General features: G+C 36.8%; 1 protein-coding gene and 1 pseudogene across 1 annotated transcript; both read right to left on the reverse strand.

Moving 5' to 3' along the window:
* Window positions 1-37,131: 37,131 nt before the first annotated feature.
* Window positions 37,132-68,980, reverse strand: LOC102921242 (vomeronasal type-2 receptor 116-like). The gene is made up of 6 exons (XM_076565782.1): window positions 68,775-68,980; window positions 43,752-44,031; window positions 42,558-43,364; window positions 40,913-41,140; window positions 40,413-40,532; window positions 37,132-38,040 (listed from the first exon to the last, which is right to left on the reverse strand). The coding sequence occupies exons 1-6, from the start codon at window positions 68,978-68,980 to the stop codon at window positions 37,132-37,134; spliced, it is 2,550 nt and encodes an 849-aa protein (XP_076421897.1).
* A 15,240-nt stretch (window positions 68,981-84,220) lies between these two features.
* Window positions 84,221-94,408, reverse strand: LOC102921536 (vomeronasal type-2 receptor 116-like; annotated as a pseudogene).
* Between the last annotated feature and the right edge of the window lie 13,238 nt (window positions 94,409-107,646).

The following is a 107,646-nucleotide window of genomic DNA, read 5'->3' on the forward strand; positions in this document are numbered from 1 at the left end:
TTCCCTTATCTATCCTATTTTAGTAAGTCCAAAATGTATCTAATTTACTTTCTATCCTAATTAATCTTCAACTGTAACAAACTAATCTTCAACTCCCTCAGAGACCCAAGAAGGAAATAATATTAGCTAACAAAAATAAAAACAGGAAGTGCACAAAAGCAACTTCCAAAAATTATGTGAGTTGACAGAAACAGCCAGCTGCCTGGACAGTCACCTGAGGTTTCTCCGCAGTGTTGGAGCATCATCTTCAGCCTATAGGCTTATCATATCTGACAGACTCATTTGTGAAGTAGGTTGTACACAAGGTCAACAGTTCAACCTCACATTGGGTGAGAGCAGTCCATGTAGCAGAAACACCTGAATTCCACTAGTGTCCTGTCATGATTCAGGATTTTAAATTCTGGAAATTGTTGACGGTTTTTGAATTCAGCTGTCCATTCTTCTTGGCTGTGTATATATGGCTTCATCTCAGCATCCCCTTCTTCTCCACATCCCTCTATTAAATGCCAGTCTACTATTGAGAGGCATGAGATTTCAGTTGCTGTTCCATTGCACAACAGAAGCCATCAGCTCACTGCCTGTTCAGCTGCCTTCTAAGAAAAGGGCACTGTGCCTTTTCCAGATTGTGAAGGCCACTTCAGGGATGGTGCCATATTGACCTGGCCTCAGAAGATGCCTTTTGATTAAGCCATAACCACACTTGTTTTGGCAGGAATCGGTAGTCCTTTGTTTCGTGTTCTGTCTGTCCATTTTGTCCTGTTGATTCGAGGATACTTTTTGTCCAGTGGCTAACTTTTGCCACAATGAAAGTTAACTCCATATGCAGTTTCTTCAATGTCCATATTTTCTCTGAAGTAGATTGGTACTGCCAGGAGCTGACATGTCTCAAAAAAAGAAAAATTTCTAAGTTATTAAAACATTTTAAATGCCATATTCGGTAGATCTCTGAAGGGTTTGAAGATGACCTGTCTAAAATATATCTGCTCAATTTTTAAAACATATCTAATATGACTACAATTTCTGTTGTAATGTCTAACTACTAACTTTCATTTCTTTATATCCTAATAGTTGGTAATAATATAAAGTATTTAAAACTAGTAATTGTCTTTTTCTTTTCTTTCTTTCTTTTTTTTAAACAAGAACCTTAAATCTAATCTCCTTTGCTTAGCCTTTTTCCTAACCCTTGACAACAACTTGTAACCAACCCCCCTAAACAATGAAAATTATCCCAGACCCAAAACCTGTTAAAAAGAACCAAAAAAAACCACCTGCCCCACACCACTTCTTTGGGATGTGGGTGTCATATTCTTAAAATTGCTTCCTGCTGGGTATGGGCGAAGTTATCTTTATCCTGAAAGAAAAATTTTAGGTTAATTGTCAAATTCTAGGAAAGGTAACTATATCCTTCATTATTATCCAGTCTGTGTATAATGCCAAAGTTCAGGGTTTATCTCAAGTCCTTATTCAAGTAGTCTTTGAGACTGGATCATCTCAGCTAGTCATCTCAAAATTGCTCTGAGCATTTTGTAGTTCAAAGCTGATCTGTAGATGATGTTTGTCAGCTTAGTGATATTATTATTGTCCACGTGGAATTGTTGTTGTGGGGCCCCATCTTCTTCCTGGAGACTTCAGTTGATGTTAGGCCTGGCCGTGATTTCCTGCAGAAAACTGATAAGAGACTCAAACACAAAGACATATATATGCAGCTAATTGAAGCCTTTTTTCTAGAATTAGTTAGTACTCTATATGACCATTCATATCTTAACAAAGTTTAAAATGTATATATATATATATATATATATATATATATATATATTAATCTTGTAAATTTTGATATAAAATTTATACTTTAAGAAAAGTTTAAAGAATCAGAATAGAATCAAAGAGTTGAGATTAGTAATAGAATAGTCCCTTAATTAATTCCTGTTACAATGTTCTTTTAAGGAAGCTAATAACAGTCCTAAAATACCAAATATACTTTAAATTATACATTAAAGACATATTTTTGATATCTTGACAAAATTTTGGCTATACCCATACAACAGTTCATAACCCAATTCTATTAAATGATGAAGTTTAAGGATGACCCAAATCTTGAGGGCTATAAATGGGAAATGGACTGTGAAGAGACACCATTACAACAACTCTCATGAGGAAAACATTTAATTGAGGTTGGCTTATGGTTCAGAGGTTAGTCCATTGTCTTCATGGTAGCAGGCATGGTGGCATGAAGGCAGACATGGTGCTAGAGACTTGGCTGAAATTTCTACATCTGGACTAGCAGGCAGGTAGCAGGAAGAGTGAGTGTGTCTTTAGTCCTGACTTGAACTGGAATCACAAGGCATACCTCACGGGGCACACTTCCTCCAACAAATCCATAATAGTGGCACCATTACAACTCCTAACAGTGGCACTCCCTATGAGCATATGCAGACCATTTTCATTTAATCCACCACATCTATACTTGAGTTCTTAATCCTATATCTTGCTTAGAATGATAGATACAAAAATTTCCTAGTATCGGTTTAGATTTCAATGTACTTACTTTTCTTCATTTTTTTTCCACAGTATCAGAGCTTATTGAATAACATATTCACATACTGTAACAATTTCATAGGGTGCAACTTGCAAACTAATTCTAACTTTTCTTGATGTCAGTCAACACACAGATTCTATTAAAGAGTATCAAAATAAAATATAATAATATTAAATAACTATCACATGTGCACTGGAAAATAAAAACATAAGAAGAGCCCAAGAAAAGGCACAAGAATCAGAGTCTTACTTGTGCACACACTTAGAAATCTCATTAAAACTATAAACTTGAAGGTATCATATTAGAAGAAAGGACCTGTTAAAGACCTATACAGGCCCTGAAACATATATTCTTTTATTCTAGTCTTAGTTGCTGACATTGTCTAAGGTTATACATTACACATCACACAGAGACCGTGTGTGTGTGTGTGTGTGTGTGTGTTGCAGAATAGTTATGGAAGTATTATAGAGACCACAATAGAGTTCAGGGGGGTCAAAGAAGCCTCACTGTAGATATAGGCAGAAGAGTGATAGAGATGCAAAATGTGGCTGCAGTGCAGAATGGAAGGAGGTAAAGCAACAGGCTGCAGAGATGTCATGTTTACATGCCAGGTTGAGTTGAAATGTAGTCAATGTGCAGTACAAAGAAAGTGATTGAGGGCAAACACAGGACCCAGTTCAGATAGACAAATGAATGGACAGACTGACAATAAGTACTTGAAATATGCTATGTCATCAGTCAAGATCAAGTTGAACAGAAGTGCCTGAGCAGATAGCAGTTCTCCTCCTGGTCAGTGCTTTCATACATACCAGGTAGACATAAGATTGTCCAGTGGTGGCTGTTGTCACCAGCATTAAGTGTGTGCCTCTTCAAGAGATATCCCTCACCTTGATTCTGTCTACTGTAGTCCATAAATTGTCAAGCTTGGGTTTTTTATGTTTGTTTAATTTTGAGGGCAAGTTGATTTTACTACACTGATACATTAATATAGTCACAAGATTTTTGGATGACTTCATGGGTTAGTATCCTTACTATAGCACAAAGTTATTTATTAATCTCTGCTTTATGTGTAGGACTGTGCAGGTGGTATGTCTAGATGAGAAACAAGGTGCTTCTGAAGTTTCATTAAAGTGGAGTCATGTTTTGTTTTAAAATGAAATCATCCAGGAAAACTTATAGCCTGATGTTAACATGTTATACTATAAAGCAACTTATAGCAGGACACGGCCTGAACAAAAAAAGTGGGTGTTCAGTGAGACTATGAAAAGTCAGTCTTCTGATAACTGAGATTCAGAGAAGGGATGCACATGCTTATGAAGTTTACATCTTACAAGTGATACTTGCAACCTTACATTCTATCACATGGGTTTTAAATTTTAGCAGAAGCATTCACATTCTTTTTTCCTCACTCCTGCATATCCTTCTCTCTAAATAATACACAGATTTCTTGATAGCACTTTGAACCTTTTTCAGGTATAAACAACATGATGAAAATATACAATATATTTCAGGATATATATGTATATATATATATATATATATATATATATATATATATATATATATATATATATATATATGTTTGTAAATATAGGTGTAAACGCAGATATTACAACTAAGGCAACTCTCCTTTACAAATATGTTCTATATGGGAAAAATAAATGCTAACTTTAGCTGTTAGTAATAAAATGGAAGTACTACATGAGTATTTGCTTGGATGGAAGCATCTTATGACCCTTATCAAAATTTCATAATGTACTTTCTTTTCTCTCATGCCTAGTCATACTCTCAGATCTTGTTTGCATTCAGATGGCAGGTGATATATTTTGAAATTCTTTACTCAACACAATTAGAAAATCTAAAAGACATGAACAATTTTCTGGATAGGTACCACATGCCAAAATTAAATCAAGACAATATAAATAATTTAAATGGACATATAACCCCGAAGGAAATATATGCAGTCATTAAAAGTCTAATAAAAAAGAAAACAAACAAACAAACACAGGGCCGGATGGTTTCAGCACAGAATTCTACCAGAATTTCAAAAAAGAGATAATGTCAGTTCTCCTCAAATTGTTCCACACAATAGAAAAAAAAAGGGATGTTGCAAAAACTTTTTTTTTCAAGACAGGGTTTCTCTGTGTAACATTTTGTCTTTCCTGGAACTTGCTTTGGAGACCAGGCTGGTCTTGAACTTACAGTGATCTGCCTCGCTCTGCCTCCTGAGTGTTGGGATAAAAGGCATGTGCCGCCACCACCACCTGGCTACAAAAACTCTTTTTATTAGTCTACAGTAACCCTGATACCCAAAACACAGAAAGATGCAATGAAAAAAAGGAATTACAGAACTCCAACTCCAAAGCCAGCTTTAATTTTTTTTCTGAGACAGGGTTTCTCTGTGTAGCTTTGCACCTTTCCTGGAACTCACTCTGTAGACCAGGTTGGCCTCGAAACACCTGGCAAACAGCTTTAATTTTTAATTGAACTGGAACTACAAAAATATCATTTGCATTATATGTCTATAGAGAAAAGCATAAACAAACATTTGGGAAGATATGTAAAATTTTATGCTGTTGAAAATGTTATAAATCAACAGGCCAATTTACTCTTTTTCTTGGGACATTTTTTTTTCTGGATGATTTGTCCTTTTTCTTCACATGTCTCATTTGTCCACTGGTCTTGCGATTCCTTAGCAGAATGCGTTCATTCTTCTGAAAAGACAAAAACAAAACTCTGTCCCAACCCTAACTTTGGGGAGGTTCCCTTTTAGCAAGTCATATCTGACCAAATGAAAAGCATTTTGTTAGTTTTATAGGTTAGTTTAGATTTAACAGGAACTCTGTTTGATGAACTAACACCTCTTCTAATCAAGAGGTCTGTCTTGATCAAAACTAATCTTTATCAGTGTTGATTTATGGGTTCTCCCGAAATTTCTGTTTTATCTTTTAAAACTGTCCTATCATCTAGAGCAGTGTGGTTTGTTACAATAGGCATTTAGTCCTTCAATTGGTCTGGGAAGTAGTTTCCTCCACGATGACAAGGAATGAGCATTCTGGATTTGACTTGAGCACTTGCAAGTGGCCCTTCAAGGTGTCTCTCAATGGTAAAGGATTATGTTGACTGTCATTTGTTGATCTGTATTTGTTAGTCCTTTGCCACACCTTCTGTATCATCAAGAAGAGAGGGCCATTGTATTTGGGTTATTTTTAGAAAAAATAGTGTTTCTAGGAATGCTCTGTTTACAATCCCTTTTTAGGTGACCTTGTTTACCACAATTGAGAGACCTGATATTCTGATTTTTCTTCAAACCTCTGGAAATTACCTCTACTGTCCAAGTACCATCATGATTATGACATTCAATATTGATTGTATCTCAGATCTATTCTTCTAAGGGTGCTGATCTTGCCTTTAACAGTCTAATTACCCTTTTGAATTCTGCATAAGCATTTTCAAAATTCAGAGATCAATTATTATTTGTATAGCATTTGAATTTGGTATTATTCTATTATTGCTGAAGTCAGTCTTTCTTTTTTTATTTTAAACTTTTTTATTTTTTTATTTTTTTATTTTTTTGCTGGGCTGGATCAATGGCTGCACAGATAAACGTGACATGTCTAGATTAGCCACCTGATGTGACTCCCTGGGTCCCTAGAAGAAAAAAACAGACTCCAAAAGTTGTCCTCTGACCTCCATTCACAGTTTTCATGGCAGGCTTGTGCCCTCCACTCCCTACTGTGCCACACACACATCTGCACACCATAAATAAAGTGTGATAAAGGTTAAAGTATAATAGTTCCTATAAAATTTCTTGGAGCTTTTTTGCACATATCAAGTTCAAAGGGTCATATTAATTTACATTATTATCAATAAGAATGGCAGTGTTTTGTAGCATGAATCGTAAAAGGTCTTATTAATAAAATCAAATTTGGAGCCAGGTATTGGGGTGAATGCTAGAAGATCAGAGAAGCAGAACAAACCACAGCCATCCCACCTGGCCAATTCCTCAGCTGATCCCGTATCCTCAGACTGGAAGCCTCTGTGTCCTTACACAAATGAATCTCAGCTGAACTGCTGCTAAAAGCTTAAAAGCTTAACCAGATTCTAGTTCCTGGTCCTCATGCCTTACATACCTTTCTGCTTCCTGCCTTCACTTCCTGGAATTAAAGGTGTGGGTCACCATGCCTGGCTGTTCCAGTGTGGCTTTGAACTCATAGAGATCCGGATATGTGTGCCACCATTTTCTGGCCTCTATATCTAGTGGCTGTTCTGTCCTCTGCCCCCAGATAAGTTTATTAGGGTGCACAGTATATTGAGGAATACAATATCACCACAGTGCTTTGCTTATCATTACTGTAAATTTTTTATATTTTTCAATTTTGGAGTGGAGTTGTCTTTATTTTTTTTATTTTATTTTTAATTTTATTTTATTTTACAATACTATTCAGTTCTACATAACAGCCACAGATTCCCTTGTTCTCTCCCTTACTGCCTCCCTCCCCTTCCCCCCAGCACAACCCCCATTCCCACCGCCTCCAGATCAAGGTCTCACCTGAGGACTGAGATCACCCTGGTAGACTCAGTCCAGGCAGGTCCAGTCCCCTCCTCCCAGATTGAGCCAAGCATCCCTGCATAAGTCCCAGGTTTCAAACAGCTAACTCATGCAATGAGCACAGGACCTGGTACCACTGCCTAGATGCCTCCCAAACAGATCAAGTCAATCAACTGTCTCACCTATTCAGAGGGCCTGATCCAGTTGGGGGCCCCTCAGCCTTTGGTTCATAGTTCATGTATTTCCATTTGTTTGACTATTTGTCCATGTGCTTTATCCAACCTTGCTTTCAACAATTCTTGCTCATATAAACCCTCCTCTTTCTCGCTAATTAGACTCGCAGGGCTCCACCCGGAGCCTAGCTGTGGATGTCTGCATCCAGATTCCTCAGTCCTTGGATGGGGTTTCTGGCACAACTATTAGGGTGTTTGGCCATCCTATCACCAGAGTAGGTCAGTCCTGGCTGTCTCTTGACCATTGCCAGCAGTCTTTTGTGGGGGTATCTTTGTGGAGTTCTGTGGGCCTTTTTAGCACTTTGTTTCTTCCTTTTCTCATGTGGTCTTCATTTACCATGGTCTCCTATTCCTTGTTCTCCATCTAAGTTCTTGATCCAGCTGGGATCTCCTGCTCTCTTTCCCTCAACCCTCACCCTTCATTACTCCCACTCATGTCCAGGCTGTTCATGTAGATCTCATCCATTTCTCCATCATTGGGTACTCTCCGTGTCTTTCTTGGGGTCCTGTTTTCCAGGTAGCCTCACTGGTGATGTGAGTAGCGGTCCAGTCATCCTTGTTCAACATCTATTATCCTCCTATGAGTAAGTACATACCATATTTGTCTTTCTGAGTTTGGGTTAACTCACTCAGGATGATTTTTTTTTTAGATCCATCCATTTGCCTGCAAACCTCATGATGTCATTGTTTTTCTCTGCTGAGTAGTATTCCATTGTGTATATGTGCCACAATTTATTTATCCATTCTTCAGTTGAAGGGCATCTAGATTGTTTCCAGGTTTTGGATATTAAAAACAATGCTGATATGAACATAGATGAGCAAGTGCTCTTGTGGTATGATTGAGCATTTCTTGGGTATATGCCCAAGAGTGGTATAGATGGATCTTGGGGGAGATTGATTCCCAATTTTCTAAGAAAGCACCATATTGATTTCCAAACTGGTTCTACAAGCTTGCATTCCCACAAGCAGTGGAGGAGTTTCCGTAGTTCCACATCCTCTCCAGCATAAAGTGTCTTCATTGTTTTTGATCTTAGCCATTCTGACAGGCTTAAGGTGGTATCTCAGAGTTGTTTTGATTTGCATTTCCATGATGACTAGGGATGTTGAGCAATTTCTTAAATGTCTTTCAGCCATTTGAGTTTCCTCTGTTGAGAATTCTCTGTTTAGTTCTATAGCCCATTTCTCAATTGGACTGTTGGTCATTTTGATGTCTAATTTCTTGAGTTCCTTATATATTCTGGATATCAGTCCTTAGTCAGATATGGGGTTGGTGAAGATCTTTTCCCATTCTGTAGGCTGACGCTTTGCCTTGTTGACCGTATCCTTTGCTCTACAAAAGTTTCTCAGTTTCAAGAGGTCCCATTGATTGATTGTTTCTCTCAGTGTCTGTGCTACTGGTGTTATATTTAAGAAGTGACCTCCTATGCCAATGTGTTCAAGACTACTTCCTACTTTCTCTTCTAGCAGGTTCAGAGTAGCTGGGTTTATGTTGAGGTCCTTGATCCACTTGGACTTAAGTTTTGTGCATGGTGACAGATATGGATCTATTTGCAGCCTTCTACATGTTGATATCCAGTTATGCCAGCACCATTTGTTGAAGATGCTTTCTTTTTTCCATTGTACAGTTTTGGCTTCTTTGTCAAAAATTATATGTTCATAGGTGTGTGGGTTAATGTGAGGGTCTTCAATTCAATTCCATTGGTGCACATGTCAGTTTTTATGCCAATACCAAGCTGTTTTCATTACTGTAGCTCTACAGTAGAGCTTGAAGTCAGGGATTGTGATGGCTCTAGAGGTTGTTTTATTGTACAGGATTCTTTTGGCTATCCTGGGTTTTTTGTTTTTCCATATGAAGTTGAGTATTATTCTTTCCAGGTCTGTGAAGAATTGTGTTGGTATTTTGATGGGCATTGCATCGAATCTGTAGATTGCTTTTGGTAAGATTGCCATTTTTACTATGTGAACACTGTCTATCCATTAGCATGGGAGATCTTTCCATTTTCTGACATCTTCAATTTCTTTTTTCAGGGACTTAAAGTTCTTGTCATATAGTTCCTTCACTTACTTAGTTAGTGTTACCCCAAGGTATTTTATGTCATTTGTGGCTATTGTAAAGGGTGATGTATCTCTGATTTCCTTCTCAGCTTCTTTGTCCATTGTATATAGGAGGGCTACTGATTTTTTTGAGTTGATCTTGTATCCTGCTATGTTGCTGAAGGTGTTTATAAGCTGTATCCGTTCCTGGGTGGAATCCTGGGGTCACTCAAGTATACTATCATGTCATCTACAAATAGAGAAAGCTTGAATTCTCCCTTTCCAATTTGTATCCCCTTAATCTCCTTATGTTGTCTTATTGCTCTGGCTAGAACTTCAAGTACTATATTGAATAAGTATGGAGAGAGTGGGCAGCCTTGCCTCGTTCCTGATTTTAGTGGAATTGCTTTGAGTTTCTCTCCATTTTATTTGATGTTGGCTGTTGGCCTGCTATAAATTTGCCTTTATTATGTTTAGGTATGTTCCCTGTATTCCTGATCGCTCCAAGACTTTTATCATGAAGGGGTGTTGGATTTTGTCAAATGCCTTTTCTGCATCTAGTGAGATGATCATGTGGTTTTTTTTTCTTTGAGTTTGTTTACATGGTGTATTACATTGATGGGCTTCCGTATGTTGAACCACCCTTGCATCCCTGGGATGAAGCCTACTTGATCATGGTTGATAATTGTTCTGATGTGTTCTTGGAGTCTGTTTGCCAGTATTTTATTGGGTATTTTTGCATCAATGTTCATGAGGGAGATCGGTCTGTAGTTCTCTTTCTTTGTTGCATCCTTGTTTGGTTTATGAATCAGGGTAATTGTAACCTCATTCAAGGAGTTTGGTAATGTTCCTTCTGTTTCTATTATGTGGAACAATTTAGGGAGTATTGGTATTAACTCTTTTTTGAAGATCTGGTAGAATTCTGTGCTGAAACCATCTGGTCCTGGGCTTTTTTTGGTTGGAAGTCTTTTAATGACTGTTTCTATTTCCTTAGGGGTTATTGGACTATTTAAATAGTTTATCTGGTCTTGAATTAACTTAGGTATGTGGTACCTAACCAGAAAATTGTCCATTTCTTTTAGGTTTTCCAGTTTTGTGGAGTAGAGGTTTTTGAAATATGACCTTATAATTCTCTGGATTTCCTCAATGTCTGTTGTTATGTCCCCCTTTTCATTTCTGATTTTGTTGATTTGGATGATCTCTCTATATCTTTTGGTTATTTTGGATAAGGGCTTGTCTGTCATGTTGATTTTCTCAAAGAAGCAACTCTTTATTTCATTAATTTTTTGTATTATTCTCTTAGTTTCTAATTTATTAATTTCACCTCTCACTTTGATAATTTCCTGGCATCTATTCTTCCTGGGAGACTTTGCTTCTTCTTGTTCTAGAGCTTTCAGGTGTGCTGTTAAGTCACTAGTGTGAGATTTCTCCAACTTCTTTATGTGGGTATTTAGTGCTATGAATTTCCCTCTTAGCACTGCTTTCATAGTGTCCCATAAATTTGGGTATGTGGTGTCTTCATTTTCGTTGATCTCTAGGAAGTCTTTAATTTCTTTCTTTATTTCTTCCTTAACGCATTGGTGATTCAGTTGAGCATTATTCAGTTTCCATGAGATTGTAAGTTTTCTGTAGTTTTTGTTGATGTTGAAATCTAGCTTTAAACCATGGTGGTCTGATAGAACACAGGAGGTTATTCCATTTGTTTTGTATCTGTTGAGATTTGCTTTGTGGCCATGTATGTGGTCGATTTTATAGAAAGTTCCATGGGGTGCTGAGAAGAAGGTATATTCTTTTCTGTTAGGATGGAATGTTCTATAGATATCTATTAGGTCCAATTGGGTCATGACATCAGTTAAGCCCTTTATTTATCTATTAAGTTTCAATTTGGGGGATCTGTCCAGTGGTAAAAGTGGGATTTTTTGATCTCCCACTATTAATGTGTGGGGTTTTATATGTGGTTTAAGCTTTAGTAATGTTTCTTTTACATATGTGGGTGCCCTTGTGTTTGGGGCATAAATGTTCAGAATTGAAACTTCATCTTGGTGCATCTTTCCTGTGATGAGTATGTAACGCCCTTCTTGATCTCTTTTGATTGATTTTAGTTTGAAGTCTATTTTGTTGGATATCAGGATGACTACACCTGCTTGTTTCTTAAGACCATTTGATTGGAAAGTCTTTTCCCAGCCTTTTATTCTTAGGTAGTGTCTGTCTTTGAATTTGAAATGTGTTTCTTGTATGCAGCAGAAAGATGGGTCCTGCTTTCATATCCATTCTGTAAGCCTATGTCTTTTTATAGGTGAATTAAGTCCATTGATATTAAGGGATATTAATGACCAGTGATTGTTCATCCCTGTTATTTTTGTTGGTAGTGTGTGTGTACTTCTCTTCTTTGGGGTTTACTGCTGTGGCTTTATCTATTGCCTGTGTTTTCGAGTGTGTATCTGACTTCCTTTTGTTGGAATTTTCCTTCTAGTGCTTTCTGTCGGGCTGGGCTTGTGGATAGGTCTTGTTTAAATCTGGCTTTTTCTTGGAATGTCTTGTTCATTCTATGATGATTGAAAGTTTTTCTAGGTATGTTAGTCTGGGCTGACATTCATGGTCTCTTAGTGTCTGCATTACATCTGTCCAGGACCTTCTGGCTTTCAAAGTCTCCATTGGGAAATCGGGTGTTATTCTGATGGGTTTGCCTTTATAGGTCACTTGGCCTTTTTCCTTTGTTGCTCTTAATATTCTTTCTTTATTCTGTACATTTAGTTGTTTAATTATTATGTGTCAAGAGGACTTTTTTGGGAGGTCTAGTCTGTTTGGTGTTCTATAGGCTTCTTGTATCTTCATAGGCATTTCCTTCTTTAAGTTGGGAAAGTTTTCCTCTATGATTTTGTTGAATATATTTTCTGTGCCTTTGAGTTGGTATTCTTCACCTTCTTCTATCCCCATAATTAGTAGGTTTGGTCTTTTCATGGTGTCCCAAATTTCTTGGACACTTTGGTTCATGACTTTGTTGGCTTTAGTGTTTTCTTCGACTGATGAAACTATTTCTTCTACTGTATCTTCAACGCGAGAGATCCTCTCTTCCATCTCTTGCATTCTGTTGGTTATACTTGCATCTGAAGTTCCCGATCTTTTACTCAGATTTTCCATTTCCAGCATTCCCTCTGTTTGTGTCTTCTTTATTTTTTCTATTTCCTTTTTCAGGTCTTGGACTGTTTCCTTTATTTGTTTCATTGCTTTTTCATGATTTGCTTTCAGTACTTTATTGTTTTCTTCCAGTACTTTATTGTTTTCTTCCAGTACTTTATTGTTTTCTTCCAGGACTTTATTGTTTTCTTCCAGGACTTTATTGTTTTCTTCTAATTTTTTGCCTTTTCCTCTAGTTGTTTACAGAGTTCTTCTCATTTTTTTGTCTTTTCCTCTATACAAGCCACTACCTTCTTCATGATGTTATTCATAAGGCTGTTTTCTTCTGCTTCTTCCAATTTTTGATGTTCAGGTCTAGATGTTGGATGCGGGCTAGGTTCTGGTGATGCTGTATTGCTCTTCATTTTGTTGTATGTACGTCTGGCTTGAGGTCTGCCCACCTCCTTGTGGTTCATTCTTGATCTTATCAGCACACTTGGTTCAGACAGAGCTGACAGATTCAGGAAGTCTCTCTCTTGTCCAAATGGGAACTCCGGTGCACGATGGAAGCTCTTATCTGGACAGGAAGTCTGGGGCAGGATGGGAGCTTTTGTCCAGACAGGAAGTCCGGGGTAGGATGTGTGCTCTTGTCCAGAAGGGAAGTCCAGGTCAGGATGTGAGCTCTTGTCCAGAAGGGAAGTCCAGGGCAATATGGGAGCCCTCTCTTGTCCAGAAGGGAAGTCCAGGGCAGGATGGGAGCTGGGGGCCAGTCTCTAAGTCCCAGGAAGTGGCTGGGGTCTTAGGTGGATGGCCGTGGGGGCAGGGCGTGGAGATGGCAGGGGGTGCAGTTGGGGGAGGCTTGGAGAAGGGGAGCTAGAAGGGGACCTGGTGGAGCTAGAAGGGGACCTGCCTGGTGGCTAGAACCAGGGGCCAAGTTTGGCAGGTCTTCTCCGGAGTGGCTGGTGCCCAGGGATGGGGTCCGGTCTGGGCCTGGATACTCACCTCTGGTCCAGAAGGGAAGTCCTGAAGTCGGTCTTTCTAATAAATCATTGAAGATCTCTTTTGGGTCCTGCATAACTTTAGTCAACGACTCAGTTTTTCTTTCCTACTTCAATTCTGTCCCAAGCATTCTAGGTTGCTATGTACCATAAAACCAGGATGTGGTCATCATACAGAGATTGTCTTTTTACTTTAGCATAATCTTCCTCTCCAAGAAGTTGGTTTTGGGAGATTTCCATACCTCTAGTCCTACTTCACTGTTCAATGGTCTTAGCCTCATCTTTCTAACAAGTACTCCATTGTAATTGAGGACCAGCCTCCATGATTGCTAATCAAGTCTTTCTGGTTTTCAGGGTTAATTTATTGCAAGTTGACCACAAGTTTAACATCTGCTTCACAAAAGATGAATGCTTGTCCTATGGAACTATTGCTTCCTTGAATCTCCTCAAATCCAACATTTGCACAAGAGTCCATTCAGCTCTTACACAGTCTTGAGGATATCTATCATTTAGCAGTTTCTGTAAGGTTACAGGATAAATTAAATTTGGCTGTTTGAAAACTTTAGGCTGTTCCTCTGTAACCTTATAATGCAGCTCTGAGATTGGTTCTCCTTTAAATTCCTCTGTCGGGGTCTGAATATCTCTATGATATGTTTTAATAAATTTTTCTAAAACTTTTATCTTGGCACTCATATTAACCAGTTTTTTAAATGATGAAACAAAAATGATCAAACAGATAATGTTTATAATTGACATTATATAAATCCCATCTAAATTAATTGTCCTCTCATTTAATTGTTCCATTTTCAAGCTGTGCATCATGTAATCATACAGAGACCTAACTAACTCTCTCCATCATAATAGTGTTAGCCCTATTTTAACATGGAGGAAAAACTCTCTCTTTAGACAAATTCCTCCCTTTAAGAATTTCCAATTGTCTCAATAAATCTACTGATGATGACAATTCAGATGTGAGTCTGACTGCTTCTGTGTAGATGAGTAGAAGACCAAGCAGGTCCCAAGGCAGCTGACTAGTGTGGTTGCAGCCTAAGGAGTAGGTCCATGGATAGCACACAACCTCCCAGCAAAGAAGAAGCTAAAGAGCTAGCCAGCTGCATGGAAGAACACATGATATTAGCTAAATCCTATGGTTTTTGGAGTCCAAAAGTCTATGGAGTTCGCCTCACCTAGATTGCAACAGAAACTTCGTCAGCAGGGTAATGACTCTGGCCACATAGAGCTACATACAGCCTGTGCCATTGGCTACAAAGCCACAGGCAAGTGGCTTTTTTATGAATTCATGCCACACATTGGGTGCCAAAGGTAGCAATAATTCCAATTGGTCTTACTAATAAAAACCTGGAATCTGATAAAGGGTTAAAAGCTGATAAATCAGAGAAGCACAGCAACCAGCCACCATAAAGACTTCTTAACTCTACTGAGTGCTCAGCCTGAAAGGGCAAAGCTCCTGTTTCCACTGTGCCTTATCACTTCTTCTCTCCACCCAGGCATATCACTTCCTGTTTCTTCTGCCAAGTTCTGGCATTAAAGGTGTATGCCACTACTGCCTGGCCTCTTATGGCTAGCCCTGCACTCTCATCTCCAGCCAAGCTTTATTTGAAAGAGCACAAACAAAATGTCACCATAGATACTCGATCAACTATGTTCATAGCAGCATTATTTATGATAGCCTGAACCTGGAAATAACCTAGATGCCTCTCAAATGAAGAAAGGATGAAGACATTGTGGTACATTTATACAATGGACTATTACTCAGTGGTTAAAAAAAACAATTATCTTCTGTATATAGATGATAGGTTAATAGTCACTGTAGTATTTTTTGGAAATTTATTTATTTCAGTTTTATTTTAATTTTCTTCATACAATATATCATTTTTCCCTCATCAACTACATCCATATCTTCCTCATCTTGATACCCACTTACCTTTATGCTTTGTACATTGTGGTTTAGATAATCCCTGACATTCTTTAGAACAAACTGATTTCCACTTTCCCAGAAAGTGTCTTTTGTAAATAACTTGTTGGTGAGTTGTGGGAATTTGTGGCCACCTCCCATTCTCCCTGGACTGATATTTGTCTGCCTTGAACATAGAAAATTTTTGTTTATATTGTCACAGTATTTGTATATTCATAAGTGTTTTAGCTCTTTATTATTGGCAAGACACAGTATTCTCACTTATTCACCTCTTCTGGCTCTTACAATATTGCTGTCTCTTTTTCTGCATAGATCCTCAAGTGATCTATGCAGAAGATCACAAACAAAATGTCACCATAGATACTTGATCAACTATGTTCATAGCAGCATTATTCATGATAGCCAGAACCTGAAAATAACCTAGAAATATGGTGATATTTTATTTGTATTCAAATGTTATTTGTATGTTAATAAATAAAGTTGCCCGGGGGTCAGAACTATTAGCAAGCCATAGGAAAGCAGGGCAGTGGTGGTGAATGTTTGTAATCCTAGCACTTGGTATGCATACCTAGGTAAGTTTCTGTGTGTTTAAGGATACAGCCAGTATTGGATACACATGCCTTTAATCTCAATACCAATCATAGAAAACCTGGCGGTCTATACAGACAGGCCATGATGAGGTGGTCATGTGGTTGGGTTTACAACCAATGAGAAAGCACAACAGAAACACTATAAAAAGGATAGACAAACAGGAAGTGGTTCTGGTTTGGAGAGGTAGGACCACTGCAGGAGGAAGGGTAAGGTTTTAGCTCTTAGCTCTGACCTCTTGGCTTTCTTCTTTAATAATTCTTATTTCTTATTTAATAAGATGGTTGGTTACATCTACAATGTGACAAGAATCCATTAAAAATCACTTGGCTTGGAGGCAGGTCCCGTGTCCCTGCCTGGGCGGCCCGGCTCCCTAGCTCGGGCCCAGATCTAACTGACCTGCAGGTGGAGCTCCTTGCAACTGCTACAAACAACTCAGGCCTGCCCTATCGAACAGGGCCCCTGCCTGTAAAGCCAAGGCTCAAGCAGCTACATTTTTTGCTCTCTCTCTCTCTCTCTCTCTCTCTCTCTCTCTCTCTCTCTCTCTCACTGGATTCACACCTCAAACACCAGGTGGCTGTTTTGAAATTCCCTCAGATTTCTACTGTTCTATGCAGGCTTGGTAAGTCAATTAACATATCTATTTAAAGGGGAATTTTCTTCTACATTAAAAAATGGGCTTTATGTGTATATTGGAAGAAAATTGGGCTTTGTTTGAAATTTTAGGCACTCTGACAATGGAACAACTATATGAGAAGATTAATTTTGATTGAATTATTCAGTTTATTACTTTTCTTATCTTCATTTCACTATTTAAAATGTTAGTCAATTTAAGTGCCGGAATAACAGTCTTAGAAAAACTTGTTAAGCCTGTAAAAATGAATTATAGAGAAATTCAAATTCAGACAGAAGAAATTAACAGTGAAGTTTGAAGTTGTTTCAAAATTGGATCATAAGGTTACAGAAAGAAAGCCAGTTTTCACACAATCACCCTTAATTTATCCAGTAGCCATACAGCAGCTACCTGATCAAGAGAATGAACAAAATACTTTGATTCCAATTGAAGCATTAGACTCATGAAGATTTAAGGAGGCAGTAGCATCTTATGGTATGCATTCCCCATATGTAAAGCAAATGTTAAACACCTGGTCAACTTGTCACAGGATTTTACCAAAGGACTGGTGGGTTTTGGCACAGGCTGTTCTTGAACCCAGACAAAATCTCCAGTGGAAAATGTGGTTCAATAATGAGGCTAAAAATATAGAAAAATAATGGAGGGATACAAGTCTGCCAGGATCAGCTTATTAGAGAAGGCCAATATGCTTCAGTACAAACACATTGTTTATATGATGTCCAAACCCTAGTTCTATGTCAAAACGCAGCCTTGAATGTATGGGACAGAGTTGAGGAACTAGAAAAAAAAAAACTAAGTCATTTACAGTGGTTATACAGGGCCCAAAAGAATCTTTCACAGATTTCTTACAAAGATTGACTTCAGCAGAACATAGAATGGTCTGGGATTGAGAAGCTAGTCAGATAATAATTGAATCTTTGGGCTTTGAGAATGCAAATGCAGCATGCAAAAGAATAATCAGGCCATTAAAGGCAAGATCTGTACCTTTGCAAGATTGAATTAGAGATACAGTTAATGTTCAGGCTTATGACCATGATGATATGTGGATAGGAGAAGCAATTTCAAAAAGTTTGAGAAATGTTAGAAGTTTTGGATGTGGAAAGCAAGGACATCTGAAAAGGGACTATAAACAGGTCATTCCTAGAAATAATGTTTCTTCAAGGAACACTGGCAACAGAATGCCCCTTCCTTCTGGAGTATGCAGAAGGTGTGGTAAGGGAAAGCACTGGACAAATGAATGTAGATCAACAAGGGATAGACAGGATAATCCTTGGCCTCAGGCTTTGGAAAACTCCCAGGGGGCCTCAGGCAGGCCCCCATAGCAAATCCAGTTCAAACCTTTCCTGAAGTTGTAGAGGAAACCTATACTCAAACAACTAAATAACCAAATGCCTATTGGAATAAATCATGTTGGTTAGGATGATGAAACAGAGAGAATAGGAAATTCAGGAAAAAACATAAAGAAAAAATTTTTGGCAAACTTCAATTAATGAACAAAGACCAAAACTAACAATAAAAATAAATGGTGTTTTGTTGTCTGATCTGGTAGACACAGGTGCGAACATTACCATAATTGCACCAGAATTTTGGCATCCAACTTGGCCTCCTCAGGAGGTAAACATTCAACTGTTAGGAATTGGGACATTATATTGAGTGAAACAGAGTACAAGATGGCTCAAATGTATAGGTCCAGAAGGACAGAAAGGAAAATTAAAACCATATATGGCTAACATAGCTATGAACCTGTGGGGTCAAGATTTGTTACAACAATGGAATACTCAGATTAATATCCCTTCAATCTCAGAAACAAATCATAAACTAGTACATGTTTCTGAGAGAAATATTAGAAAATATTATTCTAATGAGTGCTCATCAGCCATCCATGTCATACAAGAACAGGGCACAACAACTGATAATCTTCCAAAAACACCAACAGCTCTACCTTTAAAATGTTCAACAGACAAGCTTGTATGGGTTCAGCAATGGCCCTTAACAACAGAGAAACTCCAGGCTTTAGAAGAGCTGGTAGAAGAACAGTTAAATGCTCAGCATATTGAAGAATCAACCAGCCCTTGGAATTCTCCTGTATTTGTTATTAAAAAGAAATTTGGTAAATGGAGAATGTTAACAGGCCTTAGAGCAATTAACAAAGTAATTCAGCCAATGTGCTCTCTACAATCTGGAATTCCTTTGCCTACTCTGTTACCAAAAGAATGGCCTTTCAGAGTTATTGATTTAAAAGACTGTTTCTTTTCAATACCCTTACAAGAAAGAGACATGGAAAGATTTGCTTTCACAGTGCCTACTTATAATAACTCTCAACAGGTTAAAAGATTTCAATGGAGGGTCCTCCCACAGGGAATGTTAAATAGCCCAACTCTGTGCCAATATTTTGTACAACAGCCATTGGAAGTGATACGTAAAAAAATTTCTAATTCTATAATTTATCATTATATGGATGATATTTTACTAGCTGACTCAAATGCAGATACTTTAGAAATAATGTTTGAAGAAGTAAAGAAAATTTTACCTTGCTGGGGATTAAAATTGCTCCAGAAAATATACAAAGAGGAGATTCTATTAATTATTTAGGATATAAAATAGAGCTACAAAAAATTAGACCCCAAAAGGTGCAAATTAGGAGAGATTGACTACAGACTCTTAATGACTTTCAAAGATTATTTGGAGACATTTCTCATCTACAAACTATTGTTGGGATAAAAAATGATGAACTAAATAATTTTTCAAAACCTTAGAAGGTGACAAGGACTTAAATAGTCCAAGAGAATTATCACCTGAAGCTGAGAACGAATTGGCCTTGGTAGAAAAGAAAGTACATGAAGGGCACATGGATCGTATTGATCCAAAGCTGGATTGCATTTTGGTTATTTTACCTTCTAGGCATTCCCCAACAGGAATATTAATGCAGAGGGAAGATATTGTATTGGAATGGATATTTTTACCAAATAAAAAATTAAAAACTTATGTGGAAAAAATCTCTGACTTGATTTGGAAAGGAAAATTGAGACTTTGTCAATTAGCAGGAATAGACCCAGCAGAAATTGTCCTGCTTTTAACTAAGGAGGACATTGGAAAATTATGGATAGAAAGTGAACCTTGGCAAAGAGCTTGCAGTAATTTTTTGGGAGATTAACAGCAAATATCCCAAAAGCGATAGAATTGATCTTATAAAGAGAGCTGATTGGATCTTGCCTCGAATTGTGTGGAAAAAAATCCATATCTGGAGTTCATACATTTTAAACAGATGCCACCAAACAAGGAAAGGCAGGTTACAAATAAGAAAATTTAAGTGAAGTGGTTCAAAGTCCATATAATTCAGTTCAAAAATGAGAATTGTATGCTATTCTGTTGCTATTAATGGATTTTTCAGAACCTCTCAATGTATAACTGACTCTCAGTATGCTGAAAGTGTAGTATTACATATTGAGACTGAAGAATTTATCTCTCATGCTTCATAATTAACTTCACTATTCATTCAGTTGCAAGATACAATCAAGAAAAGGAGTCATCCTTTATATATAACTCATATGCGATCCCATACTGGTCTGCCAGGCCCTCTAGCACAAGGCAATGATGAGATTGATAAATTATTGATGGGAAATGTGCTGGAGGCCTCAGAATTTCATAAAAAAATCATGTCAATAGTAAAGGTTAAAAAAAGGATTTTCCTATAACCTGGCAACAAGCCAAAGAAATAGTAAAGAAATGTCCTACTTGTTCCTTCTACAATCAAATGCCATTACCAGCAGGATGTAACCCAAAGGGTACTCAGAGGAATGAAATCTAGCAGATGGATGTGTTTCACTTTGCAGAATTTGGACAACTGAAATATGTACACCACACCATCGATACTTATTCAGGATTTCAATGGGCAACTGCTTTGAGTTCTAAAAAAGCTGATTCTGTATTCACTCATTTGCTAGAAGTTATGGCCATCGTGGGTATAACTGCACAAATTAAAACTGGTAATGTTCCTAATCCTAGCTCCTAATTTTTGGGTTTGGTTTTTGGTAATAAAGTATGACCATTTAGTGATACATTGTTTGTGGTTGTGGGACATGTATTGGAGTGTAAAATTCATATCCGAAACTACATCCTCAAAAAGGAATTATCATTCCTACCTTATTAATGATCTACTACCAATAGCTTGTCAGATTGCGGTAAAGCCTTATGTAGTGGGTAGCCATTCCAGCTTTAATCTGGAAATTCCAACCCCCATTGAAGCTTAGGCAACTGTCATGCCTACAAGTCTGAGAGCTGGTTGGGCCAGCACACTCTCTCTGTTCTTGGATCCTAGATGGTGGAGGTTGACTGAGCAGAGCTCCAGAGAACACCGCTGGACTTCAACACACCTTCCTTAGACCCCACGACCTAACTTTCACTTTTTTTGTAAGTTAACCCACTAAATAAATTTTCTTTCAACTACGTTGAGTGGCCATTATAATTTCACCAATATCTGGTGATCATTTGGAACAAATTCCAAAGGCCTGGGTGGCTCCCACCCTCAGCCTCCTCCCCGGCAGGCAGGTACCTAAACCCTCCTGCAAAGTTCCATATAACCAGGGAACACCTATATGGTTCCATTCCCAAAAAAGGGAGTAGCTAGTCTAGTCTCAGTTCCCTAGCTTAGCCCAGACTCCAGCTCCCTGCCATCTGGATTCCTGCCTGCTGGGGTCGCAGCAGGCCCTGCTTTGGAGCTGTACCAACGCCATCTTCTGGCTGAAAAGTCCTACTACACCCCCGAACCATGGAAAGGTAAAGCAGTATCTTATTTCAAGTAAAAGTACTTGATAATTTTATATTTTAAAATTGACTAACAAATTTTGAGTAATTCTTGTAATATGGCCAACAACATTACCTCACAAGAATTTGCCTTTTTGCCTGCATGATAAATGACATTCTCTTGGAAATACACAACCTTCCTCAGGCATATTTGGCCTGTACCATTTTGGCATTCATTGTAATAATTGACACAGTGTTCAAACACTGGTTTAATAATAAGAACAAAATGAATCATTATTGGGACTGATACAGGCATTAAAAGATAGCAATGAAGGCTTACAGAAAAAGAATCTCCTTCTGGAATCTGCTTTCAAAGATAGCAATGAAGGCTTAGAGAAAAAGATTCTCTTTCTGGAATCTGCTTTCAAAGATAACAATGAAGGCGTACAGAAAAATAATCTCTTTCTGGAATCTACTTTCAAAGATAGCAATGAAGGCTTACAGAAAAAGATTCTCTTTCTGGAATCTTCTTTCAAATTTAGCAATGAAGGCTTACAGGAAAAGGTTCTTTCTCTGGAATCTGCTAATCAGGATTTACAAAACAGGCTTGTACCCAAAATTGATTTTATTGATAATAAATATGAATATTTCATGGATAGAACACTAACTCTCCAGAGTGAAGTTATGGCTACTCAGACACTATATAAGGAAGAAAGATTATCATTAATTGATAAGATAAGTCCATGGAATCATGTGTTTCTGAGGAACGTAAAAACTTCTATGATTCCATGAGAAATCTGGAGACCCTTGCAAGAGAGGAATTTCACTCCCTAGAACAGACCCTAGGTGCTCATTTGCAAGCCCTAGAAGAAACTCTCAGTAAACATAACAAGGGACCTAATGCAGAAGGTCAAGAACACAGAGGTTGTAACATCTCCAAATGGATCTCATACAATGGCTTATCCTGTTATCATCTATGAGAAGCCAGCAGATGACACACACCCCGAGCCATATAATACATATATATTACAACCAATTTCAACAGGGGAGTTTAAAAATATAAAGGAAGCAGTAGTAACGTATAGGATAGACTCCACATACATAAGACAGATGTTAAATTCATGGTCTACCTCATATAGAATCATGCCAGATGACTGGCTTCAGTTAATTTCTGCTGTTCTAGAATATAGCCAGCAGCTACAGTGGAAAAGCTGGTTGAAAGAAGAGGCAAAAAATTTAGAACAACAAGGCAAACTCACAGGTTTTGTGATCTCCCAAGATCAAATACTTGGTGAGGGATGTTTTGCTGACAGCAATGTACAAGCCACTTATGATGAGCATACAATACCCCTATGCCATACAGCAGCTTTAAATGCTTGGGAAAAATTCCAGAACCTGGAAAACCAACTGAGGTATACATAAAGATATATCAGGGACCACACAAACCCTTCACTGATTTTTTTTACAAAGGCTTAACACAGCTATAACAAAATCTGTATCAGATAAAGAATTAAGAAAAGTATAAACTGAGTCCTTGGCGTTCAACAATGCTAATGCAGAATGCAGAAGAATACTTACACTATTAAAGATCAGATCAGCTCCTTTGGAAGAATGGATTCAGTATACTAATTGTGTTGAGTCTCTTAACTACAGCAATGAGGCTTCAATAGGAGAGACAAATCCCAGAGTTGAAAGAAGGCCCTGTGTTACCAAATGTTTTAAATGTGGTACACCAGGTCATATAAGTAAAAACTGTATGTTGGGTACTCCTAAAAGAAACACTCCTTTTAGGAATAGCCTGAACCAGAGACCCCAACCACCTCCTGGATTATGTAGAAGGTGTGGCAAAGGCTGACATTGGACCAGTGAGTGCAGATCAAAAAAAGATATACAAGGCAACCCTTTACTGGTGGGAAACACCTCAGGGGGGCTCTTGCAGGCCCCCAAATCAAATGTAGTATGAACATTCCCAGCCACTGTGGAAGAAATTCCTCTCCAGGACAACGGAATAAACCAATGCCTAATGTAAAAACCGATACTGCAATGGATGATAAAACAGCTTTGATAGATGGATCACAGTTTAAAAAGAACACTATAAAACAAATATTTTGGCAGACTTCCATAAATGAACAAAGACCAAAGCTTAGAATTCAAATTAACGGCCTGGTTCTGGGGGGCCTGGTAGACATAGGTGTAGATGTGACTATAATTACACCAAAATCATTTCATCTGAATTGGCTTTTTCAAGAGGTAGATGTCCAACTGTTAGGGATTGGCATCCTATCTCAGATAAAACAGAGTTCAAGATAGGTTAAATGCATAGGACCAGAAGTACAGAGAGGAAGGCTGAAGCCATATGTAGCAAATGTAGTAGTAAATCTTTGGGGCCGAGATCTGTTACAACAGTGGAATTCCCAGATTAAAATTCCTACACTCTCAGAAAAGGAATACAGACCAATGCATGTTTCTAGGAATAATATCATAACATGGTGTAAAAACCAGTCACCAACCATTCAGGCTGTATACAAACAGAGCACAACAGCTGCTGAATTCTCAGAAGTACCAACTGCCTTACCTTTAAAATGGCTAACTAATAAACCTGTCTGGGTTGGACAATGGTCTTTGACAAAAGAGAAGCTACAAGTTTTAGAACAGTTGGTTCAAGAGCAGTTAAATGCTCAACACATTGAAGAATCTACCAGCCCTTGGAATTCTCCTGTGTTTGTTATTTAAAAAAGTCTGGTAATTGGAGAATGCTGACAGATCTGAAAGCTATTAGTAAAGTAATCCTGCCAATGGGCTCCCTACAGACTGGGATGCCCTTGCCCTCTCTGCTACCCAAAGAATGGCCTATAATAGTTATTGACTTAAAAGACTGTTTCTTTATGATAGCCTTACAAGAAAATGATACAGAAAAATTTGCCTTCACAGTACCTAATTATAATAATTCTCAGCCAGTCAAGAGATATCAATGGAAGGTCCTCCCACAGGGAATGTTAAACAGCCCACTTTGTGCCAACTATTGTGCAACCTACTTTGTGCAGAAACCATTGGAGATAATTCGTGTAAAGTTTCCTATTATATCCTATTAGCTGATCCAAAGTTAGATACATTAGAAAGCATGTTTGAAAAAGTAAAAAAAAAAAGTTTTGCCTCGCTGGGGACTGCAAATTGCTCCTGAAAAAAAAAAATACAAAGAGGATATTCTATTAATTACTTAGGATATACGATAGAGCTACAAAACATTAGACCCCAAAAGGTACAACTAAGGAGAGATTGATTGAAGACACTTAATGATTTTCAAAAGTTATTAGGAAGCATTTCCAACTTATTGGGTATCATGGGAATACTCAAAGATGGACTACAAAATTTGGCTAATACTCTAGAAGGGGACAAAGAATTAAATAGTCCAAGAGAATTATCAGCCGAAGCTGAGAAGGAATTGGCTCTAGTAGAAAAGACAATTCGAGAAGCACATGTGGATTGTGTGGATCCAGAACTTGAATGCATTCTTGTCATATTCCCCTCCAGACATTCCCCAACAGGTATTTTGATGCATAGGGAAGATATTATATTGGAATGGATATTCTTTCCATGTAAACAAAATAAGAAATTAAAGACTTTTATAGAAAAAAAATCTCTGATTTGATTCAAAAAGGTAAATTAAGACTTCACTAGTTGACAGGAATCGACCCAGCAGAAATTGTAGTACCTTTAACTAATGAGGAAATTTCATCACTATGGAAAGATAATGAATACTGGCAGAGAGCCTGCAGTAACTTTTTGGGAGAGAATAACAACTACTATCCAAAAAGCAAGAGAATAGATTTCATAAAGAAGACTGAATGGGTCCTTCCACACATTATGACAAAAACCAATTTCTGGAGTCCTCACATTCTATACTGATGCAAATAAATCAGGGAAAGCAGGATATAAGTGAGGAGACTTAAGTAAAGTGGTACAAAGTCCATACAGCTCCGTACAAACGGCAGAACTGTATGCTATTCTTATGGCACTGATGGACTTCACAGAACCCCTCAATATAGTCATTGACACTCAATATGCAGAGAGAGTTGTTTTACATATTGAAATTGCTGAACTTATTCCTGATAATACAGAATTAATGTCATTATTCATGCAATTGCAGGAAATCATCAGAAAAAAGGAACATCATATATATATATATATATATATATATATATATATATATATATATAACATATCAGATCCCATATAGTTCTGCCAGGACCTCTAGCATAAGATAATGATGAGATTGATCAGTTACTAATAGGTAATGTGCTAGAAGCCTCATAATTTCATAAGAAATACCATGCAAATAGCGAAGGTTTGAAGAAGGATTTCTCCATCACTTGGCAACAGGCTAAGGATATTGTGAAAAAAAATGTCCTACTTGTTCTGTCTATAACCAAACTCCATTACCTGCAGGGAGTAATCCAAAAGGTATAAAAAGAAATGAAATTTGGCAGATGGATGTGTTTCATCTTGCAGAATTTGGAAGATTGAAGTATGTACATCATAACATTGATACCTATTCAAGATTTCAATGGGTAACTCCTATGAGTTCTGAAAGGCTGATCCTGTGATTACACACCTATTAGAAGTTATGGCCATCATGGGAATAACTATGACTCCTAGAAATAGATTGCATAGTGCTTTATTAACCTTGAATTTTCTCAATGCTGATGAGAAATGAACAACATCTTCAGAGAGACATTGGACACAGACAAAACTCCTGAGATAAACCAACCAGTTTATTTCAAGGATGTGCTAACCTCAGAATGGAAACCTGGACATGTTCTACTTTGAGGTGGGGTTTTGCCTTTGTTTCTGCAGGAGAAGAAAAGCTATGGATACCAATAAAATTAATAAAAATTTGATTTGAACTGAAAAAAAAACCTTGATGAGGAGAAGATCATCTGCCAATGTGACATCTCTACAAGTTGTAAGAAAAAATTAATAATCAAAGGTTGGGATAGGGTTCTGTTTTTTCTTTCCAGGATAATGGAAATACCCATCTTCCAGAAATCATAAGGCCTTGGATATCCAGATGTTTGCAGCAGAAAGAAAGAATCTATTGGTAACAATCTACACAGGGTAAAATCTCACTGTCTAACATCTATATCTCTATCAATCTAGAAAAGTTGTGGTTCCAATTGAACTATAAGCCAAGCTGGTTTTGGAGATGGAATTGGCTCACTCCTTCTCTAAACCCAAGCATATTGCTAAAAGAAAAGGTTAAGAGATTCTTCAGCCCCATATCAGAAGAGCCCTCTGGTGTGGGACAGAAGGAAACCAATAAAAAGGGACCATTGTCTTCAAGATTCTAATTCTCTCCATGCTTACTCTTGATTTCTCAGAATACTTTCTTACATGTTATGTCCTCTTTAAATCCAAACTTTCCATTTTGATAACAAATAAGTTTTTCCAGTAGCAATCTCTGAAGTCTTCAGAAGGAAGATGGGGCCCCAACAGCAACCACTCTACCCAATCCAGAATGATACCATGGTAATCATCATCATACTACACTTCTCGCCAGAATTTCAGACAATCTTACCCATTACTCTAAGACTTGCTGCAGAACCTGCAGTTAGTCTAACTGATATTTAACTATGAGTTTTCTCACAGTACCTAACAGCGATAACATCACCCCCTAAACAGCAGGAAGCAATTCTAAAAAAACAACGCCCCTTCTTCCTTAGGTTTCATAATTCTCAGGGTTATGGATGACGGTTATAGCTTTGGGGGTGGAAGAAAATATTAGATTCAGTTTTTTTAAAGGAAAAGAAGAATTGGAATGGATAGGTATAAGATATTATGATAGATTATTATATATACTAGTAAACAAATTTAGCAAAAACAGCCTTAGATAATTTGCACTATAATTTGCACTGTTGTGGATTCTTATATGTTGATACAAATGTAAACTACTTTTATATTCCTGTTTAAGATAATTTGTATATTGATACAAATACAGAACTGTATTTGTTGTAATGTACATATATTTCTACTCTTATTTGAAATATTTGTATATTGATACAAATATAAATTTATATCTGTCATACTGTATGTATGTTCTACTTCTGTTTAGGATATTCGGTATATTGATATTTATTTAAGATTATTGTCATACTGCATATTGCACTATATATTCCTACCTCTGTTATAAATATCTTGTGTATTGTCACAATTTTTTTTTTTTTTTTGTCTTCTTTTTTTTTTTTTTTTTTTTTATTTTTTTTTTATTATTATTATTATTATTATTATTTTATAACACCATTCAGTTCAACATAATAGCCACAGAATCCCCTGTTCTCTCCCTCTCGCCCACCCCTCCCCCCAGCCCACCCCCCATTCCCACCTCCTCCAGATCAAGGTCTCCCCCGAGGACCGGGGTTGACCTGGTAGACTCAGTCCAGGCAGGTCCATTCCCCCCTCCCAGACCGAGCTAAGTGTCCCTGCATAAGTCCCAGGATTCAAACAGCCAACTCATGCAACGCGCCCAGGACCTGGCACCAATGCACAGCTGCCTCCCAAACAGATCAAGCCAAATGACTGTCTCACCCGTTCAGGTGGCCTGATCCAGTTGGGGGCCCCTCAGCCTTTGGTTCATAGATCCTGTGCTTCCATTCATTTGGTTATTTGTCCCGGTGCTTTATCCAACCTTGGCTTCAACAATTCTCGCTCATATAAATCCTCTTCTTACTCACTAATTAGACTCCCAGTGCTCCACCAGGGGCCCAGCCGTGGATGTCTGCCTTCAGATTCCTCAGTCCTTGGATGGGGTTTATGGCACCACTATTTGGGTGTCTGGCCATCCCATCACCAGAGTAGGTCAGTTCCTGCCGTCTCGCGACCATTGCCAGCAGTCTTTTGAGGGGGTATCTTTGTGAATCTCCGTGGGCCTCCCTAGCTCTCTGCTTCCTCCCCTTCTCACCTTCTCATGTGGTCTTCATTTACCATGGTCTCCTATTCCTTGTTCTCCCTCTCTTTTCTTGATCCAGCTAGGATCTCCCACTCTTTCCCTCGACTGTCGCCCTTCATTGTTCCCACTCATGACCAGGCTATTCATGTAGATCTTGTCCATTTCTCCGTGTCTTTTTTTGGGGTCCCGTTTTCCAGGTAGCCTCACTGGTGATGTGAGTAGCAGTCTAGTCATCCTTGTTCCACATCTAGCATCTTCCTATGAGTGAGTACATACCATATTTGTCTTTCTGAGTCTGGGTTACCTCACTCAGGATGATTTTTTCTAGATCCATCCATTTGCCTGCAAACCGTGTGATGTCGTTGTTTTTCTCTGCTGAGTAGTATTCCATTGTGTATATGTGCCACAATTTATTTATCCATTCTTCAGTTGAAGGGCATCTAGGTTGTTTCCAGGTTTTGGCTATTACAAACAATGCTGATATGAACATAGCTGAGCAAGTGCTCTTGTGGTATGATTGAGCATTTCTTGGGTATATGCCCAGGAGTGGTATAGCTGGATCTTGGGGGAGATTGATTCCCAATTTTCTAAGAAAGCGCCATATTGATTTCCAAAGTGGTTGTACAAGCTTGCATTCCCACCAGCAGTGGAGGAGAGTTCCCCTAGTTCCACATCCTCTCCAGCATAAAGTGTCTTCAGTGTTTTTGATCTTAGCCACTCTGACAGGCGTAAGGTGGTATCTCAGAGTTGTCTTGATTTGCATTTCCCTGATGATTAGGGAAGTTGAGCAATTCCTTAAATGTCTTTCAGCCATTTGGGATTCCTCTGTTGATAATTCTCTGTTTAGTTCTAAAGCCCACTTCTCAATTGGACTGTTGGTCCTTTTGATGTCTAATTTCTTGAGTTCCTTATATATTCTGGATATCAGTCCTCTGTCAGATGTGGGGTTGGTGAAGATCTTTTCCCATTCTGTAAGCTGTCGCTTTGCCTTGTTGACCGTATCCTTTGCTCTACAAAAGCTTCTCAGTTTCAAGAGGTCCCATTGATTGATTGTTTGTCTCAGTGTCTGCGCTACTGGTGTTATATTTAGGAAGTGATCTCCTATGCCAAGGCGTTCAAGACTATTTCCTACTTTTTCTTCTAGCAGGTTCAGAGTAGCTGGATTTATGTTGAGGTCTTTGATCCACTTGGACTTAAGTTTTGTGCACGGTGACAGATATGGATCTATTTGCAGCCTTCTACACGCTGATATCCAGTTATGCCAGCACCATTTGTTGAAGATGCTTTCTTTTTTCCATTGTACACTTTTGGCTTCTTTGTCAAAAATTATATGTCCATAGGTGTGTGGGTTAATGTCAGGGTCTTCAATTCGATTCCATTGGTCCACATGTCGGTTTTTATGCCAATACCAGGCTGTTTTTATTACTGTAGCTCTATAGTAGAGCTTGAAGTCGGGGATTGTGATGCCTCCAGAAGTTGTTTTATTGTACAGGTTTCTTTTAGCTATCCTGGGTTTTTTGTTTTTCCATATGAAGTTGAGTATTGTTCTTTCCAGATCTGTGAAGAATTGTGTTGGTATTTTGATGGGGATTGCATTGAATCTGTAAATTGCTTTTGGTAAGATTGCCATTTTTACTATGTTAACCCTGCCTATCCATGAGCATGGAAGATCTTTCCATTTTCTGAGATCTTCTTCAATTTCTTTTTTCAGGGACTTAAAGTTCTTGTCATATAGGTCCTTCACTTGCTTGGTTAGTGTTACCCCAAGGTATTTTATGTCATTTTTGGCTATTGTAAAGGGTGATGTATCTCTAATTGCCTTCTCAGCTTCTTTGTCCATTGTATATAGGAGGGCTACTGATTTTTTTGAGTTGATTTTGTATCCTGCTATGTTGCTGAAGGTGTTTATAAGCTTTATCAAATCCTGGGTGGAATCTTTGGGGTCACTCAAGTATACTATCATGTCGTCTGCAAATAGGGAAAGCTTGACTTCTTCCTTTCCAATTTGAATCCCCTTAATCTCCTTATGTTGTCTTATTGCTCTGGCTAGAACTTCAAGTACTATATTGAATAAGTATGGGGAGAGTGGACAGCCTTGTCTCGTTCCTGATTTTAGTGGAATTGCTTTGAGTTTCTCTCCATTTAATTTGATGTTGGCTGTTGGTTTGCTATATATTGCCTTTATTATGTTTAGGTATGTTCCCTGTATTCCTGATCGCTCCAAGACTTTTATCATGAAGGGGTGTTGGATTTTGTCAAATGCCTTTTCTGCATCTAGTGAGATGATCATGTGGTTTTTTTCTTTGAGTTTGTTTATATGGTGTATTACATTAATGGACTTTCGTATGTTGAACCACCCTTGCATCCCTGGGATGAAGCCTACTTGATCATGGTGGATAATTGTTCTGATGTGTTCTTGGAGTCTGTTTGCCAGTATTTTATTGAGTATTTTTGCATCAATGTTCATGAGGGAGATCGGTCTGTAGTTCTCTTTCTTTGTTGCATCCTTGTTTGGTTTAGGAATCAGGGTAATTGTAGCCTCATAGAAGGAGTTTGGTAATGTTCCTTCTGTTTCTATTATGTGGAACAATTTAGAGAGTATTGGTATTAACTCTTCTTTGAAGATCTGGTAGAATTCTGCGCTGAAACCATCTGGTCCTGGGCTTTTTTTGGTTGGGAGACCTTTAATGACTGTTTCTATTTCCTTAGGGGTTATTGGACTATTTAAATAGTTTATCTGGTCTTGATTAAACTTAGGTATGTGGTATCTATCCAGAAAAATGTCCATTTCTTTTAGGTTTTCCAGTTTTGTGGAGTAGAGGTTTTTGAAATATGACCTTATAATTCTCTGGATTTCCTCAATGTCTGTTGTTATGTCCCCCTTTTCATTTCTGATTTTGTTGATTTGGATTCTTTCTCTCTGTCTTTTGGTTAGTTTGGATAAGGGCTTGTCTATCTTGTTGATTTTCTCAAAGAACCAACTCTTTGTTTCATTAATTTTTTGTATTATTCTCTTAGTTTCTAATTTATTAATTTCACCTCTCACTTTGATAATTTCCTGGCGTCTATTCTTCCTGGGAGACTTTGCTTCTTCTTGTTCTAGAGCTTTCAGATGTGCTGTTAATTCACTAGTGTGCGATTTCTCCAACTTCTTTATGTGGGCATTTAGTGCTATGAATTTCCCTCTTAGCACTGCTTTCATAGTGTCCCATAAGTTTGGGTATGTGGTGTCTTCATTTTCATTGATCTCTAGGAAGTCTTTAATTTCTTTCTTTATTTCTTCCTTAACCCATTGGTGATTCAGTTGAGCATTATTCAGTTTCCATGAGGTTGTAGGTTTTCTGTAGTTTTTGTTGTTGTTGAAATCTAGCTTTAAACCATGGTGATCTGATAGAACACAGGAGGTTATTCTGATTGTTTTGTATCTGTTGAGATTTGCTTTGTGGCCAAGTATGTGGTCGATTTTAGAGAAAGTTCCATGGGGTGCTGAGAAGAAAGTATATTCTTTCTTGTTAGGATGGAATGTTCTGTAGATATCTATTAGGTCCAATTGGGTCATGACATCGGTTAAGTCCTTTATTTCTCTGTTAAGTTTCGATTTGGGAGATCTGTCCAGTGTTGAATGTGGGGTGTTGAGATCTCCCACTATTAATGTGTGGGGTTTTATATGTGGTTTAAGCTTTAGTAATGTTTCTTTTACATATGTGGGTGCCCTTATGTTTGGGGCATATATGTTCAGAATTGAAACTTCATCTTGGTCGATCTTTCCTGTGATGAGGATGTAATGTCCTTCTTGATCTCTTTTGATTGATTTTAGTTTGAAGTCTATTTTGTTGGATATCAGGATGGCTACCCCTGCTTGTTTCTTAAGACCATTTGATTGAAAAGTCTTTTCCCAGCCTTTTATTCTTAGGTAGTGTCTATCTTTGAATTTGAGATGAGTTTCTTGTATGCAGCAGAAGGATGGGTCCTGCTTTCGTATCCATTCTGTAAGTCTATGTCTTTTTATAGGTGAATTAAGTCCGTTGATATTAAGGGATATTAATGACCAGTGATTCTTCATCTCTGTTATTTTTGGTGGTAGTGTGTGTGTACTTCTCTTCTTTGGGGTTTACTGTTGTGGCTTTATCTATTGCCTGTGTTTTCAAGTGTGTATCTGACTTCCCTCGGTTGGAATTTTCCTTCTAGTGCTTTCTGTAGGGCTGGGTTTGTGGATAGGTATTGTTTAAATCTGGCTTTGTCTTCGAATGTCTTGTTCCTTCCGTCTATGATGATTGAAAGTTTTGCTGGGTATATTAGTCTGGGCTGACATCCATGGTCTCTTAGTGTCTGCATTACATCTGTCCAGGTCCTTCTGGCTTTCAAAGTCTCCATTGAGAAATCGGGTGTTATTCTGATGGGTTTACCTTTATAGGTCACTTGGCCTTTTTCCTTGGCTGCTCTTAATATTCTTTCTTTATTCTGTACATTTAGTTGTTTAATTATTATGTGTCGAGGGGACTTTTTTTGGGGGTCTAGTCTGTTTGGTGTTCTATAGGCTTCTTGTATCTTCATAGGCATTTCCTTCTTTAAGTTGGGAAAGTTTTCTTCTATAATTTTGTTGAATATATTTTCTGTGCCTTTGAGTTGGTATTCTTCACCTTCTTCTATCCCTATAATTCGTAAGTTTGGTCTTTTTATGGTGTCCCAGATTTCTTGGACATTTTGGTTCATGACTTTGTTGGCTTTAGTGTTTCCTTCGACTGATGGAACTATTTCTTCTACTGTATCTTCAATGCCAGAAATCCTCTCTTCCATCTCTTGCATTCTGTTGGTTATACTTGCATCCGAAGTTCCTGATCTTTTACTCAGGTTTTCTATTTCCAGCATTCCCTCTGTTTGTGTCTTTTTCATTTTTTCAATTTCCCTTTTCAGATCTTGGACTGTTTCCTTTGTTTGTTTCATTGCTTTTTCATGATTTTCTTTCAGTGCTTTATTGTTTTCTTCCAGGATTTTAATGTTTTCTTCCAGGACTTTATTGTTTTCTTCTAATTTGTTTGCCCTTTCCTCTAGTTGTTTACAGCGTTCTTCCAATTTTCTTGTCTTTTCCTCTACACAAGCCTCTACCTTCTTCATGAAGTTACTCATAAGGCTACTTTCTTCTGCTTCTTCCAATTTTTGGTGTTCAGGTCTAGATGTTGGAGGCGAGCTAGGTTCTGGTGATGCTGTATTGCTCTTCATTTTGCTGTATGTACTTCTGCTTTGACGTCTGCCCATCTCCTTGTGATTCCTTCTTGGTCTTATCAGTGGACTTGTTTCACAAAGAGCTGACAGACTCAGGAAGACTCTCTCTCTTGTCCAAAAGTGAGTTCTCTTGTCCAACTCTTTGGTCCAGAAGGGAAGTCAGGGGCAAGCTCTGGTCCAGAATGGCAGTCAGGGACAGGCTGGGAGCCGGGGGCCGGTCTCTAAGTCTCAGGAAGTGGGTGGGGTCTTGGGCAGATGGGCGTGGGGGCAGGGCGCGGAGACTGCAGGGGCTGCCGGGGGCTTGGAAATGGGGATCCCTCCCGGTGGGGCTAGAAGGGGAGCTGCCCGGTGGCCCGAACCTGGTGCCAAGTTGGGCAGGCCTCTCAGGAGTGGCTGGTGGCCAGGGATGGGGTCCTGGCCGGACCCAGGCACTCACCTCTGGTCCAGAAGGGAAGTCGTCAGGGGCAGGCTGGGAGCTGGGGGCCGGTCTCTAAGTCTCAGGAAGTGGGTGGGGTCTTGGGCAGATGGGCGTGGGGGCAGGGCGCAGAGACTGCAGGGGCTGCCAGGGGCTTGGAAATGGGGATCCCTCCCGGTGGGGCTAGAAGGGGAGCTGCCCGGTGGCCAGAACCCGGCGCCAGCTGGGCAGGTCCTCCCAGGGTGGCTGGTGGCCAGGGATGGGGTCCGGGCTAGACCCAGGCACTCACCTCTGGTCCAGAAGGGAAGTTGTCGGGGGTAGGCAGGGAGCTGGGGGCCGGTCTCTAAGTCTCAGGAAGTGGGTGGGGTCTTGGGCAGATGGACGTGGGGGCAGGGCGCGGAGACTGCAGGGGCTGCCGGGGGCTTGGAAATGGGGATCGCTCCCGGTGGGGCTAGAAGGGGAGCTGCCCGGTGGCCAGAACCCGGCGCCAAGCTGGGCAGGCCTCTCAGGAGTGGCTGGTGGCCAGGGATGGGGTCCTGGCTGGACCCAGGCACTCACCTCTGGTCAAGAAGGGAAGTCGTCTGGGGCAGGCTGGGAGCTGGGGGCCGGTCTCTAAGTCTCAGGAAGTGGGTGGGGTCTTGGCAGATGGGCATGGGGGCAGGGCGCGGAGACTGCAGGGGCTGCCGGGGGCTTGGAAATGGGGATCCCTCCCGGTGGGGCTAGAAGGGGAGCTGCCCGGTGGCCAGAACCCGGCGCCAAGCTGGGCAGGTCCTCCCGGGGTGGCTGGTGGCCAGGGATGGGGTCCTGGCTGGACCCAGGCACTCACCTCTGGTCCAGAAGGGAAGTCGTCCGTATTGTCACAATTTTGAAGTCATCATTCTTTACCATACATTTGCTTATAGACTGTTTACCTTGTTTACATGAACCCTTATTCCTCGGGTTATTTCGGTAGATAAGACTTATAGATTTATAGTCACCTATGCTTGTCATCTCTATAGTTATGTTAGTTAGGTTATCCAGATTTACAGATGCATAGGTCAGATGGACAGGTAATCTTCAAACACTTCATAGACCTAGAGAATACGGCATTTAAATAACTTAGAATTCTACTGAAGTGAGACACAATTGCTCCTGGCTGCACCAATTTGATCCTGAGAGAATGTTGGGCTTCTAAGACATTTCCATTTGGAAGTTTGTCTTCTTGGCACAAAATGGCCTACTGGGCAAAGAACTGCCCTTGCCTCAACTGCTGACAGTATGAATGGAATGCTGTCCTTTCTGGACAAGCAAGACACAAGGAAAGCAACCACTGTACTCTGTCAAGTCAGGGTAAGATGGTCTTTCAGAATTCCTGCTTCTGAAAATGGTCTGTTAGATACTATAAGCCTGTAGTCAATTTGAATGCACCAACAATGCTGAGAAACATTAGGTGACTGTCCAGGCTGCCAGCTGTCTCAGTCTACTCTTGCAAGATTCCCAAAAGTTGCTTGCATCCATCTACCATTTCTCAGGTACCACTATGTTCCTTCTCAGGTCTTTGATGGAATTGAAGACTTGAAGCTATAGTTATAACATATATATATATATATATATATATATATATATATATATATATATATATATATATTAGATAGAACATATTAAGTATTAGATTCAGGTTCTTTAGGATCGGACCCTTTTTGGAATGATCTTTGTAACATGCCATTTACCTATGCTCTATACTTCTCTGGATTTTAGTATGTGTTTCTTGCTTGATATTGTTCACATTGGTTGTAGTTCCATCTTATCTAGGTCATTATCCCTCATTATTCCTGGACAATATTTGATAACCATTCCTTTGTATATAGTCTTGTATTAGATTAGAACCTTCTTATTTAGACTAAAAGGGGAGATGTAGTGGGTAGCTATTCCAGCTTTGATCTGGAAATTTCAACCCCCATTGAGGCTTTGGCAACTGTCACGCCTACAAGGCAGGGCCATGGGAGGAGCCGAGAGAACAGAGATCTGGATGGGCCAGGCTGCTCTCTCTGTTCCTGGACCCTAGATGATGGATGTTGACCTAGCAGAGCTCCAGAGAACACCGCTGGACTTCAGTACACCTTCCCCAGACCCCATGACCTACCTTTCCCTTTTTTGTAAGTTACCCACTAAATAAATCTTCCTTTTATCTATGTGGAGTGGCCATAATAATTTTACCAATAGCCTTACAAAGATGTACTCTTTCTAAGAACTAGGAATTTGTCTTTTTCAATCATAAGCAGGTTTTTGTAGGTATCACAGATGAAATAGCCAAAATTTTCAAGAAAGCGTATTACAAAACACCTTTCCATTATCAGAATTTTAAATAATCCATTCTTATCTTTCATAATATTCCATGATGTTTTACAGTAAGGAGTTTTAAATAGATGTCCCATTTAGGTCTGAGCTGTTAGTCTGTTATTATCAGTGTTTTGTGCAGGTAAATGTCATTCCATTAACTATAGACTTTTACATGAATAAGCTTCTCTGATTTTGTTTGAGAAAAGGATAGGATTCTGACTGCCAACAGAAACATTTATAGAGTAAACGGACAGCATAGTCACATGCTGATATAAAAGAGTGTTTTACTATAGGTCCTAGAAACTTTCCAGCTATGATTTTTATGAGTATTACTATATAGGTAGTGAAATACTAACATGTGCAATATACCTCAAATCAAATTAAAAAGTAATTCGTTACCCCATAGATTCATCAGCTGTATCATCTTTAGATGGAGGATATATTACCTATTGTGTAAACATAAATATTTTTTCAATTTAACAAACATCTATATACTGTCCTTCTACTAATATATATTATGTAACTCAACAATGATACACAATTTCTACAAAGAAATGACAATAGAAGAGAAAATTCTTAAAACTAAGGGGCAATTTTAATTTATCAAACTATTAAGTTGACAAATATTAGAGAGAACAAGTATTAAAGATGAAGAAATGGCTCATCCCAAGGCTTTGACTCATGAAAACTGAGGGCCCAATCCCATGTTAGAAGTCTAGTATGAAGCTTATTTTCTACTATGGTACATGAAAACAAATCTCATATTTGACCTGAAATTTGATGAATAGTATAAGCTGTGTGTTCTTCTATACCTGTTTGTTACAGGAAATGCTAGTTAAATTCAATGAGAATTTTAAACTTTATTTAGCATGTGTGTCCCTAAACTTGTGAAAAGAATTTCTCTCAGGTTTTAACAAAATAATATAGCATTTTGGAGCAAAGATGCAAAGAAGTACCCCTGCACTGGAGGCCAAGATACAGAACACCTCCACTGCCACCATAGCCTTGCCCTTGGTGCTATGGTATACAGGAAGGAAGGTGATCCAGACACTACAGAACACCAGCATGCTAAATGTTAGGAATTTGGCTTCATTAAATGTGTCAGGCAAATTCCTGGCAAAGAAAGCTACAGTGAAACTTGCTAGAGCAATAGAACCCAAGTATCCCAGGACAGAGTAAAAGGCCATAACTGAACCTTTGTTGCAAATAATCAAAATATGGCCATGCTCAACATGCCCATCAGCATCAACAAATGGAGGAGAAGTACCCACCCAGATTCCACAGAGGATCAGTTGAATCATGGTGCATATTGGAATGATCAAATTAGATGTCCCTGATATTAGCAGCCACCTCATCATTTTACCTGGAACAGTGACCTTGAAGGCAAGTACTACTGTAATTGTCTTGGTCAAGACAGTAGAGACAGCAACAGTAAACACAACTGCAAATATGGTCTGCTGCATGATGCATGTGGCTCTATGTGGTTCTCCAATGAAAAGCAAGGAACAGAGACAACAACAGATGAGTGACAGCAGCAGGCAGTAGCTGAGAGCTCTGTTATTGGCCTTGACAATAGGAGTGTTTTGGTTCCTCAAAAAGACACCAAATATAGCAGCTGCAAAAGCAGAAAAGCACAGAGCCAAACAGGCCAGAGCCAACCCTATGGGATCTTCATAAGACAGAAATGTCACAATTTTTGAAAGGCAGTGAGTTCCTTCTGTATTGGCATATTGATCATCTGGACACTTCAAGCAATAATCCATGTCTGTTTAAGGAAAAATGTATCAACATGTTTAATATTTATCTATTATTCAAGTATATATCTATGCATCAGACATTTAGAATGTTTTATCAATGCAATAAAATGCATTAGGCAAGTGACCTTTCCTGTTGTCACAGGTGATATTTCAGTGTAGTAACTTATGAGAATTAATCTTGAATTTCAACTTCTATGAACCCCATGTGTGACTAAACAAACATAATTCTTTACAATTTTTACATATTCAACACATTCAGTGAGCTGAAATAAAACTGTAGGCTGTATGAAAATATATATTGCTTGTCATAAGAAAATACTTTGGAGTGCATAATTCATAGAATCATTTATTTATTATTCACAGTTCTATAGCCTGCTCAGTTCACTAACTCATTATTGCCTGGCTATCAGCCATATGATAAGACTAAAACACCCATGCCCTGATGTGGCTCCTTAGACATACACACTCTATTCAATCCATCTCTAGATTTAAATTTTCTTTTTTTTTCTTTTCTTTTTGGTTTTTTGAGACAGGGTTTCTCTTGTGTAGCTTTGTGCCTTTTCCTGGAACTCACTTGGTAGTCCAGGCTGGCCTCGAACTCACAGAGATCCGCCTGGCTCTGCCTCCAGAGTGCTGGGATTAAAGGCGTGCGCCACCACCACCCGGCCAAATTTTCTTTTAATAGAGCCAAGGAAAGCAGGGGATTTATGAACCAATTATGTCTGAAGACTACACATTAAAAATGTGACCCTATTTTTATGTTTCAATGTATGAATTTTTGCAGAGGGCTGTGGGAGTATATAGCAGGTGACAACTAGTGTTTGACAAGGCAACCAAGTAGACAGATAACTCCCAGATGGGGAGACCCATCTGGAAAAGCCATGGGGTTACTGGCTGTCAAAACTGGTTGTTCTCTGTCTGCAACTTTCTCATGTGCCACCATTATACCTCCCTGAAAGAACAGCTGTTCTTTATTATTATTATTTATTAAAAAATCACAAGCAAGGTAACTCTGCATCTCTCAAGGACATATATGTGACTTTAGTACTGGGCAGGGTAAAGATGATCCTCCATGTGCATTTTTGTTATTGTCACCATAATATAGGCAGGTTTCTTTCAATCTCATTGTCTCAACTGATTAGACTGACAAGTGAAGATATTTCTAGTGTTGTGTCTTTCCATCCAGGAAAGCACATTCTGTTTCAGTCATTTCCAACTTCTCCCAGTTTCCTCTAGGGCCTTATCTAAACTGACAGGCAGAATTTTTTTAAAATCAAGTTTTTAGAGATTTTACAATTATTCAGAGTTTTAAAATGCTATATTTTCAAACTTTTTCTTATACTCATGAAAGAGTAAGCATAACAACATGTTTCTTTGTAGAATTTCCTGGTACAATCAGCACTATGACAATAAATGATACTCTCAATTTGTATTTGATTTTCCTGCCATAGTTTCATCCAAGAATTTAATATTGTTTCTGTATACAATATGCCAATAAAATATTTTATTTATTTGCATTATTCACTGTGATCTTTAACCACAAATGTTGGAATTTCAGTACAAATTTCTTCATCTGAAATCCACACCCTTACCAAATTTCCAATTTTCCAATGTTCAAACCATTATTCCCCAGTTTCACACTGATCTGAGGATGAAATAAATCTATGTTTATATTTTTCTATATTTCATTACTCCAATGGAAGGTATTTCCATTCATTAATTGCTTGGTACATTAAAATTAACTTTACTTTCACAGATTCCATTGGAATTATATCCTAATGAATATATTACCACATATTCAATCCAAATGGTCCATGTATATACTAATTTCCCAATATTATAATGAAAGCATTAATTCATATTTCTATATGTGGATTTCTAAATTTCACAGTGAACCAAAATACAATTGTAAATACATCCTACTGAGTGACAACATCATATTCCATAGCTCACATTACAAAACACATATTTCTCAAAAAGAATGAAGCATCCCTGAGTATCTACACCTTGTCACAGAGGTCATGACTCCAAAATCAAAGGCGTTCATTCTCATGTCTTGAGAAAGACAAAAAATAGATACAATGTATTCCTAAATCCTGAATTCTGAGCTGAGGATAAATGCTATAGTTTAATATTCTAAAACAGTTTGTAGAATAAACTATTATGTGCAATGATTCCACATGGAGTCAAAACTACAAGTTGAGAAAGAGATATATGTGTGTGTGTATGTGTGTGTTATTACAAGAAGCAGAGTTATTGGTTTTTTTAGTTTAAAGATAATATTAAACTTTTAATTTCCAATAAAGACTTCTCTGTGAATTATACAATAATTGGAGAAATTAATTAATCCAGTGAAACTTTTAGTAAAATGTGTACTTATCTGTCATGTTGGAAATTTCATTCTCTGGACAGGGGGTACAGTCAAAGCAACAGACAGCCTGTCCATCTTGAAGGGATTTTCTAAATCCTGGACTGCAAGATGTACTGCATATTGAAGGTGGAGTCTATGAAAAAACACACATGAATTAGCAATTTAGTTATTGGGCAAAAGATACAGGGACTTAGAACATCACGATATTGTAAAAACTCCTTTTACAAACACAGATTAAATTGTAATGCATCATTTAATTGTAGGTTGAGATATTTATTCTGAAGTTTTTGATTTGTATGTTATAAAGTATCCATTTTATATATGCATGTACATGCACATGTACAAGCATATTTGTCTATAAAACTCTTAGAAAGATAGCAAATCATGAAAGGAAATTTAGGTTCATGAATAAATGGCTAAACATTAATGCATATCCCCTCAAGAAAAACAAGACCATCAAAAGATTAAGTTTCTTCTGTTACATGTGGAGTATTAAATTTAAGTCTAACATACCTGTCTAATATCTGTAGCCCACTCTATCATTTCATCAGACATATGCAATTGTTGTGGATGTGGCAAGTATTGGGAAAACTTGCCTATTTTCACCTTAAGTCCAAAACTTTGTAGAAAATTTCCAGTGAAGAAAATGTCATACTCTGTATCCAGGTTGGCTTTCTTATTCATGTTCACTAAGTCTCCAGCAGGATTTACAAATTGGATGTTCTTCAGGAAAGGGACAACCTAAAACACATTTATTATTTTAGTTTGAACTATGCCTATGCATCAGGACAGAAAATATGAAATGTAGATTTCCTCTGATTTTCAATTGTATACTTAACTTAATAAAAGGAGATAAAAATTCATGTAGAAGTAAAATACCATTATTAAGATTTAAACATATCAGTTTTTAACTAACATTAATGCTCCAAAAAAATACACAATTAATGATATGCTCCACTTCTTCCTGCTATCAATATTATCTTATAGCAGCTAAAGTTGAGGTCCCAGGTCAGTGGAAGAAAGACTTAATTTCAGTTGGGAACTATTTTTACACTGATAACCAACAGTTGCACCACTTAAATTACCAGGCATTTTCTTGGTTCTATTTAAATAATGTTTAGACAAATACACAAATAATATAATGCATGAAAATAAATTATTTAAAAAAAAAGATTTCCTTTGCCAGGCAGTGGTGGCACATGCCTTTAATCCCAGTACTCATGAGGCAGAGGCAGACAGATCTCTGTGAGTTCAAGGCCTGCGTTATCTGCAGAACAAGTTCCAGGACAGGCTCCAAAACTACACAAAGAAACCCTGTCTCAAAAAACCAAGACAAAAAAAAAATTCCCAAGAGAGCCCAAAGTGTTTTTTCCCAGCTATTAAATACATGATATTTCTATATGGTAGTCATAGTCTGGACAATATTATTGGCTTCAACTGTCAAATGCTGCCTTTATAAGGGTTTCTATTTTTTTGTGAAGAGACACTATGACCAAGGCAACTCTTTTAAAGAAAAACATTTAATTGGGCCTAGCTTACAGTTCAGAAGTTTAGTCTATTATCATCATGGCAGATAGCATGCAGGCAGGCATGGTGCTGGAAAAGGAGCTGAGAGTTCTACCTCTTGATCTACAGGTAACAGGAAGTGAAATGAGTGCCACATTGTGCATAGTTTGAACATAGGAGAACTCAAAGCCCATCCCCACCGTTATCCACTTCCTCTAACAAGGCCAGAACTACTCCAACAAAGCCACACCTCCTAATAGTGTTAGTCTCCATGGGGGCCATTTTCTTTCAATCCATGGTACTGACTTCTTTGCCAGTGTTGGCTGGATCATAATTTATACCACTAATGTGCTTTGCCTTAAAGGCCACAAGAGACTAGAAAAATCAACCAGTTTGGGAGAAATGTTCTTAGATACATGGTTTTAGAATCAATTGTTGATTTTAAGAAGTTCATTTCAAAGACTTCATTGAACATTGTATTATTCAAGTTGTTTCTATTTTTTAATACTGAACATCATTAATATATGCTGCTTAATTCTTTCTTGAGTATTCATGAACAATTTCCTTATCTGTATCAGATGTTTATCATGGATACATTGTTATCTATGGCCATAGTGTCTTTTGGGTATCTATTTAAATAAAGACACATTACCTGCAAGGAGTCAAATTCCAGTCCCTTCCCAGTATTCTTTGACCATGTATCTACTTGCTGCAAAAGTAACCCATGGAGTGAATGGGCCACAGCATACACAGCATTGTATAGATTGTAACTTGTGTCACTCATGGACATTTCAAACTGGTACCGGGATAACCACTCTGGTAGCATTTTTTCTGAACAATTTTTCAGTTTCTTACAATTAGATGATGACAAAGAACAATTAAAATATAGCCACCACAATTTAGCAAGAGAAACAGTATTACTGTAGTTTGAAGGGTTCACTGTCTGAATAAATTTTTTAAAGCCAGCTATCTCAGAATAATGATGTGAAAAGCTGAGAGTCCCATGTAAGGAGTTGAAGAGCAATTTTCCATTACTTGTAATCATATCCCATTGTGAGGTAGTGACCCAGATTCTCTGAATGTTTACAAACTGCCATAGTCTTAAGTTCACTTGCAGATGAGAGTCTTTGTCTCCATATATGACAACAACTTTTGTTGTAGACATCATGATCTGATTGTAATATACATAAATATTTTTAAAGAATAATTTTATGTCATATGTGATAATAGTTACAAATGCTAAACAGATGCCACTTCTTTGCATTTCTTCTCTCAATTCAGAGGCAAATTGAAGTCCTAGGTCATCATCTGAAATGATCAGTCCCACCCACTGCCAGCTGAAATAGATCACCAAAGATACCATGGCAGCAGCCACAGATGTATCCTTGATACCCATCTGGTACAGAAAAGGAAAGTGTTCATGGTTACTCAGGAGAGGATGAAATGGCCCATAGTAGAGCTGTAAGACATTAAAAAATTTTAAAAAATCCTTTAAGAAGATCAAGTACACAAATATGAGTATATGTTTCACAAAAATCTGGCCTTATTGGAAAATTGTTATTCATCATATTAAATATTCATTAAAATCCAATTTTTATTATTTTTCTTAATAAGAAGAGTTACACTTATTCTTCCAGCAAAATACTTTATGCTACAGATGTCTCTCTGTTCTATTTTCCATAAGATTCTCTCATGTACTCTTTAGAAGATTTGAGCACTTATGCTTGGAACTTTATAGGCAAGAATAGACATAAATTCATTTTCTACCTTTCAATCTAACAAGGAACTAAGAAAACTAGAATGAAAATAGACAGTGTTTCATGAAATCTAAATCAGCCCACCTCACCTCTGGAATTCTGGAAATGTACAGGATTGGTCCAAGCATGGCAGATGGCAACCACATTGGTCCTGTAAGTATCACTAAGTATTTCCTCTGGTTTCTACAGTGGTAGTTAGGAAAATAATCACCCCTTTTTGAGGATAAACTGATTTTACCTCGATCAGACAAAAGTTTACATTCAACTTTAACTAGTAGGGAAATATTGGGCAAAACATGAGGGTTTCCATTGATTTCTTCAATGGCAAAATAAAGAGATAAAATCATGTGGATGTTCTTAGTTGTCAACCTGAAACAACAGATCACAGTGATTGTTAGAGGTTATGTTCTAATGTGATAATCTAGAATCACTCTCAATATAAATTATATACTGAATCCTTAGTGGTTTTCTTTGTTCTTTAATTTTTTTTCCATCACAGGCAATTTATTTTGTTCTATTCATTCACAGTTAATACAGAAAATACTTGGAAACATTTCCATATAATGTTTGACACAGAAATCATTAAATAGGAGTATACAATGTTGACAGGAGGCAGTACATTTATAATTTATAACCCCAAATGTATTTATAAATTAGAAATGGAAAGATCTACAAATGAAATTATGAAGGTTCACCAAAGTCATTTAATCTGCCAGTTTCTCATTCATTTTTATGTCTTAATAATATCCTATTGTATGAATAAACCACATTTTATTTCCCTCCAGTATTTGATAGCTATTTGAGTTGTTTTAACTTTTTTACTATTAGCAACACACTGCTGTAAACCTTCATGTACATGTTTCATAGGTGCACATTTTCAGTAGTTTGGGGATATATTCATAAGGGTAGAATTGTTGCGTAACAGAGTAACAATGTTTTGCATTTTGGCCAACCACCAAACTGTTTTGCCAAAGTGGCACACCATTTTACAATCTCACCAAATCCTTGTTTTTAAGGCTCTGACTTTTGTACAAAAGCATTCAATCATTCTGTCAGACCAAACCAGGAAAAGTAAGCTATAGTTCAGAGCTGTTCTATTCCATTTACTATGCAAAGCCATTCTTGGCGTTTGCAACTCTCAACCCTTTTGAGTATTCTTGCAGTGTTCACCATTTCCTCCACCACTTTTTTTTTCTTCTTTTTTTCTGGTTTATTTCTATCTATTACAAATGTATAAAAAATCCTCCATCAACGCTGCTGATAGCAGCAGAACCTTGAGAAATATACCTTTGGTTTGCCTCAGAAAAGGAACACATATTGCACTGTAAAGTTTATAAAATTGGCGCAAAACATTGTGATAATGTTACAATACCAGTTTTAAGAGTTCAGTGACTAATGGGGAGCCGATGGGATACATTCAGAACTGTGAAAGCGATCTCACTTAGCCAGCTGTACACGTACACTGTAAATCTACATTCAGATCATTTCTGAACAAAGACTATCATCTCAGTTTATCTGTTGAGGTCAACCAGGAAACCCTAGAATATATCTTGATTTTTGCAAAAAACAAAATAGGGGGAGGGGTTTCTTCAGCATTTCAGTCCACGAGTAACAGTATCCTAACAGGCAAAGTGTTCTCTAACTGTCAACATAGAATGAACTGCTGCTGGAGGTCAACTTGGGCTTTAATTTGCATTAGCACTTACATGCATAGTAGTCCAAGTTGTTGACCTCATGACTTTAAAAAGTAACTCTAAAAAAGTAAAGTGGCCCTTCTTGGAAGACTAAAGAAAGACATCCAGCCACAGTTGTAAAATGTCTCATCAAAACAATATACCCTTTTATGAATTATGCCTCAATTAAAAAAAAAAGTAGCCCCAAATAAGAAGCAGCTCTGAAAAAGAAAATATAACACAAGGTGAATACAGGTTCAAAAATAATTAAGATACATTTTCTTAAGGCTACCTAGAATTAGGCTTTAAATAATTCTACCATTTCAAGTTTACCAGTAGTTACTAGATACCTATTTACAAACAAGATGTTCACCTTTTTTGTTCCTTTATCAAGAGAAAAATCTACCTTCAGACTATGAGGGTGGTGATGGGGAGGGACTAGAAAACAAGATTCAAATAATCCCATGCAAATATCACATTTTTCAAATGGAAGAACTCCAAACTGCACTAGAAGTTCCAATCACTAAGACACTTTCCATTGAAATGATTTAAGAACAACTACATGGCACCAAGATTTAGGCCTAATATAGGCCTGACAACCAAGTCCTTGTTTTCTAGAAGAAAGGCCTCAAAAGTCCCACTCAATTCCACATAACAATACTTCAAAGATCAATTAGGTTTTCCTTTCCTTAATATTTTTGTTTTTGACTTCTAATCTTAAAGACTAGATTAAAACTTAGCTCATTTCCCAGAAGGCATTGCTTCCCTTTGCTCTATGGAAGAGTCCACCAAGACCTCTTCCTCAAAACCATTTAGCCCCCAACCTCCAGCCTGTGCTTGTGATGCATCTTTCTCAACATCCTGAAAAGGTAATGTAGGTAAAATATGCTCATAAACATTAGAACTAGTTGTTAGAAAGACATAGCTAGCTTTATAATTTAAATTTTAAAACATAAATACTTGCAGCTTGATCTGCACTGACAATGATTGTCGAAGCCTGGAATTCAACATTTACAAATTCTCATTCACACACACAAAACACACTATTATCACACAACTTGTGTTTTGAGAGAATCTTCTGCTTTTTAAATCTTTGGCCTCCCAGTCAATCCCAAGTTCAACCAACTTTTCCGAGTTCTGGTAGTTACCTGGACCACTGAGGCATTGCCACAAGACTTCTTCTCTTTTGAAATATCCTTTTTCTCTAGATATTAGGATAGCTACACCAGCTTGTTTCTTCTGTGGTGTATGTTGGTGTGGGATTATCTATTGCTTGATTTTTTCATGGATGAGTTTAGCTTCTTTGGGTTGAATTTTCCCTTCTAGTGCTTTCTGTAGGGCTGGGTTTGTAGACAGGTATTGATTAAATCTGGTTTTATCCTGGAATATTTTGTTTACTCCGCCTATGGTGATTAAGAGTTTTGCTGGGTATAATAGTCTGGGTTGGCATCCGTGGTCTCTTAATGTCTGCATGAGATTTGTGCATGATCTTCTAGCTTTCATAGTCTCTATTGAGTAGTCTGGTGTTATTCTGATGGGTTTACCTTTATATGTTACCTGGTCTTTTTCCTTTGTGGCTCTTAATATTTTTTCTTTGTTCTGTGTGTTTAGTGTTTTGATTATTATGTGGCGAGGGGACTTTGTTTTTGGATCCAGCCTATTCGGTGTTCTGTAAGCTTCTTGTATCTTCATAGGTATTTCTTTCTTTAGGTTAGGAAAGTTTTCTTCTATGATTTTGTTGAATATATTTTCTGTGCCTTTGAGTTGGTATTCTCCTTCTTCTATCCCTATTTTTCTTAGGTTTGGTCTTTTCATAGTGTCCCAAATTTCCTGGACGTTTTGTGTTACGACTTTTTTGTCTTTAGTGTTTTCTTTGACTGACAAATCTATTTTCTCTATTGTGTCTTCAGTGTCAGAGATTCTCTGTTCCATCTCTTGCAATCGTTTGGTTATTTTTGTTTCTGTAGTTCCTGTTCGTTTAGTCAGGATTTCTATTTCCAGCATTCCCTCAGCATGTGTTTTCTTTATTGTCTCAAATTCATTTTTCAGATCTTGGAATGATTCTTTCATCTGTTTAATTGCTTTTTCTTGGCTTTCTTTGATTTCTTCCCATTTTTTGTTCGTTTTTTCTTCCATTTCTTTAAGGGAGATTTTTATTTCCTCTTTAATGGAGTTTTTCATTTCCTCTTTAAGGGAAGTTTTTATTTCCTCTTTAAGGTAGTTTTTCATTTCCTCTTTAAGGAAAGTTTTTATTTCCTCATTGAGGGAATGTTTTATTTCTTCTTTAAGGGCCTTATCATCTTCTTAAAGTCATTTTTAGGGTTGATTTCTTCTGTTTCTTCTGTCATGGTATGTTTAGGTCTTGCAGGTGTAGAATCACTAGGTTCTGATGTTGCCATATAGGTCTTTATGTTGTTGCCTGTAGTTTTGCACTGGTGTCTACTCATCTTTTCCTCTGTGCAGTGCAGATGGTGTCTGTGTCTGAGAGTGCCTCTCTTGTTCTAATTTTTAGTCTTGGTTTAGTAGGTGTTCTTGGTTAAATTGGAGCTATTGGGCTGTTTCTTCAGGGACAGCTGATTTCAATCGGTGAATTATATACTTATGATTCTGGTGATCTGGTTTAGTGGCTGGGTAGCGCCTTCTTCTGTGTTCCCAGGTCACGTTTTGTTCATTTGTCAACTCCTCAGCTGATCTTGTTTCTTCAGACTTCAAACTGTAGGCATCTGAATCCTCTCCCAGATGGGTTTCAGCTGAGCAGGGTAGTCTCACCAACACCTCCAAGTTGTTAGGTTTCACAGGATCAGCAGTTGGGCCCTGGGTTGTCCCCAGACGGAGTGCCCAGACTCTCCCTGGTTCCGACCCACGGAGGTAGCTTCTTCCCCAGGTGTTGGGGCTAGGAGCCTCCCCGTTCCAAGCTGCGTCCGCCTCTCTCCGAACCTGGGCCTGTCCAACCCTGTGGCCCGCCGCCACAGGCCCACCTGCATCCACTTGTCTCCGCTGCCGGGCCTGTATGTCCCTGTCAGCTGCTGCTGGGTCTGTCTGCCTCTGCAGGCAGCCAACAGGCCTGTATGTTGTTGCCGGCTGCCACCGCAGGCCTACCTACCTCTGCTTGTCACTGCTTCCAGGCCCATACACCTCTGCAGGCCGCCACCTGGCCTGTATGTCTCTGCTGGTTGCCGCTGGGCCTGTATGTCCCTGTCGGCCACTGCCACTGGCCCGTCCACCTCCGCGAGTCACCGACCTGCATCTGCCTGTCTCTGCCTGTTCTATAATTTTTTTTGAAACATTTTGCTATAGTTACCAAGTTCTGTTATTATGGTCTAGGAGAAAGTGAGTATTTTTTTAAATTGCTTTGGAATGATCTTTCTCAAATGGCATTTTACCATCTGGAATTTTCCTATAGTTTTCTTTGTTGTCTCTGAACATGATGAGTAGCTTATGTAACATAAAGAAGTTTCTGTCTAACCCAAAATCTTCTCTTGCCACTATCCTGGAATTTTTGTGCATAACACATGTGGAAAATGAAGGAGTTTCATCGTCTACTGTATTTGTGGTGCTTTTTTCAACAAAAACAGAACTGTCTAAAGCCATGAAATTGTGATGAGCATTAGAAATGGGAAGTCAAATATATTTTTGTCCACAGCTCATAGGACACCTATGGATTCATAAAAAAGTGGTTTTTGTTCTTATTTTCAAACAACTAATTTAGTTTTTATTGTCTATTATAGCCTAAATAAGAACCCTTACATGTCTGGTACCAACTAGAAAGCTCTATTTTCCCATGATTTGTATTTTTCTGTGTTGTCTTGCAGGTTTCTGTTGGTTTATTCAACTATGAAAAACTTCACTGTGAAAACCCTCTCCATATATAGATAGTAGAGAAAAAACAGATCTTGGATTTATACTCATAGAGTAAAAACATTAAAAATGATAAACTTTAACAACTGATAAATGCTAAAAGCTAGTCTCTTTTCTTTAAGTTTTTAAGTTTTTTTCCCTCATTAGAAAACCACACTCCAGTGGAAGGCACCATATCCAAGAGAATCTGAGTAGTACAAATTGGACATGGTAGCCTTAAACAAATGTGGAATACACCTTTAATCTTAGCACTCTGACAGAAAAAGACAGTTCTTTTTGAGTTCAAGGCCCACCTGGTCTATTGGTGACAAGGATACACAGTTGGGTGGGTAGGGAAGGGTGGATGACATGGCACAGTTGTGAAAGAGGCATGAATGTAATCTGATTACATTATATTAAAGTCTGAAGCAATGGAAATAAAATAGTACATGCTAGTGTACTATTTTATCTTAAATAGTACATGCTAGTGTTCATATGTGATAAAATGAGTGGGTCACTAATGCAGTGCTCATGGGATATCCATCAGGAAAATATTCTGAATGATTCTTTGCATATTACTCAATAGTAAAATTTTAACTATAATACAATGGAGTTTTAACATTCTCCAGTACAATACCTGAGGTAACAAAGACAACATACACACACTTATTAGATTTAGTTATGCTGTGCTTTATACATTGGTTAGGAATTGCAGTCAGGTTGTGTTACTTGCCAAATGATGAATGACTGAAGCAAATATGATATACACAGAAGATCATTTGTCCCCCATTATAGAATACTGAAGTCCTGTCATCTATAAGACAATCTGTAGGCTATTGGTTAGAATAGATGCACGAACCAGGCACAAAAGCACAGGTGTCATGGTTTCTAACATGTAGAAGAATAAAGTAGCTGATGAGAAATCAGTAGGCTTTAATCTGATTTGAAGTGTGGATCAAAAAAATGTAAAAATTTAGAGCCTCAGATTATTAAATTTTAATCTTAGTACTCATTTACAGAAGGCTGAAGTAGAATTTTTTCCAAGACACAAAAGTAATTGGGCTATTTTTGATAGGGAGACTTTTAATGACTGTTTCTATTTCCCTGGGAATTTCATGTCTATTTAAGTTGTTTATCTGATCTTGATTTAACTTTGGTAACTGGCATCTATTGAGAAAATTATCCATTTCTTTTAAATCTTCCAATTTTATAGAGTACAGGTTTTTGAAGTATGACCTAATGACTCCTTGGTTTTACTGGGAGTCTGTTGTTATGTTCCCAGTTTTATTCCTGATTTTCTTATTTTGAATGTTCTCCATCTCTGCTTTTATGTAGTTTGGATAAGAGATTGCCTATCTAAGTGATTTTCTTTTTTTTTTTTTTTTTTTTAGTAAATTTATTTTACAATATCATTCAGTTCCACATAATAGCCACAGATTCCCCTGTTCTCCCACTCTCGCCCCCCTCCCCCTCCCCCACCCCACCCCCCATTCCCACCTCCTCCAGATCAAGGTCTCCCCCGAGGACCGGGATCGACCTGGTAGACTCAGTCCAGCCAGGTCCAGTCCCCCCCCTCCCAGACCGAGCCAAGTGTCCCTGCATAGGTCCCAGGATTCAAACAGCCAACTCATGCAATGAGCCCAGGACCCGGCACCAACACACAGCTGCCTCCCAAACAGATCAAGCCAAATGACTGTCTCACCCATTCAGGGGGCCTGATCCAGTTGGGGGCCCCTCAGCCTTTGGTTCATAGATCCTGTGCTTCCATTCATTTGGTTATTTGTCCCTGTGCTTTATCCAACCTTGGCTTCAACAATTCTCGCTCATATAAACCCTCTTCTTTCTCACTAATTAGACTCCCAGTGCTCCACCAGGGGCCCAGCCGTGGATGTCTGCATCCAGATTCCTCAGACCTTCCTTGGATGGGGTTTATGGCACAACATCCTGAGTGAGGTGACCCAGACTCAGAAAGACAAATATGGTATGTACTCACTCATAGGAAGATGCTAGATGTGGAACAAGGATGACTGGACTGCTACTCACATCACCAGTGAGGCTACCTGGAAAACGGGACCCCCAAAAAGACACGGAGCAATGGATGAGATCTACATGAACAGCCTGGTCATGAGTGGAAACAATGAAGGGCGACGGTCGAGGGAAAGAGATTGGGAGATCCTAGCTGGATCAAGAAAAGAGAGGGAGAACAAGGAATAGGAGACCATGTTAAATAAAGACCACATGAGAAGGGGAGGAAGCAGAGAGCTATGGAGGCCCACAGAGATCCACAAAGATACCCCCACAAAAGACTGCTGGCAATGGTCGTGAGATGGCAGGAACTGACCCATTCTGGTGATGGGATGGCCAGACACCCTGTTAGTTGTGCTAAGTGATTTTCTTAAAGAACAAACTCTGTTTCATTGATTCATTTCATTGTTCTTTGTTTCTATTTGATTGCTTTTAGCCCTTAGTTTGATTATTTCCTGCCTTCTACTCCTCTTGGATGTGTTTGCTTCTTTTTGTTCTAGAGCATTCAGGTGTGTTGTTAAGTTGCTAGCATGGTATAGTCCAAAATTCTTTATGGAGACTCTTAGTGCTATGATCTTTCCTCTAAGCAACTCATTCACTGTGTCCCAAAAGACTGACTATGTTGTACATTCATTTTCATTGAATCCTAGAAAGTATTTAATTTCTTTCTGTCTTTATTCATTGACCCAGCGGTAATCCTATAGGGATTTTTTTTTCAATTCCCATAGATTTCTAGGCTTTCTGTTGTTTCTGTTGTTGAAGTCCAGCCCTATTCTATAGTAGTACGATAGAATGCAGAAGGTTATTTCTATTTTCCTATATCTGTTGAGACTGCTTTTGTGACTAGTATATGATCAATTTTGGAGAAAGATATGTGAGATGCTGAAAAGAAATAATATTACTTGGTGTTTGATGAAAATGTTCTCTAGATATCTGTTAAGTCCATTTCAATTGTAAAATTTATTTTCTCTAGTGTTTCTCTCTTTGTTTTTTTGTCTGAGTTACCTGTCCATTAGTGAGAGTGGGATATTGAAGTCTCCCAATAATAATGTGTGAGGGTCAATTCACTTCATGGTTTAAGCTTTAGTAATGTTTCTTTTCCTGATAGAAGGCTCATATCCAATCTATATAAAGAACTCAAGAAACTAGACATCAACAAACCAAACAATCCAATTAAAATATGAGATATAAACATAAATAGAGAACTCATTAGAGGAATATGAAATGACTTAAAAACAGAAATGTTCAACATTCTTAGCCATTAGGGAAATACAAATTAAAACTACCTTGAGATTCCATCTTACACTTATCAGAATGGCTAAGATCAACAACACAGATGATAGCTCATTTAGCCTCTTGGTAGTGGAACACACCTTAAATCCACGCAATCTGACAGAAACAGACAGTTCTTTGTGAGTTCAAGGCCCACCTGGTCTACAGAGTAAGTTCAAGGACAGCCACAGCTACACAGAGAGACCATCTCAAAAAACAAACAAAATAAAATAGAGGAAAAATAGTAAACAAGGAACAAAGCAAAACAAATGACAGTTCATGTTAGACAGGATGAGGAGCATTGTTGGTGGTTGTGCAAAATCACATAGCCACTATGGAAATTAATCCAGTGGTTCTTCAGAAATTTGGGAATCATTTTAACTCAAGATCCAGCAATACCACTCTTGGGCACATATCTAAAGTACACACCATCCTACTACAAGGACTTCCTCAACTGAGGTTCATAGTGGCTTTATTTAAAATAGCCAGAAACTGGAAACAACCTAGATGTCCCACAACTGAAGAACAGATAAAATATGGTATATTTTCACAATGGAGTATCTTAACTAGGCTTTCTATTGCTGTGAAGAGACACCATGACTATGGAAAGTATCATAAATGAAAATATTTAATTGATGTGGCAACCTCCAATTTCAGAGGTTTAGTCCATTTTCATCATGGTCAGGAGCATGGTGGCATGAAGGCAGAGATGGTGCTGGCTACTTCTTGATCAGAAAGCAGCAGAAAGTGGACTGAGATACTGGGAGCCCCCATATGAAACCCCAAAACCTACTCCTGCAGGGATATACTTTCTCCAACAAGGCCATACCTGCTGCAACAAAGCCACACCACCTTATTTTGCTACTCTCTATGCTCTTATGGGGGCCAATCACAATCAAACTACCACATTCTACTTCCTGCCCCCAACAAGAATTTAACAATATCAAAATGCATTTAGTCTTCAAAAGTCCCCATAGTCCTCTCAACAATGTTTAAATTCCAGTCTTTTCTGACATTTATGCACTCTCTTAATTCTAATACCCTATAAAATCTCTCTTAGTTAGTGTTTCTATTGCTGTGAAGAGACACCATGACCATGGCAACCCTTCTAAGGAAAAGCATTTCATTGAAGTGGCTCACTTTCAGTTCAGAGGTTCAATCCATTATCATCATGGTGGGGCATGGCATCATGCAGGCATACATGGTGCTGGAAAAGTAGCAGAAAGTCCTACATCTTGTAGGTAACAAGAAATGGTTTGAGATATTGGGCAGTATCTTGTGTATATATGGAACTTTGAAGCACACTTCCACAGTGACACATTTTCTTTTTATTGGACACCTCACACAGCCTTGATGCAGAAGGAAGGGCTTGGACCTCTAGATGTACTTCCTTGTAAGAAGGAATTGGGTGGATGGGTTGGGAGGGAGAGGCTGGAGGAAAGGGAGAAGAGAAGAGGGAGATCTTTGATAGGTATGTAAAATGAATAAAAGTTTTCTTAATAAAAATAAGTGGGACACTTTCTTTAACAAGTCTAGATATACTCCAACAATGCAACATCTCCTAATGGTGACACTCTCTTTGGGAGCCATTTTCTTTCAAAACTGCCACATTCCATTCCCTGGTCCCCAAAGTCTTGTAGACATATCATAATGCAAAATTTCATTCAGTCCAACTTCAAAAGTTCCCATAGTCTATAACAATCCCAAACTTATTTACACTTCCAAAGTTCAAAGTCTCTTCTGAGATTCATGTAATTTTTTAACTATAATCACTTGTAAAATTAAAATCAAAATCAGATTACATTCTTCAAACATATAATGGCATAGGATATACATTGCCATTCCAAAATGCAGGGAAGGGAGCATAGTAAGGAAATACAGGAACAAACCAAGACGAAAACCAATTGGGCAAACTCCAAACTATGCATCATCATGCCTGATCATCAAAATGCTCTTCAGACCTCCAACTTCTTTTGGCTTTGTTTAGTGCAATATACTTCTTTCTCTTGGTCTGGTTCTACTCTCTCTTAACAACTTCCCTTTGCAGTTATCCTGACATCCATAACATCCTGGGGTCTTCAAGACAATTCAGGCTTCAAAATCACAGCTTTATGCAATGTTTATGCAATGGTCCTTCTAGGCCTCCATTCAGAGACACCTCTGACACATGCCTAACTCAGCAGCTTTCCTTAGTGTTGGGGCAAATTTCATTGCCTCTTTCTTCTATAGTTAACTCTAGAACCACATAACCATGGTCTGCTGCTTTCTGTGGCTGGATCATGGCCCTGTCATTCAATTATATCTTCACCAGCTTTTTGTCTTTTACTGTCTAAGCTTTGCTGTCCTGAAACTTGATCTGTAGACCAGGCTGGCCTCAAACTCAGAGATCTAACAGCCTGTGCTTTCCAAGAGCTGGAACTAAATGTGTGCACCACCACACCCTGCTCTAAGCTTTTCTTTAAATCCTTTTCATAAGTTGGAAACTTACCTGGTGGTGTCTTGCCATGAGGTTATCACTCCCATTATTTCATTTCTTCATCCTTTAATCTCCTTGAACACATAAATTAGCTCTATTCTACTTCCTGGTTCCCCTTTCTCCATCTGCACATTTTATATTTTTGTTTGCTCTTCTTGCTCTTTTTGTTATTAAACTTCATCAGAGTTAACACTAATACCAACATGACAGAGTCTATATTAGGCAATCAAATAATTTCCTCCCAAAGAATTAATCTGAAACTCTTCACTTTAGCCTTATTCTGACTCAGACAAGGGCAAAAAGAAGCTACATTCATCACCAAAATGCCACAAGAATGATCTTTAGGCCACATATTAATATTCTTTTCCTTTTTAACCTCTTGACCGAGCACCCCACAGTTCAAATAACTTTTTGTGCCACTGTCTTCCTTTCTACTACTAGTATGGCCCATTAAGCAGCACTTAAAGCATTCCACTGCTTTTCTAATCAAAACTCCCAAAGGCCATATTACTCCAAACAAAAACATGGTCTAGTCTATCACAGTAATACCCCAGTCCCTGGTACCAACTTCTGTCTAAGGATTTCTATTGCTTTGAAGAGACACTATAACCACTGCAATTCATTTAAAGAAAAACATTTAAGCCGGGCGGTGGTGGCGCACGCCTTTAATCCCAGCACTCGGGAGGCAAAGGCAGGCGGATCTCTGTGAGTTCGAGGCCAGCCTGGGCTACCAAGTGAGTTCCAGGAAAGGCGCAAAGCTACACAGAGAAACCCTGTCTCGAAAAACCAAAAAAAAAAAAAAAAAAGAAAAGAAAAACATTTAATTTAAGTTGCAGTTCATGGCTCGGAGGTTTAGTCCATTATCATCATGGTGGGGAGCAGGACATCACGCAAGCAGACATGGTGCTGGCTACATCTTGATCAGAGTGAAACAGCAAGTGGGCTGAGACACTGGGTGTTAACTTGAGTATAGCATACCTCAAATCTGTCCTCACAGAGACACACTTCCTCCAAAATGCCATACCTACTCCACTGAAACCACACCTCCTTTATAGTGCTGCTCCCTATGAACTTATGGGCCCCAATTATATTCAAATTACCACAATTGCTTTTTACCCAGCTGGTAGAAAATAAATGACATCATGAAATTTGCAGGCAAATGTTTGGAACTAGAAAAAATCATCTGGAGTAAGGCAACTTAGACCCAGAGAGACAAACATGATATGTACTGTGATATGCACTTATATGTATTATTATAAGGGAATATTGGTTGTTATGCAAAAGATTATGATGCTGAAAACCACAGACAAAACTAAGTAACAAGGAGGGTTCTTAGAATCCCCTGGGAAGGGGAAAATAATAGATTTTGTGTGTGAATTGGGAAGGGGTTAGGATGGGAAGATGTGGGATCAATTGGGGGAGAGAGGGATGGAGGAAGACAGTACAAAGAGAGGCTGCTGAAACTGGTGGGTATTTAAGGGGCAATATGAAAATGTAGTTCAGTGGAAACTTCCAGGAACTTATGAGGTTGACCCTGACAAGGAATGCAACCAATGGAGAAGATGAAGCCTGAACCAGCCACCTTCTGTAACCCGGCTAGGACCCCCAGCCACAAAATCCATGATCTGCAACCTGGCCTATTGCAAGATGTGATGGGACAATAGTGGCTCAGAGCTTGTGTGAGTGGCCAACCAATGACTGATCAAACCTATTACCAATATCATGAGAGGAAGAACATGCCTGACACTGCCTGGATGGCCAGGATCTGGAAATTGGATGCCTCGGAGACCTAGAGTAGAACAAAACATTACTGACAAAAAAAATCATGAAATCATCCCTAATGGTATTCTGCTATACTCATATGATTTGGTGCCTATCTCATCAGTCAATTAAGAGAAGGTACCTCCAGCGACTGATGGATGCAAGTACAGAGACTATAGCTAAACATTAGACAGAGCTAAGGGAACTTGGTAGAAGAGGGGTAGAAATTATTGCAGTAGCCATAGGGGTCAAGGATACCAAAAGAACACAACCCACAGAATCAGTTGAGCAGGGCTCATAAGGGTTCCAAGAGATTGAAGCAACAACCACAGAACCTGCACAGGTCTGCATCAGACTTTCTTCATACATGTTGTGGTTCTTTAGCTTGTGGGGTTTTTTTTGTTCCTAACAATGGAAGAGGAGGTGTTGTCTCTGACTCTTTTGCCTGCTCATGGACTGTTTCCTCCTAGTGGGTTGCTTTGTCCAGCTTTAATATGAGGGTATATGCCTAGTTTTATTGCATCATGTTATATCAAGTTCAACTCATGTCACTGAGATGCCTTCTCTTTTCTGAAGTGAAAGAGGGGAGCAGTGGATCTGGGGAACAGGGGAGGTGGGGGTATTAGGGTGAGGAGAGGTAGCAGAGACATCATTTAGGATGTATTGTATGAGGGAAGAATAAAATTTAAAAAATATTTCAGAGAAAAATTAACTGAAAATTTCAATTGTATTTTGTGTTATCATAAAGATTTCAGGAATGAGAAACATACACACAGAGAACTGTAATATAGTAATCATAATCTTCCTTTGAGTATTTGACCACATTTAATATAGTAATAATTTATATTTATATATAAATTTATTATATTGTTGTAAATACAAACAGAATGCATGAACTCTAAATAATTAATTTTAGTATTAATCTTATGTTTGTCACTTTACTGGGATGCAACAAAATCTCTAAGGTATATATTGCATCACCTCCATTTAATTAAACACTTGAAACTGCTCCCTCGTATAGAACCACCGAGGCATGAATTTTGTTCTGGTTTAGTACCAGGTGTGAATTTCCTATTGTGGAACTGGCCTTAAATCCATTCAAAGGCTGTCGGCATTAGTCAAGATAGTTGATTCAAAATCACACGAAGAAGCACATCCTACCTGGGATGACAGTATTTGAGCATGCAAGGGCCATAGCCAAAAAGAATATTGGTGCAATTCTCCACCAGCACCTTCATTCTTCCATCTTGCACTGTGAAGGCCATGCAGCAGGACAGGTTTTCCCAGTTCAGTCCCAATTCTGTAGTAAAAATGTATGGTGTCTTCAACAGCAGGGTCTCACCTTCTAGTTGTGGCATAATCAACAGCAATGGCAGTAGCCTTAATGGGTTGTGAGATGCTAGGGGACTGACTCCCTGGCAAACAACTTATAGGGATATAGCCCACCTCTGGCATGTTGGTTTACATTCAATAAATTTATGACTTCTCGGAGTGTCCATTTCTACCAATGTAGGTCATATATTTTGATTTCAACTTTTTAGGTGTTGTTTGAACAACATATTCCCCCTTTTAACTGACCCAGCCCCAATGAAGTTATATGGTAAGTGGAAGTACCATTATACCTGGTTGTCTTTAGTCCAATTATGCACGTCAATGTTAGTGAAATGGTTACCTCCCTCACTACCAATTCTTCATGGACACTCAAGCATGACTCTTTATTAGGTAAGATATTTAATGGTGGCTTCACCTGTGGACCACCTTGAGGGGATTGCTTGTAAGAGACTTGTGGCAGTGACTTCATGGATAAAGGAATAATTTCATCCCTCACTGAGAGGTATATGTCTTATGAAGTTTACCTTCCAATCCCATGCAAGGCAGGTTGATTTATTTGTATGTTCCATTCAGCCATCCATTTTTTAAGGCTGCAATCAGGAATGGGCTCTACATGTTTGGATTGCATGTAAAATACCAGAATATTTCACATAAACGCCAGTAACTTTAACTATTTTCAAATCTATATTAGCTCCCCTCTGACCAGACTTAGTAGCAGCATCCAAGAGGACCAAATGGTCCATAATTTGTTAATATCTGCTTTTTGATTTCCAGGATCTTTAATTGGCTGTGGAATGTCACATAGAAAACTACCATGGGTTCTGATTTCTGTTTATGTTTATTATGTTTTTCTTTCCACATTTGTCCCCACAGTGTTAGACTCAGCAACTGTCAGTACTACTTTTGCTATATAGACATCCTTTATGATGCTTTTGACTATAGCCCAGGTGTCAGTACAGATAGCCATAGGCCAACTATCATGAGTTACCACTATCAATACTGCTTTTAACTCTGTTAATTGGTTACTTTTTCCTTTTCGAGCCACATGGTATCTGTGTTCATTTGTATTGATATAGCAACTCATTCTTGTTAGGTGTGTGTATAAACACCTTCTGTGTACCAGGCATCAAATGGGATGGGGCTTATCACTTAAAGTACTTTACTTAGTATAGCTGTTGTTTCATTTACTGGGGACTTTTCAATGGCTTTAAAGACACTGGTTCTAGGAAAGCCTCCATGAGATTGGTGATATGGCTTGCAAACACCATGCATTGTTTCTGTAAGTATAAATGCCACATCTGCAAAGATTAATTTTATGTCCCACCAAAAAGAGATTTATCCAGAAAGGCTTAAGTTTAGCCTTTTGTTTGTTATACTGTTTTTCAGGTCACTGAAGTAAGACCAGTTATAAATTTGATCTTCTATGATGTTTTATGTAATGGCAACAGTTGCTATTCTAGTACTGTGTACCGGGCTTCTACTTCTTTCCAGAACAGAGACCATTTGCTAAAGTTGTATTTTCTTCAGCTATATCCATCTGAAATTCTGATGAATTATAGCAGGAAGGAACACTAGGGTAGTGTGGAACACAGGTGTTGATCTTGCTCTACAATGACATTATTCTGCCCAAAAGCATCTTGAGCCTTTTTGTCCCAATTAAATATAGCAGTATTCTTTATTAAGTTACACAGAGTACAGGATTCTTGGGAATGATGGGATATGAAAATCTGCCAATATCACAAAATCCATCAAAATTTGTATAGATCCTTTATATTTACAGGCACAGACTATTGTGATATTTTGTGAAAAACATTGTCAGGTATCACATACATATTTACCAGGCCATGATGGCTCCCAAAATTTTCCAGCTGTTCTTGGCCCTTGAATATTTTGCAGATTAATCTTCCATTCCCATTATTTTAGATTTACCTGTATGTCCTTCAGAAGCTTTTCTAAATATTTAAAACACTCAAGAATAGATAATGTAATGAACTCTTTCTAGATGATGGGCAGGAGAAAGAAACATTCAGATCCATCATTACATAACAAATAGTGGGGATACAAAGATACCTTCATGAAGCACTCTGAAGTCCATTGTCATCTGATCTGATCAAGTTTCAGGTTACCTCAGTTGTTCACAACTAAGAAGATACTAAAGTAAAAAATAATTGAGGTCTAATACAGCTTGGAAATGTTCCATCCATGTATACCAATTAATTTTTTTTTTCAGACCGAGGTTGGGTGAAAAAAAAACATGAATGGAAGGGATTTACTTAGTTTTCTATAACCCTCAATGCTTCTCTCTGAGCAATTACAATTCCATATCCTAGAGATTTCCATGGAGCTTTCTGATATTTATCCACCTTTTGTAAACTCTTATTTGTTGCTGATGTTTTCCTATGTCCAACCCGATCTGCAACCTCTCAGACCCAAGTAAACACACAGAGGCTTATATTAATTATAGGTGCATGGCCACGGCTCAAGCTTTTTGCTAGGTAGCTCTTACATCTTAAATTAGCTCATAACTATTAATCTATGTATTGCCACATGTTCTGTGGCTTTACCTGCGTCCTAGTACATGTTGCTCCTTGGGCAGCTCACTGGCATCTCTTCTCCCCTTCTTCTGGTCTCTCTCTTTGAATTTCGTGTCTGTCTCTAAACTGCCTTGACATAGGCCAAATATCTTTACTTATCAACCAATCAGAGCAACACATATTCACAGCGTACAGAAAGACATTCCTCCATCACTTATTGGTTTTGATTTAAATTGGTCACCCCTACTTACAAACAATAGAGAACATAGCCCCATTGCAACTGTTAGCACCCTGGTTTCAAGATGTTCTGGGTAGCAGTAGTTATTGACTCTTGAATTACTGTACCTGGCTCTCAGGGGAGTTAATAACTAGTCAAACTATCTCGACCTCTTGTATACCACTTTGCTGGACACAAATATATACTTGTCTTAGTTTCTTTTTTATTTATGTAGAGAGACAACATGACCAAGGCAACTTACAAAATAAAGCATTTAATTGAGATGTTGCTTACATATTCAGTGTTAGTTCATGAACATCATGGCAGAGAGCATTGCTATAGGCAAATGAGAATGACCTTCAAGCCATAACTGAGTGTTTATACCTTATCTGAAAATTGCAAGCAGGAAGGGAGACTAGGTATGACTTATGCTTTGAGCCTTGAGTTTTCTGCCTTCAGAGCAATCAGACTGATCCTATCTACTCCCCTACCACTCAGACTCTCTAACCACTCTGTAATAAGGTGTGTAACTGTTGTTTTAAAAGGCTTCTCTAGTTCAAGCAGTATAAACTCTGGGTATTTCCTATTTCTCTCATTTTCTTTACTGGACCGTGCTTCAAGCTCTCTCATAAATATTGGATTTTCCACTTGTTATTTTTATTTGGTTGGTTCTGTTTTTAGGTTTTTTTATACACTAATGTTTAAACTTAAGTGATATCTTTTATTACATTTACCACTGCTTTCTCATTTAAGTTATTTGTTTGCCAGATGAGAGGAAACCTTGAGGATGCTAGCCACATCTCTATCTTCATGTAATTCTGCCTTTACATAAACAATTTTCTGTTTCACTGCTATCTTAGCCTCACATGCTTTTGTAACTACACACAATAAGGACCAGTGAAGCGTCATTTGCTGCTGGCCTACATTCTTGACCCTTGTGTACTAATTGTAAAGATTGTAGTACTTCCTCTAAACATTGAACTGTTTACAGGACATCTCTGTATTATAGAGTGGACCCAATTCAATACCAAGGCATGCCATCTCAAACCACATAGAAGACTGCCATCCTGGGATTTACCCCAAAGACACTACTAATTCTGATGGCGAAGCCTTAGTTGCCTGTATCACTACCATAGATAGAACCATATAATGGCTGCCACACTGCAAGGGCATATTAGTACACCCTATACAGACAAGAACATCATTATCAGAATTTCTGTTGTTAATGCTCCTCTATGAGGCTGCTGAGACTAAGTTGCATGTATTGCTGCCATAGAAAGGAACATGGACTCTCCCTCACTCTCTTTTTTAATGGAATCCCTGTCCTCATGGCAATTATGTAAGGTGATGGACTTTTCCTTGGAAGAAACACATGTACCCATACACCCCAGACAAGAAATCCACAAAAAAGTTTGAAGTATGGATATCACCAAGGTCTAACTTGCGAACAACTGATTTTTATTCTTGTTTTTTGTAGGAATATGGGTGAGGAGTTAGTGACAGGATAAAAAATGACTGGGATTCAGTTGTAACAACTAAGCCCACCACAGTATGTGTCATCACTCAGCAGCATTATAAACCAGGAGTACACTGAACTATCTTCAGGCAGTTAAATATATTAGAAAGTCACCTTTCCAGCTGGATCAATTGCTCTGAACCTCTTGTTGGGATCTAGGGTAGATTATGCAACTTTCTGCGCTGCTTGGCTGATATGTGCTACTGTCACACAACTGTGCTTGTCTCAGAGTTTTCTCAGGAGAGAGAAATCCTGTAAGTTTTGTGGACTTCTTGAATATATTTTTGAGTTGTTTACTTTTTTGCTTAAGGAGCTTCCCTAGGAGATGGAATGTTTCTATCAAGTAGGAATCTGATGCACAATGCATTAAACTAATTCCTAATAACTTATTATTATACCTATCAATCAACGCATCTTCTCTCCCTCATCTTGAAACATTGCAATAGATTTTGTTTAAAACAGAGAATGACAACTAGCTTAGGTTTAGAGAATAGGAGCCTATAGAATGCTTAGTACCTAAGTTAATTTTATATATATATATATAATTATATATATATATATATATTATATATAATAACAATACCACCCTTCCATGATCAAGGATCACTGAGAAAGAGAATGCAGAAATTTTGTCAGCATCAGATGAGATAGATAACAACAAGAAAACATTATCTTCTGGCTACAGCAGGGCAGCTGCACAAAGGAAATTACAATAGTTTTGACAGTTTCCATAAAATATTTGAAAGTATAAGCCAAACCATATGCCAGCATAAAGAGGGAAGTTGAGCACAAAATTGCATTCATTAAAGCAACATTTAGGTGTTGTGAGGAGACAATGTTTTCTTCAAGAGTACAGCCCAACGTAACTTGACCATTCTCTATTGGAAGATGGCACATCCAAGAATATCTGGGAAGCAGAAATTGTTCTTGAAAGACTTTTTGAAAAAGACATGTAATTGTTTAGTTAGGGAGGAAGGAATACATTTAGGAAGAGTTGGTGGAGGGAGTTAATATGTACAAAACCTGTTGTGGGAACCTCTTAAAGGACTAACAAAAAAGATCACCCTAGGCAATCAGCTTCAGTAGAGAATAGGTATAGCTAGTGTAAAAATTTTTGAAACTTTCTTGAATGTAAATGAGTTTTATTTATTCCTTTCTTCTATTTGTTTTCATTATGCATCCACATGGAAGAGGGGAATTGCCAAAAACATTTACATCATGGCTATGATAATCAGGAGAAAATGTATAGTGAAAGTTAGGATTGGACATTTCCAGTGGAGGGTACACACTGACAATAATTGAAATCTCCTGCTAAGTGTACCACACACATACTGTGGCAACTTGAATTTCAGTCATCAAGTATGTGATCATTTGAGCAGATCTCACATCCAAACTATAACAATAATGGAAATATAGACAAATAAAATATACATAAGTGACAGAGGCCATGGGAATATACAGCAGATGACAATTATTGATTCAGGTGTTGACCTACCAAACGAATAATTCTCTGATGAAGGAATCTCATCAGTAAGGCTTAAAAGAACACAGACTCTGAAAACTTGTTTCTTCTGTATGTAATTTCTCTCATGTGCCACTACATTTCTTTCATAAAAACAGCTATGGGTATTTTTCCACTGCTTGTGTGTTTATCTCATGAATATATTTCATCTACTGTGTGTGTATACATATAGCTGTAGATGGTCAGGAAGATGATTTCTGCTTAGGCTGTATAATTTTGATGAATAGAAATAGTACTAGGATATTTTTCATTACTCAGACTGACATGGGAAAATGACAATATTCAGTTTTTTCAAATCCAAAATAGACTAGTTGCTCCTGGTGACAAATTACACAGGAGCAAGTTCCCAGGTGTCTGTCTGTTGAACCAAAGTCAGGTTGATAACATTAAGACATAAACTCCCTGGGCAATTGGCTTTCTGCATGTACTCCTAACCCCAAGGTTCAGCTAAGTAGCTGTTTATTGTTTAAGTCCTGAATTTCAATATCACTCTCCATCTGGGAACCCTGACCACTCAGAGCTCTGTGCCTGCTTCACTTTGCATGCCCAGTCAGTGTGATGTCCCAAGCCTGAGAGACACTGTATGATTCCTTATGTGTATCAGAATGGCTCTGTCTCTTATTGTTTACTCAAGAAATGCTTGGTGACAATGATAATATAATTCACATTTATCCAGAGATTTTGCATTGGAGACAGACATGTGTATGTACGACAAAGAAGTGTATATAAGACAGAAATATGTGTGTAGAGGAGAGTGTGAATGAGTGAGTAAGTGAATGAAGAGTGAATAAGTGATATAGTAGTCTATAAATGAATGTAGCAGAGTAGAGAAAAGAATTGTGTATAGAAGAAAGATATGAATATAGAGAGATATGGAGCTATATAGAAAAGAGATTTAACTGTGTGTTAGAGATATGTGGCTGCAGAGGAGAAATGGGTGTATTAAAGAGTGATATGTAGCTGTGTGTACAGAATATAACTGTGTACAACAGAGATATTTTCAGAGAGAGATTTTTTAGGAGGAAGTAAAAGAGAAACTTACCATCAGAAAGTGTGTGTTTCCTTATTTACTCCTCAGAGAGAAAAGTCTAAATCTCAGTTTATTAGTGGATTTTTTTTGCATCCCCTGGAGACATCTTGAAGCAGGCTCTCCCAAAGCCAACAGTACATAAGAGTCCTATTCTTTCTTCCACCAAACTAAAGTCATAAAGATTCTTTTGCTCAGCTACAGAAATTATGATTAGCTAGTGTATAAGGCTTAAAGACAAAATGATGGCATTTTTGTCACAGTCCACTGACAGGTGCTTATAAGATGAGAAGAAGATGAGTTTCAATTCTTCTAATGGACAGCACCTCAAAGTAGACGAAAACTGTATTCTACATTGCATGTTTTTACAGGTTGCATTGCATAGCACGTTCAAATTAGAAATATCCTATCTGCAATGACTCAGAACCTTAAAAGCTAACGTCAAGTTTTTGCTATTATTCTACCAATAATACAGCACACTTCTGTAGTTTTCCTTGAGTTGTAACACTTCTATCATTTCTGTAGCTTATAGGGTTTAATAAAAGCCTGTTCAGCACTGGTTATTTTCTTTCACTGTAATTTATTTTAAGAAGGGCTTCAAAAGAGTTGGTATGTGTGAAATCTAGTTTCTTAAACTACACACCAAGAAAATATGCCTAAGTTCAGAAGTGTAATTATATGATGAGGTATTGGTAAACACTTAATATTGTGGACAGATTGCATCTGATGGTATCTTGCAGATATTGGTCCAGTATATTTACTGTATTATACAATTAAAGATAAAAGCAAATGCATATAAAACAAGTTTACTTTAAATACTGTAATTTCTCACTAAATATATCCCAGAGATCAAACATATCTTACAGCAAATCAAGGGGTAAAACTGGGTTATGTCTATTTTTCTATGTTCACTACCATGACATATTATGTCTGACAGTTGAATATTATGAAGTATTATGACATTTTATTCTTTTCTAAAATTCATCACCTTCTTGCCTTAAACATTCTTGACTCAACATTATTTGTGTTAAACAAGAATCACAGGAATACTTTTTCACTGATAGAGAACAAAATAATCCTAAACCAATTTGTAAATATTGTGTAACACTGAAAAATATTGCCAAAATGGATGGTCCCTTAAAGAGCAATTAATGTACAGATTTGTTATAAAATAAAGTAGAAAATGACTATTATTCCAAATATGATATAGTAAATTATAAATACTGAAAGTTATATATTGCTTTGTTACAACAAATGGTGAAAATTTTAAATTAATTTTATAGGAGCAGGGTTTCCATGCCACAGCTCTAACACATCATTAAATATATCACTAGTAACTCATGAGGAAGAATGTCTATTCATAATATGAAATATTCCACAAATGATATCTATTTGCTATGATTAGTATGTTTTTATTTGATTGAATTATAGCTATCATCTATAAGGTCAAATTTTTCTCCCTTTAATATATAATTCTATTAGAAGAAATACCATATAGGCTGATTTACATCCTAAGATTTTACTCACAAACTAATTTTCCTTATCAAGCATGCTATCATGTTTCTAATCATGACAGAAAAATGTGACTGATATAATAACCTTAAACTGAGAAACATTAAAGTCTTCTGTGTAGCCATTATATATAATCAGAAACATATAGTTATTTTGGAAATACAGTTTATGTTATTTAACAATGAAATAAATATGCAACCTATATTTAATAAATGTACATATATATTAAGGACAAAATGAAGAAATGGTCAGAACTATATCACATTTTCTGCACACTTGAGATATTTATGGAAACATTAATACTTTCTTTCATAACTAGTATTGACCTTATGTGTAATGTATTTGTATAAAGACAAAGACAAGAATCTAGATGGAGAATAGTTACTGTGTTATGCAATATTGAGCTCTCTTTAGTTAGTAGAAATGAAAATGTTTCTTTGGACCTGTTTTATTTTGTGCCTCATAATTTTGTAAGCCTGAATAGACAGAGTACCTCTGATTTCAACTTTGTGTTTTTCAGAAAAAAAAAAAAACAAAACAGTGCTCTTATCAAAGAGAGTTTATGTCACTGAAGCACAATGGTCCATCAGTTGAGAACTCAGTGTTCATGAAAGAAAGGATTGCATATTTCATCAGTTTGATTCCCTAGATGATAATTTTTTCCTCTAATGTCCAGGGTGTTACATATACTTTACTAACATGACACATTTAAACCTCATCTGTAATGAAGTGTTTTTGTTTTTGTTTTTCAAGACAGGGTTTCTCTGTGCAGCTTTGGCACCTTTCCTGGACCTCACTCTATAGCCTAGGCTGGCCTTGAATTCACAGAGATCTGCCTGCCTCTGCCTCCCGAGTGCTGGGATTAAAGGCATGCACCACCACGGCCTGGCCATAATGAAGATTTTTATGTCAAACTCTGCTGCACAACCCCTTAGATCATTCTTATCTGTATCTGATTTTGGATATATGAATCATCTCCTAATTATTCTATTTCACTCTATGTATTACTTTTTGAATTTAACCAATATGATGATATGATCCTTTTCTCTCTAATTCTTCACTAAGAATATTTTTAACAAATATACCAGCAATCAAGAAATTTTATGAATTTTTCCATTGTTTTGTTTTCTTAAGAATATTCTCACATCTATTCTACAGTTTACATCATTCTGCTCTACTTTGAATTTCATTCATTGCTATACTATTACAAATCAAATACAGCTATGTCTCAGACTATCAGGTCCACTGTGCTCTTTGCCACACATATAACAGTATCCTACATTCAAGAGTCATCCAAAGAAAATTTCTTCAGCATAATTTTATTACAATTTCCTTCCTAATCAAAAATGTCAAATACTATAGAACAGTCATTAATAAAAAAATTATCAAACACGAAAATCAGAGTGTATTGTGTGCATATAAACATAATGCATACTTCAGTATATTTGAAGTAGTTTTAAAAAGAGACCTAATGTGGAATAGCTATCACAGATGAAAATTAGACAGGGAAAATAATATAAGAAAATTTAAAATAAGTAAATGTGCTTTAATAGTGAGAAATGGCCAAATTTGTAACTTTTTTTTTAATCTCTCTCTGACTTGTGAGCCATTATCATGGTCAACACCATTTATTATGGCACGTGAAAGGGGAATTAGGAGATCACTGTTTGCAGTGGCCTCCCATCTCCTAGCAGGCAAACAAATGTTCTAATGGAATACCCTAAACGGATGGATGATCCATGAACTTACAACCTAAGACTCCAACTCTTGTCATTGTTAACACAAGAAAAGTGTGGCTGTGCATATGAAACAGAATGGAGAGGAAAGCACAAAGTTCTCATAATGAGAAGGTACTTTATTCCCACCCTCAACTTCATCTGCAAAAAGTCACACAACACAGAAGTTATAAATGTATGACAGATAGATTATTTGCACAAAACCCAAGGTATCTTCTAAAGATAGTTACCCATAGGTCATACTGGATGTACTCAATGTACTAAACTTGGGAACTGGGTATTCTGTGTTAATAGATGAAACATCATCAGACCTCATAAACAATATTTTACAGCAGCCTTCAAATGCTGTGTTTGAGGATTTGTTTCCCAGGAGAACTATAACATAGCTAGAAGTAGCAAATGTCACTACAATGTGTATCACTCTAGGATAATGGAAAGCTGTTCATCTATTTCAATTTCTGTTCTGGAAAATGTGATGCTAGAAAGATAGACACCAAATTCCCTTTACCAGTAAAAACAGTGAAATTATTACCAGTAAGACTTTGCTTAAGTTCTATGTAGTGAGGGAGTACAAAACAGACAGAAGACAGAGAGAATGATGGTCTAAGTAGTAGTAGACATTGTACTCATTATTTATCATGACATTTAATGAAAAATAAATTAAGTACGTACTGCTTGTCTAGATTTCCACTGAAGTGATCATTCTTCACGTGTCCACTCTTAGTATAAATGGAAAAGAAACAATCAAGTTCCTTATCTCCATCCTGGTTTTCCTTGTCTTTTATTCTCAAAAAGCACTTGGGATCAGTCAAGCTGCAGAAAAGGGAGGAAAGCATTAGAACCAAGAAGACAAAAGTCAAAGAGAAAATATTCATCATGTCACAAAAGCTGTGAGCCTGAGCAAAAGTGTAGTGTGAAACATTAGGTGGAATCCCATTTATCAATTTTGCATGTGTGGTCCTACTTGTCTCTCTTTTTATACTCTAGCATCTTCTAAGGAGTGTATTTATGACTGTCAACACTTTTCTTCTCAGCTTGTTGTTCTCCTCTGGAGGATTGTTAAACAATTTCTGGCCTGGGGCTCTGCATCTGAGTTCCTATGTTTAGGTGAAATAAGGAGACATTCCACCTATGTTAATTCTTCTCTTCAGTATCCCTCATGACTCCATCTATGTCAGTGGACATGAGGGACCCAGACATGTTGCCTTTCAGCCAAATTTGCTAAAGTGCCCAGTTCACCAAACCTTTCTCTAATCCCCATTTGATATAGTTTACTAGGCTTACTTCAGACACTCAAAAGCAAGTTTGAGGTGGAAGTGAGGAACAGCCCATACATGGCATTGCTTATTAAACTCTTAGAGATATTTCCATGTATGTCCATGATAGCGAGTCATATCCTCACGTATTTGATGTCCAAAGACAAAAAGAACATACACTATGAGCCTCCCACACATCTGAGTACCTGCCAATTGAACAAAATTCCCTGGAATTGAATGTGTTTCATAAAGAACCAATAATCATTCTAAATCACAAAGGCCCATAAAGATCTCAGAATCAACACAGTAACTCAAGTTCTATTTAATGTTTCCAAACACAGCCAGGAGTTAGTCCACACTGTTGACTGTCTTTTGATCAGCTATTTCATCATCTGCAACAGTGTTTTTTTTACCTATTTTTAATACTTGCATCTGAATTGTGTGCTAGCTGTGTATTGCCTTTACAATTAAATAATGTGTTCTGCTTTCCTGCTTTTTCACTGAGAAACTGTAATTGTTGCATTGTAGAATATAAACTGCCAAGGGGAGAGTGTACACATGGGTCTTATATGAGGATGCTCCTTACACCAATATAAGATGGATGAGATTCCTCAGTAAGGCAAAGTAGTTAATTTTGTTGAGGGCTAATATGCATGAGGATTCAAAATGTTGTAAAGAAATCTTGGCTAATCCTCTGATTGGGAATATCATTTCAAAGTCAATGCTAAATTTTTTTTTTTTTTTTTTTTTTTTGGTTTTTCGAGACAGGGTTTCTCTGCATAGCTTTGCGCCTTTCCTGGAGCTCACTTGGTAGCCCAGGCTGGCCTCGAACTCACAGAGATCCGCCTGGCTCTGCCTCCCGAGTGCTGGGATTACAGGCGTGCGCCACCACCGCCCAGCTAATGCTAAAATTTTTAAATTTTTCTCTTCTGTGATAATTTCATGTGGAAAGTATTATGATACTTATACATAGATATTAGGTAGGAGAATTAGTCATTTACAGGAAGAAATATGCTCTCTCTTTTTCTCAAGACAAAATAGAAAAATCTAGTGTAAGTGCATATTTATGTAACTAATTGTTATGCCAATTATTAGTACTATTTGGATAGCAGTTTCATTAAGTTTTACTCTCAATGCTTGACATTTGGGTGTTTGTAGCTTTATATGTTTTTTTTTCTATGTCTTCTGTCATATTGCATTTGTTTCTGTGTATGTTTTGTGTCATGAATGTGGTGTTTTCTTATTAAGACTTGTAGGAATCTACTAGTCAATATTATAATAAAATGTTTTTTTATGTATAGAATGCATGGTCTAGTGTGATGTTTTATGTTCCCCCTAATGTGTTAGAGTTACTTTTCCATTTTATATGTGTACTGTTTTTGAATGTTAAATAGTAATTACTTTATATATATTGAAGTTTACTGGTAATCTCATCAATTTTTTTTAGTATTGATTATGATGATCTATATGTATAGGAGGTCATTCTATCTCATACATTCTCATTTTCTTTCTTTCTGTAGTGTTTTGTTGTTTCAATTTACTACTCTTATACTTGGTATGTTTCTTAGATTGTCCTTGAACTCTTTTTTTTTTTTTTTTTTTCCGAGACAGGGTTTCTCTGTGTAGCTTTGCGCCTTTCCTGGAACTCACTTGGTAGCCCAGGCTGGCCTCGAACTTACAGGGATCCGCCTGCCTCTGCCTCCCAAGTGCTGGGATTAAAGGCGTGCGCCACCACTGCCCAGCTGTCCTTGAACTCTTACCCTCTTCATTTCATATTCCAAGTGCTGGGAATAACAATTAGGGCCACTACACCTGACAAGAGCTTCCCAGTTTTCAATGTGATGGTTTTTCCCTTCCTTCTTAAATTTCATCTTAGGTATTTTGTTGTTGAATGAAATTGTAAATGAGTTTTTCCTGAGGTATTTTGCAATAACTTTGTTGTTGATATAGAGAAATGCTGAGAACATTCTCATTGGCTTTTTATATCTTGTGACATTCTTGGAATGAATTACAAATCTAAGTGCTTGATAATTGAATCTAAAGTTTTGAAGGAAAATCCACTGTCCTGTACTGCTAATAGAGAAAATTCATACCTCCCGTTTTGGGTTACATTCTCATTATGTCTATGAAGGTTTAGTATTCCAGCTAGGACTTTAGCACTATGCAGGGTAAGAGCTTTTTACAATGTCTTTATGTACATGGTTTAGAAATGTGTGTCTGTGTGTGTGTGTGTGTGTGTGTGTGCGCACATTATAATTTTTTCTTTTTTAATTTAAGCTATGTATTATTCATATGGAGACTTCAATAGTTTGAGGTATATTGTTCCATTAATTTTTTTTAGGTTTCAATAATGAAAGTATATTTAACTTCATCATGTTACCATCAATGTATTGTTATGTTCATGTAATTATCTCCCTGGGACTTTCAAGTCCCCTATTGCCTGAGCTAATGTTGAACATGTGATTCATCTGTGAATCTCAGAATGAAACAATCATGTGCTTATGATATTTATAATAATTTTTAAAATTTAATTTGTAAGCACTTCTGAGATATTTACCTTATCTCTTCATAATAAACATTGATGTATATGTATTTGCTAGATGTATTTTATCTCTCTTTCTTTTGTCCCATGGTAATATAGGCATTCTCAAATGAGAACATTCCCTTCTAGTTCTTAAATCCAGTGTCTGGGTTCACTGTGGTGCCAGCAGTTAAAATATCTCTGTAGGTTGCACACACATGACATCAAGCTCAGGGCTGTAATAGTTCCAACTTACTCAAGGTGATGGTGTTAATTAACAGTATCTGAGAAGATAAGTACCTGTTTCCTTCAGTGTGTGAGACTAACATTCTAAGGACAAAATTCTTTTGGTGCATATGACTCCCTCAGTCAGTGACATTCATAGCTTAATTTTCCTAGAGACTAATGTGCAACCATTACAAAGAAGCTGATCATGTGGTTCTTTTCTGTTATATTCCGAGAGTTCCCCATTCCTATAGAGTAAGAGCCTCCTATAGATGGTGCCAGGCTGGAATTCTCCATGGTAAAATTATATCCTTCTGGAAATTGAGTCATCATGCATGAGGTGCCAGAAATATCAACTAGATCCAACTTTGGGTAGCTGGGAACTACTGGAGCGGATGTTTCTGAGAATCTGTTTTTGTGATAAGTACCTGAAATACATTTATTGTGAGACTTGTCTCTCTGAACCCATCCAAAATGTCATGTTAGTTGCTCTGTACTATCCATTCCTTTCAGTTGCATCACCATATTGATATCCTAACATTTTCAGTTTTGGGGGTCAGCACCTGTCAAGTAGAAGCCATAAAAAATCCTGGCATAGTGAATTTGGTGGTAATAAAGCTACTCCAAGCAGAGTATCTAGTTGTAATTGACAGTTATAGGGAGACAAAGAGCCAAGTTCTTAGCATAGTGATGATTTTCTTTCAACTATACTCTTGTGGATTTTGATAGATCAAGGAGTATATAGGTAAAAATAGAAAGAGCTTGATTAGTATAAAAAGATAGTGGCACCAAGATTAGTGGGTATGAAAACAGGCATAGCTTAGATGAACTGGTTGAAAGATTGAACATTACAAATTAACATATGAATTTTAAATAATTAATAAATATAACTTAATTAATTCTTTTAGTGTTTTTAATTTATATGATTTCCTCTTTACATGCCTCCCTTCAAACTCTCCCATATATGTATCTAAACTTCTTTCAAATTTGTAGCCTCTCTTTATCATTAATTGTTATTGTTGGTGGTGGTGGTGCTGGTGGTTCTGGTGGTACTGTTGTTGATGATGGTGGTTTGTGTGTGTGTTTGTGTGTGTGTGTGTGTGTGTGTGTGTGTGTGTACCTGCTCAGTTTGTATGGTGTTATTTGCTTGTTTGTTTTTAGGAATGACCACTTGCTATTGCAAAACCCATTTGTGTGTTTTTTTCCACAGAAGACATTTTCTACTTCTCTCAATTACCTTAGTTGTCTGAAGATCAATTTGTGGAGTTGAGGCCTTGTGTGTTACTCCCCCTATATTTTAGCATGACTTTTGAGTCAAGTCTAATTTAGTTCATATTTAGGCAGTCAGGTGATAAGGTTATATAACAATAGTTTATATCTGTAGTTTATGGGAAATCTAGGAGCCACAATCTCAAAGTCAACTATCCAATGTACTTTCTGTTACAATCTTTGCACTCCATTTTCTACAAAGATACCAAGTATTTTCAAAATTTCTACTTTAGTGGGCTAGAGACAGGCAGATGCTTAGAAGATATTGGCCATATGACCTACTCTAATTATGATCTTCAAGTTTAATGAGAAATTGTGTGTAAAAATGTAAGGCAAATAACTCTTAAGGGACATTTTATTTAGATAAATATCTACAAATAACTCATTTTATAGTTATATAACTGGATATATGTTCTTCACTCCCAGAGCCTGATTTCATTTGAAACAACAATCTCTGAATTGAGACTATTCAGTAGATGAAATAGGTTATCCTAGCTTAAGAATTTCAAGTATTCCCCCACATTTATGGAAAGAAGATGCTCAAAAAACCATGTTTCCCTATGTTTAACACTGAGAATAATAAATTTCAATACATAAGTGGAAGGATAATCAATAATAGAGACAATATTCAATTTAAATTTATATAATTCATTTTTATGCTAATTTTTTCATTCAATTTATTTAATTGTCTTCTCTTTATTTCCTGAACTCCTTGCCAATCCTGCCCACCACCTCAAATACCTAACTATATGTTCTCTCACAGTCTTTCAAAAGAAGAGATCATAAAAGAAAGAAATTAGTTAAAAGTGAAATAAGTCAAACAGCCAATAAGACAAAAATAATAGTCTGAACTAAACCAAAAACAAAATTACACAAAATATAATGTTTTTTTGTGCTTACATAGACCCAGTCCTGTACTGTGGTTAATAAACACAATGACATTGTTTTTAATGACATTGTTTTTAGAACACTGACTTCCCAGTTCTGTGAAGGTGCCTACCCCAAATGTTTCTGGATTAGCTAAGGGGCTTTGTCCTACCTCCCATTCTCCTGGCTTGATTTGTTTGGTTTGGACATACTCAGGTCTTGTGAATGTTTTCACCATCTCTGTAAATTCATATGTGTATCAGCCCTGTTGCATCTGGAATATGTAGTCAGAAATTTTCCTGTGTCCCACCGGTCCTGTAGCTGCTCAGCCCCAAGTAAACACACAGAGGCCTTTAATAATTATGGACTTTATTGCCCATGGCAGGACTGTTGCTAGACAGCTCTTATATCTTCAATTAACCCATGTATGTTATTCTGTGTTTTTTCATGTTCTGTGGCTTTACAGGTCTGTTGGCATGTTGTTCATTGGGCGGCGGGCTGATGTCTCTCTGTCTCTGCCTTTCTTCTTCCTGTCTCTCCCTTGCATTTCCTGCCTGGTTATAACCTGTCTCACCATAGGCAAGAGCAGCTTCTTTATGAACCAATAATACCAATGCATATTCACAGCACACAAAAAGACATCGCACAGCAGGGAGATACTTTTTCCTTAGAGTCATTCAGCACTGTTGGTTCTTTGAATCTTTCTGTGTGTTCTTCTCGATAATGCCCTGAGCAGTAAAGTGAGGGATTTCATAAAGAAATCCCATTTAGGTGTAAATGCTACAATGTCCTTCAGTCTCCAAACAATTAGACAACATTTTTAAATAATTTCTTTTTAAGAATTTCATACATGTACTCAGGGTAATATAATCATATCTAATTCCTAATTCTACATGCAACATTCCTATATCTTTTCAAAATGTCTGTCTCCCAACTTTTTGGTTTGTGTATTGATAATCAAGTATGACTAGTTAGTGATTCCTTGTTTTTATATGTGGGTCTTGGGATTCATATCAGTAGCCACATTCAAAAAAGGAATGATTATGCCTCCCCTTGGAACTATTCACCATCAACAGGTTGTCTTTTAGAGTGAGACCTGAAGATCAACTCAACTGAGTCAGGAGTTAGGCTGGTTTGGTCTTAGATTTGGGCAGCCACCACACCTGTAATTGTCATGTCATGTCAAGAAGACAGTGTGTCACACAATACATCCTGTCATCTAGCTCTTCAATTTTTCTCCATCCTTTCCCACAGTATTTTCTATGCCTATGAGATGATTGTTTTAAATAGATATCCTTCTGGCTGTTTTTCAGAAAATTGGGGATCAATTTACCTCAAGACCCAGCAATACCAGTTTTGAGCATACACACAAAAGATGCTCAGACATACAGCAAGGAGACATGCTCAACTATGCTCATAGCAGCATTATTCATAATTCATATTCCAAAACCTGGAAGTAGGATAGATGACTCTCTATTGAGGAATGGATGAAGAAAATGTGGTACATTTACCCCATGGAATATTACTCAGCAGTGAAAAATAATGACATCATGAAATTTGAAGGCAAATGGGTGGAACTGTAAAAAAAAATCATCCATAACATCTGGGTCACCCAGTATGTTTGTACATGTTTCAGTTTGTCTAGATTAGAGAACAGATTGAGTTTTGAAGATCCCTGTGTTGTTTTCCACAGCTGGTTCTACTCAATGCCTGTGAGGTAACCCAGACCCAAAAAGACAAACATGGCATGTACTCACTCATAAGTGGATATTAAAGGCGAAGAAAAGGATAACCAGGCTATTATCCATAACCCCAGAGAAGCAAGGGAAAAAGGAGGACCCTAAGAAAGACAGGCATGGATTGCTCCAGGAAGGGGAAATAGTTAATGTCTCCTGGATAAACTGGAAGGGGAGGAGATGGCAGATGGATATATAAGGGATTGAGATGGCCAAGTTGGGGGCAGGGTGGAGAGGAGGAATAATGAAAGAGATATCTTGATAGAGGAAACCATTATGAGGTTAGGAAGAAACCTGGTGCTAGGAAAATCATCAGAAACCACAAGGACGTTACCAGCTAGGACTCTTAGCATTAGTGGAGTGGGTATTGAATTAACCTTCCTCTGTAATCAGATTGGGGTCTACCCTATCTATTATCATAGAACCTACATTCAGTAACTGATGGAAGCAGATGTAGAGACCAACAGCCAAGCACTGGGCTGAGCTCCTAGTGTTCAGTTGAAGAGAGGGAGGAAGGATTATAGGAGAAAGGGTGTCGAGAGCATGATATGGAAAATCACAAAGACAGTTGAACCAAGCTAGTGGGAGATTATGGACTCTGTACTGACAGCTAGGGAACCTGCATGGGAGTAAACTAGGCTGTCCTAATGAAGGTAACATTTGTGTGGCTTGATCTGTATGTAGGTCCCCTGGCAGTGGGACCAGGACTTATGATAGGGACATGCCTAGCCTTTTGGGGCTCATCCCTTATGGTGTGATGCCTTGGGTAACCTTGATGCAGTGTGGAGGGGCTTGGTCCTGACCGATCTTGGCATACCAGCCTGTGCTGTCACCACAAGGGAGGCTTTATCCCCTATAAGGAATGAATGGGTGGTGGAAAAGCAGGAGAAGGGGAATGAGGGGGAATTGTGGTTGGTATATAAAATAAAAAATAAAAACAATATGATAATATAACAAACATTCTCCCATCTCTCTTGGAAATAAACATGGCAAGATACACATCCAAAAGTATCCACCAGCTGTATATACTTGCAAAGGCTTTATATTTTGAGGGTGTTCTGCATCTTGGCTTAGAAATCACACAATCATATCCATCATATATTTAGGACAGGATCGCTGGTAGATCCTGAGAAGTAAACTGACTAATCATACCAAGCCATGACAAACAAAAGGACAGAGTAAAGACCTACTATGATTATTAACAAATTGTTTATTAGAGTGAAAGAGCAACTGTGTCATCACAGGCATTGATTAGAACAAGTTGCGGGAAATAACAGGGATCTTCAAAACTTTATCTGTTCTGTAATCTCAACAAACTGAAAGCATGTACAAATATGCTGGATGATGCAGATGATATGGATAACCAACACATGTTTATTGTACAGTGTACATTCCCAACCATTTCTGATATTGGAATGGGGCTTCAAACAGTAAGGCAGGGAGAATAGACTCCTTTTGCCACATGTTTTAGTTAAGGTTTCTGTTGCTATGAAGAGGCACCATGACGACAGCAACTTTTAAAATGCAAAGAAGTTAATTGGGGTGACTTACATTTTTAGAGGTTCATTCCATTATCCTCATGCTGTGACATGCCAGTGTGCAGGCAAACATTGTATAGAAGTAGCTGAGAGTCCTATGTCTTGCAGGCCACCTGAGGTGATTTGTGACACTGGGAATAGCGTGAATATAGGAGAACACTAAACCCATCTCCACAGTGACACACATCCTCCAACATGGCCAACACTTACCCAACAAGGCTACATCTCTTAATAGTGCCAGTCTCTTTGGAGGCCACGTTTTTCAAACCACCACATCATGTTATTAGACACAGAGTTCAAGGGCTTTATTAAGAAAATTGAGATCTTGAGGGTCCAGGGAAAAATCTGGAGAATAGTAAAAGTACACAGAAAATTCACATCATGGCTAAATCAATTGTACAATTGAACAACTAATAAAATTCTAGACCTATATGTAAATGGTATCTTGCTCTGTCTGAGGAAGTAAATTCATCCATAATATGAGTGATGCTTTCCTACAATTGTTGATCTTAACTTAAACATATTAAATATATAATTACTTCAGGAGATAAGTACAATCTTCAAAGTGAGGAGATAAAGGAAGTAATTATTTCTCAATTTTGGAGGGATATTATATACACTGATGCAAAAATAATCTTGCTCACTTCCCTGAACTTTGTACTCATTCAGATCAAAGCACACATATCCAAAGTTTAATGCCTAATGTTTACATGTATACACATACATATAATATTTATTATTGTGGATCTGGGTTATGTTAAACAGGATTTTTCTATCTACACCCATTTACCTGAGAATTTAATGATTTCAGGGTTTTTTTTTCAGCTGAGTAATACTCTATTGTGTAGATATACCATATTTTCTTAAATCATGCATCCATTGGTGGACATCTAGCCTGTTTTCTATGTCTGGTTCATATGAACATTGCAGCAATGAACAGAGATGATTACTTTTTAGTAGGATATATAGTCCCTTGAGTATGTGCCCAAGAAGAGTTTTATGTTGTGTTTTTTATTTCACATTTCTTTGATTGTGTGAACCATTTTTCACTATATAATCTTAATGACCTAGTGTTCTCACTTATATTCCATCCAATCTATTTATGAGGCATTCCTTAATTTTTCATTTAATGTTTTAGTTCACTTTGTTATTTTCCCCAGAGGTACAATATCTTTTTTTAAATTCTGTTTTGTTATCTTGAGTTAATTTCATTAATTTTTTCAGATATTTGTTTTTTTATGATCTTCATTTTTTTGAATTTATTTGTATCTTCTTTGAGTTTGTTGATCATATTTATCATAGATATTTTGAAATCATTGTCTAGTATTTTGAGTAAGGCACCTTTCTTGCAAGGATTTCTATGACAATATAAGTTTTCTGTGGAGCCATACTATTTTGTTTATTTACAATAATGTATTTGTATGGGACCTAGGATTCTGAATTTTGTTATTAACTCTGTTTCTTAGTTTAAAAAAAACAGCAAAAAAATAACTTTTGGCTCTGTTGTGTGGAATGGGTGTTGTGTTGAATCTGTGTTTGCAGAACTTTTCCATATTACTAGTTCTTAAAAATTGTTTGACCAGCTAGCTATCTTGGCCTAAGGACTCAGTCTCAGCCTATAGCCAGTCTTACTGATTAGTGGGTTATAAAATGTTGATGTTATAATGGAGTTTCAGAAGGCTGCCTAGTTCAGTACAAGCAAAATGGGGTTTCTAAGGCCAAATGGAGATACCCTTTAGACTTAGCAAATTCTCAGTCTTCATAAGTCTTGATACAGCCTGCAGGATTCTTTGTCAAGCAAATGCTCTTGTTATTACTTATTGAAATAATTTGGAATCTAATCTGATATAGAAGGCAAGGAAGGCGGAAATACATAAAGCATGAGACACATGGTTTTCTGGAAAGTTGAGAGGTAGGCAACTAACACTAAATTGTGTGAGTTTAGATTTTAATGCTTTTCCTAAGTAGAAATGGTCCTGCAGTTGATAACATGCATGTATTTGGCTACAGGGCTTTGGTGTTTGACTAAATAGAGGACTGGAGATGGATGAAATGGCAGAGTTGTTGGAATTGAATCAGTATGAGTTCAGGATCCCTAGTTATGTATGAAAAAGGTCACATCAGCAGTAGTGGATGTTACTGGTGTGGATGACTTCCTATGTGGTGGAGCTTTGAATATCCCAATGTATAAAGGCAAGAACAAAAGGTAGAATAAGCAGTGAATGTGAAAGATGAGATTTTGTGCACAGATAGTTTTGTATAGACAATTTTCTATGAACATATAATAAAATATTCCTTGTGAAAATTATATGATGAAATAGTTTTAAATGGATAATATGCTGAAGTATACAATTTCATTTATAAGATTCCTTGCTTTGGTAATGTGATTCAGTTACACAACCTCAGAAACAAGATCGTCAGGATAATAACATAATAGACAGGGAGAGAGAGTATTATAAGAAGGAAATCCAGAGTGAGTGATGAGACCTGTGATGCCATCTCACTAGGTTTTATCTTCTCATGCTATCTCCATTTTAACATGATTACCCTAGGAGCTAAAGTTTTAAACTATTAAAGTTAGGGAAAGAAAGGAAATTCAATCATAGCAATTTAAGTCCACATCACATGTACTAATTTTGTTGCAATGAAAGCAAGTAAAGATTGTTTGTTACATTATAATAACATATATAAAAATTTGTGAATATTCTCAAAAAGAGTTTATATACAAAATAGTGTTTGGTAATCTCAGTCACCATGTGCCCATTGATTTCCATTTTGACAAAGGCAGTAATATAAAGAAGAATACTTCCTGAGTAGATAAATCCTTAACAGTGCTTGAATAAGTTTTCAGTCTTAGTGCAGTAAGAAATTACTTGGCAGAATTATCTTAAGAATGGAAGTGTTTACTGTTTTAATTGCTCAAAGGTACAGTTTGTCTTGATTGGGAAGTCATGTGACAGGATCATGAGGCAGCCTGTTAAACCATATCTGTAGAAAAATATGACTGACAAATATGAATGTTGCTGCTCAGCTCATGTTCTCCATTTTATTCAGTTCTGGAAACAAGCCAATGAAGTATTGCCTCCTACACCATTCAGTCTACCATAAACCAATCCATATAGAAAATACTGAATAGATATTGTTGGCATTTTCTTATAATATTTATTATAACTCCAATCCAGATGACAATAAACATTAATTGCTATAACCACCTTGGTTTTTCAGTAAAGTTCCTTTGCCTAAGTAAGATCCTTCAAACTACATTAAAATTAAACCTTACAAGATGACATCCACTAGTACCCACCAGCTGTACAGGCTAGCAGAAATTTTTTGATTGGAGTCTATCATCTATCTGGGCTGAGAAATTCAACACTCAAAGATTCCATACACCCTGGTCATGATCCATTTTAGAACCTGAGAAGGAATGTTGCTGTTATATCAGGGCATGTCAAAGAAAAGGTTGGAGGAAGGAACTTCTGGGATGATTTGATGAACAGTCTACTATAAGAAAAGTGAGACTTTGTTATAAGAGACACTGACTAGAACAAATTATAGGAAATATCACAGGGATATTCAAGACCCATGCTATCCTTTTGCCTCAACAAAGTGAAAGCATGTACAAATATACTGGCAGACATGGATGGTGTGGAATATCATGTCATTCTGGATGTCAGTTTTACAGGCCCAGGCATCCTGATACTAGACAGGCATCTCAAAAGGTGAGCAAGGGACACTAGACTCCTTTAAGCATATTATTAATATACAATGTTAAAGGATTTTAGTAAGAAACTTGAGACCTTGATTGAAGAGAAAATCTGGAGGATAAAATAGTACCCACAAGTTCACACCATGGCAATAGTAATTATGTATTTTCTGCACATCTCATGAAATCCTAGAACTCTATGTAGAAGACTTCTTCTTGCTAAGGAAAATAAATCCATCGTCAAAATGATAGACACTTTCCTATGATTTCTTGGTTTTAGCCAAAAATAGGAGTCAGTCTGTAGTATCTTCATGGACGAGGTCCAATCTTCAAAGTGAGTATCTAATATAAGTAAGAATAACTCAAATTTGGAGTTAAGAGTAAAGTTTAAACTGAGTTAGAAATCATACAAGTTCAAATCTGGAAAAGGACAAATATCTGATTCTCTTCCTACAATATGAAAGGACAAATGAGTAACAAAGTACTTCTCCCTCTGAAGCCTATCTGGGCAATAAGAAATTCAGGTTCTTTTATTGTACATGTTTATGCCTGAAACTTTGCTCACTATATAAGTGAAAGGACCCAAAGTTGCATTTGTTACTAGCATGAGAACAATTTTGCCCTTGCTACCTAACATTATGGTTCAACATTAGGATCTTAAAAGAACCCCTTAATTATTATGTCATGCCTGAAACAGCCCATATTTTGCCTACTATTATTCCCCGGGGTCAATACTGATGACTTTGCTCATTTGTTTTTGGTTCTATCATCTTTCCCATTCTTTTTCTGGGTAGGATATTTAGACAATGGGAAGTGATTAAATGTACTACATCCTTCTTCATACATCTTCTCCCATATATTTTTTGCATGTCTTCATTTCAACTTATTTACTTTGTTTTTTGGCAACTAATAATGGTCCCCAGCATTTCTAATATGTATGTGGGAACATTGGAATACAAGAAGTCTTCAAATTATATAGTTACTCCATAGTATCATCATTTGTACCATCTCAAGTTATATATATACTTTCACATAGAAAAAAAAGTTATATATATATATATATATATATATATATATATATATATATATACCTTCACATAGAAAAAAAAGGTTTAATTAAAAATCTTAAACTAATAACTATAACATACGGTGGGATGACCTGCTACAGACCCCACTTAAGGCTCTGTATTGATGCTTTAGTTTATCTGAGCTCATATGTGTCTTGCTTAGTTGATTCCAAAGGTGTTTTTTTCTCTTTGTGTCTTCCTACCAATGTGATTCTCAGAATCTTTCTGCCTCCCCTTCTGGGGTGATTCCATGAGTTGTGACAGTAGGGATTTGATGGAGACCTTCAATATAGACCATTTCTCAACATAAAGTACAGCTGTGGTTCTCTGCATCTGTTCCCATCTGCAACCAGATGAAGCTTCTGTAGTGAAGATGGGATCAGACACTGGTCTGTGAGTACAGCAGTTTATCCTTATGAATCATTTTATTTGTCTTCTTTTTAGACTAGTAGTGATTTGTTTTGCCCTTGGTTTCTATGCTATATAGTCTTTGACACCCAAACAGTGTCTGGTATTGGTTTCTTCTCCTTTAGTGGGCCTTGGTCAAATAAGACACTGGTTCAATATTTCCAGAAATTCTCTGCCACCATTGCTATCCTATATTTTGCAGAGGACAGAGAGTAGGTCAAAGGACTCCTTATTGTGACAATGAATGGGTCTCTGCCTCTTATGCCTGCTCTTGCGTCTCTTTTCATCATGTTGGTTTCCTTGTCCTACCTGATATTGTATGTTTTGCTTCATATAATTATATTTTATTTTGTCATATTTGATTGTTACTTCTAGAAGCCTGTTTTTTTTTCTACTGAGAGATAGAAGGGATTGGATCTGAAAGGTAGGGTGGGAAAGGAGAAACTGGAAGGAATAGTTTGAGGGAAAATTACAATGAGGATACAATTTATGAGAAAAGAACCTGTTTTCTATAAAAAAAATTCAAAGGAAAAACAGGAAAAACTTTTTTAAAATGTGTGCTTCCTAGTATAAATTACCACATGATACCATGCAGATAATTTTATACCTAATAGGATACAACCACTGCTTTCTCATCATTTCTGAATTTCCTTTGTAAATATTGGGGATACTAGGACAACCTGACTCTTCTCTAATACTCTGATTGTTAAGGGAGAATGATTTTTGAAACCTAACAATTTCTAAGTTAGAAATCAAGGTGTTTATTTTTTCTGAACAGTAATTGCAAATGCCTTTAGTCCCAGCACTATGGAGACAGAGACATGCAAATCTCTGAATTTGAGGCCAGGTTGGTCTACAGAGTGCATTCCAGGATAGCCAGGGTAACACAGACAACCCTATCTCAAAATCCCAAAACAAAATTGCTTTTTTGTTGAACTATAATAACATCACTTTCCCAGCCTTTAGCTCCTCCCAAATTCCCTCTCTCCCACTCGTGTCATAACCTTATTCTCAAGGTGATAAGCATCTTAATTTTTTAATATCTTTAGATCCATGTGGTTGTGTGTCCTGTAAATACAGACCACTGATTCCCCACTAAAAAGACTCAACTACTTTCATGTAACTTCTTCTTTATCCCTTATCAAAACAAAGAGTGTCTTCATTTAAAAACATATCCATGCCATCACCCACTATAATTATTTATTATGAAGCACAACCTAACATATAATTTTAGTGAAAAAATGACATTAGAAGTTAATATATAAAATTCTGACTAATTCACAGCTATTACACTTTCAATTATACACATGGAAATATAGAAGTAAAGCAACATTGCATATAAAGAAATGTCTCAACAAAGTTTGATCTGTGAGAACTGAGGTCTAGGTCAGTTTTAGAAATATAATATGTAGTTTATATTTTACATTTGTTCATGAGACAAATTGCCTATTTTGACCTAAAATTAGATGATAAAAATGTTAGTGAATTCTTTTTGGAAACTATTGCCTAGGAAACATATTAGTATGACTTAATGAGTATTTTCAATTTTACAATGCACATTCCTGAACTTTTGAAAAGAATTTCTCTCAGGTCTTAACAAAATAATGAAGCACTTTGGGGCAAAGATGCAAAGAAGCAGCCCTGCACTGGAGGCCAAAATACAGAAGACCTCCACGGCCACCATAGCCTTCCCTTTGGTGCTGTGGTAGACAGGAAGGAAGGTGATCCAGACACTGCAGAACACCAGCATGCTGAATGTCAGGTACTTGGCTTCATTGAATGTGTCAGGCAGATTCCTGGCCAAGAATGCTGCAGTGAAACTTCCCATGGCAATGAACCACAAGTACCCCAGGACACAATAGAAGACAAAAATTGACCCTATGTTACAGACAATCAAAATATGGCCCTTTTCAGCATACACATCAGCCTCAACAAAGGGAGGATAAGTACCCAGCCAGATCCCACATAGAATCATTTGAATCATGGTACAAATTGGAATGATGAGTTTAGGAGCCCCTGACACAAGCAACCACCTCATCCTTCTACCTGGAGTAGTAACTTTGAAGGCCAGTACTACTGTAATTGTCTTCGCCAAGACAGCAGAAGCAGCCACAGTGAACACTACTGCAAATATGGTCTGCTGCATGAAGCATGTGGCCATATTGGGTTCGCCAATGAAGAGCAAGGAACAGAGAAAGCAAAAGATGAGGGAGATGAGTAGAACATAGCTGAGAGCTCGGTTATTGGCCTTGACTGTGGGAGTGTCCTTGTGCTTCAAAAAGACACCAAGTATTATACCTGTAAGAATAGAAAAGCATAGAGCCAAGCAGGCTAGAGACATTCCCAAAGGGTCTTCATAACTCAGAAATGTCACAACTTTTTTGAGACAGTGTATTCCTCCAGGGTTGGCATACTGATCATCTGAGCATTTCACACAGTGATTCATGTCTGGTACAGAAATAAAGTAACATCAGATTTAATATTTGTTGGTTACTCACAAAACATGTTCTATGAATGTATGAGAATTTTTTGTCAAATTAGCCTTGTTTTTGGTATTTGTATATTGTTTAAGAATTAATAGTGACTCCAAAATCTCTTGTCCTCATGAAAATAGTGCAAATTAATAATTTATATTTTCATGCATATAATAAGACATTTTTATTTCCTTACCAGAAGTGATTAGCCTGCCAGATAATATTCATGCTTCCATAATAAAATATGTTAGTGAGGATAATATAGTAATACATATTTATTCTTAACATTCCTGTATTTAATGAAATGCAAGATCATAAAACCCACTTTTTTCATCTGTATTTTGATATGTCTATTACCTACAAGACAAGTACTACATACCAATGTCCTCATGTAACTGCTTGTTTGTTGGAATACAATGAATCTCATATATTATTTAAAAGCCTGCATGAACAATGTTAGGGAAAGCAGAGGCTTCATAAACCTTTTAGCACCTATAGTCTCTACATAGTAAATATATCAAATTTACTATTAGATTTCAATATATGAATTTTAGTAAGAAGCAGTACCTATTAGTTTTATGAATATCTGTAATATTGGACTGTCAATACTCTCAATAGAAGTATTTTATTGAGAAAACAACATAAAAATGATGTTTTCCCATCTCTTAAGGACATAGATAAGGCACATAATTAAGGATAGATGGAAGAGTTTCCTTCCACCCGACATAATGTAATTTGTGACTTCTGTGTTTAATTGAATGAATATAACAGAAAAAAACTTGAAAGTAATAATATTATTCCAATAAAGAGGCTTTACATTCATGACTGTACATTCCTTACAAATTATTTATATTCTCTCATATTTTAATATGTGATATTATCTAAATTGTTGGACAACATTATTTACCTTTTTTCTAATCATTTTAATAGTACTTGTTATAAAATTTTTATTTCTCTATTTTAAAATACATATAATCAATTACCAAAAATTTAAAATTATTAGTATATTACTTTTGTATTCAACTACTCAAAAGGATATATTTAAAACACAATTTTCATCAATTTATTTTCCATTCAGTATTCCATACAACTTTTTTCTACAGTATTCATTTATTTCCCTAAAAAATGTTTAACATTTGAATGGAATTATTTGTTTCCGTACTCTTCAAGCATTTATAAATTTATTATGTTCATATTGTATGGAGCAATTTACATTCTGGTTTGTAGATTAAATGAAACAATACATTTTTATTTAGCTATGTGTCATCACTCAAGAAGAGCGTACTCCCAATTTTTAGTTACCTGTTACATTAAACATAAGATCACTATCCAATGTTCTATGAAAACCTTGTCACAGAGAAAATATCCCCACCTATTCAATTGAAAAGTTTAACTTGATACTTGTTTTCATTATGAAAATAAAAGTTTGATTTCCAATTCTATATGCCGGACTTCAAACTCATCTATAGACTAGTCTGCAAATCAAAGTACAAACTATGAAGTGACTGCATTATCTACTGTAAGACACACTACAAAAAACATGTCTCTCGAGCATGATGCATCATTTATAATCATCTACAATTCATCAAAAACCTCATAGGATAAATGAAAATAAGGATGTGCATCTCCAATGTCTTAGAAAAGAAGAAATGTAAATGTATTATACACAGCTGAATTTCAGGCAAAGGATAAATATTACAGTGATGTTTCGCACTCTTAATTAGTTTACAAAAGAAACTATTTTGTAGAGTTGCTAGAATAAGGTTTCAAAAATGTAGTTCAGGATACCTGCTGTACTACTATTGGGTAGATTTATTGATTCATTTAATTCTCCAATATGATTTATCTTATCAATTTCCATAAAAATCATTGAGATTCATTTAAAAATGGTAGAAATAAATTAATATGATGAATCCTTTGGTATGCTATATACTTACCTGTCATGTTGGAAATTTCATTCTCTGGGCAAGGGGTACAATCAAAACAGCAGACTGCCTTCCCTGGCTGAGAGGATTTTCTGAATCCTGGACTGCAAGGCATATTGCATATTGAAGATGGAGTCTGAGAAACATCATAAAAGGGACTATAAAGGAAAAAGTTTACATACTTGGGAATAGTTACAGTGATTTAGAACACTGCACCATCGAAAAACATCATTTACACACATGCACTGAATAAAATGCACCATTTTTTTTATTTTGTGATTATATTTTGTAGATGTACTGTGATTTATATAGTGAGAAAATTGTATTTACATATGTGTGTTTATTTTATATAATCGATATAATTTATATATCTATGCATACATAGATATATAAATATATAGATATATGAAAATTTATACTGCTGAAAAAATATATTCTCACAAGAATGTGGTATGTGAGTTAGTGTCTATATTTGAAAATATTCTAACCCATAATGCTCAAGGCAATCTTGAGAATTTTGGTACTTATGGTGCATGTAGAGTTTTACAATACCAACACACCTGCCTAAGGTTTATGTTCCACTCTATCATCTCTTCAGACATATACAATTGTTGACCACGTGGCAAATGTTTGGAAAACTTTCCTACATTCACCTTAAGTCCAACATTTGGCACAAAATCCATAGTGTAGTGAATGTTGTATTCTACATCCCGGTTTTCTTTCTGGTTCATGTTCACTTGGTCTCCAACAGGGTTAATAAATTGAATGTTCTTCAGGAAATGAACCATCTGAAACATTTATTATTTTAGTTTCAATTATGCCTATGCATCTAGAACAGATATATGAAGTTTAGACTGCCTCAATTTTAATTAATCTATCTATAAATGTGGCCTAATTCTTAGTATATATATATATTAGATTGAAAAACCCACATATGTGTAACACTAACTTTATATTTTGACAATACCAGCTACTCACTTCGGTTAATTCTTTAACACTTGCCCACATGAATGAGTAGTTAGACATTACCTACTTTATCTCTTCTAAATGGTACCTGATATGTAATTGAGGTCATCTATATGTTAATAAATATGGAAGTATTCCTTGCTCTTATTTAGGGCATATTCACTTAATTAATCACCAATGTTTTGATCACTTAAATACCAATTAGTTTCTCCTGGGGTTAAATATTCATGAGAACCACTTTTATATGTTTCAGATATTTTAAACATGAGATGCATATGTGGTAGAAACGTTATGGGAAATATTGGCTTAGATCATGATGATCTGGGTCTGTGTCAATGTTTTTTGCATTAAACAATATCACCAAAAAATTCTCATGAAATTCAGTACAAGGGTACAAAAATTTGATTTATTTTTATACAAAAGACCCTGGAATTCTTAGATAGAACACATGTTGTCCATTAAGAAAATTATACCTATGATAATACATTACCTTCATTGAAATATGTATTACCTGCCAAGAGTCAAATTCCAGACTTTTCTCAGAATTCTTTGGCCATATGTTTACTTCTTGCAACAGCATCTTATGGAGTGCATGTGCCACAGCATGCACAGTATTGTAAAGGACATAACCTGTACCACTCACAGAAATTTCAAAATAATGTTTGAATAACCAATGCAATCGTGTTTCCATTGAGCAATTCTTCAGATTCTTACAACCAAATGATGACAAAGAACAATTAAAATATAGCCAAGATAATTTAGAAAGGTGAACACCATTTTTGTATTTGGAAGGAGCTGCTGTTATGATAAATGTATTAAAACCAGATAATTCATGATGGTGATTTAAAAAAGTAAAGGTCCCATAGAAGGAATCAATAAGGAATCTGTCATTTTGTGTGATCCAGTCCCACTGTTGGGTAGTAACCCATATTCTCTGAATGTATGCTAATTTGTAGAGTCTAAGATTGAATTGTAGATAAGAGTCTTTGTCTCCATAAATGATAACAACTTTTGCTGATGACATTGTGATCTCATTATAATACATGTTTGCATTTTTCTGGAATAATATTTTGTCCTCCACAATAATATGCACAAAGGCTAAGCACACACTATTTCTTTGCATCTCTTTTCTCAATTCCAGGAGAAACTCAAGTCCTAGGTCATCATCTGAAATGATTGCTCCAACCCAGTTCCACCTGAAATATACCACCAAAGACACCATGGCCAAGGCCAGAGATGTGTCCTTAGGAGCTATCTGGTATAGATGTGGAAACTGTTCATGTCTGCTCAGGAGAGGATGAAATGGTCCATAGTAAAGCTGAGTGTCAAAGAATATAAGCAATAAATTGAAGAAGGTTAAATGTATTATGAACAGTCTAAAACTATGTGTGCACATCAAAAGCTGGGAAAGTTAGAGTATGTGGTTTTCATCTCATTATTAAATCATATTTAATTTATTGTGAACATCATTGAAAGTACTCATGAACTCAGTCTGCTAGTAAAACTGCACATTTCTGCTCTTCCTGAAGTCTATTTGGGGGTAAATTAGTGGCATGTGCCTTTAAATTAAGCACATAATGCTTTAAATTCTATGCTTTAAGTTCAACATAAATCCATTTTTTTTCATTTCAGTCTGCATTGTAAGGAAAAAAAGAATGGAAGGAGCAAGTTTTCATAAATACCAATCTTCTCAACCTTACCTCTGGTCTATTTGTGATGTACAGGAGTGGTCCAAGAATAGCTGATGATAACCATATTGGTCCTGTAAGTACGATTAAATATCTTCTCTGATTTACACAGCAGTAGTTAGGAAGAATTTCACCAATTTTTGCAGATAACCTATTCATCCTCCAATCATCAAGTAGCCCACATTCAACTTTAACAAGCAGAGAAATGTTTGGCAGAATGTGAGAGTCCTTGTTGACATCTTCAAGTGCAAAATAAAGAGATAAAATCAAGTGGAAATTCTTATCTGTCAACCTGAAAAGAGAGGAGAGATATCATTAAGGAATGGGCCCCAAACATGATAATATTAAATCACAATAATAGTGTTTATATATTTAATGCCTATTTTCTTTTCCCATTGCTATGGTTACACAAGTCTTGTTACTGTGCTCCATGAGAATGTGAGATCTCTGCAATTAAGTAAAGATATTTTTAAAAGGATTTGAGATGGAGTCTTTCATGTGGGATGCTTTGATTTTTTAACTTTCATACAGTTTTAATTGTTATCTGTGAGTATGATGAGAAAGAGATCCTAGAAGTCATTAAATCTAATTCTTTTATTTTAGAATGTTAATAAATAATATACATGGAAAATAGGTAGGTATTATCTGCTACTTAGACAGTGATAGTTTTAAACAAGTAACAATGGACAAATGTATGCATCAATTGTAAATACAGGGAATGAGTAGCCAGATATATCTGTATCACCAGCATGGAGAATCTTTTCAACTCATTTATTATTGCAGGCAGCATAATTATCCTTACTCTTTCTCTCAAATTCATGTACCCTTGCATCATTCCATTCATTCGATACTGTATAATCCATGGCGATATGCTATTGATTATAACAATGACACTTTATTATGGGGACTGAGCCTTCTCTTCACATGGTTCCTTAGATTATATCATGATCCATTTAATTTTTATTCATGAACCTGAACATCTTGCTCATGGCCCTATATTCCTAATTTAAAAAAAAGTCTGTATTTTTTTCTAGTGTTCTTTCGTTCATGGTGGGATATATGGATGTATAATGATGATGTCTCCAAGTTAAATGTGAATTCTCCAGTTAAAGCAGTAGTGTTACTATGCTGGGAAGTTAACCTTTCAAATAACAGAGATTTTAGCTTTCCAAATAAAGTTTTAAAGTTTATACTTATTTTCATATGAAATCAAGTGCTCAATTTCCTTGAAGTCTTATTATTCACTCATTTCATAATTTAACATTTCAATATCAAATCTTTAATGATTTAGTGGTATTTATGTAATATCTTGAAATGTAAAGAAGTAAAATACATCCAATAAGCTACCCTTTCTTTCATCAGTCATTCAAATTACAAGTTTTAGTGAATAATGGAAGCCACAAAAATGTCTTTGCTTAGTCACAGATATTCTGATTAGGGAAGTCGTTGGAGGATTTGGCACATATGTGTTCTGATTTAAGACACCAGAAACAAAGACCTGCTAATTTAACTGAAAATTATAATAATCAGGACAGGAACTGGGTAGACAACAATACTTCTGAGGAATTGCATTTGTGAAAACTGTGGATGCAAAATGTTAGTCCAGTATATTGAATAAATTCTTCAATTCAAGATTGGAACTCTTACCAAATGTTTCATTTAAATACTCTAATTTTCACAAAATTAATTTCTAATGTTCTACAAGGCCTGTGCAAACAAATATTGATGAGGTTTATCATATATCTACATTTGACACATTTAAATATGTTTATGACAAACAATATTCACAGGGCCATTTCTTCATGGATCAAATACAAATGCAATTACACAGTTGGTAAATAATTTTTTTAAATTAAAGATATAAACAAAAACAAAGAAAATGTTAAAGAATGATTTATGCAGTTATGTATTCTAAATTGTGAGGATAAATGCAATCATTCCAAACATGACTCAGGTAATTATGAATACTAAATGTTAAATTTTGCTTATGAACAACAGAGGTTGAAAATGTTTTAAATTACGTGTGTCAGATATAAGATTTTCTAGCAAAGATTTAAAATATTGTTAGTAAGAATTTAGGCAGAATGATTTCCCACAAAACCAGTAAAATTTCCACAAGATATACATTATATATATGTATACATATATTAAACATGTATTTCTTGTATTATAGCTGTGTTTTACAATTTCAAATTTAATTCTGTCACTATAAAATTAGATCTCAATTCAAAATTTCACAAAAACACATGTAGACAATTTTTGCATAATTATTTTTTCTACAACTTCATTTTCTTGTCAACTATTATGTTGTGCGTTTAATCATAATAGAAATGTCTCAATATTAGTATGAAAAGGACCATGCTGACTATATTCTGAATAATGCAGATTTTGAAACATACTTCTATAATATTTTATAAAATAAATATAATCTTAGAAGAGTATTACATAAAAAACATTTTTTAATGGGTATCCAGTTACATAGGGGAAAATCAAGGAAATAATTGATACCATAGAGCTAATTTTTACCTCTGTTGTACTTATGTCTACGTAATCTGTTTCTTATCTTTACAAATATTCTACTAATTTTACCTAGAGAGATCAGATCAATGATGACTGTGTCCATATGCTAGTGAGATTTAAGAAGATTTAAAAATAGGAATTGCAAATTTTTTCATGTCTACTCCCAAGAAGAGAGCTTCTGCCAATTTTAAAAACAGTATAACCTCAAACTAGGCACATAACCAAACATTGCCTAGTTGAGAAATGATTTTCTCATTCAAAAACTTCTGAACCTTCTCTTAGGCATTTTTCATATTTTTTTGATATTTTTCACTCCTGAGTCATGTCTTTCCTGTTCCATTTCACTGGGTAAACAGGACTTGTCAGTGTAACAAATATGTGCTGTCACATGGTAAAATTCCTCATTGTCTTTCAAAACCATGGTTAGGTTTTACAACTAAACCAGTTTCACTATAAGTTTAATCATTCTTTTATCCTTGAAAATTTCTCTCATCTCCATGGTCCAAAACTTCCTCCTCTGCTATGAATTCACCTTCATCCATATGCTATTAATAAATGAACACGCCGGGCGGTGGTGGCGCACGCCTTTAATCCCAGCACTCGGGAGGCAGAGCCAGGCGTATCTCTGTGAGTTCGAGGCCAGCCTGGGCTACCAAGTGAGTTCCAGGAAAGGTGCAAAGCTACACAGAGAAACCCTGTCTCGAAAAACCAAAAAAAATAAAAAAATAAAAAAATAAAAAAAAAATAAAATAAATGAACACAAGTTTTGTCTCTAACTGTAAAACATCACTTACAGGTAATACAATAAACATCTTGCACAGTGTTCATTAACAGTTATTTCGAGTGTTATTTGTGACAGTTTGCTTAGGATGCTGCAGAAGACATTGCCACAGTTTCCCAAACCAATGATCAAATCATCAATAATAAAATTGAATTATGGTCAAACGTACACATCTATACTGTGCATTTAGACTATATAAACACACGCTAAATAATTAAGGAAACAAGAAACACATATGGAATAAGTGCCAGAGATTAAAGTTCTACAGCAGAGATTCAAGAAAGGAAAATATAAAATCAGTAGTGAAAAAGTGATCAAATTTGTGAGTTTAATCACATTCTTTCAAATAGTTGTAGCTGCTATAGGCAACAACTTTCATTGTAGCAATTGTCAAGGCAAATATGAAGTCACTATTTAGGGTGACATATCCTCCTTAACAGGTATACAAACTATATTCAGCAATTGTATAGATAGCTGTTATACATGAGATAGTTATAACTTAAAAAAGGAAATTGCATTGTCAATAAAAAGGAATGTAGCTATACATCTGATCAAGTGAAACAAAGTTTAATGGAAATCATAAAATTACCACAGTGAACTATCTTTATGTCCTATACTTGATTTCAGCTGGAGGAATTATACAGCACAGCAGTTATGAAATGGTACCATAAACAACATTTCCATAAAAGTGAAGTATTCTATTAAAAAATGTACCCATGAAGCTGGACAGAAATACCAAAGACCTCTCTTTACAGGAATAGGACATTTCACCATGATAGAACACTAGCAAACTAGAGATAGAAAGTTTACTCAGCCTCAAAGAAATGTACTCATGACAGTGCTTTGGATTATGTTTCTCAGGAACATCACTTGACAGAACACAGTGGAAATTGCCACTATTCAGGAAATTACTCTTGAAGAAAGGTAGACAGGGGGTATCATTCAGCTTCTAACCAAAATTATGAGTCTAAAAGAATGAACCAGATGACTCCTAAATTATCAGAAATTAGGAAATAATCAGCATAAAACAAAATGATATTGGTTATTTCCTAGATAGTAAGGTAGGGGGAAAAGAGAGAAAACATGGAGAATCACCATTTGCCTATATATAGACCTTCTATATAGTACTCACTCAATCAAAAAAAATAAATAAAAGGCACTTACTTTTCATCTACATTTCTTTTGAAATGTTCATTATTCACATGACCATGCTTTGTGTAAATAGAAAAAAAAACAATCAATATATTTATCTCCACTCCATGATTCTAGGTCTTTGGTTCTCATAAAGCACCTGGGACCAGTTAAACTGCAGAAAAGGAAGGAAAGCTCCAAGACCAAAAAGAAAATTGTGAAGTAGAACATTTTTCTAATGTCACCAAAATGAGAAACCTGGCAAAAGAGTAGCAAGTAGAGTTAAATAGAAAACCACTTTCAAATGTTCCTGTACACTCATCAGTGTCTCTTTTTATTGCTGCAGCAAATTATGAGTGCATTTATATTTCCCAAAACCTTTTTCTTAGCTTATTGTTCCCTGGAGAAATCATAAGCATTATCATTCTTTGGGCTCTGCATCTGAGTTTTATGCCCAGGTGCAAGAAAATTTCAGTAATTACATTTAAGGATCAATTTCTCTTCCACATTCCTGTGGTTCCATTTGAATTAGTGGATATGAAGGCCCCAGGCTAGATTACTCCTGAGATAATTAGATAATAGGTCTAATTCACAAAATGTTTCTCATCAGAATATGAAATACTCTTCATGATTTCATTTTTCTTGCTCTCTGAAATGTAATCCACTGTGTAATGTAGCACATTTTTAAAACTGTTCATCTATTGATGTTCATAAATCATATTTCCAATTTCTTATTAGTATTAACATTACAGGCATGAAGAAGGATGATAACATTTCTGTAGTAGGATGTTCATTCCGTTGAATACATGCTCAATAGTTTTATAGTTGACTTTTGAAGTAGATTATGTTGAACTTTTTGAGAAACCTCCTCATTGGTTGCCATAGTGACTGCTGAAATTGTTTTTCACTTCCCTCAGAGATTTATAAGTTTTATACTTTCCCTGAATCCACCCAAGCATGTACTATTATTTGTTTTATTGATCTTGACCATTTTGACTGGGATAAGAATAAATATCCAAGCAATTTTCATTTGGCATGATATGACACACAAGAATCGAAGCCCATTCTGCTTTTCTTCTGGGAACTTCTTCACTCTCAGTTATGGCACAGTTCTCAACAAAGAAAATGTAATTATACTTAACTGAGGCACCGCCTCTTTCTTATTCTCCTTCTCACATTCTTGCACTGGCCACCAATAAACCTAGAGTGACAACTAGGGTACTCTGAGACCATTTTGGTCTGACATTCCTATTCTCAGCCAGATTTAGAAATGTTCTGAACTAGTGGTTTTCTATTTGCTTTCCTTCTCAATAGATCTATTATAAGATTGGGTTTGTGAATTTTCCTTTTGAGGTCAAATCAGCCTAACTGAATATATTTGTGTCATGAAGAAAGCTAAGTTTCACTTTTGCAGATCATGAATGTGTCTAAATGGAACAATGCTGAATTGGGTCACACTTCAATTAAGTCACTCTCATGGAACCAGATCTCTCCTGGAAAATGTGAAAAAGGAGAAATTTGCCACCATTAAGGAACAACGTTTTATTCAGTTTTGCACCTCTCTATTAGGAACAATGATGGTTTTCAATCTGTCTATTCCTTCCGGATACTTCTAAAATATTGGTATAAGTTTGAACCTGATACTCTAAAAATATGAAACTAATTTCTCCTTTAACAGAATTTGGTTTATATTTGAAACAAAAATTCAGGCCACTGAATGCCAAACTGAACTATGACACTGTCATATAAGTAGATTATATTAATTGATCAATTTTGGAAGGGACTCAAGGTAGGGAATTCTTGATCAGTTTAGGAAAGGACCCTAGGTACAGAATTCTTGATCTCATAATAGGACATTGAATTATAAGACAAATGCTGCATTTTCCTTACTAGATTCTCTTAAACCAGATCACCTTCCTTATAGTTAACCCTAAGTATACATCCTCAAAATTTCTGCCTTTGTTCACATTCAAACCTCATTCAATGCTTAGCTAGGGACACTGTACTCTTTTTACCACAGTATTGGAAAGAATGTCCAAGAACTTTGGTAAGAAACTTGAGAGCAAAAGAAAAATCTGGAGGATAAAATGTGTATCAAGCAACTTCATACCATAGTTATAGTAATTATGTATTTCCTGCACATCTCAGGAAATCATATGTTTAGAAAACATCTTGTTCAGTCTAAGGAAACACATACATTCTCTAGATGAGAGATGAAGCATTAATCTAATTAATCTTTATCAATAAAAAAATCAGGAATCAAATATCAGCACAAGATTCGGAAAGATCAACAAAGCAGGGTGCAGCCATCGGTCTCCTCTTACTTCTTCCATTCCTCCATCCAAAAGGACCAAGATCCTCCCTCAGCCCCACCTTACTTCTTTCTGTCTCCTCTCTCTACAGTCCTCCAAACCACTATGGTTAATTTTGGTCAGTTAGTTGACAGCTCTACCCTCTGATTCCAAGCAAGCTTTATTTGTTAGAACACAATCAAAATATCACACAACAGAGAGATGTTTTCCTATAATCATTGTTCTAACAAAAACTTACAAATCATTGTATAATATGTTATGGGGGAAGTTTCAATCTTCAAACTGATGTTCCACTGAAAGTAAGAATGTTTCAATTTTGGTGTGAGTGAATGGTATACATTAATGTAAGAAAATCATGCTAAGTTCAACCTGGAAAAGGATAATTATATCTGACTCTATTCCTGGAATATTAATGGGTAAATAAAGCCAAGAAGGGACAAGTTTCTTTTTTTTCTGTGAAGGCTAATTGGGCAGTTTCAAATTGAAGTTCCCATACTTCACATTTATGACTATGACTTTGATAGCTATATATGAAATGAGTTAAAGTTGTGTTCATTACCAGAATGAGAACAATTTTTCCCTTCCTAACTCTCTGTCTTCGTTTGAAATACTGTTCTGTAGTACAATACTTAAGTATTTATGTCAACCTCAAACCATCCATATTTTAACCCCTCTTATATTAGGGTAGCTTCTTCCCATTATGTTCATTCCTTTTTAGTCCTACTATGTTACCCATTCTTTTTCTGGGGAGGATATTTATATAGTAGGATGTTAGGAAATGTACTACATGTTTTCCCCTACCTTGTTTTATATATAAATTTTCTGCATTTCCTCCTTCTAACATGTTAACCTGTTTACCAATAATCACCTACAACCTATTACAGATTCTAATATGTGAGTGGTTTGGGGAACATTCAGTCTAGCTTCATGTATTACCTGTTTCCAACTAAGTCAGAAAAAAATTAATTTCTCCATAGTATCATCATTTATATCATCTCAAGTTCTAGTATACATCTGTTGTCCCTAAAATAATTTAATTTCTTTTATATAAATTCCTTTTTTCCTAATCAAAAATAAAGATTCTTCTCCATTAAACAGATATTTTACATTCCTCCCCTTTACATATTCACTACACAAAACAGCTATAACACATACTAGTAAAAATAGAAGCTAAATTATACAACTCAGACCAAGTCACAGCTTGTTAAAAGGAAAATGCAAACTCCCTGTATCTTACCAGAAGAAAGAGCCATCTTCTGATATGGGACAGGAGAAAAAAAATAAATGAAGGGACTGTTCTGTTACTACTAATCTCAATTCTTTGATTCTATTCTGATTCTTTAAATGTTTCTTAAGGTATGAATTTTATATCCAATTTTACAAGAATTATATATATATATATATATATGTGTGTGTGTGTATTAAATTTTGTTAAGATATTAATAGTTATATAGAGTACTAACTAATTCTAGAACAAAGTCTTCAATTAGCTGTCTATGCATGTCTTGTGTTCGAGTTTCTATCAGTTTTGTGCAGGAAATCACAACCAGGCCTAACATCAAATTGAAGTCTCCAGGAAGAAGATGGGGCCCCACACCTACAACAACAACAACAATTCCACATGGACAATAATAATACAACTAAGCAGAAAAACATCATCTACATATCAGCTTTGGACTGCAAACTGTTCAGAGCAATTTTGAGATAGCTAGCTGAGATTATCCAGTTTTACACACTACTGTGAATAAGGATTTGAAATAAGACCTGATCTTTGGTTTAGCATTATGAACAGAATGAGCAACAAAGAATATAGCTACCTTTCCTAGAATTTGACAATTAACCCAAATTTTTTCTTTTCGGAATAAAGATGTCTTCGCCCATATCCGGCAAGAAACAATTTTAAGAAAATGACTCCCACATCCCAAAAAGGTGATGTGGTGGAGGAGGAGGGTTGGGTCGGGGGCTGGTTGTTTAATGGGTTTTGGTTCTGAGATAATTTTCTTTATTTAGCAGGGTTGGTTACAATTTGTTGTTAAGGCTTAGAAAAAGGGCTAAGCAAAGGAGATTACAATTAAGGTTCTTGTTTTTTTTTTTTAAAGTTATATAGAAATGGTAGGATAGAGGGTAGATTATTGAATCTACTCTGAAAAGTAAAGAAAAGATATAGATACTATATAGATAAAAAGATAGTTTATTGAATCTACTTTTAAAAGACAATTACTAGTTTTAAATATTTTACATTGGATTGGATTTTTGTATATTGTGTACAAATTATATATATTGATATTGTTATTGTTAGAAAATGCTATATTTATTTTTCAAATCTTGTTCAGAATATTGTACATATACAGTTTATTTAACAATGTAATACAGTTTGATAATCCTTGAATGTTATTATTATCAACTTATAGGATATAAAGAAATGAAAGTTAGTAGTTAGACATTACAAATGAAATTGTAGTCATACTAGGTATGTTTTCAAAGTCAAGCAGATATATTTTAGATAAACAGGTCATCATCAAACCTTTCAGAAATCTATAGAATATGGCATTTAAAGTATTTTAATAACTTAGAAATTTTTTTCTTATTTTAAATGACTATGAGACATGTCAGCTCCTGACAGAACCAATATTTCAGAGAGGTATGGGCATTGAAGAAACTGAATATGGAGTTAACATTCATTGTGGCAAAGGTTAACCACTGAACAACAAGGTGTCCTTGAATCAACTGCTGACAACAGGACAAAATGGACAGACAAGACATAATACAAAGGACTACCGATTCTTGCCAAGACAAGTATGGTTGTGGCTTTAGCAACAGGCATCCTCTGAGGCCAGGAAAATATGACACCATTGCTGAAGTGGCCTTTGCACTCTGGAAAAGGTACAGTGCCCCTTACTTCAAGGCAACTGAACTGTCAGTGGACCACTGGCTTCTGATGTGCAGTGGAACAATAGATGAAATAGTTATTCCTGAAAGAATAACTAAGCTGATAGAGTCTAACCTCTCAATGGTAGACTGGCATTTAATAAAAGAGATGAAGCCACCCACAAGCCAGGAAGAATGAGATGTAGAGAATAATGAGATGCCAAGTGAAGCCACACATAAGCCAAGAAGATTTGACAGCTGAATTCTAAAAACAATTTCCAGAATTGAAAATCGTGAATCATGACAGGACACTAGTAGAATTCAGGTTTTTCTGGTACATGGACTACTCTTAACAAATATGAGGTTGAACTGTTGGCCTTGTGTGCATCATCACAAATGAGTCTGTCTGATATGCTAAGCCTATAGGCTGAAGATAATTACCCAACATGGCAGAGAATCCTCAGGTGACTGTCCAGGCAGCTGGCTGTTTCTGTCAACTCAAATTTTTTGGAGGCTGCTTGCGTGCCCTTTCTGTTTATTTTTTATGGTAATATATTCTTCTCTAGTCTGTAAGGGCATGGAAGATTTGATAGTTATAGTTATAGTTTTGTCTTCTATTTTCTCAACTCTTTGCCCATCCTTCCCAATACCCCAAACACCAAAATATATGGTCTATCACAGTCTTTCAAAAAAAAGAGATCATAAAAGAAAGAAATTAGTTAAAAATGAAAACAAGTCAAACAAGCAGCCAATAAGACAAAAACAATAGTATGAACTAAACAAAAAATAAAATTACACAAAATATAATGTATCTTTTTTGTGCTTGCATAGGCCCAATCCTGTATTGTGGTTAATAAACAAAATGGCATTGTTTTTAGAACACTGATTTCCCAGTCCTGTGAAGTTGCCTACTCCAAGTGTTTCTGGGTTAGCTATGGGGCTTTGTCCTACCTTCCATTCTCCTGGCTTGGAATTTGTTTGGTTTGGACATACATGGGAGTTGTGCATGTTTTTACCATCTCTGTGAGTTCATATGTGTATCAGCCCTGTTGCATCTGAAAGATGTAGCCAGAAAGTTTCCTGTGTCCCACCAGTCCCATAGCTGCTCAGCCCCAAGTAAACACACAGAGGCCTTTATAAATTACAGACTTTATTGCCCATAGCAGGACAGTTGCTAGCTAGTTCTTATATCTTAAATTAACCCATTTATATTAATCTATGTTTTTTTCACATTTCTGTGTCTTTACCGGTCTGTTGGCATGTTGTTCATTGGGTGGCAGGCTGATGTCTCTCTGTCTCTGCTTTTCTTCTTCCTGTCTCTCCCTTGCATTTTCTGCCTGGTTATAACCTGTCTCATCATAGGCCAGAAGAGCATCTTTATTAACCAATCATACCAACACATATTCACAGCACACCAAAAGACATCACACAGCAGAAAGATACTTTTTCCTTGGAGTCATTTCGCACTGTTGGCTCTTAGATTCTTTCTGTGTCCTCTTCTTCATAATGCCCTGAGCAGTAAAGTGAGGGATTTTATAAAGAAATACCATTTAGGTGTAAATGATACAATGTCCTTCAGTATCTAAACAATTATATGACATTTTAAAATCACTTCTTTTTAAGAATTTCATATATGTACTCAGTGTAATATGATCATATCTAATTCCACATGCAACATTCTTACAACTTTTCAAAATGTCTGTATCCCAAATTTTGGTTTGTGTATTGATAATCAAGTATGACTAGTTAGTGATTCATTGTTCATGTATGTGAGGCTTGGGATTCATATCAGTAGCCAAATTCAAAAAAAGAATGATTATTCTCCCCCTTGGAACTATTCACCATCAAGAGCTTGTCATTAAGAATTCGACCTGAAGATCAACCCAATCTGAGTCAGAAGTTAGGCTGGTATGGTCTTATGCATATTTGGGCAGCCACCACACCTGTAATTGTCATGTCATGTCAAGAAGACAGTGTATCACAGAATATATCCTATCATCTAGCTCTTCAATTTTTCTCCATCCTTTCCCACAGTATTTATTAAGCCTATGTTATGATTGTTTTAAATAGATATCCTCCTGGCTGTTTTTCAGAAAATTGGGAATAAAGTTGGCTCAAGACCCAGCAATACCACTTTTGAGCATATACACAAAAGATGCTCAAACATACAGCAAGGATATAAGCTCAACTAAGCTCATAGAGGAATTATCCATAATTCATATTCTAAAACCTGGAAATAGCCTAGATGACCCTCAACTGAGGAATGGATGAAGAAAATGTGGTACATTTACACAGTGGAATATTACTCAGCAGTGAAAAATAATGACATCATGAAATTTGTAGGCAAATGGGTGGAACTGTAAAAAATCGTCCATAACATTGTGTCACCCAGTATGTTTTTAAATGTTTCAGTTTGTCGATTTTAGAGAACAGATTGAGTTTTGAAGATCCCTGTGCTATTTTCCATAGCTGGTTCTAATCAACTCCTGTGAGGTAACCTAGAGCCAGAAATACAAACATGACATGTATTCACTCATAAGTGGATATTAGAAGCAAAAAAAAAAAAGATAACCAGGCTACAATTCACAACCCTGACCCGTCCAGCAGGCCAGGTTATTAGGTAAGACCCAAGGATGCACCTCCTGAAAAACCAATGGGGGCGAGAGAGAAAGGAGAACAAGTGTGTAAAAAGGACAGAGTCAGTCTGAGTTGCGTCAAGGTCTTGTATATTGCAAGGGGAAGTAGGCTTATATACACCGATGTATAGGAGAAGTGAATAGGGGAAGGGAGGGGGATGGAAAGTTTCTGAAGAATAGAAGAATAGGATCAGGTTGAGGTCTCTTCTGAAGAATAGGATCAGGGCAAGGTCTCTTTGGTCCAAAGCTTGTGCAACCGACCAACCTGAACACGTTCCAGGAAGTTATTCTAAAAGTATATTAATCTAAAGGTACATTTTGTGGTTTTTCCAGGAGTTATTGTTTTTGTAACTTAGTAACGGTTGTCAAGGGTGTAGTTACATCAGATCATCCAAGCAAGAAAGGTCAGAGCGCAGTCATCCAACTTTAGGCTCCCAACACAACCCCAGAGAAGCAAGGTAAAAAGGAGGACCCTAAGAAGGACAGGCATGAATTGCCCCAGGAAGGGGAATTTTTTTTTTCCAGACAGGTTTTCTCTGTGTAGCTTTGCTCCTTTCCTGGAACTCACTTGGTAGCCCAGGCTGGCCTCGAACTCACAGAGATCCGCCTGGCTCTGCCTCCCAAGTGCTGGGATTAAAGGCGTGCGCCACCACCACCCAGCTGGAAATTGTTAATGTCTCCTGGATAAACTGTAAGGGGAGTAGATGGCAGATGGATACATAAGGGATTGAGATGGCCAAGTTGGGGGCGGGGTGGAGTAGGAGAATAATGAAAGAGATATCTTGATAGAGGAAGACATTATGAGGTTACAAAGAAACCTATTGCTAGGAAAATCATCAGAAACCACAAGGACATTACCAGCTAGGACTCTTAGCATTAGTGGAGTGGGTACTTGAACTAACCATCCTCTTTAAGCAGATTGGTGTCTAGCCTGACTATTATCATAGAACCTACATTCAGTAAGTGATGGAAGCAGATGCAGAGACTAGTAGCCAAACACTGGGCTGAGCTCCTAGTGTTCTGTTGAGGAGAGGGAGAAAGGATGATAGGAGAAAGGGGTGACAAAATCATGAAGTGGAAAATCACAAAGACAGTTGAACTAAGCTAGTGGAAGATAATGAACTCTGGACTGACAGCTGGGGAACCTGCATGGGACTGAACTAGGCTGTCCTAATGGGGGTAACATTTGTGTGGCTTGATCTGTTTGTAGGTCCCTTGGCAGTGGGACTAGGACTTATGATAGGGACATGTCCTAGCCTTTTGGGGCAGATCCCTTATGGTATAATGCCTTGGGTAACCTTGATGCAGTGTGGAGGGGCTTGGTCCTGACCCAACTTGGCATACCAGGCTGTATTGTCTCTGCAAGTGAGGCTTTATCCCCTATAAGAGTGAATGGGGGTGGAAAAGCAGGAGAAGGGGAATGAGGGGGAATTGTGGTTGGTATATAAAATAAAAAATAAAAACAATATGATAATATAACAAAAATTCTCCCATCTCTCTTGGAAATAAACATGGCAAGATACACATCCAAAAATATCCACCAGATGTATATACTTGCAAAGGCTTTATATTTTGAGGGTTCCTGCATCTTGGCTTAGAAATCACACAATCATATCCATCATATATTTAGGACAGGATCGCTCGTAGATCCTGAAAAGTTAGCTGACTAGTCACATCAAGCCATGACAAACAAAAGGACAGAGTAAAGAACTACTAGGATTATTTAATAAATTGTTTATTAGAGTGAAAGAGCAACTGTGTCATCACAGACATTGATTAGAACAAGTTGCAGGAAATAACAGGGATCTTCAAAACTTTATCTGTTCTCTAATCTCAACAAACTGAAAGCATGTACAAACATGCTGGATGACACAGATGATATGGATAACCAACACATGTTTATTGTACAGTGTACATTCCCAACCATTTCTGATATTGGAATGGGGCTTCAAACAGTAAGCCATGGAGAATAGATTCCTTTTGCCACATGTTTTAGTTAAGTTTCTGTTGCTATGAAGAGGCACCATGATGACAGCAACTTTTAAAATGAAAAGAAGTTAATTGGGGTGATTTACATTTTTAGAGGTTCATTCCATTATCCTCATGCTGTGACATGCCAGTGTGCAGGCATACATTGTATAAAAGTAGCTGAGAGTCCTATGTCTTGCAGGCCACCTGAGGTGATTTGTGACACTGGGAATAGCTTGAATATAGGAGGACACTAAACCTATCCCCACAGTGACAAAAATCCTCCAACATGGCCAACACTTACTCCAACAAGGCTACATCTCTTAATAGTGCCAAGTCCCTTTGGAGGCCATGTTTTTCAAACCACCACATCATGTTATTAGACACAGAGTTCAAGGGCTTTATTAAGAAAATTGAGTAATACTCTATTGTCTAGATATAACATATTTTCTTAAATCATTCATCCATTGATGGACATCTAGCCTGTTTTCTATGTCTGGCTCATATGAACATTGCAGCAATGAACAGAGATGATTACTCTGTAGTAGGATATACAGCCCCTTGAGTATGTGTCCAAGAAGAGTTTTATGTTTTATTTTTTATTTCACATTTCTTTGATTGTGTGAGCCATGTTTTCACTATATAATCTTAATGACCTAGTGTTCTCACTTATATTCCACCCACTCTTAGTGAGGCATTCCTCTGAATTTTTTTGTTTAAAGTCCTTAATTTTCCATTTAATTTGTTATTTCATTTTGTTATATTCCCCAGAAGTCCAATATCTTTTTTTAAATTCTGTTTTGCTATCTTAAATTATTTTCATTAATTATTTCAGATATTTATATTTTTATGATTTCATTTTTGAATTTGTTTGTATCCTCTTTGAGTTTGTTGATTATACTTATACATATTTTGAAATCATTGTCTAGTATTTTGAGTAAGGCTCAAAACACTAGACCTGTGATGCCATCTCTCTAGCTTTTCTCTTCTCATGCTATCTCCATTTCACCATGATTACCCTAAGAGCTAAGGTTTTAAAGTATTAAAGTTTAGGAAAAAAATGAATTTCAATCATAGCAATTTAAGTCCACATCACCTGTATTAATTTTGGTGCAATAAAAAAGGAAAGATTGTTTGTTACATTATAATAACATATATAAAAATTCATGAATTTCCTTCAAAAATAGTTTATATACAAAATAACATATGGTAATCTCAGTCACTATGTGCCCAATGTTTTCCAGTTCAAAAAGGCAGTAATATAAAGAATACCTCCTGAGTAGAGAAATCCACAACAATGCTTAAAGAAGTTTCCAGTCTTGGTGCTACCAGAAATTACTTGGCAGAATTACCTTAAGCATGGAAATGTTTAATTTTTTGATTGCTCTAAGGGACAGTTTGTCTTGATTGGGAAGTCATGTGACAGGATCGTGAGGCAGCCAGTTAAACCATATCTGTAGACAAGAAACTGACAAATATGAATGCTGCTGCTCAGCTCATGTTCCCCGTTTTATTCAGTTCTGGAAACAAGCCAATGAAGTGCTGCCTCCTACACCATTCAGTCTACCATAAACCAATCCATATAGAAAATACTGAATAGATACTGTTGGCATTTTCTTATAATATTTACTATTACTCCTATCCAGGTGACAATCAACATTAATTGCTATAATCACCTTGGTTTTTCAGTAAAGTTCCTTTGCCTATGTAAGATCCTTCAATCTACATTAAAATTAAACCTTACAAGATAACATCCTCTAGTACATCCACCAGCTGTACAGGCTAGCAGAAATTTTTTGATTGGAGTCTATCATCTATCTGGGCTGAGAAATTCAACACTCAAAGATTCCATACACCCTGGTCATGATCCATTTTAGAACCTGAGAAGGAATGTTGCTGTTATATCAGGGCATGTCAAAGAAAAGGTTAGAGGAAGGAACTTCTGGGATGATTTGATGAACAGTCTACTATAAGAAAAGTGAGACTTTGTTATAAGAGACACTGACTAGAACAAATTATAGGAAATATCACAGGGATATTCAAGACCCATGCTATCCTTTTGCCTCAACAAAGTGAAAGCATGTACAAATATACTGGCAGACATGGATGGTGTGGAATACCATGTCATTCTGGATGTCAATTTTACAGGCCCAGGCATCCTGATACTAGACAGGCATCTCAAAAGGTGAGCAAGGGACACTAGACTCCTTTAAGCATATTATTAACATACAATGTTAAAGGATTTTAGTAAGAAACTTGAGACCTTGATTGAAGAGAAAATCTGGAGGATAAAATAGTACCCACAAGTTCACACCATGGCAATAGTAATTATGTATTTTCTGCACATCTCATGAAATCCTAGAACTCTATGTAGAAGACATCTTCTTGCTAAGGACACCAATCCATCTTCAAAATGAATGACACTTTCCTATGATTTCTTGGTTTTATCCAAAACATAGGAGTCAGTATATAGTATCTTCAGGGGCCAGGTCCAATCTTCAAAGTGAATATCTAATATAAGTAAGAATAACTCAAATTTGGAGTTAAGAGTCAAGTTTAAACTGAGTTAGAAATCATACAAGTTCAAATCTGGAAAAGGACAAATATCTGATTTTCTTCCTACAGTATGAAAGGACAAATGAGTAGCAAAGTTCTTTTCCCTCTGAGCCTATCTGGGCAATAGGAAATTCATGTTCCTTTATTGTACATGTGTATGCCTGCGACTCTGCTAACTATATAAGTGAAAGGACCCACAGTTGCATTTGTTACTAGCATGAGAACAATTTTGTGCTTGCTACCTAACATTATGATTTAACATTAGGATCTGAAGAGAACTCCTTTAATATTTATGTCATGCCTGAAACAGCCCATATTTTGCCCCCTATTATACCCCAGGGTCAATACTGATGACTTTGCTCATTTGTTTTTGGTTCTATCATCTTTCCCATTCTTTTTCTGGGTAGGATATTTAGACAATGGGAAGTGATTAAATATACTATGTCCTTCTCCATACATCTTCTCCCATATATTTTTTTGCATGTCTTCATTTTAACTTATTTGCTTTGTTTTTGGTAGCTAATAATATTCTTTCAGCAATTCTAATATGTGGGTGGGAACACTGTACAAGTCTTCAAATTATAACAGACATCAATTACTCTATACTATCATCATTTGTACCATCTTAAGTTTTAGTATACATGTACTTTCACATAGAAAAAAGCTTTAATTAAAAATCTTAAACTAATAACTATAATATACAGTGAGATGACCTGCTACTAACCCCACTTAAGGCTCTGTGCTTGATGTGTTAGCTTATTGAGTTCATATGTGTCATGCTTAGTTGATTTCAAAGGGTGTTTTATTTTTTTAACTCTTTCGGTCTTCCTACCCATGTGATTCTTAGAATCTTCCTGCCTCCCCTTCTGGGGTGATTCCATGATCTGTGACAGGAGGGGTTTGATGGAGACCTTCAATTTAAACCCTTTCTCAACATAATGTACAGCTGTAGTTCTCTGCGTATGTTCCCATCTGCAACCAGAGATAGCTTCTGTGGTGAAGATGGGATCAGACACTGATCTGTGAGTGCAGCAGTTTACCCTCATGAATCAATTTATTTGTCTTCTTTATAGACCAGTAGTGATTTGTTTTACCCTTGGTCTCTAGACTATACAGTCTCTGGTTCTTG

The sequence above is a fragment of the Peromyscus maniculatus genome, chromosome 1 (assembly GCF_049852395.1).
Source record: "Peromyscus maniculatus bairdii isolate BWxNUB_F1_BW_parent chromosome 1, HU_Pman_BW_mat_3.1, whole genome shotgun sequence".
Taxonomy (NCBI): domain Eukaryota; kingdom Metazoa; phylum Chordata; class Mammalia; order Rodentia; family Cricetidae; genus Peromyscus; species Peromyscus maniculatus.

Coding starts and splice junctions, on each gene's coding strand:
- LOC102921242 (XM_076565782.1), bottom strand. CDS start 68,980: ATGATGAATATTTTCTCTTTGACTTTTGTCTTCTTGGTTCTAATGCTT. Junction 43,365..43,751: donor ACATTTCCAGAATTCCAGAG/GTGAGGTGGGCT, acceptor AATGTCTTACAG/CTCTACTATGGGCCATTTCA. Junction 41,141..42,557: donor TGGAATTTGACTCCTTGCAG/GTAATGTGTCTT, acceptor AATGTGTTTTAG/GTTGTCCCTTTCCTGAAGAA.